General features: G+C 41.4%; 2 protein-coding genes and 1 pseudogene across 7 annotated transcripts; 1 reads left to right on the forward strand and 2 right to left on the reverse strand.

Annotated features, from left to right (window-relative positions):
• On the reverse strand, positions 17,849-18,258 carry LOC102180900 (annotated as a pseudogene).
• Positions 28,339-72,508, forward strand: STK38 (serine/threonine kinase 38). Of its 3 annotated transcripts, none has more exons than XM_018039064.1 (14): positions 28,339-28,665; positions 34,098-34,233; positions 47,946-47,997; positions 48,884-49,006; positions 50,549-50,632; positions 54,665-54,788; positions 57,101-57,255; positions 60,537-60,639; positions 61,980-62,041; positions 67,540-67,657; positions 68,640-68,763; positions 68,977-69,072; positions 70,003-70,097; positions 70,536-72,508. In XM_018039064.1, exons 2-14 carry the CDS (start codon positions 34,103-34,105, stop codon positions 70,664-70,666), a joined length of 1,398 nt encoding a protein of 465 aa, XP_017894553.1. In that variant the 5' UTR covers positions 28,339-28,665; positions 34,098-34,102; the 3' UTR covers positions 70,667-72,508. The 3 variants fall into 3 exon arrangements, with proteins under 3 accessions (XP_017894553.1, XP_005696331.1, XP_017894552.1); XM_005696274.3 differs by having other exon boundaries at positions 34,101-34,233; positions 70,536-72,505; XM_018039063.1 differs by lacking the exon at positions 34,098-34,233 and having other exon boundaries at positions 70,536-72,505.
• KCTD20 (potassium channel tetramerization domain containing 20) lies at positions 76,294-113,263 on the reverse strand. Of its 4 annotated transcripts, XM_005696275.3 has the most exons (10): positions 113,136-113,263; positions 96,530-96,648; positions 93,145-93,198; positions 90,178-90,383; positions 86,744-87,017; positions 84,331-84,433; positions 83,845-83,965; positions 82,589-82,786; positions 81,120-81,230; positions 76,294-79,830 (listed from the first exon to the last, which is right to left on the reverse strand). In XM_005696275.3, the coding sequence occupies exons 4-10, from the start codon at positions 90,335-90,337 to the stop codon at positions 79,538-79,540; spliced, it is 1,260 nt and encodes a 419-aa protein (XP_005696332.2). In that variant the 5' UTR covers positions 90,338-90,383; positions 93,145-93,198; positions 96,530-96,648; positions 113,136-113,263; the 3' UTR covers positions 76,294-79,537. The 4 variants fall into 4 exon arrangements, with proteins under 4 accessions (XP_005696332.2, XP_017894593.1, XP_017894594.1 ...); XM_018039104.1 differs by lacking the exon at positions 96,530-96,648; XM_018039105.1 differs by lacking the exons at positions 96,530-96,648; positions 113,136-113,263 and adding an exon at positions 99,646-99,780.

Below are 128,005 nucleotides of genomic sequence, written 5' to 3' on the forward strand. Positions count from 1 at the left end.
TTTCAGGCAGACTGTGACAAGTCCTCAAAGGACCTTGGCAACCAACCAAGACTTTTATTTTAGAAGCAAACTCTTATCAGGATTCTTGATTGTTGGCTGAGATTGAGACCTTGAGCAATTTCCTTAAACTCTTTTGAATCTCATAGTCATAGGTTTCATATTGCAAAATGGGAAAATAAGAATGACCTACTTGATCAAAAAGGTATGGAAGGATGAAAATAACTCTTTGTTTTGAAAACTGGCAATTACAGGGAAGGAGTTAAACATTTAATCTCTTTCTAATGGGAACTACATTTAGAATAGCTACATAATCTTAGTTTATGAAAGTTCTATTTTACTGAAGAATGCCAGCTAATTAAAGTAGAAATAAGTCAACATTTTTGCAAGCTCTAATGCATTTAATTCAAGCAAGTATTGTCAACTGCTGTTAAAAGTCATTAGGTAGGGAGTTACCTGGCTGCACAGTGCTTAGGGCTCCACCCTTTCACTATTGAGGGCCCAAACTCAATCCCTGGTTGAGGAACTAAGAACCTACAAGCCACACAGCCGAAAAAAAAATCATTAGGTAACCCCTGCCCCTTTGAATGGCTAAAATTAAAAAGCCTATCCATACTGTATGTTGGTAAGAATATGAAAGAAGAATTCTACAGATAGGAAGCAGGCTGATAAAATGATTCAGCTGCAAACAGTTGCATCTTTCATGAAAAAGGAAGGATGACTCAGAAAATGGAACTTCAAATCCAGAGAAAAGAACTGAGAGCCATAAGGAATTATTCCCAAGCCTTAAAACCCAATGGAGGGACACCCCCCATGGTCCAGTGGCTAAGACTTCTCGATCCCAATGTGTAGAGGCCCTGGTTCTATCCCTTGTAGAGGAGCTAGATCCCAAATGGTGCAACTAAGAATTCATCCTGAAGATCCTGCGTGTCGCAACTTGCAATGCAGCCCAATACATAAATACATAAACAAAGTAACAAAGTGAAACAAAGCAAAAAACCCCACAAAACCTTAATGGAGTTTACAAGACTGGATTTCAAAATTTCTTGGGAAATTTCTTTCTTTTTTCCTATTTTTTTTTTTTTTTCTTTTTGGTTGCTTCACAGTGCTTGTGGGATCTTAGTTTCCCAACCAGGGATTGCACCTGGGCCCTTGGCAGTGGAAGCGCAGAGTCTTAACCACTGGACTGCCAGGAAAGTCTCCCACCATTGTCTCTTGGGAGCTGGAGACTTACTTTCTAGTTTCATGGGCCCATAGATCGGGAAAAATTCTGTCCCAGGCTGAGTTGCATCCAGAGTCTCCCCTATATCTAACTTAGAGGATTTTAATGAGATTTACATGAGATTTAGGACTTTGAATTGATGTTTTCATAGGGAACCTTGGAATGGGGTGAATATGCTTGATGTATGACATAAATCTTTGAGGATCAGAGCAGAGTGTAGTAGGCGGAATAATGGCCCCCAAAGATGTCCACATCTTAATACCTGGAACCTAGGGACCTGAGTTCAATCCCTGGGTTGGGAAGATTCCCTGGAGAAGGGCATGGCAACCCACTCCAGTATTCTTGTCTGGAGAATCCCATGGACAGAGGAGCCTGATGGGCTACAGTCCATGAGATCGCAGGGTCAGACACAACTGAGCGACTAACAGTAACTCACACTATGAATTTATATGTTACATGGCAAAATGAAATTAAGGTTAAGAATCTGATGACCTTAAAATGGAGAAACTATCCTGGATTATCTGGGTAGGCCTAATACAGTCACAAGAGTCATTTAAAAATGGGAGAGTCAGAGAGAGAGAGACAACTATGAAGAAGGGTCAACAAGAAAGATGCAATATTGCTGGCTTTTCAGATGGACAAAGGGAACCACGAGCCAAGAAATGCGGGCAATCTCTGGATGCTGGAGAAGATAATGACCTGGATTTGCCCCCAGAGCTTCCACACAGGAACACAGCCCTGCTTACACCTTGATTTAAACCTGGTGAGACAAATGTTGAACTTCTACACAACGGTAGGATACCTACTTTTGTGTTGTTTTAAACCACTAAGCTTATGATACTTTGTTATGGCAGCAACAGAAGATCAATAGCATACCCTCTTAAGATGTGCCATTTATTACATGTCAGTTATACCTAAACCAAGATGTTAAAAATTAAACGAATGTTGACGGAGAGCTGGACACACAAATAGTGCCAATTAATACCACACCGGTTCACTTTTAGTTTCACACTGAGGGTGAGGTGGATGTAATGGGAGAATCTGTCATTCCCCTAAGACTGGTTGATTCAGAATGAATCTAAAATTTCTGATGAAATAATATGAACATACAACACTACTTAAGCTGCTGTCTAGCCAGAACGGTTGAAGTGAGTCTCTTACACCTTTAAATATAACTTTTCAAAGTTCATCTGTTTATTTACCTTTGGTTGCCCTGGGTCTCTGTTGCTGCTCACAGGCTTTTTCTAGTCGCTGTGTGCAGGTCTCTCCCTGCAGGGGCCTCTCCTGTTGAGGAGAACAGGTCCTAGAGCACCTGGCTAATTAGCGGTGCGCAGGCTTAGTTACGCCACGGCTTGTGGGACTTTCTCAGAGCAGGTATAGAACCCTATGTGTTCCCTGCATTGTCAGGTGGATTCTTAACCACTGGCTCATCAGGGAAGTCCCTAAATATAACTTTTAATTTACAGTAAATGCAGGGCGCAAGATAAACACTGCCACAAGGAAGTGGACAGACACATCAGCAAATGGAACATTCTACAGTTGGCCTGGTTTCTCTCAAAGTCTTGACAAAAGGATCAGAAGGCACGGAGGGCTGTTAGAGCCAGATCAATGAACAGTTCTGCACCAATACTGCTTGCAGCAAATTTGCTAAGAAGTACATTTCGGAGGGAAATTTGAATATGGTCTGTAGATAAAATGAAAATATATGAGAGTGGAACGGAAAAAATTGTTGACTGGAAAAAGAAAAATACAAAGGATTTAATTTTGAGTTTAAAAGTGTGTGTGTAGGAAAAGATCCAGATGGATATTCACTAAGATGTTAACAGTGGTCATCTCTGGTAATGGGATGATAATATTTTATTTTATTAAAATAAATAAATAAAATAAATATTTTTATAAAATATTTATTTTATAAAAATATTTATTTTTGCCTATTTGGACTTTTTTTTTTGCGGCAGTGGCGGGGGGAGGTGGTGTGCATTCTACATGGCATGTAGAATGTTAGTTCCATGACCAGGAATTGAACTTGTGCCCTCTGCAGTGGAAACGTGGGGTCTTAACCATTGGATCACCAAGGAAGTCCCCCTACCTGGATTTTCTAACTTTCTACTCTATACATGCATGGTTTTGTAGTAATAAGTTATTTTATAATAAAGAATATTAGAATTATGTGAGACAGATAAATATAGCATTTGAAGTATATTAAGCACAATTGTGGCTACTTCACAAGATCTAGGGCTGTGATGACAACTAATATTTACTAAGGGTTCACAAGCTGCCCGGAGCTTCCCAGTGGCTCTAGTGGTAAAGAACCTGCCTGCCAATGCAGGTGACATAAGAGACACAGGTTCAATCCCTGTGTCAGAAAGACCCCCTGGAGGAGGGCATGGCAACCCACTCCAGTATTCTTGCCTGGAGAATCCCATGGACAGATGAGCCTGGTGGGCTACAGTCCGTAGGGTCGCAAAGATTCGGACACGACTGAAGTGGCTTAGCATGCACGCACGCAGGAGCTGCCCCATATATTTCTAACTGCTTCGGCTGTAGTCACTCAGGTTTTCAAACCTTTAGGGTGGTGACTCACCATAAGACATATATTTTACAGAGCAATGCCACACACTCAGGGGCCTCTCAGGTGGCTCAGTGATAAAGAATCCACCTCCAGTGCAAGAGACACAGGAGACTCGGGTTTGATCCCTGGGTCAGAAGATCTGCTGGAGGAGGGCATGGCAACCCACTCCAGTATCCTGCCTGGAGAATCCCATGGACAGAGGAGCCTGGAGGGCTACAGGCCATAGGGTTGCAAAGAGTCGGACACGACTGCAGCAACTGAGCACACACACAGTATTCATCCATACACGACGGAGACTAAAGATTTCAGGAGACAATTGCCTGCCCTGACTGTGGGCAGTGCACTCTGATATGCTCTCTTAGGCTGTATTCTGATTCTGCTTCATTTTCTAAAAATACGGTTAACCCATCAAGTTGATTTCATGACCCACTGACAAGTCTTGACCTACAGTTTGGAAACCCTTTTAGTTTATTTAACACATGTACACAGAGGCACATAAACACTCCTCCGAGGTAAAAGCTGTTATTGCATCCATTTTTTTCAGAAGAGAAAATTCTGGCATGGAGAGGTTTGATAACTTGCCTAAGCACCCTAAGCTAGGGATAAAGTGGGAGAATCCAGATTCTAACCCAGGTTGCCAGCTTCAAAGACAATCGTCTGAACTACTCTCTTACAGGGCCTCTCTCACCCCGCCTGCCACATGGTGTTAAGTATCTGCTGATAGAAGTCTCTGCTCCTCCAAAGGAGTGATTCAAGTTATATTTGAACAGAGTGTTCTGTTACGATTATTGGAGCATTCAAGGTTACAGCAGATTTAGGGAGCAGCAGTTGTATTTTCTGACTCACATGTCACGATGAACAGTAGTTCTGTGTGAAGAGCATAGACTTCCCAGGCACATAATTCTGGGTTCACATACCTACTCCACACCAGGGACAGATCCAGACTTTTGGGGGCTGAAAAGTGAAAGTGAAAGTCGCTCAGTTATGTCCTACTCTGCGACACCATGGACTAGTATAGTCCATGGAATTCTCCAGGCCAGAATACTGGAGTGGATAGCCATTCCCTTCTCCAGGGGATCTTCCTAACCCAGGGATCAAACCCAGGTCTCCCGAATTGCAGGAGAATTCTCTCCCAGTGGGGACCAAAGCTTTATGCAATTTTGAGAGCTCTTCCTAAGGAGAAGAATAGAGCTCATGGATTCAGAATTAAGAGCAGTACTTTGAAAGCGGCCCGTGCAAGAGAGGACTCTGGGGCTTAAGCTTCCTTAGCTTCCTGTTTATTCGCCTCTGTCTGCCCTTTATCAGCCCCTTGTTTTTTACACTCAGTTTTATAGCCTCTGAGATAGGAGTAAGGATTCCTATTTCTCTTGAGTGCCAGATGATCAGCTGAAAAAACCCAGCTGAAGAACCTAGTATAATATTCACTGATTAGGTACTCAATAAGTACTTGTTAATAGTAATAATAATAATAAAAATTAAAAGAATACTTCATTTAGAAACAAATTTTTAAGCAAGGTTTCAAAATAAAAACATGATTTGGAGAAAAATTATTTTCTCGATTCATTTAAGCCTCAGCTCTGCAGCTCAGCTCTCCCTGGAGTCCAATTATTTTGGTTTTTCCGAAGCTCTCTCTCCAAAGAGAGGTATAAGTAAAAATAAGAAAGAAAAGCATCCAAAAAACAAAGGCAGAAATAGAGAAGGGTATCAGGGGAGAAAGTCAGCAGCAGGGGTCCCTGAAGGCCAGATTTCCAAGGCGTGGGTGTCAATAAGAAGAAAAATTATTTAACTGTTTAAAGTCTTTCTCAATAATCCAGGACGTCCCTGGCAGTCCCTGTGGTTAAGGCCTGCAGGCTTCCACTGCAGGGGGTGCAGGTTTGATCCCTGGTCAAGGAACTAAGATTCTGTATGCTTGGCCAAAAACATTAAAAAAAAATCTTTCTCAATAAACCAAAAAGGGAGGATTTCAAGATGCATTTTGGTATTGAGAGAGCAGGCAGCTGGACACATTCTGTGCTGGCAGAGTCAAGTTTTCGTCACCTGTATTCAGACACTTTATGCTTGTTCTGCTGTGTCCTGAGGGATTATCAAAAAGCAAGAGGCCTCTGGAGTCAGCTTCCTGCCCCTAGAGAACCAACAGTATTTGCAAAAAAGCATGAGGTCATTCTGCCTTCCACTTACATCTTACATTCTCCTTTCAGAGTTTGAGATTCTAAAAAAAGGAGGTATGATAACATAGAGTTACAAGAAAATATAACGGGAGTCTTTCTCAAACGTGCGGCTTCTCTTGGCAACCTGTGTAGGGTTTTTTTGTTTAGGTGACTGTTGTGTCATTTAGGTAATAACTAATAAGTGGGGATGTGTGGGAAGAGAAAAGTCAAAAGATGGTAGGAGGTAATTAGATTAATTAGGTAATTAAGGGGAGATATGTGGGTGATTATTAAGTTTCTGGCTAGCTACATTTAGGCATAAGCACGTTTTATTTTCCTTAATAGTTACGATGACTCACACCCTTTGTGATTCAACCATCACAAACTCTTCACACTTCCCCCCCAAAATTCCTCTGTGTAACCCTGAAGATGAAACAGCCCCTTTCCTACTCTCTGGCAAAATGATTTCTTTCCTTTGTCATGTCTCAAAGTGTTAGTCACTCAGTCATGTCCAACTCTCTGTGACCCATGGACAGTAAGCCCACTAGGCTCCTCTCTCCAAGGAATTCCCAAGACAAGAATACTGGAGTGGGTTGCCATTCCCTCCTCCAGGGGATCTTCCCGACCCGGGGATCAAACCTCAGTCTCCCACGTTGCGGGCAGAGTCTTTCCCATCTGAGCCACCATGTCTGTTTATTTACTGAAGGCATCAGGCAATTCTGGATTCATCTATTGCCTCCAAATCTCTGTTTCCCTTGACTCTCATCCACAGCACCTATGTCAGGAGGCTGCTTTGCAGTATTAACTGGTGGCTTTTGTCCCCGGCATCTTCTTTTCTCCCTGGCCATTCCCCCCATTTGGTGAACTAAATGTTTGTTGTCTCAACTCAGGGAAGGGTGTACCCCACTGAAAGAGGAGTCTTTTCCTGGCTTTGAGAAACAGAAAAAAGAACTCCTCTGCGGAGGCAACACGGAAGTTTGGTCAGAGTTGACTTGACCTCTGGATAAGCTCAGGGTCCCCAGACCGAGGAGAGGGTGACTGGGGTACTCAGGAGCTAGAGCATTCCACACAAGGCCTGGTGCTGTGCCCACATTACCAGACCAGGCCTTCTGGGGTGGACTTGGAAATGAGATGAGAAGAACTCCCTGATAACTGTTTCTGCATCTTCAATGGTTGCTAGGCAAAATTTCACACAAAGAGGCTGTGTGGCCACTATCAGGGCGCCCTGCTGCTTTAATCATTCCCAATGATCGGTTTGGACAAAGTCTGGAAAAACATAGGGAGAAAAATGTAAATACATGAGGAGGATGAAGGGAAACATTCAGATCCCTTTAAAAACTAGGATTCACAAGGACCATGAACCCTCAGTACATTTCAGCCTGGCCAGCATCACAGGTGATATTCAGGAGCAGAAAGTCACTCTCCCCCGTGTCTTGTCACTACAGGAGTCCCTGGAAATTAGATACAACTCAGGGGAATAGCCACTGGTATAGAATGACCCTCGCATCTAATTGCAATCTGTGATAATTGCTACTCTGGCAAAGCACAGGAAGCCCTGCAGACTAGTCTAGGGGAACAGGGAAAGACGCCCTGAGCTGAGACCTGAAGGGTGAGTTAGAGTTAGTTGTTTGTGAAGGTAGAAAGGCAATACAGTCCCTGGACTGGCGATTACCCAGTGAGCCACCCAGAACCACTTAGGAACGAGTGTCACGAGGAAAACCGTAAGGGAAGCAGGATCATGGAAGATTGAGGTCAATAGTGGCAAATGCTTCAGAGAGGTCAAAACAACACCAGGACTGTTGGATCAAATACAGGAGACTTTGTGTTGCCTTTGTCAAGAGTAGTTTCAGCAGATTGAGGGAAGAAAGAAAAACTGCGGGAGGCTGAGATGTAGGAGGTGTAGAAATAAAGATGGTAGAAACAGACAGATTTTCATGAAACTTGGCTGTGAAGAGAATGGTAAAAGGGCGGTAGTGGGAGCTAGATAGGAGGTCCAAGGAGAGGCTTTCAGGTTGGGGAATTTTAATAGACATTGGTAGGAAGCCCAAGTCGAGAGAGCAGGTAAAGGAGAGAGGATGGAGACGGGGGCTGGCCTTCAGTAGCAAATGGGAGGTAGGAAGTAACACAAGCCGAAGCCCATGTAGGAAACCGGCCTAAATAGGTGGAGAAAAGGCTGGACAAGTGCGTCTAGAGGCTAACTGGGGTGGGTCAGTGGGTGGGAAGGGTTAGTGAAATCAAAGAATTGGAGAAAGCAGATCTGAAACAGCCAGTAGAATCAGTATGAATTCCAGATGGACAAGCAAAGCCTTCTGTCTCTGTACCTGTATTTCTGTTTTGAGCTCTGATTCCTCTAGGTGGCAGAGGCTTCATCTCAGTCAATTCAAGAAGAGACGGCAGGGAGCGTTCAGGAGCCTGGAACTCAGAGAAGAGATGGGGGCTGTAAACATCCCTTTGGGGTTGATCAGAACACAGCGTTCATCTCTGGGGCCCCAGAAGTCATGGACATGTCTCAAGGAGAGCGAAGAGGACAAAGCTCGACACTTGGGGGAAAGACCCGGTAGAGGAAGAAGAATCAGCAAAGGAAACTGAAAAGGTAGGAAGAGAAGCAGGAGAATGTCACGTCACACAACCAAGGGAAGTGAATACTTTGAGTGAAATAAGAGGCCAACCAGGACTAGGTTTATAAAATATTCGTCGGTATCATGTCTTCTTTGGGTTGGGACATGAAAGACAGAAGATATAATCGTAGTGTGTATATGTGTGTGTTAGTTGCTCAGTCATGTCCGACTCTTTGCAACCCCATGGACTGTAGCCCACCAGGCCCCTCTGTCCATGGGATTCTCCAGGCAAGAACACTGGAGTGGGTTGCCATCTCCTTCTCCAAAAGGAACTATAGAAAGAAAGAAAGTGAAGTCACTCAGTTGTGTCCGACTCTTTGCAACCCCATGGACTGTAGCCTACCAGGTTCCTTCATCCATGGAATTTTCCAGGCAGGAGTACTGGAGTGGGTTGCCATTTCCTTCTCCAATAATCATAGTACCTACTATTTATAGAGTACATAGTGCCTGATTTCGTCATTCAACTAACCAATCATATATTAACTGCTGTAGAGGAGTTTTATTCTTATGAGGGCAGAGCTGGGGACCACCCAGAGAAGCGCTGCTAGTGGTTACAGAGTCTCAGAGAAGGAGGCAGATGTCGAAAGCTCAGTGCTTAAAGAAAATGCTACACTAGAGTGTTTAGCTTCAGTAATGAGGAACAGGTGGAGAGACAGCGAGAGAGAAAGCAGCTTATTCCAAAAAGTATGAAGATTAAACTTTGAGAGGAGTTCCTGGGCAGTCCAGGCTTCATCCTTCCACTGCAGTGGGGGTACAGTTTCAATCCCTGGTCTGGGAACTAGGATCCCATATGTGGCATGGCATAGCCAAGGGGGGAAAAAAGAGATTAAGATCTGAGGGTCTTGAAGCAGTCTGAGATTCAATCTTAAGATTTAGGAGGTGAGGACTCTGTTCATCACCATGTCTTCTTACAAGACACTCAGAATCAGCAATTCCTGGCCAAGAAACAAAAGCAGAGTCGTCCCATTCGGCAGTGGATTTGGCTAAAAACTGAATTAGATAGAACTCCAAGAGGAGAGCAAGCTGGGTCTATAAGGAATCGCACAAGGAGATGAACACATTTATTCTGTATCAAATCACTTGTTTTCTACCATATCACTGAAAACATCAGTCTCGGGAAAGCTAGATGTGTTTTCTTGAGAAAATGATTTTTCTCTTAGTTGATTGACTCAGTAATAAATATGTGAGAACTTTTGTCAATTAGAAAAAAAAGATTTCGGAGGTGAAAACTGTGAGTTTCTGATTGGAACAAGTTCACCTACAGGTGGGGCTTCCATAGCTGGTGCAGTGGTCAAGAATTTGCCCGCTGCTAATACAGGAGACTCAAGAGACGCGGGTACAACCCCTGGGTCAAGAAGATGCTCTGCAGTAGAAAATGGCTACCAACTCCAACATTCCTGCCTGGAAATTTCCATGGATTGAGGACCCGGGCAGGCTACAGTCCATGGGGTCACAGAGAGTTGGACTCGACTGAGCAGGGACTCAGGGACGTCCATAGGCACTGATGCCTGTTCTGATGTGCAGAAAGGGAAGCACCCTGAGAGAATCTCCTTTCAGTAACAGAGTGCAACTGAAAACAGGATGTTAGGGATTAAATCAGATTATCCATGGAGGAATGGAGTTCACTGTTAAAAAAGAAAGACCCCTTTCATTATTATTTCTTTTTTTTTTTTCTTGATCATGCTGTGCAGTTTGTGGGATCTTAGTTCCTCCACCAGGAATTGAACCTGGGCCCTGAAATGAAAGTGCCCAGGTCTAACCACTGAACCTCCAGGGAATTCCCAAATGACCAATTTTAGATTAATTTATTTTGGTATATCTATCACTGAAAAATTATAAAGTGAGGCAGTTCCACTTGTCCATATGTGGAAGGATTTTTAGATATCTTTTTCAGTGAAAAATACAAAGGTACAAAGCAGTGCGTTTGGCGTGCTCTGTTCAGAAAAGGATCTATACGGATATGTTTTGCATATACAAAGAAGATGGAAAAAGCAAGAAACTGGAGACAAAGGTGGCCTGTGGGGAGGGGAGCTTGATGACCTGGGATCAAGGCAGAGAGTTTTCATTGTATATTTTTCTGAATGTTGTACCAAGTACTATTTATTTAATAAGCAAATATATGTAAACATGTAAAAGATGCCTTTGGTGAATCATTTTGCAAGTTTCGTATTTAATACAACCAGCCACTCCCTAATTTGCTTTGGAAATGTTGACATTTGTGTATTGGATTTTCTTAAATACCAGAGTCTGCAAGCCACACCCTGAATGCCCTAAATTTGAGGTCACCAACAAAACCAGCCATGCAAGTGTGATTTTCCAAAAGGCCAAACAGCGTCAAGCAGCAGGGGGCTTAAAGCATTCCCAGCCTCTGAGAAAGTCAGAGAGAAGGGCCCTTGGAGAGAATTGGTACAATGCTCGTTTTTCTAAAGAGGCTAAAGGGGTAGAGTCTTGCCTAACAAAGAGAAGCCATTTTGTGACTTTATAAATATGGGAGAAAAAACCATCTCTCTGTCCATATCTGCGTGGAGAACTCAAAAAGGATACACAGAACACTAATAGCAGCAGCTAACTATGTGGAGAGGGAAGGTGAGAAATGGGAGGGTAGGAGACAGAGGTGGAATGAGATTTTTCACTTTGAACCTTTCATAATCCTTGAACTAGCTTTTGAACAACACAATTCTTGTCAAAAGCTGTATAAGGACATCCCGTGTGGTCTAGTGGTTAGGGCGCCACAGTCCCACTGAGGTGTCATGGGTTCCATCCCTGGTCAGGGAAATAATATCCTGCCTGCTGCATAGCATGGCCAAAACTAATTTAAAATTTTTTAAATTAAAAATATAAAAGCTTTGTAAAGAGAGATGGGGGCTTTCCTGGTGATTCAGATGGTAAAGAATCTTCCTGCAATGCAGAAGACCCAAGTTTGATCCCTAGGTCAGGAAGACCGCCTGGAGGAGGAAATGGCAACTCACTCCAGTATTCTTGCCTGGAGAATCCCATGGACAGAGGAACCTGGTGGACTACAGTCCATGGGGTCGCAAAAAGTTGGATTAGACTGAACAACTAACACTTTCAAAGACAGATGGACCATGATAGCTCTATGACTTACAATTCAGTTTTCAAAGAAGACATCCTGAGGCAATGGGCTCAGAAATAAATGAAGAATCTGGTGTTGAAATCACATGTCAAATCCTGCTGCTTCAAATGCCCGTGGCAGTAGGACTTACTTTTCCATGTTGAGATTTGTTTGAAATAACATGGGCCATCAGCTTAGCTTAGATCTTGTTTTTGATTATAGACAGATTTGTCAAAACCATGCAGTAGCAGCTCCTTACTAGTCTGGATTCATTCTCTTGGAGACACACCGCAGAGCAGGACAAAGGTCAATAAACAGGAAGTCAGGAAAGCTGGGTCGAACCGAACTTTGCAGTTTAATTCACCTATGACTTCAGGCAGCTCTCCTTAGGCCAGTTTTCACATCAGTAACATGGAAGGATTAGATGAAATGATCTCTAACTCTGATAAAACTGAAGTCTGAAATAGATCTTAGCAATTTAGAACAAAGGGGGAATTTATGAGAACTTTGTTCCTTTGACTTGAAGCTACAAGAATGAGCAAATGATCCTCTTGGTCCTTTTCTCCTACACCTCCCCCCCCCCACCATGATCACTAGTTAGATCTGTGTTCTTCACTATTCAATAAACATTTCTTATGGAGAGTCACAATGATATTTAAGGACCTAAGAAGTCCTGCAATAAAGAAACTCATATAGGGAATTCCCTGGCGGTCCAGTGGGTAGAGGGACTTCCCAGGTGGCGCTAGTGGTAAAGAACCCACCTGCCAGTGCGGGAGACATAAGAGACACAGGTTCGATCCCTGGGTTGGGAAGATCCCCTGGAGGAGGGCATAGCAACCCACTCTAGTACTCTTGCCTGGAGAATCCCATTGGACAGAGGAGCTGGGTGGTCTACAGTTCATAGGGTTGCGTAGAGTTGGACGTGACTGAAACGACTTAGCACGCATGCCCATCAGTGGGTAGGACCTGGTGCTTTCACTGCTGTGGCACAGGTTCCATCCCTGGTTGGGCACCTGAAATCCCACAAGCTGTGTGGCGTGCCCCTACCCCCCACAAATAAATAAATAAAAGAAAAAGTGGAAAAAAGAAACTCACATAATTTTACTTAACCCAGCATTTTCCAAACTTACGTATATGGAACACTTTAGTGTGACCTATTACTTCTATTTAGAACAACTGGGATTCACATGCCTCTATTTTTAGGGAATACATGAGATCAGCTATCATCTGGCAGTTAGGACAGTTCTGAGGCTTCTGCAAACATGGGAAGATTGAGCACATTCCTAAGGGAGCCTGAGAGTCTTGTGATTCACGGAGCTCTCCACCCCACCAACTGAAAGAAAATCTTTCAACAATGGGAGCCTCAGAAACTCACTCATTTTATAGGAAGGTTCCCATCTAAGTACAAAGAGATCAGTGGACATCTTTTCCTATTCACTTCTGACTTTCAGATTTATTTTTTCTTTGGGGAACTTGCTTCTGTCACCCTTTTCATTCAGAAATTATAGTTCTCTTTCTCTCCTTGCTGCAAAAGGTTTAATTCTCTCCCTCTGAATGTTTTCACTCTCAAAACAGACAGGTAGGAAGCCACACTTCACATCCTACATTTGTTTTTGAGATTTTTTGCCCTCAATTCCGAAAGAAATACTGACTCATAATCACACACACACACACACATACACACACACACACACACACAGAGTCATTTGGAAAAAATTAATTTAAAATCTGTTTTTCTTAAGACTTCTCAATTGTTTTGGCCCCATCACTAAGCATTCAGTTTAAAGACAATAAAAACTCTAGGCAGGCAAAATCATGTCCAAAGCTAGCATTGTACAGTGTATTGATGGCATACCTAGAAGTCTGAAACCAAGAAGCAATATGAAGTTACTTTTGCATTTAGTGCTTTTTTTTTTTTTTTTTTTTTTTTAGGTTTCAGGTTTATACCCTAAGCATGAAGATAAAAATGACCAGGTGGCAGTTCAGGCTTCCCTGAAGAACTGTAGCCGCAAGTAAATCCTTTTCTGACCAGCCTTTATTCGTGGCAGTTACCACATAGTATATGTTGTCCCCTGTGCTCTCCTGGGACAGTGGGAAAGACATGGAAATGAGAAGGCAGCTGGATGGGGGTGGAGGAGATACCCACTAACTCACCCACTCTGTCTACCTTAGCACCAGTTCTTTGATGGATTGTCATTTATTTATTTGGCTGCGTTGGGTCTCAGTTGCGGCACGTGAGATCTTTGTTGTATCATGTGGCTCGGTAATCGGGTGCATGGGGTTTGTAGCTCGTGGACTCTTAGTTCCCTGACCAAGAATCACACCCACATCCTCTGCATTGCAAGGAGGATTCTTTTTTTGTAATATGCATATAATTCTAATAACTATTTCCCGCTGTGCTGGGCCTTCGTTGCTGGCTAGTTGCGGTGAGCAGGGCCTACTCTCTAGCTGCGGTGCATGGGCTCCTCATTGCAGCGGCTTCCCCTGATGCCGGGCACAGGCTCTAGGTGCTCCGGCTTCAGAAGCTGCAATGTGTGGGCTCAGTAGTTGTAGCTCTCGGGCTCTGGAGCACAGTCTCAGTAGCTGTGGCACACAGGCTTAGCTGTCCCGCAGCATGTGGGATCTCCCTGGATCAGGGATCGAACTTGTGTCTCCTGCCCTGGCAGGAGGATTCTTTACCACTGAGCCATGAGGGAAGCCCAGCAAGGTGGATTCTTAACCACCGGACCACCAGGAACGTCTCTTTGGTGGGTTGTCTTAATTCACCTGGGACGTATTTACTGAAAGATGTGGTTGAATTTTAAAGAGAAGGCCATGAAATTAACTGGGAGGGAAGTACCAAAAAGAAAAAAGTAAACATGATGGGAAAGAGATTACTTAGGATAATGGAGGGTGCGGTGGTTAATTTTATGTGTCAACTTGGTTAGTTTATGGTGTCTTGTTTGGTCAAACATTCCAGATATTGCTGTGAAGGTATATTTTAGAATCATTAACATGTATAATCACTTGACTGTTAAATTAAGCAGACTACCCTTCATAATGTGTGTGGGCCTCATCCATTCAGTTGAAAGCCTTATGAGCAAAGGCTCAGGTTTGCCAAGGGAGAAGGAATTTTGCCTCAAGATGATAGAAATCCTGCCTCAGTTTCCAGCTTACTTGCCTACCCTGTGGATTTCAGACTTAAGAATGCAAACCCTTGCCTGAGTTTCCAGCCTGTTCTACAGATTTAGAATTTGCTGGCTCTCCCCAACATGGAGAAGGCAGTGGCACCCCACTCCAGTACTCTTTCGTGGAGAATCTCATGGACAGAGGAGCCTGGTAGGCTGCAGTCCATGGGGTCGCGAAGAGTCGGGCATGACTGAGCAACTTCACTTTCACTTTTCACTTTCATGCCTTGGAGAAGGAACTGGCAACCCACTCCAGTGCTCTTGCCTGGAGAATCCCAGGGACGGGGGAGCCTGGTGGGCTGCCGTCTATGGGGTCGCACAGAGTTGGACACGACTGAAGTGATTTAGCAGCAGCAGCAGCCCCAACTCTGACATTTAAAAAATATCTGTTTCTCTCTCTACTCTATTGCCTGTTTCTCTGGAGAACAGTGGCTAACACAGAGAACTCTAGGAAGGATGATCCTACAGGAAAAAAAAGAGCTGTTTGATCATTATCTGATAAAAGCTATCCAGTTTGACAGAGAACTTGCAGATAAATCAGTGACAGATATCTTAAAACAAAACTATGCAAGGGAAAAGATTGAAGCAACTGTTAACTGCAAGGAAAACAAAAAAATGGCTTAAGAAGATAGGGTAATGGGACTTCCCTGGTGGTCCAGTGGTTAAGACTCAGCATTCCCAAGGCCAGGGGCCTGCGTTCAATCCCAGGTCAGGGAACTAGATCCCACATGCTGCAACTAACAGTTTGCATGCTATAATTAAAAGATACTGCATGTCACAACTAAGGATCCTGCATGCTGCAACAGAGATCTAAGATCCATTGGGTCAACTAAGACCCAATGGAGCCAAATAAATATTTTTTTAAAAAAGACAGGGTAATTATAATGCCTCATTTGGTTCAGTTATAAACACTGAGTTAAAAATTTTTTATAATTGAAGTACAGTAGATTAACAATGTTGTGTTAGTTTCAGGTGTACAGCAAAGTGATTCAGCTTTACATATATATAAGAAATACACATATATTCTTTTTCAGATTATTTTCCATTATAGATTATTACAAGATATTGAATATACTTGGCTGTGTTATACAGTAGCTCCTTGTTTTATCTATTTTTTTTATAGTAGTATGCGTCTGGTAATCTCAAGCTCCTAATTTATTCCTCTCCTTTCCTCTATGGTAACCATAAATTGGTTTTCTATGTCTGTGAGTTTGCTTCTGTTTTGTAAATAAGCTCATTTGTATCATTTTGTTAAACTCCACATATAAGCAATCAGTTCAGTTCAGTTCAGTTCTGTTCAGTTGCTCAGTCGTGTCCGATTCTTTGCAACCCCATGAATCGCAGCATGCCAGGCCTTCCTGTCCATCACCAACTCCCGGAATTCACTCAAACTCACGTCAATAGAGTCGGTGATGCCATCTAGCCGTCTCGTCCTCTGTCGTCCCCTTTTCCTCCTGCCCCCAATCCCTCCCAGCATCAGCAATATCACATGATATTTCTCTTTCTCTGATTTACTTCACTTGGTATGATAATCCCTCGATCTATCCGTGATTTGCAAATGGCATTATTTCTTTTCACAGCTGAGTAATATTCTGCTATCAGTGGACACTCAGGTTGCTTCCATGTCTTGGCTATTGTAAATAGTGCTGCTATGAAACTGGGGTTTTCATAGCAAAAAGATATGCATATGTTTTTGCACTAGAGTTTCTGTTTTTTCCAGATATGTACCTAGGAGTGTGACTGCTGGATCACGTGGTAACTCTAGTTTTAGTTTTTTAAGGGACCTCCATACTGTTCTCCATAGTGGCTGTACCAATTTACATTCCCATCAACAGTGTGGGAGAGTTCCCTTTTCTCCATACCCTCTCCAGCATCTATTATTCATAGACTTTTAGAAGATGGCCATTCTCACTGGTGTGAGGTGATACCTTATTGTAGTTTTGATTTACATTTTTTTAATAATTAGCAAAGTAGGGTATCTTTTCACATGCTGTTGGCCATCTATATGTCTTCTTTGGGGAATAAAATATTGATTTAAGGAAAATGATGGTGGTGGAAGAAGTTATATGGAAGTTGGGTGCAACTAAGTAAAATCTTCATCTTCACTAAGGAAGTTAAAAAATATCTAAAATTGAAATTATTTAAGAAAAAGCAATGTTATTTAGAAACAAGATGATAAATAACAGAAGAAACAACTAAAAGCATTGAAAGCAGCTGCTTGCTGATTAACTCCAGTGGCAGTGGGTGGGGCAAGGAACTACTATTTATCATTATAATATTATAGATAATTTTGTGTTTTTCAAGTCCATACTGCTTCGATAAAAATAAAAACGAAATTAAAAGTTACACAAGTCCAATGTGAAAAATTTGGAAAGTATAGGAAAGTATAAGAAAGAAAGTAACTATGTACATATTTGAGGAATAGGATTATTAAATGAATTTGATATTAAGCTTTTAAATTTGAGGATTTAATTTGAGGATTTTAAACTATCATAAATTAGATATAAATGGACAAATACTATAACAAAAGTACAATACTAGAGACTTCCCTGGTGGTCCAGTGGCTAAGGCTCCCAATGCAGGTGGCTTGGGTTCAACCTTTGGTCAGGGGATTTAGACCCAAAGATCCCACAGGCCACAACGAAGATGGAAGACCCTACATGCTGCAACTAAGACTCAGCACGGCCAAAGAAAGAAATAAATATTTTTAAAACTAGTACAATACTGTATGTAAAATATTGCAGGTATAATTACATATAGTATAATCATATACAGTATGATCCCGTATGTGTTTATGTGTGTATTAGAAAGTAATCTGTGCACCTGAAACTGATATAAAGAAAAAGGAAAATTGCTAACCACTTGGCAGTTAATTTATTTTGCTGAAATTTGTGATTCCCAATACACTACTCAACATACAATAAACATTATTATCTGCGATGATAACTTTTAGCCAGTTGAGGCCGTCTAGTTGCTTAAAAGGAGTTCATTAAAATAAATAAAACATAATTGGGGGGAGGCGGTTATTTATAGGGGCTGAAACAAGACAGACCTAAAACTGCAGCTTTTGGGAGAACCATCTGTTCTTGCCAGTTTTGTATCTCTGCTCAGACTTGAACTTGGCCTCTCGTTTGGGCTTGCATTTGAGAACAGGTTCTCTGAAGACGTCCTTGTTGATTACAGCTTTGTCCAAGGGGTTATCCACAGAGTACTTTGCCGGCCTGAGTTGATTGGAATGATAAAACTTCACAGAAGACTTGATCTTTGACTTCTTGGCAGTTTTCTTCTTGCCTATGGCCCTTGTCACTTTGCAGGGATAGCAATCAATTCCAGCCACCAGAACATGGTTGTAGATTCTGTCCGAGGTGCCATCATCAATGTTCTTCATGATGACTGCTTTGCGTTCGGAGTGGTGACCAGCCAGGACCAGCATCACATTCTGGGTATCATAAACTTGCCCATTTTGGGAGCAACCTCTTAGGGCTACAGCAGAATGCACAAAATATTAGAAGGAAAGAAAAGAAAAGGGAAGGAGGGAAGGAAGGAAGTACTCTGAAGAAATACCTACCAAAATGTTGCTTGGGCGTGACTGGGGCTGGGATTGAAAGTAGGGTGGGCAAGTGAGGTGTTAGGACTCACAGTGTAAGGAAACACACTCGCAGGGGCAAGAGCATGCGAGTGCAGGGGCTGTACCTGAACTCGGGGGCCTTCCTCAGTGCTGCAGAGACATCCCTAGATGCCTCCCTTGCCTCTGTCTTTGCCCTGATGGGGATCAAGAGCTGCTGGATTGTGGGCACTTTCTCCTTCTTTTTCACTCAGATATATGTTTAAATTCCTTATTACTCCAGGGTATGTGGGCCAGTGGCATTAGAACCACCTGGGAACTTGTTTGTAATTCAAGATCTTAGCTCTGCCCCAGACTTTCTGAATCAGAAACTGCATTTTATTTTATTTTTTCCTTTCTGGCTATACCACGAAGCATGCTGAACTTCCCTGACCAGCGAGAGAACCCGTGCCCCCTCCAGTGGAAGCCAGAAGTCTTAACCCCTGGACCACCAGGGAAGTCCAGAATCTGCATTTTAACGGAATCCCAGGGGATTTGTTTGCACGTTAAAGTCTGAGAAATACTGGGCTAGTAGGCACCACACACGGTTCCTGCCCTCAACTGGAGGGAATATTCAGAAGCAGTTGATGTCATGGCCACCAGAGGGTTGGATACACACTGCCAGGGATAAGATGCCTATTCCCTAAGGAACTGTGGTCTTTGCCAAGAGGCTGAGCTTCAGCTGGTGATACAATCACAGGTCAGCTTGACGGGCGAAGAGCAGGTATTACCTTTGGGACAAAGAACAATTCAAAACAATGTTTAAAGAGAAGGAAAAGGTTAATGGGCGTGAAACTGGGAAAAGGAGCAAGACAGAAAAAAAAAAGGTGCTAATATTCGAACCAGGTAATTCAAGTCCCACGGAGATGAAGAATGACAATATACTATAAGGTTGTTTATCCAAGAGTTTTTTGGAGAAAACTGTTATAAAACAGAAACTTGGATTTGGTGAATTATATCAAAATTATAAAAAGGCAGAGATAATATAGAATAGAAAATACAAAGGGAATGAATCTGTTCAGCGTTCCCATTAACCAGAAGTCAATTAGTAAGGGTCCTGCTATATGTCTTTCTCCATTTGATGGTTTAGTCCTAAGGCCTGTTCGACTCTTGCAATCCCACGGACTGTAGCCTACCAGGCTCCTCTGTCCAGGGGATTCTCCAGGCAAGAATACTGGAAGGGGTTGCCATTTCCTTCTCCAGGGGATCTTCTTGAAGCAGAAATCAAATCTAGGTCTCCTGCATTATAGGCAGTTTCTTTACTGACTGAGATATGAGGGAAGTCTGTTTCTCCATTTAGATTAGTAAAATAAAAGAGAACAGCAAAGAAATATATACTGCCATGGCAAATATTATTCGCTGTATGAGCCAATATTCATTCCTCACTAACCTCTTTCCTCTTTGCCTGCCTCTCTAGAAGATCATAAAGAGCTGAGTTTGCTTTCCCAGGAAGGATGACCATGTGATGTAATTCTGGCCAATGAGACCTCTGTGAATGTCTCTGTAAATTACATGGATCCATCACCACTCTTACCAGAATGGATTCAGAGTGATTGTTCCAGGGCCTGAAGTTGGGTTAAGGTGAGGTGAGCAAGACACTCACCTTGGCATAAGATTTATAAGGGTGGCAAAAAATCAGTAATCAAAGTAATATTTCAGTGCAATATTTAAAAAAAATACCAGTTAATGCAAAAAAGATTCATAATGAATGAAATAACATTCGAAATAAAGGCCGGATCTGACAATACCAGAGTTTCAGGGTGAGGCAAATGAAGCTCAGTATTATGAGTAGGATCAGATTACCCTAATTCCCAAGTCACAGGTGAGGGCAGGGTCGGGGGTCGAGGGTGAGGGTCAAGGTGAATAAGTGATTGGTGGCACTTAGGCTTTGTGCCTACTCTCTAGCTGCAATGGAACCTAAAAACAAAGAGGTTATCTGTAATTTTCCGTTTTGAGAGGAAGAAGCGGGAAATACAGGAAAGGATTCAGGAGCTTGATGGTCAAAAAGAATGACGTGTCCACTACACTTACTGGAGTCGTGGTAAAGTGTCACCATTTGGGTCCATGCACGGCTAGATCACCAATCAGGTTTCTCAGGAGGCAGGTAGGGTGGTCTAGTATTCCCATCTCTTTAGTGTAGTCAATGAAGCATAAGTAGATGTCTTTCTGGAATTCCCTTGCTTTTTCTACAATCCAGTGGATGTTGGCAATTTGATCTCTGGTTCCTCTGCCTTTTCTAAATCCAGCTTGTACATCTAGAAGCTCATATACTGTTGAAGCCTAGCTTGAAGTGTTGCAGGAAGGAGGACCCCTTCTAGGGCTCCAAATCGGGCTCTTGTCTAACACTCAGGAATGAATTGTCCGAGGAGACACATGTGCTGACAAAGCAAGAGATTTTATTGGGAAAGAGCATCCTGGCGGAGAGCAGCAGGGTAAGGGAACCCAGGAGAACAGCTCTGCAGAACTGGCTTGCAGTTTTGGGTTTTATGGTGATGGGATTATTTTCTGGGTTGTCTTTAGCCAATCATTCTGACTCAGAGTGCTTCCTGGTGGTGCACACCTTGTTCAGCCAAGATGGATGCCAGCGAGAAGGATTCTGGGAGGTGGTTGGACATGCGGTGTCTCCTTTTGACCTTTCCCAAACTCTTCCAGTTGGTGGTGGCTTATTAGTTCTGTGTTCCTTACCAGGACCTCCTGTCAAAAACAACTCATGCAAATGGCTACTAGGGTGCCTGGCCAGTGTGGGTGGTTTCAATCAGTGTGCTTCCCCTAACAACTCTCCCCTGAGAGTCTTCATACTCAAGATACTTCTTGGGATTTGGGGCAGAGGTCTCTTTCTTCTGTCACTTGTTCCTGCTAGGCCTGCCTAGCAGAGCAGAAGTCTCTCTCTACCTGATTTAAGCCAAGGTATATTTTGCTTGAAACCAGCGCTCACCCTTGTAATAACAGCAATTTAGTTCGAAACTGTTGGCTCCTCTCAGAGATGGAATAGACTGAGGCCAAACAGGAGACCTAGCAGGATGATCATTACTGGTCCCCAGAAGCAGGAGGCAACATTTGGGGTGACGGCTGCAGGGTTTGTGACTCTTTTTTTGAATGGTTGGTGGTGAGGCAACAGAGCTATGCTCCCAGAATCTTGTGTTTAGTCTGAAGTTACCATCCTCCACCTGGGTCAGGGCTCCAGTTCTGTAGAAGAACTCAAAGACATTGTTATGCATATTTCTTTGAGTAGGAACGGGGACCATGTCTGGAGGCTGTACCAACCTTTGATTGTGTCTGCTCTGTTTCTGTATCCCCTCCCTTCCCTGATTTGCAATTGTTTAAATCCACCCTTTAGAACTCAGGCAAGGTCAAGGAGGCTGAATGAAGCCTGTATCCTACAGACAAGAAATGGAGAACACAGAACAGATCTCTACTCCAGAGCCCCAAAGAGTTCTTCTCAGTTTTAATTTAGGGAACTAGGAAACTATGATTATGATAACTTCCTGTCAAAATGGGGCATAGGACTGCCTCAGCTTAGAGAATAGACACTGAATTGGAAGTATTCCTGAGTTCCAAGTTCTAGATCTGAGTCTTGTATGATTAAAATCTCAATTCCTTGGTCTGCCATTTTGGTGTAACATACCCAATTAGAAGTAGTTGGAGGAGTGATAACTGGAATTTTAATAGACAAAATAAATCTCATTTCTTTTTAGAAGAATAGGCCTGAAACCCAGTCTGGACTTGGCACTTCAGGGAGACTTGTAGCCAGGTAGCCAGTTGCCTAGTTTTATAAAAACTAAGGTTGCAGTTACTAGCTTCAGCAGACATTGTTTTGAGAATGGTGGCATCCAAGCCTGACATGACTCAGAAAACTCAAGTGTTTAGCAACACAAAATCTAATCTGAAAGTATGCCCATAGCATTACCTAGTTATTTCCCAGGATATCTGAACCATAGCTACTCTATTTTGACTTTTAATTGTAAAATTTTCCTTAATAGCCAAAGCAGATGTCACCATTAATGATGTCGGTGTTTCTCTAGGCATGAGAAGATGCAAGAATTAGACTCATAAAATCTTCTCCTAAAAAGATCTAACTATCTGAAGACCTGTTCTGCCAGTTTTTCCCAGAGCACCGAGTGCCTCATTTCTTATTTTCACCCTGGACTCCTTTCAGGGGAGTTGAAGGTCAGCTGTTGCAGTGGCCATGATTTAATCTTTGTGGATGTAGACGGCAAGTGTCAGTTTTCAGTTGGCAGAGCCCCTTTTCATTCATAAATTTGACCATGATTCTGAGGGGGGCATTTCATGACCATTTTATCCCACGGTGCTGAGAATGTCCATTCTCAGGTTTGGCAAAGATTTTGTTGACAGGCCAGTCAATATGCTAGGCCATAAAACAGTATCCAAAATTCTCTGGAACACCTGTCTTACTAGCCTCTTGGTCCAGGAAAACATTCCCTCTTGTTGTTTCTTCCCATATCTAGAGTTACACTGTTCCCATCATTGATCTCACATGGAACTATATATTATTTTATCAGAGGTCTCAGTCACACATTTGGCAGTATAAGAAACAGCAATTTTGTAAAACAGATGAAATACAAATAATATAGCCAGCAGTATTAGTAAAGTCATAAGTAAGACTTAAGAACCGCCATTAGATGTAGCCCAGTATATCCCAGGTCATCTGACTTAGTCTACTCTGTACGAATCTTTATCTTCCAGGGAAATTATATATTGGCACTGTCCATAAGGCACATAGCCCAGTTATCTGTTGTTAAAAAACAAAAATTCCACCAAGTAAATTTTAAGTTGTAATCGACTTTGTTCAGTCTTCATGAATCAGGCAGTATCCCAGCTAGCACAGAGAAAGGTGCTTGAAGACCTTGAGCAGAATGGATAGTTTTTACAGGCAGGAGGAAGGTGGGCAAGGAAGCAATTAGCAAATGAAAGGAAAGGATTGTTTTAGGCCAGATCACCTTCTGTGGGGAAAGGGTGAGGCTGAATCATGCAGATGCCATCTTCTTCCTTTGTAGGGGTTGTGGAGGGTGGGATAGAGAGGGTCCAAATGACAGATTACCTTGTTGGTGCTCATCAGAAAATTCCAGGATGAATGACTGAGACTACATTCCCCAGGGAAAGTAAAAACTGCAATTAGATAAGGTATTAAATCTAAGTTTGTTATAATCGGGTTCAGCATAAATGATGCCATTTTGGGCCTATGGTTTCCTTTTTAACACTACAAACTTACCTTTGTAACCAAAAAGGACCTACTGTATAGTACAGGGAACTCTGCTCAATATTCTATAATAATCTAAGTGGGAAAAGAATTTTTAAAAGAATAGATATATTTATATGTATAAATGAATCACGTTGCTGTACAGCTGAAACTAACACAACATTATAAATCAAATATAGTCCACTATAAAATAAAACACTGGGCTGGAAGAAGCACAAGCTGGAATCAAGATTGCCAGGAGAAATATCAATCACCTCAGATATGCAGATGACACCACTCTTATGGCAGAAAGTGAAGAGGAACTAAAAAGCCTCTTGATGAAAGTGAAAGAGGAGAGTGAAAAAGTTGGCTTAAAGCTCAACATTCAGAAAACTAAGATCATGGCATCTGGTCCCATCACTTCATGGGAAGTAGATGGGGAAACAGTGGAAACTGTGTCAGACTTTATTCTTTGGGCTCCAAATCACTGCAGATGGTGATTGCAGCCATGAAATTAAAAGACACTTACTCCTTGGAAGGAAAGTTATGACCAACCTAGATAGCATATTCAAAAGCAGAGACATTACTTTGCCAACAAAGGTCCGTCTAGTCAAGGCTATGGTTTTTCCAGTGGTCATGTATGGATGTGAGAGTTGGACTGTGAAGAAGGCTGAGCACCGAAGAATTGATGCTTTTGAACTGTGGTGTTGGAGAAGACTCTTGAGAGTCCCTTGGACTGAAAGGAGATCCAGCTAGTCCATTCTAAAGGAGATCAGTCCTGGGTGTTCTTTGGAAGGACTGATGCTAAAGCTGAAACTCCAGTACTTTGGCCACCTCATGCAAAGAGTTGACTCATTGGAAAAGACTCTGATGCTGGGAGGGATTGGGGGCAGGAGGAGAAGGGGACGACAGAGGATGAGATGGCTGGATGGCATCACTGACTCGATGAACATGAGTTTGGGTGAACTCCAGGAGTTGGTGATGGACAGGGAGGCCTGGCGTGCTGCAATTCATGGGGTCACAAAGAGTTGGACACGACTGAGTGACTGACTGATAAAAGTTAAAAAGTAAATGTTAGAAAAAAATAAAAATAAAAGGCAAGAACTTGATCTTGAAAAGTAAAACAACAGCAGCTTAACCGTTGTGACTTGCCAAAGAAATGTGAAGATCAGAATGGCAGTTATCAAAAAGATAACAAGATGTGGAGAGGAGAATCCTCACGCTCTATCGGTGAGAATGGAAACTGGTGCAACTACCATGATAAAAAATTAAAAATAGAACCACTATTTGATTCAGCTTCTACTCGAGTATTTATCCAAAGAAAACAAGAACACCAGTTAGAAAAGATACATGCATTCCTATGTTCATTGCAGCATTAGTTGAAATAACCAGGTTATGGAAGCAACCTAAGTACCCAACAATAGATGAATGAATAAAGATGAATATATATATAAACATATAATATTCATATATGAATAAAGATATAATACATATACATATAATATTCATATATGAATATTACTCAGCCATGAAAAAGAACAAAATTTTGCCATTTGTGACAACATGGGTGGACCTAGAGGTCCATATTACGCTAAATAAATTTAGTCGGATGGAGAAAGACAAATGCTATATGATTTCACTTATATGTGGAATCTAAAATAAATGTAAATGAACAAACATAAAAGAGAAACAGTTATAGATACAGAGACCAAATTGGTGGTTGCTAGAGGGGAGGCGGGTAAGAATGGTGGGGAACACAGGTAAGGGAGATTAAAAGTACAAGCTTCTACTTACAAAATAAATGAGTCATAGGTCTGAAATGTACAGTGTGGAGAATATAGTCAATAACTATGTAATATCTTTGTATGGTGACACTAGTAAATAGACATATCATTTTGAAATGCGGGCTTCCCCGGTGGCTCAGTGGTAAAGAACCCACCTGCAACGCAGGAGACGCAGGAGACACAGGTTTGATTCCTGGTTTGGCAAGATCTCCTGGAGGAGGGCATGGCAACTCACTCCAGGATTCTTGCCTGGAGAAGCCCATGGACAGAGGAGCCTGGCAGGGTCGCAAAGAGTCAGACATGGCTGAACACGTATGCACACACGCATTTTGAGATGTATAGAAATATTGAGACAGTATGTTGTAGAACAGGAACTAAAGTTGTAGATAAATTATACATCAAAAACAAATAAATGAACTCAACTTATAGAAACTGAAAGTGAAAGTGAAGTCGCTCAGTCATGTCTGACTCTTTGCGACCCCATGGACACCAGGCTCCTCCATCTATGGGATTTTCTGGGCAAGAGTACTGGAGTGAGTTGCCCTTTCCTTCTCCAGAGAATCTTCCCAACCCAGGGATCGAACCCAGGTCTCCCACATTGTAGACAGACACTTTATCGTCTGAGCCACCAGGGAAGTTCAACTTATAGAAGAGGGTATCAAATTTGTGATTACCAGATCGGGGAGGGGAAGTTGAATGAAGGTGGTCAAAAGGTACAAACTTCCAGATTTCAGTACTAGGAATGTAATGGACACTGTGATAAATATAATTAACACTGCTGTATACTATATATGAAAGTTTTCTTTTTAAAAAAAATTTATCAAAAAAATATATCTTATTTTGCAAGACAAGGGAGACTAACTTGACTTGGTCACTTCTTGCTAATGCCTCTGGAAATCATGGGCACAACTTAAACTCTTCGCCAATATTTTTATGCTGCTGCTGCTGCTGCTAAGTCGCTTCAGTCGTGTCTGACTCTGTGCGACCCCATAGACAGCAGCCCACCAGGCTCCCCTGTCCCTGGGATTCTCCAGGCAAGAACACTGGAGTGGGTTGCCATTTCCTTCTCCAATGCATGAAAGTGAAAAGCGAAAGTGAAGTCGCTCAGTCGTGTCCGACTCATAGTGACCCCATGGACTGCAGCCCACCAGGCTCCTCCGTCCATGGGATTCTCCAGGCAAGAGTGCTGGAGTGGGGTGCCATTGCCTTAGGTAACCACTAACCAACTCCCTATCATTTAAGAAAAGTCTAATATTGTAACCAATCACTGTGAAGAATAAGCAGTCACTGCCTCCTCACTAAAGTTGTTATCCCTTAGTTGCTAAGTTGTAACTGACTCTTGTGATCCCACAGACTGTAGTCCTCCAGGCTCCTAGGACCATGGGATTTTCCAGGCAAGAATACTGAAGTGGGTTGCTGTTTCCTTCTCCAGGGGATCTTCCTGACCCAGGGATTGAACTGGAATCTCCTGCATTGCAGGTGGATTCTTTACCAGTTGAGCCACAAGGGAAGCCCTAAAGTTTTGTTTCTTAACTTTGTATTTATATGAGATGATGGATGTTTACTAAGCTTATTGTCATAGTCATTTCGTGAGATAGGTCAAATTATTATTTTGGGCACCTTCAATTTATACAGTGCTATATGTTAATTATACCTCAATAATTATGGAAGAAAAAATAAAAGAGTTGTGAGGATCACCTGAGATTAAATTCTTCCATGTGGTTCATAAACTGAAAAGTGCTATACAAAAGTCTGGCACTGTATCTAAGTCGTTAAGAATAGGGAGGACTTTAACAAAAGGCACTGGGGAAGAAGGGCCTCTGGGCGGGGAGAATGAAAAGCAAAGTGGTTTTTGTGTGCTGAGACTAAAGGAAACTGGGCTTTGAAGTCTAGCAAGATGAAAGCAGTCAAGGAAAGCCTATGTTTTTAAGACCATTAAGGAAATAAAGCCTAGGACCCCAAGCTTGAAGGATTAAAACCAAGCCTTATGGTCTTAAGGAAGGAAACAGCAACCCACTTCAGTATTCTTGCCTGGAAAATCCCATGGTCCTAGGAGCCTGGAGGGCTACAGATACACAAGAGCCTGGCAGATACACAAGAGCCTGGGGGCACCGTAATACCACAAAACGGTAATGAATGACGCACACATGCTTCTTTCGCTGTCTAGATGGCCTCTGTTGAAGGCAGGCAGGGGCATTGTCATCTTTGTTTCCAGGAGCCTGATAATTTCTGCTCAAGGGCACTGCGCTCCATTCTCAAGGCACCAGTGGGCGTCCAAAAGTCTTGGGTCCTCGCTAACCCAAGGGATGGGACAGACTCCGCAGCTGGGTAGCCTTGAAAAGCAGGTTCTGTGCACACTGGGGTGCCCTCCCCGTAACCGGTATCAGACGTCCAAACCTATTAGAGCTCACCCCATCCAAGGCAGAGTATGCTAATCCTTACTTTAAGGTAGTGTAGATGGGGAGGGAAGGGCTGGGGGCGGGGGGCGGACCTATTTATGATGGAAATCAAGAGTTGGTAGGGGACCATGACTACACAGGTGAAAAGACTTCATGGAACTACACAGATGGGCGCGAGTACGCGCGCACACGCAAAAGTGAGTGCAAGCCCGAGTGGTTAAATCTGAGGTTTGTCATCTAGTTAATTGCATCGGTCTAGTCCATCGTACTCCGCCGATATTAATTTCCTGGTTTTGATAATGCAGTGTAGTTATGTAAGACGTTGAGAGAAGCTGGGTGGGTGATGGGTAAAAGGGACCTTTTTGTACTAATTCTGTCACTTTGGGGGGGAGTTTATAATTATTTCAAAATGGAAAACAAAAAAACAAGACGACCCTCCCCAGGAGCCCAGCCCGGTCCCGCCCACCCCGAAAAGGACCCACCCCTCAGACTTCTCCGGCCGGAATGAGGCGGGGAGGGGCGGGGCGGGGCGGGGAGCGCACGCGCAGACCCGGAACCCGCGCCGCGACTCCGGGAAGTCACGCTTGCGCAGTCCGTCGCCCTGGGAGCCGCGCCAGCCCGTCTCCGCCGTGGGGGACTGGGCAGCCTCGGCCCCTGCGCTTGCCGTCTTTTCCGGCAGTTGGGGCTCTTCCTGTCATCTTCACACCCGCAACCGCCCCGCGGCCCCCTACTGCAGAGTGCCTAACGCGTCCCCTCCCCTCCTCCGGTCGGCTGGCAGCTGCTGCGGGGCTTTCGCCTTTCCTCACTTCGAGACCGCTGGCCCGGCTGGCGTCTGCGGCTGCTCGCCGCCCCGAGCCCTGCCTCTCCCCTCAGCCCGGGGCTCCGGTGAGTGTCTTGCTGCCGTTGTCTTCCATCCATCCCGGCCTTTTCCCTTCTCTCCTCTTTCCCTGACTCGTTTTTGGGGTTCTCCCTTTCCCGCCGGCGTCTTCTTTCCAGCCCTGCCCTTTCGGCCCCTCCTGTCAGCGCTTTTCCTCCCGGCTTCCAGAGGCTCCTGGCCGGTCCTCCTCATGGTTTCCCAGGCTCCGCACCCCGTCCTTTCTCTGTCTTCGCGTGCTGTTGGGGCGGGGTGCCAGGCTCTCTTCTTTCCATGTCGCCTGCTTTGTCTCCTCGCTGCCACCGCTCAGTCCCCTCCAGGATGTCTGTCGGTCGTTACCAATTTTCACCTCCTTTTCTTCTTTTTTCTGGAGTCTTAAGAATCTGAGAGATGTTGTATGAGGCAGTTGTCGAAAACCACCCCCCTCCCCGACCTTGGGGGGCGGCGGTACCTTTGCGTCTCCTTCCCTATGGTTAATCTTAGGGTACCGGCCTTCAGATAATCCAGCCGAAAACCACAGGAAAATGTAGTGAAGCCTTTTTTAAAGAAGAGAGTGGAGAAGGAAAGGAAGGACTTGGGGTAGAGTCTGTGCAGAAAGACTTCAAGTGTGCAGAATGGCAGGTAGAGAGACCAGAGCTCCCACTAGACGGACAGACCCAAAGATAATCTTGTTCTTTTTGAACTGTACAGGGGAAGGCTGGAGTGGAGACCACTGCCTTTCTTCTCCCTTTCAGCGCACTTTGGCTCTGAGTTAGAATTAGCCAGGCATTGGATGTGGTTTCCCTAAGCATAAAACAACCGCCTCCACAATAACAGGCTCCAGTCTCCCCCCAGGCAAGAGGAGATGGCAGCTTCCTCTTAAGGGGATGAGGTCAACTCTATTCCGCTTGGTATAGAAAACCATTCCATGTTCTAACCCCACCCCGTCACACATACATATTTTCTGCTCCTAGTAATGGGCATAAGAAACCAGTTTTTCCTAGCAAATCTTTTATAAGATACTCAGCTAAGTGCGTAGCATTGTACCTGATATGGGGAAGAATATTAAAAACATTGTAAGTCAGGGTGCTTGCCTTCCAGTGAGTTACAGTTCCAGGAGGAAAAATTAGATATGTGACTATTAAGGAATAGTCTCAGCTCCGGTGTTGAATTGTCCAAATGAAAGATAGTAGGTTGTCAGTCACAAAGAAAGAAAGAATTGGTGAGAAAAGGGGATATTTATAGAGTTCACAAGGTACTTGTAAAGTCAGTCAGTTAACCATGCATAACTCTAGATACAATGATAGTTTTCATTTGATCTCCTTTTAATCTTTGCCCCAGCTTGTGAAGATCACATTCTTCTGTTACATTGCTCTTTTAACTTTTAAGAGTTTCTTGCTTACCTATCATTTCTTAATTCTGAGTTGGAGAATGAAACAAATAGGGCAAGGGCCTCCAGTGGCCTACAGGTCAGGACAAGAAGGCTTGAGTTGTCAAAGCTTGAGGGAAAGTCGTCTTATGTAAAGTGCTTGGTTGACCCAGAAAACCTGTAAATTGCTATAGGGCAATGGTAACTTTTGATGAAAGGTTATTAGAATTATCAATTATGAATGTATGAGCAGAGGAAAAGGATGGGGGGAGGGTTTGAAGAAAGGCCAAAGGGAAGGACAGTGTAACCTTAGCCATTGCATTAGAGACTGAATGAAGGTTGAAAACCATTCTGTTAGAGCATTGTTGGCCTTTTATAGGAGTATCTTTGAGTGCACTTAATCTGTTGATCTTGTACAAAGTTTAGGAAGACATGCTAGCAACTTAAATGGGTCAAAATGTTTGTTCTCCTATTTTTATATACCCATTAATACAAATGTAATTTTGTTCTTTACCTTTGTTGAAAACTGAAAATCATTAATTTGCTCAATCTATGTTTACTAACTGCCTGTTATATGGAAGGCATTGTTTTCTTAGGCTTAAACACTCTCTAGTTGTGTTTTTATGTGGAAATAATTTCATTTGTTGAAATGTGTATATATATATATATATATATAGAGAGAGAGAGAGACAGACAGACAGACAGGAACATTCTCTGGAAATTTTCAGACAAGGGAGGAGTACTAAGCACTCTCTTGCTTCAGACTTGTTTTTAAATCTGGTTTTAAAATTTCCTCACCAAACTTAGAGAGCATGTGGTTTTCATTGTGGGTGGAGGGGGTACAGGCTGACAAATAAGGAACCACACCCAGGCTTCATAAACCAGACAGAGGTTTAAAAACAATTCTGATATCCTAAAAACGTTTGAGTTTGCTTTGATGTTAGCAGAAACTTCCCCATAAAAAATAACATTTTATAGTAAGATTGAGATGAGTTCAGTGTCTTGAATTTGTGATTATTGATCATTTTAGCACATCGTGAATGACTGAAGTAGAGCCTTGATTTTGAATCTCTTCTCTGAAAAAATTATTCTTTATGTGATTTTCCCCCCAGTATCTTTCTGTAAAATTGCTTAATGTTAAGTCTTTTTTCTTAGTAATAATATGTTTACACATTTCTTAAAAGGCTACATTTAATCTCCAAAACAATTTTAAAAGCTGCTAAGTATCAAGAGGAGAACCTTAAGAAAATTTTCGAAATTAAAAGATGCTTGCTCCTTGGAAGGAAAGCTATGACAAACCTAGACAGTGTATTAAAAAGCAGAGACATCACTTTGCCAACAAAGGCCTATATAGCAATGCTAGGGTTTTTCCAGTAGTCATGTACTGATGTGAGAGTTGGATCATAAGGAAGGCTGAATGCCAAAGAATTGATGCTTTTGAATTGTGGTGCTGGATGGAGGATACTCTTGAGAATCCCTTGGACTGCAAGGAGATCAAACCAGTCAACCCTGAATATTCATTGGAAGGACTGATACTGAAGCTCCAATACTTTGGCTACCTTGTGTGAAGAGCCGAGTCATTGGAAAAGACCTCGATGCTGGGTAAGATTGAGGGCAGGCGGAGGAGGGGTCAACAGAAGATGAGATGGTTGGATGGCATCCTCGATTCAATGGACATGAGTTTGAGCAAACTCTGGGAGATGGTGAAGGCAGGCAAGCCTGGCGTGCTGCAGTCCATGGGGTCGCAAAGAGGCGGACACGACTGAGTGACTAAGCAGCAACAAAGCTATTTAAACCTTGTTGGTATCAAGTTTTCAAATATGTAAAACTAGGAAGTTAGGGCCTCTTGTGTTTAAGATATCTTTCATCACCAAAGTTATGACTCAGATTTTTTTCTTTTGTATTGTTTCCATCATAGGTCTTTGTTTTAACTTGTCAACTCAAATAGATAGCGGACACCTGTCGAATACCATAAGCCATGTCACAGTACATTTATACTTATAGGTGAAGATTTTAGTCATAGATTTTAAATTATAGAAATTATAAATTTAAAAGTTCTTGGTAACTTAATGTGAATAGTACACACTCATTGAAGAAAATGTGGAAAAGCACAAACAAGAAAATGATCTATTGTATTCTCACTGCCTAGAGTTCAGTTTAGTTCAGTCGGCCAGTCGTGTCCGACTCTTTGCGACCCCATGAATTGCAGCACGCCAGGCCTCCCTGTCCATTACCAACTCCCGGAGTTCACTCAGACTCACGTCCATCGAGTCAGTGATGCCATCCAACCATCTCATCCTCAGTCGTCCCCTTCTTCTCCTGCCCCCAATCCCTCCCAGCATCAGAGTCTTTCCCAATGAGTCAACTCTTCGCATGAGGTGGCCAAAGTACTGTAGTTTCAGCTTTAGCATCAGTCCTTCCAAAGAAATCCCAGTGTTGATCTCCTTCAGAATGGACTGGTTGGATCTCCTTCCAGTCCAAGGGACTCTCAAGAGTCTTCTCCAACACCACAGTTCAAAAGCATCAATTCTTCGGTGCTCAGCCTTCTTCACAGTCCAACTCTCACATCCATACATGACCACTGGAAAAACCATAGTCTTGACTAGATGGACCTTAGTCGGCAAAGTAATGTCTCTGCTTTTGAATATGCTATCTAGGTTGGTCATAACTTTTCTTCCAAGGAGTAAGCGTCTTTTAATTTCACGGCTGCAGTCACCATCTGCAGTGATTTTGGAGCCCCCAAAAATAAAATCTGACACTGTTTCCACTGTTTCTCCATCTGTTTCCCATGAAGTGATGGAACCAGATGCCATGATCTTCGTTTTCTGAATATTGAGCTTTAAGCCAACTTTTCCACTCTCCTCTTTTACTTTCATCAAGAGGCTTTTTAGTTCCTCTTCACTTTCTGCCATAAGAGTGGTGTCATCTGCACATCTGAGGTTGTTGATATTTCTCCCGGCAATGTTGATTCCAGCTTGTGCTTCTTCCAGCCCAGCGTTTCTCATGATGTACTCTGCATAGAAGTTAAATAAGCAGGGTGACAATATACAGCCTTGACGTACTTCTTTTCCTATTTGGAACCAGTCTGTTGTTCCATGTCCATTTCTAACTGTAGAGTTAAACCACTAATAATATTTTTCCCCACTGGAACATTTTGATATATGTTTCTAATAATTCTGTACATATACAGTAAACACATAAAAGTGAAATGGTATATGTTCTGTTTTATAACCTATTATTTTCAATTAGATTGGAAATATTTTTCCTGAAAAATGTTTTTTGTTTGTTTTATTCTTTAAAGGCTTGCCTGACAAACATTTAAACATATTTTAATTCTCTGCATGTTATTTCATTGTAGGACTTTTCCATGATTAAATCAGTTCTGTTCTTGGTTATTCAAGTTACTTGTAGTTTTTCTTTGTCATTACAATGTTGCATTGAATCCCCTTGTGTGTGAATGCTTGTGGGTCTTTGATTCTTTCCAGGTAGATTTCTAGATGGCAAAGAGTGGTACTGTCTGTGTTACATGTTCTTAATATATGTGTCTGGTATTGTGGTCTTCTTCCCTTTTTTCTGAAAAATGCAACGCTTTTCCTTAAGGATATATTCATGTTGCTTTTGCTATATGGTAATTTCTTTGTATGTCTCTACAACATTTTACTTGTTGATTTGCTTACTGAATTGCTTCCAGTTTCTCCTAACACAGTTGATGGCGTAAGGACCATCTTCTGTAGCACACATCTTGTTCATGTTCCCTTAAGAGCCTGTGCGGAGTGGGGAATTCCCTGGCACTCTGGTGGTTTCGACTCTGTGCTTCCACTGCAGGGGGCACGGGTTCCAGCAGCATAAGAAAAATAAAAAAGGAACGTGTGATAGTTTCTCTAGGCCTTATACCTAGGCATGGTATTTCTGTGTCAAAAAACTTTAATGTATACTTGTTTTCACCAAGTATTCTGTTTGTCTGGGTTTTGTTTTATACTGTTTGTATTCCAGAAAACTTAGATCAGTTTACATTCCTACCAGTAGGGTAAGAGAGTGCAGAACTGGTGGATTCTATCTCCAAAACTAATACCTGTTGTTTTTCGTTGTTTCTAGCAGCCATGGCAATGACAGGTTCAACACCTTGCTCGTCCATGAGTAGTCACACAAAGGAAAGGGTGACAATGACCAAAGTGACACTGGAGAATTTTTATAGCAACCTTATTGCTCAACATGAAGAACGAGAAATGAGGTAAAGAATTTTGAGAAAGTCGAGTCATGGTTTTGGGTTCCTTCTCTTTATCATGAATCACATTTGTAATATGATTGAAAGGAGACAAGAGTAGCAGCGACCTTGTTCTAACCAATTCCATTACGGTGGAGTAACAGTGTCGTTGATTTCCAAGGTCCTTGCTATTAACCCACTTATTTCTATTTCTGTTTACTGGTCAAGAACATAAAATTCCATGGTAGTATAAGAAGTTAATTGGACCAAAACCTTGGAGTTCATCGTGAAAGCACTGTGATATAATGGAAAGAGCAGGATTATGGAGCCAGATCTGGGTTTAGAATCCTGCCTTTACCATCTGGTCTTTGTGTGAGGTTAGAACAGATTTTTAGTCTTTCTGCACATCAGTTCTCCTATCTGGAAAATGAGGAGAGTACTACTTGCCTTTCAGAATTGCTGTGGGTATTGGATGTGACACATATGAGTACCCCCCAAAGTGCGTCACACCTAGTAATCACATGAACGGTGGTAGTAGTGTTACTGAGTCCAAGCTCATGCTGCTCGCTGCACTGACAGACCAGTAAATTGAGAGACGAGTTGTTGGGGTAAGGAATAGTGACTTTATTCTGAAAGTGAGAAAACTGAGAGGATGGTGGACTCATGCCTCTAAAGAACCACCTTGGCCTAAGGCTTTTCTTCCGCTAACAGGAGAGAGGGAGTAAAATTAGACATTTCCTGGTTCCTGTCAGCCTCCAGAGGGGTGGTTTTAATTTCTTCCTCCCTGCAATCATTCACAGGGGGGCCTCGTGGTGATTGTTCCTATGAGCTAAACAAAGGTCTTTTAGCTTAATGCTCATTTCTTGAGAGGCAGGGTTACCAGAGATGGGTCATTACGTATAATTTAAGTTTATAGGCAACATCTGTTAAGTGATTAACTTGTAATAGAATATAAAGGGTCTTCCCTATTAGAGTGGCAGGTATTGTTACTGCTCAAGGTATTGTGTACTATCCATGTAGTAACTCATTATTTAAAATTTTTTTCCAGTATTTTATTAAGAAAATATTCAGAAGCACAGAAAAGTTGAAGGAATTGTTTTCAGTAAAGTAAATACCCATACAGACATCATGTAGATTCTGCATTTATCATTTATCACATATTGATCTGTCCGTCCCTTAATACATTCATTAATTCATCTTAATCTTTTTGCTTCAAAGTATGTTGCAGATGTCTGTATGTTTTACTTCTGAATATTTCTTCTTGTATAATGAGTTTGATATATATATTTCTTAAGGGAGTTCAAAGTTTGCATACAATGAAATGCGCCACCTTAAGGGTACATTTCAATGAGTTTTGACAAAAACATATACCTGGTCTTTCCTGGAGATTCTTCTTCAACCCCTGGCCACTGCTGTTGCGGTTTTGTTTTTACCATAGATTAATATTATATGTTCCATACAAATGGAACATGTAAATAGATTCATTTGAATAAAGCATCTTGCACTCAGCCTAATGTTTTAAAAGTTCATCCATTTTGGTATTGTGTCCATAGTTTGTTCCTTTATATTGCTGAATACCATTCTGTTTTCTGACTATACCATTGTTTGCTTATATGTTCTTTTATTGATAAAAATTTAGGCTTTTTAAAGTTTTTGGCTGTTCTGAGTAAGTTGCTCTGAACATTTATGTATAGATCTTTTTGCGAACATTTGTTTTCAGTTCTTAGGTAAATATTTAGGAATGGAATAGCTGGCTCTTGGCTCATAAATATACATAAGTATATGTTTAGTTTTATGAGGAGTTGCTAGACATTTTTGTAAAATATTCCCAATGATGTATGAGAGTTGTAGTTGCTTTATATATATATATTTTAAACATTGTATTATCAGTCTTTTAACTAGCTTTTTATGGATGCCCAGTGGTATTTGATTGTTTTTTTAATTTGCATTTCCCTGATGATTGAATGATGTTCAGCATTTTTCTTTATATGCCTTTTGGCCATATTTTCCTTTGTGAAGTGTTTGTTCAAATTTTTTGACTATTGAGTTTTGGAATTTCTTCATATATCTTAGATAATGATCCTTTGTTGTAGATGTGTTTTGCAAAGTTTCTACCAGTCTGTGGCTTTCCTGTTCATCTAATTTGGCTTTTTTTTTTTTTTTTTTTTCTTTTGTGGTTATTTCATTCTGTGACCTCTAAGAAACCTTTGCCTACTCCTCCTCAGTCATGAAGATAATTCTCTTATGTTTTCTTCTGGAAGTTTTATAGGCTTAGTTTTTATATTTATGTGATCAGTCTTGAATTGATAAGTGTGTGGGGTATGAGGTGGGGTTTGAAATTTATTTTCCATATGGATATCCAGTTATTTTAGCACTCTTTGTTGCAAAGACTTTCTTTTACCCACTAAATTGCTTTGGCGCTTTTGAAAATCAGATACCATATAATTGTGAATCTGTCTGGGCTCTTTGTTCTGTTTCATTTATCTATCTGTCTGTATGCCAGTATCAGATTGTCTTGATTATCAGAGCTTTGTAGTAAGTTTTAAAGTCAGTATAAGCCCTCAACTTGGTGGTGGTTCTTGTTTTTTTCAAGGTTACTTTGGATATTCTAGGTTTTTTGAATTTACATATACATTTTAAAATCAGCTTATCAGTTTCTGCAGAAAAGCCTAGTGGAATTATGGTTGTAGTTGTATTGAATCTGAGTCAGTTTGAGGGAGAGTTGACATCTTTACAACATTGAATTTTTTGATGCATATCAATCCATTTTGTTCAGTCTTTAATTTTTCTTAGCAATATTTTGTAGTTTTAGGGTGGAGGCATTTCATGTCTTTTGTTTGTCTATTACTAATATTTTTTGTTTTTTTTTTTTAATGCTATTGTAAGTGGGTATTTGAAATTTCATTTTCCACTTCTTTGTTGCTAGCATATAGAACTATAACTGAATTTTGCATATTGACCTTAAACCTTGCAACTTGCTAATTTACTTTCATAGTAGCCTTTTTGTAGATTCCTTAGAATTTTCTTTGTAAAGAATCATACCCAGATAGAGTTTTACATCTTCCTTTCCAGTCTGTACACATTTTCTTTCTTTTAACCTTTTCACATTGACTAGGATTTCAGGTGCAGTGTGGAATGTAAGTGATGGGAGTAGACATCTTTTGTTCCCTATTTACAGGGGAAAGCACTATTTCTCTGTTCGTTATGATGTTAAGGTAGGGTTTTCAAAGATGCTCTTCATTGATTGGGAAAGTTTCCTTATGTTCCTGTTTGAGAATTTTTATCATGAGTGGGTGTTGAATTTTGTCAAATGCTTTTTCTCATCTTTGAGATGATCATCTTGTGTTTTCTTTATTCTTTCACACTATGGTGAGTTACATGAACTGGGTTTTGAATGTTAAACTCACCTTCCATTCCTGGGGTAAAACCCTCTTGGTCAAAATGCATTACTCTCTTTATATATTGCTGGATTCGGTGTGCTAAGTTATGGGTAAGGATTTTTGCCATCGTTTTCTTCAGGAGGGTAGAAATAATAATTTACATGGGATATATGATTTGATTTTAAATATGCAGCTCTGTATGCAGAATAGCAAGATACTTTATACGTGGTGGTGGCTAGCTTTGTTCACTGGGACAAATAAGAGCCTGTACAGCACTCTTTGTTAGGATCATGGGGCATTCAAAAATAAATTTGCATGCTCTAGGCATGTGAAACCTGTTGGGGGTGGTTATTTTCAAATACAACTGCTCTGTTGAAATCAGAACTTCTGGTGTTGCAGTTACAGAGAAATGTTTGAGTTCTGATTAAGTTACTTATTTTATTTGATAATAGTCAGTTGGTACTTGTTACCTGTTTTATTTACAGTAGTGTGTATATGTTAATCCCAATCTCCTAATTTATCACTTCCCTCCAAGTTTCCCCTTTGGTAACAGTAAGTTTGATTTTAAGATCTGTGAGTCTATTTCTGTTTTTGTAAATAAGTTCATTTGTATCATTTTTAAATTAGATTCCACATATGTGAAAGTCAGTCAGTTGTGTCTGACTCTTTGTGACCCCACGGACTATACAGTCCATGGAATTCTCCAGGCTAGAATACTGGAGCGAGTAGCCTTTCCCTTCTCTGAGGGATCTTCCCAACCCGGGGATTGAACCCATGTCTCCCGCATTGCAGATGGATTCTTTACCAGCTGAGCCACAAGGGAAACAGATTCTACATATAAGTGATACCATATGATTTGTCTTTCTCTAACTGATTTACATCACTTAGAACGATAATCTCCAGGTCCATCCATGTTGCTGCCAATGGCATTATTTTCTGCTTTTTTATGGCTGAGTCATATTCCATTGCATATATGTATCACATCTTTTTTATCTATTCCTCTGTTGATGGAGATTTAGGTTGCTTCCATGTCTTGGCTACTGTACATACTGCGTCAGTGAATATTGGGGTGCATGTATCTTTTTGAATTATGATTTTCTCCAGGTTCAAGCCCAGGAGTGAGATTGCTGGATAATATGGTGTGTTTAGTTTTTTAAGGAAGCTCCATACTTTTCTCCATAATGGTTGTACCAGTTTACATTCCTACCAGCAGTGTAGGAGGGTTCCCTTTTCTCCCATAGCCTCTCCAGTAATCTTGCCTGGAAAATCCCGTGGACAGAGGAGCCTGGTGGGCTGCAGTCCATGGGGTCGCAAAGAGTCGGACACGACTGAAGCAGCTTAGCAGCAGCAGCAGCAGTGTCCTCGTTTTTGCACTTGAGTTGATATTTGGTGTTAAGTTTGTTGATACATTTTGGTAAGACTGTTTGATTTTGGGTTTTATCACTCCAAGAAAAATTTTTTTTAAAAAGCAAGTTATAAATAGCTCATATAACTCAACATCGGAAAATCAAACAATGCGATTGAAAACTGGGCAGAAGAGCTGAATAGACATTTTCCCAAAGAGGAAACACAGATGGCCAGCAGCCACATGAAAAGATGCTCAGCCTCACTAATCATCAGGGAAATGCAAATCAAAGCCACTGTATCACCTCACACCTGTCAGAGTGGCTGTCACCAAAAAGAACACACATAACAATTGTTGGCAAGCATATAGAGAAAAGAGAACCCTCCTGCATGGTCAGTGTGAATGTAAATTGATGGAGCTACTGAGGAAAACAGAATGGAAGTTTCTCAAGCAACTAAAAATAGAGTTACCGTATGATCCAACAATTCTATTCCTGGGTATATATTAGAAAAAACCAGAATCACTAGTTCAGGAAGCTTTGTACCCAGTGTTCATAGTAGCATTATTTACGGTTGACAAGATATGGAAGCAACCTAAGTGTCCATCAGTAGAGGATTACGTAAAGAAGATGTGTGTATGTGTACACACACACACAATGGAATATTCAGTTCAGTTCAGTCGCTCAGTCGTGTTGACTCTTTGCGACCCCCTGGCAGCACGCTAGGCCTCCCTGTCCATCTCCGACTCCTGGAGTTCACTTAGACTCACGTCCATCGAGTCAGTGATGCTGTCCAGCTATTTCATCCTCAGTCGTCCCCTTCTCCTCCTGCCCCCAATCCCTCCCAGCATCAGAGTCTTCCAGTGAATCAACTCTTCGCATGAGGTGACCAAAGTACTGGAGTTTCAGCTTTCGCATCATTCCTTCCAAAGAAATCCAGGGCTGATCTCCTTCAGGATGGACTGGTTGGATCTTCTTGCAGTCCAAGGGACTCTCAAGTCTTCTCCAACACCATAGTTCAAAAGCATCAATTCTTCGGTGCTCAGCTTTCTTCACAGTCCAACTCTCACATCCATACATGACCACTGGAAAAACCATAGCCTTGACTGGACAGACCTTAGTCAGCAAAGTAATGTCTCTGCTATCTAGGTTGGTCATAACTTTTCTTCCAAGGAGTAAGCGTCTTTTAATTTCATGGCTGCAGTCACCATCTGCAGTGATTTTGGAGCCCCCCCGAAATAAAGTCTGACACTGTTTCCACTGTTTCCCCATCTATTTGCCATGAAGTGATGGGACCAGATGCCATGATCTTCGTTTTCTGAATATTGAGCTTTAAGCCAACTTTTTCACTCTCCTCTTTCACTTTCATCAAGAGGCTTTTGAGTTCCTCTTCACTTTCTGCCATAAGGGTGGTGTCTTCTGCATATCTGAGGTGATTAATATTTCTCCCGGCAATCTTGATTCCAGCTTGTGCTTCTTCCAGCCCAGCGTTTCTCATGATGTACTCTGCATAGAAGTTAAATAAGCAGGGTGACAATATACAGCCTTGATGTACTCCTTTTCTATTTGGAACCAGTCTGTTGTTCCATGTCCAGTTCTAACTGACAGTTGCTTCCTGACCTGCATACAGGTTTCTCAAGAGGCAGGTCAGGTGGTCTAGTATTCCCATCTCTTTCAGAATTTTCCACAGTTTATCGTGATCCACATGGTCAAGGCTTTGGCATAGTCAATAAAGCAGAAATAGATGTTTTTTTGGAACTCTCTTGCTTTTTCCATGATCCAGCAGATGTTGGGAATTTGATCTCTGGTTCCTCTGCCTTTTCTAAAACCAGCTTGAATATCTGGAAGTTCATGGTTCACGTATTGCTGAAGCCTACCTTGGAGAATTTTGAGCATTACTTTACTAGCATGTGAGATGAGTGCAATTGTGCAGTAGTTTGAACATTCTTTGGCGTTGCCTTTCTTTGGGATTGGAATGAAAACTGACCTTTTCCAGTCCTGTAGACTATTACTAAGCCATAAAAAAGAATGAAATTTTTACCATTTCAACAACATGAATGGACTTACAGGGCATTATCGCTAAATGAAGTAAGCCAGACGGAGAAAGACAAATACTGTGACATCATTTGTATGTAGAATTTAAAACATACCACAAACCAGTAAATATAACAGAGAAAGAAGCAGACTCATAGAGAACAAACTAGTGGTTACCAGTAATGGGGAGGGGTCACAAAGGGGTAGTGGAGTGGGAGGTACAAACTATTGGATGTAAGAAAGGCTACAAGGATGGATTGTACAACATAGGAAATATAGCCAGTATTTTGTGATATTTGTAAATGGATTGTAACCTTTAAAAACTATGAAAATTTGAAAAATTAAAAAAATACAGTGATTGGCAGGAGCTACTACAGTAGTAAGTAAACTCAAATTGGAACTGTCAGAGATAGCTTTTCAAGAGTTTTGATGTTACGGGGGCAACATCACAGAAGCTTGAAAAATAAGCAGGGTTTTAATGATATGAGACAATTGATGGTTAAGAAACATTTAATTATGAATATGTGGCTAACATATGATGCTGCTGCTGCTGCTGCTGCGTCGCTTCAGTTGTGTCCGACTCTGTGCGACCCCATAGATGGCCTCCCACCAGGCTCCGCTATCCTTGGGATTCTCCAGGCAAGAATACTGGAGTGGGTTGCCATTTCCTTCTCCAGTGCATGAAAGTGAAAAGTGAAAGTGAAGTCGCTTAGTTGTGTCCGACTCTTAGTGACCCATAGACAGCCTCCCACCAGACTCCTCTGTCCATGGAATTCTCCAGGCAAGAGTACTGGAGTGAGTTGCCATTGCCTTCTCCAACATATGATGAGCAGTTTGAAATAATAAGTATTGGGCTGGTAAATTTGGGGGCTAATAAGAGAGATCAGGTTGTAATACAAATTTTTGTTTGTATATGCCTTGTTGTCTTTAAAATCTCTAGTTTTTCTCCCACTTATATGCAACTTTTCTGCCATTCTGTTTATAGTGGAGCACTGGGTTATATTTGTAACTTTTTATTTTTTTTATTTATTTATGGCTGCGCTGGGTCTCCATTGGTGCATATGGGCTTTCTCTAGTTGCAGCAAGTGTGGGGCTTCTCATTGTGGTGGCTTCTCTTGTTGCAGAGCTAGGCATGTGGCCCCCGGAGTTGTGGTGCGCGGCCTTAGTTGCTCCTCCACATGTGGGATCTTCCCAGACCAGGGATGGAACCTGTATCCCCTGCATTGGCAGGTGGATTCTTAACCACTGGACCACCAGGGAAGTCCAGCACTGGTTGTATTTGAACAAAGGGTTTACTGCAGAGGGAAATGAGATCAAAGCTGAAAGGCAGAAGGAAAAATGGAAAATCATTTGGAAATTGTCTCCTGTATAAAAGTAGAATATGAGAACATTGGGCTATTTCATAGAAACACTTCAGTGATCCTACATATTGGTTTAAACAGTTAAATTCCCTGAGTCTAGTGTGGCAGAATGCTTATTGAAGCTCCTTATAGATGGCAAACTGAATACATCCAATAATGCAAATTTGTATTGTTTTAATCTGTCTTTTGCCTTTGGCCTCTGTGTTAAGCTTCTCTAGCAATAGCAGTTCTCCTGTTCTGTCATGTCATCCTAGGTGTCCATAAAGAGAGATAGGTATTAATAATCACCTAGTTGTTCATAGAAAATTAATGGTTTGGATAATTTGTAGCAGTTTGAAATGAAAACTGAGGCAACTGGCATTTCTTTTTACAAAATGATCTGTGTTGTTTCCGTTCTTTATGAATATTATTTTGGTGGATTAATTAAAGCCACAAAAGCCTAATTTAATAGGCAATAATTTTGTGCTTTCCCCTTTCTTCCCCCTAAATCATGTAAGAATTCTTCTACATTTTACCCTCTGAGAACCAGCATCTGCTGCTACTTCTCTTCCATATTCTTACTCAGGTTTTTCTGTTTGCTTTTAGTCTGATCTGATAATGAGTTTTGCAATGTCTGGTTATTATAGTGAGCAAGTACAATGTTTGACTATTACTAGTGAGCAAGTGTCAGTTTTATTTGGGCCCCAGGAGTGGGTGAGTCTAGACTTATATATTAAGAAGACGTGGCAGAAATACACAGAAGAACTATACAAAAAGGATCTTCATGACTCAGATAACCACAATAGTGTGATCACTCACCTAGAGCCAGGCATCTTGGAATGCGAAGTCAAGTGGACCTTAGGAAGCATCACTATGAACAAAGCCAGTGGAGGTGATGGAATTCCAGTTGAGCTATTTCGAGTCCTAAAAGATGATGCTGTGAAAGTACTGCACTCAATATGCCAGCAAATCTGGAAAACTCAGCCATGGCCGTAGGACTGCAAAAGATCAGTTTTCATTCCAATCTCAAAGAAAGGCAATGCCAAAGAATGTTCAAATTACTGCACAATTGCACCCATCTCACCCACTAGCGAAGTAATACTCAAAATTCTCCAAGCCAAGCTTCAATAGTACATGAACCGTGAACTTCCAGATGTTCAAGCTGGATTTAAAAAAGGTAGAAGAACCAGAGATCAAATTGCCAATATCCATTGGATCATAGAAAAAGCAAGAGAATTCCAGAAAAACATCTACTTCTGCTTTATTGACTATGCCAGAGCTTTTGACTGTGTAGATCACAACAAACTGGAAAATTCTTCAAGAGATGGGAATACTAGACCACCTTACCTGCTTCCTGAGAAATATGTATGCAGGTCAGGAAGCAACAGTTAGAACCAGAAAGGAAAACAGACTGGTTCCAAATTGGGAAAGAAATATGTCAAGGCTGTATATTGTCACCCTGCTTATTTAACTTATATGCAGAGTACATCATGTGAAATGCCAGGATAGATGAAGCACAATATGGAATCAAGATTTCTGGGAGAAATATCAACAACCTCAGATATGCAGATGACACCACCCTTATGGCAGAAAGTGAAGAACTAAAGAGCATCTTGATGAAAGTGAAAGAGGAGTGTGAAAAAACTGGCTTAAAACCCAACATTCAGAAAACTAAGATCATGGCATCCAGTTCCATCAATCCATGGCAAGTAGATGGAGAAACAATAGAAACAGTGACAGACTTTATTTTCTTGGGCTCCAAAATCACTGTAGATGGTGACTGCAGCCATGAAATTAAAAGACACTCACTCTTTGGAAGAAATGCTGTGACCAAGCTAGACAGCATATTAAAAAGCAGAGACATTACTTTGCTGACTAAGGTCCATCTAGTCAAGGCTATGGTTTTTCCAGTGGTCATGTATGGATGTGAGAGTTGGACTGTGAAGAAAGCTGAGCGCCGAAGAATTGATGCTTTTGAACTGTGGTGTTGGAGAAGACTCCTGAGAGTCCCTTGGACTGGAAGGAGATCCAACCAGTCCATCCTAAAGGAAATCAGTCCTGAATATTCATTGGAAGGACTGATGCTGAAGCTGAAACTCCAATACTTTGGCCACCTGATGCGAAGAACTGACTCATTGAAAAGACCCTGATGCTGGGAAAGATTGAAGGTAGGAAGGGGACGACAGAGGATGAGATGGTTGGATGGAATCACGGACTGGATGGACATGAGTTTGAAGAAGTTCCAGGAGTTGGTGATGGACAGGGAAGCCTAGCGTGCAGCAGTCCCTGGGGTCGCAAAGAGACGGACACAACTGAGCAACTGAACTGACTAGATATCGGTCAAACTAATTTGTTGAGATTTTCAAAGATTTCTGTAATACTCATTTTTAGAGTAATTCTGGATAATTCTCAGTTCTGGTCATAGCGATACCCACTGTTTATTTCTATACCATTTCCCTGGTTTTAAGTGACTCATCTGCAGAAATTAGAAATATTGCCCACTCAACTCGCTTGTAGAGTGGACTAGCCTTTCCTCCCATCCCTGTTGCCTCTGAATCAAGCTGTGTTGGAGGCGAGTCTAAATTAGGTATAGTAAGGGGGGCTGATTACAAGAAGTAGTCATGAATATGTGTGTGTACATTGTGATGCTTCTTTTTTTAATTTAGTAAATACATCTTGGGCTTTCCTGGTGTCTCAGAGTATAGAATCTGCGTGCAATGCAGGAGACCCGAGTTCAATCCCTGGGTCGGGAAGATCCCTTGGAGAAGGAAATGGCAACCCACTCCCATATTCTTTCCTGGAAAACTTCATGGGCTGGTGGACTACAGTCCGTGGGGTCGCAAAGAGTTGGACACCCGACTAAGCAACTAACAACAGACATCTTAAAAAAGTTGCTATGTACAAAGTACTATTCTTAGTGGAGAAGGAGGTTTCAGATGTGGTCCTTGTCTTCAAAAGAACTTACTGTCTCATGTGGAAAATGGTCTCACACCCTAATAAAGGGAACTCATGGAAGCCTTGCTGGGTGGTGTTGGGTGTGGCCTCTGTGTGGAAGTGCCTCCTCCCCCTCAGGGTCCTGGTTTGGAACATTGGAGCTGAGCTGGAGTGACCTCACCAGAGGCTGGGGTGTTAAGCTCCCTGGCCCTGCAACCAGAGACGTGTAGTGGAGGAGCCGCCTTTGTTCATACAGTCAGCCCTCAGGTTCAGTGATTGGCAGGACTTTGCTAAATTTGTTTCATTTATTTCATTTTATTTTTTCTTGCTTGTGTTTTAAAGCAAATTTGAAACATCTGTCTTTTTAGTCCTGTCTGCTTCAATATGCATCTCCAAAAGCCTGGCCATTTTCTTATATCACAATGCCAACATGAGTCTAACAAGTTAGTAACTCTGTGGTATTGTCTCACAGAGGATGTGATTCATAAGCCTTTTGTAAGATGTCACTGTTTTATGCCATTTTTGGTGTCTTCAAGATCTTTGACTTGGTCCCAGTGAATCATTACCATGGATCATTTTGGATGGTAGGTTTTTTTCTGGATATTTTCTCTAATAAAAGAATCTGAGAGGAATTCCTTGGCAGTCCAGTTTTAAGACTCCGAGCTCTCACTGCCTGAGGGCCCAAAAGTTTGATCCCTGGTCGGAGAACTAAGATTTCATATTTCACAAATTGCACGCAGTGGCCTGAAAAGAAAAGAAGCTGGTGGTGTTCAAGATGTTGATGCTGCTGAATACTTTACTCTCAAGCAGATTATCTACTGAGACCAGTTTAATTACACTTGCAGCGGCAGTGTAGAATACTTTACAGTTTGAATTTAGATTTAAAATTCAGAAGGAGCTGTCTCTGTAACATACATTGTGTGATAGCATGTTAAGACTGCTGTCACCGTCTGGCGTGATCATTCAGAGAACATGTAGTCAGTATGATGGTGTTTGATACTCAGGGCCCAAAAGTAGCTGACCAGGGTTGAGTTCTTATAGTTCTTACCATGAGTTTACTCTTTTTTTTTTTTTTTGCGTTTACTCTTCTTACTCTTCCCAATTTCAACTATTTAACCACAAAAATGGAATTAATTTTCACTCCTGAAGTTACCAGTGGTACGGCCTTCTCTCTCCGATGTGTATGCACACGTAGACGCATAGCCGCAGACATTCTGGGAACCAGGAGAAGAGGAGTGGGCAGACTGGGAGTCATGCAGATGCTTTCTTCTTCCTTCAGAGTTGCAGTAGATCTTTTCACTTCCTGGGAGTTTGGACACAAATTCTTGTTTATCATCCAAGCCTGTGGATTTGTATTGTAATATGATTTCTAATAGTAAATAAATATCATTAAATAAAAATATTCATTTTCACTAAATACTGGTATTGCAGTAAATATTCATTGACTAAAATAAAACTCATTATTGTCCCATGTTCCTCTCTGTGTGTTCCTGTAGTTACTGGCATCATTATCCTCTCACACAAGAAATTCAAAGACTGTTCGCTTGACTCCTCTGGCAACTGGTCATCTTTGCAGTGATTCTGTTCACATCATTTTGAGTTTCCAGCCCTAGTTCCAGGTCTTTATTGTCCATCTGACTCATGATAGCTTTTTTTGTTCCAGAGTCCCTTCCCACTTCTGTCCCCTGTCTCCTCTCTCCTCTGTCTGTTGCTTTTCCTGATAGTCCATCAGCTCATTACTACAGGCTGCCATTCTCAGAGAGAAACCTCATCACACCATTCCGTTGTGCACACGCCTCTAGTAGCTACTAGTTGTGTACAGACTAAGAGTCACCCATCCTCGCGTGGTGTTCGAGGTGCAGGGTGCCTCAGCTGGCCTAGACCACATGACGGTGCTTCGTCTGCCCTCTATGTCTGTTCTTCCCTGCTCTGCTCAGCTGGCCTGTTACCTGGGGTGCTGACAGGGAGAGAGGAGATTCCAGCCCCTGTGCTTTCATTTATTATGCAGAATAAATAACAGATGTGTGGAACTAGTTATAAGGAAATTTTACTTATTTCTCTTAGTTTTATCAGGTCAGTATGAATCTATAGGTCAAAAATATTCTTGGATGCAGTTTCTAAGGTATCGCACTCCAAGGATTTAGAATCTCAAGATTTTTTTTTTTTGGTGCTTTTTGGTATTGTTTTGTTGTTGTTTGTTTGTTTTGTCTGTTCCTTGTGGTTTTGAGTCTTTTAAGTTTTATCAGTGCCACTGATTACCTTTTTTGAACATCCCCCCCCCCCCCCCTTAAATCTCCAAATTCTGTGTTTACCTTTGTTACTACTGTGCTTGTGGCAGGGAGGAGGAGGAAGATGTGAAAATAAAGGAAGTAGATTTCAGTCTGGGGTCAGGGAGAAAAACACCCTGATAGAAGAGGTTATCAGACACCAGCTGTTGGTGGTTTGTTAAGGAGGAACTACCACACCGAGAGAGAGAGAACTTTACATTTTGAAATTAGATTCTTTGTTGCATTAACATCTTAAACAATTTTTGTCAAAATGTAGAACTAACAAAGGATGAGAATTTTTTCACTTGCCTTAGTAACTGTAATTTGTTGATTTAATGAAGCATTTTGAGTTTTACCTGTTTCTATCAGTTAAGAAAAATTGTGCATAAAGTAACGGAAAGTTATCATTCAGATGTTAATTTCATATGTCTTTATTTTTAGACAAAAGAAGTTAGAAAAAGTGATGGAAGAAGAAGGTCTCAAGGATGAAGAGGTAATTAATATTGGAAAATTTTCCTTGAAACCAAGCCTGGCAGATCATGTCTTGTGTAGCAAGTTGTTAGCATTGGCGCATGGAGGAAGGGTTTTGACTTTTAACAGGAAATTATGAGGGCTGGTGTGCTTCTGGATTTGGGTACTCATGCACAGGGAGAAGTTGATCATTAAATACCAGGAAGGATGACTTCTAGGCTCTGTAGTAGTAAATAAATTAGCTTTAGAATTCCAAGAAAAGGAAGACATGAAATAAAATTAAAAAATTTAAAAAGCAAATTAGCATTTTTAATTCACTGAAAACGCTCCATAGAAGTGGAGCAAATTTCTGAAATTTTTGTCAAGGTGAAATACCTCTCGAATCAGCCTTTCCCCCCAGAGCCCACAGATGTGGCAGAAAATAAATAAGAAATTGTGAAAAGAACTGAAATGGCTATGGAAGTGTTCTCAAAGGGAGGAATGAATCACAGAACCCAGGAAAATGGTGAAAAATACCCAAGACTTGTAGGAACGATAGAAAGTTAATGCATAAAATGAACCATAATGTGTAAAAAATCCAGAGAGAAATTTTAAAACCATACTTGTATATAAGAAAAGTTAAAGGAAAATGTTGATAGTTTATCCTTCCACGTTAGGAATAGTAGAGTAGCAGGCTGTGAAGAAGGTTCATCCATGTCCACAGAGGAGGCGTCCTCTGTTCAGTGTGGTTATTGTGTCTGAGGGCTGGGAGGCAGGGCTGACCTCCTAAGGGTCCTTCTGCTGTGCTATCCTGTGTGAACAGATGGTGCTTAGTTTGGCGGGGCCCTGCTTTCTGGGTGGGCTAAACCACAAATAAGATTTGTTGCAGAGTCCCTTCCCACTTCTCTCCCTCTCTATTTAAACATTAGAAACGACTCCGGAGATCAGCGCACGCTCGGAAGGAGACAGAGTTTCTTCGTTTGAAGAGAACAAGACTTGGACTGGAAGATTTTGAGTCTTTAAAAGTAATAGGCAGAGGAGCCTTTGGTGAGGTAAAAACACCAGAGCTACTTATCAAATACAGGAATCCCACAGCACATTGAAGCTACTAACGTAACGTGAGCTTGTGATGGCTGATAGAACTGTAGCATGGAGTGGGTGGGCCCGGCTTTGAGCCCTGAGTCTTACCTGCTCTCTTTCCTCTTTTTCTTGCCCTCTCACTGTCCCAGGGATCTGCTTGTTCTTCTCTGTTTTGCTAGAGATGATGTTGATGCTTTAAGTATTCATCTAGAGGGAGAGTTGATAGGTAGAAAGAAATCAATATTTATTGCTTAGTGAGTGCTTCTTTCCTAGAATCATGACTAATATTTTATACATGATGTGGTTAAACCTGAGGGGATATATAATGTTCCAGTGTTACACATCCACTGGGCAATGGTACCAAAGTGGGGCCGAGGTCTTCCTGATCTCAAAGCTGTTGCTTTTCCCGTTACACTGCCTTTCCAAGAGCAAACTTGCAGCATACTTCCACCCTTTATTTCTTCCTGCCAGATTGGTACAGCTCGGAAAAGATAGCCCTGGGAAACAATTTATAGAAATAAGTTAATGTGGGTGGTGGTAGAGAATGAAAGCATTTGTAGCTTTGTCCCAGCTGGTTGTCCAAGTGCGTCCTGCTTGGTCACAAGAGCAATCTGCTGGGGAGGGTTTGAATGAGCCTGTGCAAGATCCTCCCCATTTGTGGAAAACACCCGAAGTGAACGACCTGCTGATGCAGTAGTTTCACCATCATTGTAAATACAAAAGGAGCAGCACATTATTAAAAACCAGCACCTAGGGGAAATGTGAGTGCATATTCAAAGGCACAGGTGAAAGATTAAATTGATCCCTCAGTGTTCAGAATCCCTGTTGGCCTCTTGAGAGAGGAAAAGGTACAGGACTACGTCTAAAAGAGCTTTATGTTCAATGAGGAGGGGACGTGGGACTCGAGGAAAATAAGAGTGTTTTAGGGAGAAGAAAACATACTTGTCTTGTGGGAGGAGGTGGGGATGTGCAGGGACTTGCTGAGGAGTTGTGTTTGGGTTTGCAGACCATTTCTTTTCATCATAAATTATCTGTTCTCTCTCTCTTAAAAAAAAAAAAGGAAAATAAAAAAGAGAAAGGAGAGCTACAGAAAACTCTTATTTCCCTAATTGTACATTTTAGTTCCTCCCCCACTGCCAGGCATTTTTTTCCTGTGCCTTAGCTTTTGCTGTTGTTTTAGACATTGTTGTAAACATTTCCTTAGGTATTTTTGAGCTGACTGGATGACATGTGTCATGGGTGTAATGAGTCCAAAGTGAGGATTTTGAATTAGCTTGATCTGTTCAGCTAGGGAGCCAGAGCTGTTCAGAGGTGGAGATAGACATCTGAGGGTGTTTCGGCACTGACCTCACTATGTATTATCCATTTTGAAACATTGAAAACCATTTTCTTCTGCTTTGTTATTGCTTCTATAAAAATTGCAGTACTTTTCCAGTTTAAATATGATTTCTTATTACACATGAAAGCATTAGTTTGGCATCGTGAACTGTTGGTGTATCTCTTATAATATTTAGGTGCGGCTTGTTCAGAAGAAAGATACGGGCCATGTGTATGCAATGAAAATACTTCGTAAAGCAGATATGCTTGAAAAAGAGCAGGTAAGGCACAATTGTAGCAGTGATTTTAGTCATCTGACGAATTTTTGTCTTCTAAAACTGTTCTTTCTGCTTAATTGAAGGGTATATTCCTCTTTTAGTTTTCTTTAGCCCTGTCATATAATATTACTTTTCTTTCTCCACCCCCCATGGAACCAGTTACATATATTTTAGGTACAAATAATGCCTAAGATATTATGCACAGTCTTTTTAAAGTTGAAAATCTAGAGAAACATCTGCCATTTGTGTTTCGCAGTTGATCACAAGCTGTCCTTGTCATTAGGAGCTGTGTTTTGAGGTTGTACTTACTATGGTAGCATGTTCCTTACAGAATGTTAAGGAAAGATGTGTATTATACCTTGGAACTGAGACTTAGAAATTAAAATTTGGCGTTTGATCCAAAATAGGCCTTAACGTGCTTCATTCTGTAAATTCATGCAAACCCAGTTTGGATCTTCTGAGTGGCTTATCACTACGTGAGAGAGGCCAGTCTTCTTTGGGAATGAATTTGAAAAAATATAATGAAGGTGGCACAGTAGTGCAGACTCTCATTTAATGATTAAGAATATTTTATATAACTTCAAGTCTACTTTGCAAATAGATTTATAAGCTGCATCCAGTACTTTATGCAGAATAAGTAAGATTTTAAATATTAGACAGTATATATTAAAAGTGAGAATGCAGATTTTCTATAAATCTGGTTTAATTTAGCAGAACAGATTGTAGTGGGCAATGCCTGCAAATATCCTGTAAAATACCAGTTGCTATAGGAGGGCAGAAAGACCCTCCTGGAAAGGAGAGCTCCAGATACAGAACCTCAGAGCCAGGATGGAGGCTGGCCCCACACCCAATCCTTCCAGTCACTTGAGAGGAGCTATAATCACCAAGGCTTTTCTGCCCTTCATTTAAGTGCTAGCTCAAAATTTGGGATTTTAATTTTCTCTTTAATTTTCCTATGTTACCCAGAAGCTTTAGACTCCCAGGAATTTTGGTCAGAAGTAGCAAATACCCTGGCAGTAGTTCTTCAGACATTACATGTTAACACCAACCTTATTCAAAATGCACACCAGTCCTATTAATGTATCTAAAAATCAGTGTGACAAGGGTATTGACATTGTAGGAGCTTCAGTTAATCTTGGAAAGGAGACTGTGAAGCTGTATTGACTAGTCTGTATAGTTTGTATGTCACAAGTAAATTTTATTTTTACAAGATATGTTTCCTGTAGTTTTAACCAAGACTCACAGTATTTCTTTATCAGATGAACAGTAGAGGAAAATTGTAAAGAGAAGTACACATAACTTCCACTTACGAATCCTTCATAGAGGTAACAGGTGGTAACAGAGGATGATCCAAACATACTGTTTAAAGACATTCTGTCAAGTACTGTACCTTCTTCAAAATCAGTTTCTAAAGACTTACTACGTGAAGATGAAGGAAGTGTCTGTTCGAATTAGGAGTTTAAATGAATTCACTTAAATCGTTAGCTCCTCTTGCTGATGGACTCAGCTCCCTAGGGTTGATCTCAGCATGGTCCAGTTAAAGTTTCCGGCCACAGACTTGACCTGGGGCAGCTGTCTTGAAGCAGGCAGCAGCTTTGTGGGGCAAATCCATCACTTCTGAGTGGGGCTGACAAAGTACAGATTCAGAGCCTGACTTCTTATAGGTATAGGTGCCCTCTCCAGAGGAAAAATTCTTATTTGCTTTTATGAAACTGAGCAGGAATTATAGCTACCTATTTAGAGTTCTGGTTGTTATTCTGTCTCACAAGATGGAAGTTTCTGCTACCTGGAAAATGAATTCTAGAGGATGAGAGACCAGTGTTTAGCTAGTCTCTTCCCATTTCTCTTCCTGTGCAAAAGGACAGTCTCTGGTTGTGATGCCCGTGTAGAGGTAGGATGAACCCAAAGACTGTTCCGTCTGCTCTCCTAGTGCCCTGGGTCACAGCTGGCACATAATCTCCACCCCACTCATTGTTTATGGAGCAGGGGAAAGGGAATCCAGAGCCCACCCCTCCCGTAAAATCGCCTGACTCCACCCCTAGACCTTGAGTTCTTGATTTGCTGTTCAGCCCCAGGAGAAAAGGGCAGGGTGTGGTCACCGTGCCTGCAGCTTTGCCTGTGACAAACTGGGAATGTTGCAGTCACGGTCCGGCCCTCTAAGGTGAGTGACAAGCAACAGTGGTCACGCCTGTCCTTTTCCATGTGTCCATGCAGTAGGCAGAGGCCTTCACAGGAGCCAACGGAACAGGGGGGTGAAGTCAGCTTTGTGCAGTCTTTGTGTAGTAACTGCCTGGGTCAGAGCCAGCAAGTGGCGTGAGCATTTCCTCAGGTCTTTACTGGGCTTCATCCTAGTTCTGTAGCGCCATTCCTTATCACCGTTACCTTCTTCCATTTTTCCCACCCTCATGCCATAAGTAGAGATGTAAAAATGTAAAATTTCTAAAACACTGAAGTTAAAAATTTCCTTGAAAACAGTTTTAGTAGAAACTGAAAACTCAATAGGCGTTTTAGGCCCATAGGAGTGAGCATGGAAAGATGAGGCAGGTTAGGTGTAAGACAGGAGAGCAGGCTCTGGGGTCCATGTCTGAATGGAATAGAGAGCGCCTGGCTTTGCTGAAGACATTCCATTAAGACAAGCACGCAGAACATCCTGTCAAACAAAACAACAACCAGGGGCTGAGTTTGCCAGTAGAAGTACCAATTTGTAAACGTGGTATATCTTCACCTCCAAACACTATAGGAAGTCCCACCCTGGAGCACGTGTTAAGATAAAAACCTCTACTCAGGGATCAGCCTGAGTCTTAATAAATTTAGATCTGATTCAGCCCAGTCTTGCAACTTAACAGCACTTATACAAGAAGAAAAGGGGTGGGACTTGGTGATATGCAGTAGTGTTTTGATTATTATTGTATATTTAAAGTAGATGAAGTCAACTTGATTATAATAAATTAATAAAGTAATCCTCCCAAACCTTTGGCAACTTGGTCTCCCTAGCTAAATATTTCAGTAAAAATAGAAAACTGGCAGTGTCATAAATGAATCTACAACTCTTTTTAGCTGTTCTCATGTTTTAGTTCAGTAAGAACTGAGTACCTATTACTCAGTCATTAAAAAGAATACATTTGAATCAGTTCTACTGAGGTGGATGAATTGGAGCTGATTATACAGAGTGAAGTAAGCCAGAAAGAAAAACACCAATACAGTATACTAACACATATATATGGAATTTAGAAAGATGTTAATGATAACCCTGTGTTCGAGACAGCAAAAGAGACACAGATGTATAGAACAGACTTTCGGACTCTGTGGGAGAGGGAGAAGGTGGGATGATTTGGGAGAATGGCATTGAAACATGTATACTATCATGTAAGAAACGAATCGCCAGTCTAGGTTTGATACAGGATGCTTGAGGCTGGTGCACTGGGATGACCCAGAGAGAGGATATGGGGAGGGTGGTGGGAGGGGGGTTCAGGATTGGGAACTCATGTACACCCGTGGCGGATTCATGTCAATGTATGGCAAAACCAATACAGTATTGTAAAGTAAAAAAAATAATAAAAGAACTGAGTACCTCCCGTGTGCACAGCTGTGACCGAGTACTGTGGCATCACAGCATCTGGGATTGTCAAGGCAGCGTCTTCGCAGATGTCTCTGAAGGCCTGAGACAGGATTTGCTTAGAGAGTCTCATCTTGGGGATTTACTTTTATCAAAAAAGAATTATTAGAACAAAAGATACTAAAAGAATGGTAATTTTAACTAATCAGAGGTTCACTTTATAACACTGTTAAAGTTTCCGTTTGCATTAAAGCTGTTGATTTTTGCAATTTTCAAGCCTTTCATCACTCAGGTTTTCATTACTGAATACCTTCAAGTCAAATGTTGTCAATTTTGAGTTCGTAGGTTTGCCTAAGCATAAGCTGTATCTTTTACATCATCACAATTTAATACTCAACAGTATTTAAGTTGTTTAAGCAAATATGCAGTCTGATAAAGCAGAGCAAGGCTTGTCATTAATCCAATGCGTGTACCTCCAGGTTGGCCACATTCGTGCGGAGCGTGACATTCTAGTGGAGGCAGACAGTTTGTGGGTTGTGAAAATGTTCTATAGTTTTCAGGATAAGCTAAACCTCTACCTAATCATGGAGTTCCTGCCTGGAGGTAATTACTTGATGATGAAAGGTCATTTTTCCTTTTTGTTTTGTGGTTTCTCTCTTACATGGATTAACCTTCCTTTCTACTTTTAACCGTGCTCACAAAGTTGCTTTCTGTATCTTTTTAGGTCTGTAAAGGAGGTCAGTAATCTGTCTGTGCTGAGTGCCTTTCTACAGCTTTAGTAACCCTCTCATTCATTCTCGTGATTTCAGATGGATATTTATTTTCTTTTTAAATATATAGAAATAAACTAGGAGCTTTGCCTGTCCCTCTGTCAGTCTGTTTACCCAGTGACAATATTGAAGCTATTACATTCTTTGCTTCAACTTTTTTTTCCCCCTTGTAATTTATAAAGAGTGAATTTCTCACTACGTACATTAGTAGTCACAATCTGTTTCTTATTTCTGAAATGTAAAGTTTTTGGTGACTTGGCATGTGCATCTTGTAAGAGCTCCAAAGTAAACCCAGAATAGAACATGCGTCTGTTCTGGGGAACACGGTCTGTTTCCCAGTGAGCAGATAAACTGTGAGCATACTGGTAGGAAAAAAAAAAGAACTTTCTCTTTTTTTGCTTTTATACCAAAGCTAATCTAATTGTGGCATAATATTTGATCTGGTGACAACCTTTAGTTAGATCTAGGGTCATCAGTACTTTTTATTAACAGCTGATGAAGGTTAGGAAAGAATCTATATGACAGAATGAGGAGAAACTTTTTAACATTTAGATGTCAGTTGTTAAATAGGAGTAAGAACCAGCTCAGGAACCAGCCAGCCCCTTGACATGCGTCTCCGCAAGCCTTACCTGCACCGTCTTCCGTAGCTTCCCGTGTCCCCTGGACCCTGCCCTTTGCACTCGGTGGGGCTGGCCTGAGTGCTCTGATCATGTGGGTGCGCTCGCACAGGTGAGGCCACTGGCTGCTCTCCTGGGCCGCTGCACTACGGCCACACAGGTACCTCAGAGCTGGCCCCACTGATGTGCCTCCAGGTTGAATGCGTGGCTTCCAGGAGTGATTAGGAAATCATGTTTTTCAAGTTTTGGGAGCATCTTAATAAGTGCCTTAATTTTTGCCCGAGGGGAAAATACCCACTTTTCTCCTTCCCTCAAAGTCAGAAATAAGCAGCATGACACGCTATTAAAATCCGAGGTTTCTGTCTCTTTTCCATTTTCTAACATAAATGGCTTTCTATGCAATGTGAACTGAATCTTTCCTGTTTCTTTTACCTTTAAACTGTTTATTCATATTTGCTTTGCTTTCATCTGACTGTTGGACCAGAATCTTTTTTTTCACCATTGTATGTTGATGGTATTAAGCAGAAATACTTAAATTTTGACTTTGCAGAAAACTAACGAAGTTACTGTTTAACTGCTAAAATACTGACATTGTGTTGTAAAAGTTGCATAAAGCATTTTGTACCCACAAATAAGCACTGGAGAACAAACCCCCCTGATCTTGGGAGGTGTTCACTATGCACGTTTGGGAGGCAGTTATTATACATCCTAGTCTGTAGCATTTACTGTTCATATTTACAACAGCTTTTGTTGACTGACACTTTGCTACCTAAATCCTACTTTTTCATATATGTTCTAGTGTTCTGTGAATAGACAATGGAAAGCTTGTTTTCAGCCTCCCCAGATTTTTATGTTTTTGTTTGGGCTTCCCTGATAGAGCTCAGTTGGTAAAGAATCCTCCTACAATGCAGGAGACCCCGGTTCGATTTCTGGGTCAGGAAGATCTGCTGGAGAAGGTATAGGCTACCCATTCCAGTATTCTGGCCTAGAGAATTCCATGGACTGTATAGTCCATGGGATCGCAAAGAGCTGGACATGACTGAGTGACTTTCACTTCACTCAGCCTGTCTAATAATGGCAGTACAGCCATTGTTAGAATGTGGTAACGCCTTAGAGAAGTTTGTAGGTATTTGTGCCAAGTGAAAAGTAAAGTAGCTCTTTCCCCAGTCCAAAAAATTGTCTTAAGCCAATTTATTGATTGATTGGTTTATTATTTTAGTGTGGGAGAAATTTCCTTTCTCTCTCCACAGTAAAGTGGGAATCACTGCTCAGGGGTCAGCATCAGTTAGCTTAGTGAAAGTGTTTTGCCATCCGTGGCTGTGAATTTTATCTTTTAAGTGTTAGAAACTGCTTACCATTTCTGCTCATGTCAGGCATTTCCGCCCATAGTAGGTCATCTCTGGGACACAGCAGAGGCCTATTTAGCCCTGCCTTATGGTGGCAGGTAGGAGGGACATATCTGAAAACTGGCTGTTACTCATACTGTTTTGTGTGTGTGTGTGTGTACTTTGTATCTTCTTGTTTCCAGGGGACATGATGACCCTGTTGATGAAGAAAGACACGCTGACGGAAGAGGAGACTCAGTTTTATATAGCAGAAACAGTGTTAGCCATAGACTCTATTCACCAGCTTGGATTCATCCACAGAGACATCAAACCAGACAACCTTCTCCTGGACAGCAAGGTACTGTGAGGGGTGCAGGCTGACCAGTGTGTCTTTATCTGTCTGAGCAGCCTCTGCCTTAACCCAACCTGCATGACTTGTAATCACAGTAGGCGGAGCTGTGAGCTCCCTGGTGTTTTTTCTTTTTTTTTTTAAAGGTAAGAAAGGCTTATGAATTCCATAATTTGATTGATTTTTCCTCTTAAAGAACATTTTGAAAAATTATTAAGCATAAAATTAAGTTGTTTGTAATGAAGCCAAAGATGGTCATCTTCTCATATGATTAACTACACTAACGCATCCCCTGTCAAGAACCCCTCTGTTGAGGATCCCAGCCTAGAACTAGGAAGCACGGCGGCAGCAACAGTAATCTGTCACAAAGCTCAGCTTCCAAACGCTGCGCCCTGTGCGTAAAGCAGAGTCCTGCTCAGCCTCTGTGATGGCCTCTTTGTAGTTATCCTTAGACACGCGCATGAACTGAGCTGCCTGACTCTTAACCTTCCAACACATCGGAAGAGAATCCCTGTGCTGCTGTGTTGTTGATACTGCTTGACAAGTTCCTCCACCTTCTGGACCTCACTCATCTGTGAAGTGAATATATTGATTGGGAAGCGCTCCAAAGTCCCTTCCAGCTTTAAAATTCTAGATTGTTGTGTTCTGGTACATAGAATTGTTGTCTAGATTGAATTCTTTTAAGTAGGAAAGTAAATTTAATTCACAGGGTATTTTCCTTTCTTACTGTCTTTTGATAACAGTCTTTGGAAAAAATCTGAAGTTTTAGTCTACTTCCTTTGAAAACCTTAATCTTTCTGTTTCGAGAGAGTAGGAGATTTGTCCAATAATTTCTTCTGGTTAATAGTCTTTTTCTTCATTATAATAATATACAAACATAGTGGAAAATTTGAAAAATACAGAGAGCTATAAAGAAGAAAAATGTAATGTCATTGTTCAAAATATTTTATTATTTTTTATTTAAATAAATAAAGTACTTTTGGCTGTGCTGGGTGTTTGTCCAGTGCTCAGGCTTTCTCTCGTTGCAGCAAGTGGAGTCTGTTCACCACTAGGGATGTGGGGCTTCTCCCTGTGTGCTTCTCTTGCAGGGCACAGGCTCCATGGGGCAGACTTCAGCAGCTGCAGCATGCAGGCCTCGCAGTTGTGGCGCGCAGGCTTAGCTGCCCCCTGACTTGTGGACCCTTCCCCGGCCAGGGATTGAACTCGTGTCCCCTATGTTAGTAGGCAGACTCTTAACCACTGGACCACAGGGGAGTCCCAGTAACAACTATTTTAGTATAATAGCTTCAATAGCTTTCTCTTTATGTCAGTTTATGTACAGTTTAGCATCCTCAAAGTAAATAGCTTGATATTCTGCTTTTGAAATGGTAACGTGTATGAGATTATTTTTCTCTCCTTAAGTTCAGACATATTTTAATAAAGTAGTAGCTCTACTCTGTGTTGTCTTGGGTTCAGATGCCTTGGTCCTGTACCCAGTGCCTTAGTGCTGGCTTCATTGTAGGCTAGGTCTGTGTTCAAGGCCAGCAAACATACTGAAGACCAAGAGCTGGGGACTTAGTCTAGCTGAGGAGGACTGGCGACACCTGTTTGGTGCAGACATGCTCTCTACAATATGCCAGCCCAGACTTGTAGAGGAGGGCTCATTTATGTGTTTAGCCATATTGGTGAAAATGTAGACATTTTGAGTTCCTGCTGTATACTGAGAAGTGCTACAGAGTTCTCTGAAAATCTAGGTTTGAACAGCATTTGCTCCAGGCACTTGTTTTTTAAGACTCTTCTGGAGTTGTCTAGGTAAAACATGTAATTAAAACTGTGAAACACTTCCTTGGCTTGTAGAACAGGTTATTTGCAAATCTGAAAGGGAAGTAGCAGGTTAGTAGGCTCAAAGCCATCTTTGGTAGTTTACTTTTTATGCTTGTGCCTGTGTGTGTGCACACAGAGCCAAACCTAATGAAATTGAAAAAACCAAAACAGCACAGAAAGCTACTCTTGAGCAAGGCTTCTGTAGCCTTGTGCCCTGGGATGTTTATATGTTAGGGACCAAAGGCCACAGATGGGGAAGCCGCCAGGGCTCAGTCCTTGGCCACATCACTCCTGATTGTGTGGCCTTGAGCAGTGTAGAGTTGCTCCCAGCAGCAAGAGTTGCTCCCCTAGTTTCAGTTTTACCTCCTTATCTACCTAAACTTTTGGTAGGTGGACGTTTGGTCCTGACTGTGGCCATTTGGTTCATGACAAAAGTTCCTTGAAATTTGGTCCAATCCAAAACATCCATTTTAGACAGAACTAAATAGCAAGGACTTTTTGGTGTGGACCAAATGTCCTGCAGTGCAAAATCTCACCACCCCTAGAACACCCTCTTCTACCTTAGAGAACCAGGGAAGGAGCCTTACAAGCCTTAATTCTCACCATTCGTGCCAGGAAGATACCATGATTCGCATTTTCCAGATGAAATGAGGGGTTGGAGAGGTTAAATAATCCTGGTCTGGAGAGAAAGAGCTTTGACTACTGGCTTTGGTGCTGCCATTTCACCAGCAAGTCGTTTAATGACTCTGAGTCTATGAAAGGTGGCTTGAGAATTATAAATGAGACAACACATGTAAAGCCATGGTGCCTGGCTCATAGGAGGTGTGAGGAGAATGGTGAAGGCAGAGACTTAGGATTGGAAACCAGTACGGCAACACTTACCAAGAACTGTACAGTGAAGTCGGTTCCCTTTGTCTTTGGAACAGTTTACTCCTTGGAATTTGTCCCAATGAAATAATTCAAGTGGAGAAAAAGCTATGTGAATAAAGACTTGCTCAAACAGCCTTCTATAAAGACCATCCTCTGTATCATGCCTGACTAGGTTGGGAACACGGGCCCTCTCTGGCAGGGGGATGCTTATTGTAATCCACGTGACTTGAGATTGGATTAAGTAGCATTGTGGGGATAGGCAGACAGTGATATACTGAGTCATTTGAATATTATATAGACATTAAAAACAATTTTGAAGAAACAGAATATTGATTGAGGTAGTTTAAGAGGTAAAACTAGATGCTGTGGATACACCCAAAACATATAATATTTGTATAATAGGATTTGGAGTAATCTTTTATTCGTTTGCTAGTATATATTTCTCCCCATAATCAAAGCAGCAGCAGCAACCTTTGGTTGTGGAGCCGTAATGGGTAATGTACAGAGCTGGAGAGGATAACGTTCTCTTCCACAAGATGCACGGAGCTGGAGAAGATAACGTTCTCTTCCACATCCATGAATGTTCATCTGTTCTTTCCCTTGTTTCTTCTCCATAGGGCCATGTGAAGCTTTCTGACTTTGGGCTTTGCACAGGACTGAAAAAAGCACATAGGACAGAATTTTATAGGAATCTGAACCACAGCCTCCCCAGTGATTTCAGTAAGTGTTAATAGTGATGGTAGCCTTTTTATCCCTGGAAGAGCTATTCCCCCTGGTAACCAGAATATGCAGGGTGGAATAGGAGATTCTCACAGTTCAAGTCTTCCGAGAATAAAAATACCTTCCCAGGTTTGCTTGTGATTTGTACTGTGTGGTGAGAGAAGATGAAGGCCACCAAATGTGTTAAGGCAGACGTCCCAACAAGCATTCTTTGGAGCTATCTGGAGAAGGTTACAAAGGATGAACAAGGAGCAGGCAAACAAAAATAGTAGAGGAAAAAATCCTGGGAACAACTCCAGGTTAGATTTGCCACTGGCTTCTTTCTGTCACGGCAGAAAGGAGCTTGCAAGTTACTTTCACTCTGCCAGACTGTTGAAAAGTGAAAGTGAAAGGGTTAGTCGCTCAGTCCTGTCCAACTCTCTGTGACCCCATGGATTGTAGCCTACCAGGCTTCTCTGTTCATGGACTTCTCCAGACGAGAATACTGGAGTGGGTTGCCATTCCCTTCTTCAGGATATCTTCCCGACCCGGGGATCGAACCCAGGTCTCCTGCATTGCAGGCAGATTCTTTACCAGCTGAGCCACCAGGGAAGCCCCACACCATTGAAACTGTGTAGTAAAATTACAGTTCATGCTTGGGAAGCTATGTCTGTAGTGTGTAATATATGCAGAAGTCTCTGATTATGTAAGAGTTACTACTCTTGGAAATTTGATAGTAATTTGAAATGTGCATGTTTTAGGTCCACTTTGGGACCTTCGCCTCTCTCTGATGAGACTGAATTCCCTGTGATTCTGATTCAGTTCCCTGTAATTCTGTTTAAGGCCTGTCCTCCTCTCTGGTCATATTATCTCCAGGGAAGTGTGGCTTACAACTTTCTGCATGATATTTTAAATTAATGCTTTAGCGCCTCTGGGGCTTACGGATTTGCTGGGAAATGTATCATGCAGAGGAGACGGCAATGGCACCCCACTCCAGTACTCTTGCCTGGAAAATCCTATGGACAGAGGAGCCTGGTGGGCTGCAGTCCATGGGGTCGCTAAGAGTCGGACACGACTGAGCGACTTCACTTTCATGCACTGGAGAAGGAAATGGCAACCCACTCCAGTGTTCTTGCCTGGAGAACCCCAGGGACGAGGGAGCCTGGTGGGCTGCCGTCTGTGGGGTCGCACAGAGTCGGACACGACGGAAGTGACGTAGCAGCAGCAGTATCATGCAGAGTTCTTGGTGTGTGGGGAGGAAAAGCGAGACTTGAGGGTCTCCTGTGGCTTGAACCAGAGCCTAAAAAAGTAGTAAACAGTGCTGAACTTTGCTTATTAGAACTTGTTTTCTCTACTTTTAGCTTTTCAGAACATGAACTCCAAAAGGAAAGCAGAAACCTGGAAAAGAAATAGACGTCAGCTAGTAAGTAATATCTGTGGCTTCTTAAATGCTACAAACCAAGTATGAACCAGTTTAGAAATATGCACATAAATTTGCATTTGATAAGTGTTTGCAGCTTACCTATTCCTTGTTTTAAATTACCTTAAGGGAGGCTTGTCACATTGGTAGCACCAAAAGCTGTATTTTGAAGGAGGGCAGATATAAAATGAGGTTGTTTCGGTCGTGACATTTTCAGTGGATGACCTCATTCTGACCTTTTACATTGGTGACAGCTGCTTTCCTTCCTCTTCTATCTTTTCCCTCTGTTTATGGTGGTAAAGGTTATATTTGAGGTGGAGTTCTCTCAAACTGAAACTAAGTACAAATACCTACCCAGAACCTCAAGGCTGTGGTTCTCAAGCGTGTGATTCACTTAGTCAGTTCGCCTGCCCCACCCTTTCCTATGTTATGGCAGAAAAAAGAACTTGGTGATTAAAAATTGGAGAGCAATTTAAGGGAAATGCTTATTTTAATAATTCATGTATATACACATAAAATTATGCCCCATAAGCTTAAAAGTAAATAACATTATTGCATTACCTCAGTAACATGGTGGAACTTATTTAAATAGTGCAAATTTACCAGTGAAATGTTCTGTCTAGGCAAACTTTTATTCTGATTCATTGGTTCATAAATTAAAATGCACATATCCCAGTGTCTGGTTATGGAAAATTATTGACCAGATGTAGTAGGAATGTATATCCCTACATATTAGGCTTTGCAAGAAACCCAATAGCAAATTGAAAATAGTAAAGCTAAATTGGCAGTGGGTCATTAGAAAATAAGAATGGCAAGGACGGGAAACCGTGACTAACTTGGAATGATGATCATGTTTGTGTATTTCTAGAAATAGTGGCATTTCTGCTTATTGGTGTACACAGTTGTAACTTGGCAGGTGTGCCAAATACTGTGTTTTGGCTAGAGTCCTTACTAAAACACTGAATTAGGGTTCTCTGTGGTATTTCTAATAATTCATTTAATAGGTTGCTAGTAAGTACCTATTAGTCATATGTGAAGGTTGGAAGCCTTAGGATTAAGAAAGAATCAGAGGAAAGGCTTGCATTTTTTGGATTCATTTGAGGTCCATTTAAGACCATGTTTTGAATATTATGATGTTTTTGTTAAACCTGGGCCCTGGGAGAGGCATTAACCTAAACCAAACATTTTTGGACATGTAGTAAATGAGATTAATCTTTGATATCTTTTCTAACATTAATTTGGGGATACTAAAGTTTGGTATACCTAACCACATCATAGCCTTCTTAGGAATTCTGATACTCTTTAAATGTTTAAATTTTATAGGTGGTTGAAGCACCGTTTACATAGGTTGTTAAGGATTAGGGAACATTGGGAACAAATCTTTTCAGATGCTTCTGTTTTCTGTCACAGAGCGGTAGATCTCTGCCTTGGCTGCTCACCAGAATCACCTGGGAAACTTAAGAACATACTGATGTCTGGTCTGGGTCCCACCCCAGGAGATTGTGATGCAGTTGGTTTGGGGTATATAGTCTGGGTACCTGGTTTTTTTAAAGGGCTCTGGGTGATTCTGCTGTGCAGTCAAAGTTGAGACCCTCTACCTAAGAAACTGTTTCTTAGACAGTAGCTCCTCCATTACTGGGAGACTGATATTTATCTGTGTTTTGGAAGGTAACAAAAGGTAAGGAATCTTTTGTGATTTAAAAAAATTTTTTTAAAGCAAACTAAGATTTAATCTTTGGCCACTTTTATTTAGGGGGTAATTAATCTTAAATACCTTAAATTATCCTCATACTCTGAGAAGCTTTATGCTCTTTGACATAAACCAGAGAGTCATGTCAAACTTACTAGGAATGCCTTATAGGTCTATAAGGAAGGAGGTTCCACAAGTTCTACATTTGGAGTTAAATGACCTTTAATATTTACTGTTCTTTAATTTGAATAAACTTAGGTTCTCATGCTCTGGTTAAGGTTCTTGCCTTTTTATCTACAGTAGAAGTGGTCATCCTCTTATTACCTCCTTTGATAACTTGGAAATAAAGCTGCCTTTAGTCAGTCTTCAAAAGGTCATTTAACCCTGTGCTTTTGACCTTTCGTAAGTGATTCCATTCTGCTAGTGGAAGGTTAATATAAGTTAATGCTTAGTAGGGTAAGCCTAACACATGTAGTTGTTCACCCAGCCTGTTACTTTTCAATCTGTTGAAAATCACAGAAAACAAGTGGAGGCTTTACCTTCATCTTTGGCTGCTTAAATTCCATTCTAATATTTGTAGTGCCAGCATGGTCCTGGGTGATTGTTAGACCAGTAACCGATCAGGACATAGGTATGAGTGAAAGTCGCTCAGTCATGTCCGTACAGTCCATGGAATTCTCCAGGCCAGAATACTGGAGTGGGTAGCCTTTCCCTTCTCCAGGGGCTCTTCCCAACCCAGGGAGCAAACCCAGGGCTCCTGTATTGCAGGCGGATTCTTTACCAACTGAGCCACAAGGTATGAGTCAACCTTAATTTATTTATTAAACGGAGGTAAAAGTTGAAGTACATCTATGCGTCTAACCTTTGTCAGTTAATTTTTTTTAAGTGTAAAATTTACAGAAGTGATTAAGAAAGAAATTAAATTGCTATTTCCCCTAAAATGCTAAATGAAATAGTAAGTTGCAACACATCTGAAATTACTCTTAACAGTGAACAAAACTTTTTAGCACAGCCTCAATGGACACTGTAAACAATACTCAGACAACAAAAGGAAAAAAAAAAAGTACAGATTTGAGGTATTAAGAGCTTGAAGTTGGAGGACACGTCAGGTCAGCGTGGAAAACAGAGGTTTGGGAAGGGGGCGGTCCCTGATTACCTGTACTTACCAGGTGGGGCAGTGAGCGTGGGCTCCCAAGGAGGGGCTCTGATTTTTTTTTATACCTTAGTATCTTGAAGTTCCTTTTTTTGTAGCAAGAGATCTCAGTTTTATAATGGAAATCTTCGGACAAATAGGATTTACTTAACATCCAGCTTTGCTGGAATATATTTAGACTAATTTGATGGGTTTCTATAGTTTCTTAACTTTTATAATTAGAATTAAAATATTAATGCTTCTTGGGGAAAGCCCAATCCATATTTCAAAATTGAAAGATTAAAAAAAGTGGCATTTATGTTATTTAACATGGATATTTGAAAGAAAACAATGTACAGTTATTCATATAGAAAAAATGAATTCCTACCTTACAGTAGACACAAAAAACTTATAGGTGGAAAATAAAACTTTACAAATTTTAGAAGAAAATACAAGGCAATATGTGTATGACTTCAGTAAGGGCTTCTTAAATAACATACTGAGAAATAATGCAGATAATTTAGAAGTATAAATTGTGAAGGAATACTTAGTGTATTTTACTACTTTAAAGAAAAATAATTTATATATTGAAAAATATAAGCAAAATAAGAGGCAAGCCACATGGTCCAACTCCTTTGGAATTATCTTCCAGTTCATGTGCGTACCTACCCTTAGTCAGATGCCCTGGAGAAACTCTTGCACCTCTGAACCAGGAGATATCTATAAGAATGTTTTATTGCATATTCATAATAGCAGAAAACTGGAAATAACCCAGTGTCCATCAACAGGAAAATGGTTGCATTCTGGAATAGAATATTGGTTAGCAGTGAAAATAATTGAACAACGGCCACATGTGACATCATGGATCAAATTTAAAAACAATAGAGGAAAAATCAAGTAGCAAGCAGAAGATTGCATGTAGAATGATACCATTTTTACAAAGCTCAAAAACAAAACTAAGATCTCAGTTGGAGAGACTCGTGGCAAAATTACTTTTTAAAATCAGAGGAATGGAATTCCATGTCGGTTCAGTGGTTAGGACTCTGAGCTTTCACTGCCAGGCTCAGAGTTCAGTCCCTGGTCGGGGAACTAAGATTCCACAAACTGTGAGGCCGAAAAAGGTTTGTTTGTTTGTTTAAGTTAAAAAAGAATTCCAATGAGTCAATGATAAAAGGTGATGCAACTGGAAAAAAAGCTAATAGTCAAAGGATCTGAACAATAATTCATTGAAAAAAAAAGAAAACTGAATGTCTGATTAACAGATGAATATGCACTCAGCCTTACTAGAGATCTTGCAAATGAAAACAGCAAGATCCTATTTCATATTCATCAGATTGGTAAAAATTGAAGAGTCTGGCAAAGCCAAGTGTTGGTGAAAGTGGATCGCCAAGAGCTATCCCCACTGGGCATGTTTAAAGAGGAGGACAACTTGTCCACCTTGGAGGACAACTGGAAGATGTCTCATTGAGTTGAAGATGCTCATAATGGAAGACCCAGCAATACTCCCAGTGCCCAGGAGGTGTTACAAGAATGTTTATTCAGGTGTTACTTGTTAGAGTGAAACACTGGAAGCAGCATAAGTGTCCCTTTACAGAAGAATGGATAAAAACCATTGTGTCACTTGTATAATGTCACAGTAGTGTACAGCAGCGAAATGGGTGAACTAAGAGCTACATGAATAAATCTCAGTCATAATGTGGAAGAAAAAAGCAAGTTGTAGTATTGTAGAATAATACAGCACAGTATGAAACCCTTTATTAAGAGTTGAAATATGCAAGGAGTAATATGTCATTTATGCAAATTTCTATACAGTCCTAACACAGCAACGTCAGATTGTTATGACTTCAGTGAAGAGGGAAGGAGTCTCACTTTTCTCATTTACATAGTTTCTTTTAAAAAGACAAGTGACCTGAGAGAAAAATATCACAGGTTATTAACTTTTCTTTAATATAGGTAATGGGTACATGGATGTTGTATTGTCTGTGCTTTTTTTTCCTACATGTTTGCACTGTTTCATAATATTTTTTAAAACACCACACAGCTGTGGCTTTTAACTTTACAAGTTGTATAATGTGTGAAGCACTTAGATCTGAGCTTTCACCACTGGTAAGCTCTCAAACGCTGAGCACAGGAAGCCTGTGACTGGGCTTCGCCTGGTATTGCAGACCTGGTGTAAGAGAGTAGATTATTTGAATTTAGAAAATAACCACCTAAGAACTATTACATGCATGTTTCAGTTTGGTAAGTAGATATTTGTAAACTTTTGACCAATAGTTTGTAACTTTACCTTTAATTTCCAAACGGGGGTCTACTGCCTGTCTAGTTCTGAGGCCTTAGGCAAAGCTGTTTTGGGCGTCAGAGTTTTATCTAGAGTCCTCGCTGCTGAGTTTTGTCATAGGCTCATAAGCATAGAAGGATCAGAGCCTGGCATACACTGGGCACGCAGTCTATTACAGTACTGTTACACCTGGCAGATACCTTTGACCTCTGCCTTTGAGTGAATGGCCTCTCACTTCACTGACAAGGCTTTATTTTCATTTTGGAAGAGCTGTGGAGAGGTCTTCCTGCTTATGTAGTCTGTGGGGAGCTCCAGGTGGTCTCTAGCCTCTGGTCTCTAGGACAGAACTCTGGGCGTCTGCCTTCCTGCCAGGCCTCCCTGACCTGTGGTGCGTGTTTCAGGCCTTCTCCACAGTAGGCACTCCTGACTACATTGCTCCTGAGGTGTTCATGCAGACCGGGTACAACAAGCTCTGTGATTGGTGGTCGCTGGGGGTGATCATGTATGAAATGCTCATTGGTAAGTCGCGTGCTTTCAGGGAACTTTTTCTGTGGGGTCAGGAAGGAGCCGTGCGTTGATAAGACTGTTTCAGTTGGGGCATCTCAGTGAGCACTTCTCCCCCCATGTCTTTCACTGTGAAGTTTCCTGGGTGGAAAACGCTGGGTCATCAAATGAATCCCACTGTACTTGGGCTCACAGGCACCCTGTCGTGGCTTTGCTCATCATTGATCATGGTTTTCTCTGACTTTTCCATCCTCTCCATCTGGCAGCTCTTTCATTCACTGGCATGTATTAAACACCCACTGTATTCAGAGAGCCTTCACTGGGCAGTATTAGAAGCACTCTTACTAGCACTCTTACTAGTCCCCTTCTCTCTCAAAGCCTTCAAAGCATGGACTGCTCTGACCTCTCCCTCTTGCTTGGTGTATCTGTGTATTTAGGGGACGCGTCTGGGGGGTTACCATATGCCTGACCACTAGGAGAGCCCTGGCCGTGGTGGCCCAGAGCGAGTCCGTGGGAATGACGGTGTGGCAGCGTCTGGCTGCTGTCTTCGGAGCGTGGGATGGGTGCCTGTGGAGGCAGATGTGATCCGTGCGGGGGGCAGGTGGAGTGACACGCTGTGACTGCCCTCTCCCCTGCAGTTCTCAGGCGTGGGGTCACTTTTGCCAAATAAGGATGTTCCTGGAAGGGGTTGTTTCTTAGTGCCGCATCCTTTCTTTTCCAGGGAGCCCCGTGTCCACAGCTCGGCTTCTGTCCTTCCTCTTGAGCCCCAGCTAGTAGCTGGCTCCCAAGTGGTATCAGAAGCACAACTTCACTTTGGATTTGGGGGGAAATGAACAATTGGTTTAGTTGTTTTCTGGGATGAGTGGGAATCCTGTCCATGTCACATAGGAAAGGACATATAGGATCATTAAAATTCTATTAGAATCAAGTGGAATAATCTCACTCAGATTCAAGAGTTCTGGGATGTGAAGGCTCCGAAGTTCCCTTTTCATTACAGGCTACCCACCTTTCTGTTCTGAGACCCCTCAAGAGACATATAAGAAGGTGATGAACTGGAAAGAAACTTTGATTTTTCCTCCAGAAGTGCCTATTTCTGACAAAGCCAAGGATCTAATTTTGAGGTATCAGAGAACATTTCCCCTGTCCCCCACCTAGGCCTTTTGAGATGAATGAATCCTTTTTTTTTTTTTTTTTTTTTTAAGAAATTTCATCATTTCTTAGGTCTGCCCTCTGCTTCCTCCCATTTCTCTCTTTTTTTAAAAAAGGGGGAGGTTATTCCTTTTCTTTTTCTGAGGAGACTGCTTGAGGTGTGCTGAAAGGCCTCTCTTTTCCAGATTCTGCTGTGAATGGGAACATAGAATTGGAGCCCCTGGAGTTGAGGAAATCAAAAATAATTCTTTTTTTGAAGGTGTTGACTGGGAACACATCAGGTATATCCATATAAAAGCTTTCAGGACAATTTGAGTCTATAGTTTGCTTAATACTAATTTAGAAGCCATTACTGGCATGCCAAGTATGGGAAGAGAGCTTCTTAGAAATTCAGGGTCTTGTTCTGATTTTCATTCCTGTTAAGGATTGGGAGTTGGGACTTCCTGTCGGCCATGTGCCACAGGATTTGTTTAAGCCAGCAGTTGCTTCCAAACAGAAACACCTTTGGATTCCATGGTGAAAGGACTGCCCGAGCATCGTGTTTCACTTGGTTTTTACCTCGGACACACCAGTCTCTCTAGTGTTGGGGGCCACCAGCCGGACAGTCTGTGCCCAGACGTGGAGGCTGTTATTGGGGGGTAGAGAAGGAAGAGAGGAGTCGGGGGGAGGCAGGGGAGCATGAAATTGTCGTGGGGGGTGGGTCGTAGAGCGCTGTCAGTGTTCTGCCCGCACCGCTGTAGCCAGCATTCCCTGGTTGCTAACCAGGGAACTGTATCTGTTGTGTCTGTTTCATAATTGTCCCTAATCTGCATGCTTGTGATTTTTACCTTTGCCCTTTAGCCTCTCTACTCGGTGGCACTTCTGGCAGAAGAGGGCAGAGCCCTGCACGAAGGGACTTGTAGAGGCTGGGTTCCCCTTTGCAGCAGACAGGGCAGGCTGTCAGGAGCATGCTTTGAATTTTAATTTCACCTTATTTTTCTTGCCTTTCTTCCTAGCTATAGATAATTGTTATATTTTTTCATCACAATTTTGTTTGGATTTAGCCAGCTAGTGTGGTTGTCCGTGGTCACAGCTTTTCAAAGGAAATAAAGGCTGCCTGTCAGTGGACAGTGTTTCCCTGTCAGTCAGATCAGGGGTCTTTCCCGGACTTGTTAGTTGTGACCCATATGATTACTAACCATAGTAATTTTTGGCATGTCTGTTCTTGGCAGAGAGAGACCTGCTGCAATATCTATTGAAATCAAAAGCATTGATGATACCTCAAACTTCGATGAGTTTCCAGAATCTGATATTCTTAAGCCAACAGGTAATACCTCCACCACCTCAGGCTGCCTTATCAGTGCATTATGTCCCCCAAATTTGGGTGTGATGTTTACAAATCAGGGCAGAGAACACGGAGAGGAACTTCAGTTCTTCAGGCTCTTTGTAAGTATATTTCCAGTGTTAATGCTGGGCGGCAAGTGACACCTTGTCAAATGGAAAGTGAATACAAACGCCCACGTTTAGACAGCTCAACCACAAAGATTTACTCTCTTGTTTATTAAATTAAAGGTTAGGTAACCTGAAATGACAGAAGTGGGAAAATAAAACTTTAAAAATATTGTGAAAAATATGAGGTTCAAGGAACATAGGCAAGCAAATGGAGAAAATCTGCAGAATGTTCTCCAGAATGTCACATCTTCATTACTGAGTAGTCCATCAGGGTGAGGCTGTGAATCAACTCTCACATCTGTTTCTTTCCCAGTGGCAACAAGTAATCACCCTGAGACAGACTACAAGAACAAAGACTGGGTCTTCATCAATTACACCTACAAGCGCTTTGAAGGCCTGACTGCACGGGGGGCGATACCTTCCTACATGAAAGCAGCAAAATAGTTTTCCTTGGAAAGGGATCCTAAATCGAGCAGAGTTCTTTGTACAACATCATGGTTTTCTTCTCACATACTCTTTTGAAAGAGTTTCCAGGAAGTTTATGGAACCCACCACCGTGGTGAATGTGGTGATAGTAAGTGGATTCTCTTGCATAACATCTGATGACCGGTGGAACAAAGACAACCGTTTCTACTATGCTGGCCATGAACGGCTGTCCTGCTTCTTTAGAAGCATCATGAGCCAATCTGATGTTTTAAAAAAACCTCAAATTTTCCTAAGTTCATCAGAACGAAGGGGGAAAAACAGCCATCATCCAACTTTGAGACTGTAACATAAACTTATTATCAGCCAGTTCTGGGTTTCTGTGACATGCTTCCTGTCAAGCCCACCAAGTATTTTTTTTATGGCTGAAAGTTCATAGTACTAAAGGAAATAAAGCAATAAAGAGCGTCGGCAGCCAGCATTCTGGCTGAAGAAAATGACCCGCCATTCTGAATGGGTGGTTATGGTGGTTTCTCCCCAGACCTCAGCCTCTGGCAAGTGGCTTTTTATAGCCTCCAATCATGGTGCACTTTATTTATGGTACTAGGATAAAGACTCAGTCCATTTTGATTTATTTGCTCCTGCCCATCTAAAATATTCCTGCTGCTTTTCTGAGTGTTGATGGAGGAGGCCAGCTTGATCCATCGTTGCTCTTAGAAGGCCCAAAGGCTGCTGGGCATCACCAAGGAGTCTCAGATTGCATGGAAAATTCTCACCTTCTCTTCACGACTGTATCAGAAAATCCCTTTGGATATTGCCACGGACCAGCAGTACTCACAAGTGCTGCCAACAGGACCTCAGCTCCTTCCTGGGAACACAGCAGGTGGCCGGGAACCCTCTTGGCTAAGGTGCTGCTCCTGTTGTGTCTCCAGGACCTCCTGGAGCGGTGAGGGAACCAGCCCTGTACACAGTGCAGGGCCAGCCTGCAGATGCTTGTACAGCTCACGCCTCAGTCCCTGGTGCCACCGTATTTGTATTCTCAGTGTTTTTCCTCTCCCAACTTTAAGTAACCATTTTGCCTTGGAATCATTACAAATTTTTCCTTTGCAGATGCCTTCCTGGGGGATGGTCCTCTCCACCCTAAAGGGTCACTTGCAGGCCTGGGCTGACCAGGCCTCTCTGCTGGGGTGGTCTCTGAAGAGAGACCCTCTGAATTTTAGCACGAAGTGCCTTTTCTTTCACAGCTGCCACCACCTTTAGAGAACTTTTGCTGCATCAGAAAAATGTGGAGGCTCCAAATTAATGCATTATTGCTTTAAAAAATTTTGATGACTCTTAAAGCGTCATTTGCACCTATGTGATAACTTTGCATATTGCAGAGTGTCGTGGCCAAGTCACAACTGGGAGACTGCTTCCTGCCAGTCTTGAGGTTGTAAACATCAGCTATGAAAGGAAAGTATGTCCTAGCTTAGCCATTCAGGAAAAAAAAAGTAGTATCAAAGTAACAGTAGTAAGTGAAACTGCTTTGGGTTTTAATGACTTAAGAGAAAGGAAAAAGAATTTTAGGGAAATATTAACTCTGGATGAAGATCATGTGTTTGCCCCTTATTCTTTCATTCATGGTTTGCTGGTGAAAAGGAAGTGAGAGTCTTTTGTGTAACTATGTAGTTTCTTTGGATTACCAAATATTTGGGGCCTCGACCCCTGTGTGTTTTGCAAGAGTGTGTGGTAAGCATGGGTAATGAGAATAGGAGGGTGATAGTCTGTATGTTGGAAAGTGGCATGGGATGATTTTTCGTGGGGGGTGGGGGAATGACCACATTTTAACTTCTAAACTTCTGAATAAACTGTGTGAAAACAGTTGTATAAATTTGTGTGTTTTAAAGCAAATGTGGCTTGTAATACCAAGAGGCAGAGTGCTGGTGGTTTCTTCTAAACCCCTTTGTCTGCAAAGCATTGCAACAGTGAACGCCAACCTTAGGCAGAATGCTTTACTGTCTCGGGGAAGATGGGAGCCCGCCCTTCTGTCAGCCCCACGCCTCTGCTCCTTCTACCTGGCTCAGTCACAGGGCAGCGGGCACCCCTGCAGTTTAGTGCAGCAAGTCCGAGGGGAGACCTGCTGACGGAAGTGCTGTCAGCTGGTGGGCCCTTCGTACAACTGTTTGAAGCTCAGCCGCATCTTTCCCACAAGCTGCCAAGATGGACACCTCAGCTCCTGATGTCCACCAGAGCAGGGCTCTGCTCGGGGCAAGTATGTGAGGAGCCTTCTCTGGGTCCCGGAAAGGAGCTTCGGGCAAAGACCAAGCAGGGTGGGAATCTGTTTAAACTCAGGCATCTGTTTAAATGCAGCCTAAACAGAATGTGTTGTCTTCCCATGGCTCATGAGTTTCAAGAAATGTCGGGAACCACTGTCTCTGGGTTCTGTCTCTTGGGGGGGGAGGCGGTTAGAAAATAACAGAACTTAACTGTACCATGTACTAAAGTGAAACTGAATACTGATGCCATTCAGTCTCCTTGGTTCGGGAGTACATCAGAATTGTCTTCAGTACCTATTTAAGAATTACTTTCAAAAGTAAGAGGCAAATTCCTTTGGGATTAATAGGCACTGAATAGCAGATGGCTAATTTTAGTGCTCCTCTATATAACATAAGAATCCTCTGCCACTGATTGCTAATACTCTGAATCATTTCCTTGGAAAATACATTTCCTGGATCACCTTCTGTTACTCTCTCCTGGGCCTCTGCGTGTTACCCAAATGGTGTTTTTAATTGAATGCAAAAAGGATTCAGTGAATGGTATTTTCCTTTCCTAGTTAGCAAACATTTCCCTGGAATCGTCTATCAAAGCCAACACTGACTTAAAAACAAGGCTCTATGATGCTTTTCAGGCATATTTTCAGAGATAAACATCTTGCTCACCTAATACTTAAGCATCCATAAAATACAGAGTTCAATCCCAGGCACTCAAGGGAGCAGTAGGGAGCCCACTGTGGTTCTGAACCACAGATCAGTGTGAGGAAAGAGTTCCCAGCCAGCAAGTTGGCTTAACGGAATTGTGGCATCAACTATAAAGTTATTACTCTGTTAGTGTTGCTGTTAACAGGACTGTTAAGCCAACCCTGATTTCCTGGGAAGGTTGAGGGCACTTCTTAGAGATGTTTACAAGTAGCAGTGATTTAGCAGAGGGGAAAGTGCAGGCCAGTATGCTCCCCTGCAGTGACGGAGGCATGGAGCTTCGAATAAGTATTACTTTCTAAAGCACACTTCTCAGTGTTACTCCATTTCCCTCTTGCTTCTGGCTTCTTCCTTGTATGAAATGTGTTAGGATTAAGTGTCCCACGTGCAAACATGCTACTAATTTTCTTAATCATCCCTCTGGTCACTGGTGTCCTAACTGCCGTGTCCACTGGCTCCTCCAGCCCCCATCTACCTGACCACTCTGCGGCACTCACTGCTGACTTAAAAACAACTGCCGCCCAAGTGCTGGGGTTCCTCAGAACAGTGCCTTCGCCTTCTTTTCACTCCTGTGACTTCCCTCATACTGTGGCTTCAACTGCCATTTCTACGGCAAGATCTTCAAAATGACCATCCTGCCCAGAATATCTCCCCAGAACTCTAGATCCCACATAACAAGTGCCTATCAGAAACTACCACCCAGAAGGCCTCTTACCAGCGTAAACTGTTTAGGGAGCTTCTCTTGCTTCCACCACCTTCTTTCTAGCTCCTTCTTCCTGCCGTCCAAGCCAGAAATTTCTTACACCACTCCCATCAGTGAACATGTATAATTCTTGGGCGTGCTCGTCCATCCTGCCAGTTTTCATCATTCCTTGCTGAATCCATCGTTGTGGTCTCTTTGCTGGCCTCTCTGTTCTTATTCCTTCCCGTTTCAAGTCTGTTGTTCTCCCTGCTGCCAAAGAAATTCTTTAAAATTCCTGATCTGGTCATGTCATTTTCCTGCATAAAACCCGTTGTTGTTCACTCTTTGTTGTCTGACTCTTTGTGACCCCATGGATAGCAGCATGCCAGGCTCCCTGTCCATCACCAACTCCAGAGCTTGCTCAAACTCAGGTCCATCCAGTCAGTGATGCCATCCAACCGTCTCATCCTCTGTCATCCCCTTCTCCTCCTGCCTTCAATCTTTCCCAGCATCAGGGTCTTTTCCAATGAGTTGGCTTTTCACATCAGGTGGCCAGAGTATTGGAGCTTCAGCTTCAGTCCTTCCACCAAATATTCAGGATTGATTCCTTTTAGGATTGACTGGTTTGATCTTGCAGTCCAAGGGGACTCTCAAGAGTCTTCTCCAACACCACAGTTCAAAACCACTAATTCTTCACTGCTCAGCCTTCTTTATGGTCCACCTCTCACATCCATACATGACTACTGGAAAAACCATACAGACCTTTGTGGGCAAAGTAATGTCTCTGCTTTTCTTCCCAGGAGCATCTTTAAATTTCATGGCTGCAGTCACCATCTGCAGTGATTTTGAAGCCCAAGAAAACAGTCTGTCACTGATTCCATTGTTTCCCCATCTATTTGCCATGAAGTGGTGGGACCGGATACCATGATTTAAGGTTTTTGAATGTTGAGTTTTAAGCCAGCTTTTTCACTTTCACCTTCATCGAAGAAGGCTCTTTAGTTCCTCTTCACTTTCTTCCTTCAGGGTGGTGTTATCTGCGTATCTGAGGTTATTGATAAAACCCTTAAGGCTCCCAATAGCTTATGCAGTGAGACCAAACACCTTGTCTGAGGCACAGGGGTCCTTCCTTACTCGCCTCATTTCGGCATGCCCCCGTCCTCTTCCCTCATGACAGTAGGCAACTATTTCACCTTCGCATCTTTGATTATACAGTTGAACTGGTCTGGAATTCTTCCTTTTAGATTCATGGATCCAAAACCACCGTTTGTCTTTCACAGTTTGGTTCACGTGTCATGTATAGAGTCTTCTCGTGAACTCTCCTCTAATCCTCACAGTAAGAACTGGCTACTGTACCCTTTTGGGATTCCCAAGTGACCTTAACTATTTACGGATCTGTCTTCTCCATGCAATTATAAAAGCCCTCTAAAGGGAAGAATTGCGTCCTAGGCAGCGTGTCCCCATGATTAAGCAGTGTTTGGCCTTGAACATCCTCAACAGGCCATGTCCTCAGAGCATGTTCTTGACCTCTGTGCTGTTAAGGGCAGGCCTGCCAGGGAGGCCAGCTTGTTTAGCAGCCTTGAAGTTGTATCACCAATAAGCTCCCAGGCGAAGTGAGCAGAGGGAGTCCAGGAGGACCCGAGCAGAGGAGCGAGGCGCCCACAGCAGTGCTTTCCAGGGACCCACCTTCTCACCTGCCTTTCACTCCTGCCGTGTTTCCTCACTTGCTCTAAACCAAAACTAGAACATAGAGAAATGAGCTGTCTGACCTTACTTTACATTTGGCTTTGTGGGGTCCCACTTAGTTGGATTTGAGGGTTCAAGAGGTCTCGAATGCAAGGTAACCAGACACTTAAGAAGGCAGACGGTTAGGGCTCCGGAACCTGGGAATCACAAGGAGCTGCAGGGCGGGGAGAGCACACATGCACTCCAGGTGAGCTCCCAGCGGCCGTGGAAAGGAAGAGACCCTCCAGAGCCGCTGCCGCTCTGCTAGAGACAGCAACAACAAAACAACATGGACACAAGTGGTAACATTTTATTATAGAAAAGCACCCAAACATAAGGGCTTCGTAAACACTGGGAGCTGAGCAAGTGCAACTTTAAACGTAAATACAAAATGAAGAGGCAAAACCTACGAGCCTTTTGCCTTAAAGAGGAAAGTCATGTTCTGCAGACAGTATCCCGCCAGAGCATGAACACGGCTCCATCTCCCACCAAGGCCTCAGGTCTGCTTTCTGAACTATGCCCAGCTTAACAATTTCAAAATGATGGCAAGAAGTGGCACTGAGTGAATCACCAAGACTGACTCCTAACCTATTCGACTATTATCAGTAAAGGCTCCCAGCATACTCTGGCTGTGTTTCCTCTGAGGAGGATCAGCTGGAACACTATGCACCCTTCCTGGCTTATTCCACAGCGTTTCCACAGACCTGCACCCGTTAGGTTACCACACGGAATTCAGTTCACAACAGCACCGGCTATTGCATACTGTGCAAGAAATCAAGCTGCTTTCTAGCGTCCTTGCCCTTTTTTCTGTCCTTCTTTTAATACCTTTTCTCCACTTTGGAGAAACCATTACGTCGTCTCAAGACACATTTTAACACTGTCTCCATGCCTGCATCCAGTTGCTTAATGGCAACTGCTTCCTCATCAGCTATCTATGACTTGATGCGCACACAGATTCAGATCCTAGACCTCAATTCAGGTTTATCTGCTTGCTGACGCAGATAACCTCTGAATAAGACAGTCTGGGCAAAACCATTTTCTTATGAAAATGTTTCTGTACAAACAGCCTTGCTTTCTTATTTAGGCACTTAGGAAAAAAAACACCAAACCTGAGTGCTACTTTTTTCATGAGAAACACCTCTTGCCCAGCTGGCCAGTAGCTGACTCCTGATGGGAGTGACTGTAACCCAGCTCTTGGCCCTGTGAGAACTGTGAGGTCCTACCACTGCGGAATGTCCTGGCCCAGGGGACAGCAGCTGTGGCTGAGAGGAGCCACCAAATTAGAGCGATGCTTCACTCCAGGCCAGAGGGGAGGGGCCGCCGAAGATACGCCTCTCCACCAGAGGGAGCCTGCAGGCCCAGCTTGCCCCCCAGCCACCAGTGCCTGGTGACGACACCACGCGTTTCCAGCTTGCTCAAACCCCAAGCGCTGGGTCCAAAAGCATGTCAACCCAATTCTGGGGGGAAAAAAGACCTAGTTTTTGAAAGCCTGAGGAAGTTAAATTATTTACACAGAACAGAGTACAAGCCATACTTTCATACCTAGCTTTGTACCTAAGCAAGGACTAATTGTGTTAGCTAAGACATATTTACCCCAAATGTTAATATATAAGCTATAAAACAGAAATGACACATACTACAGACTACACAAAAGTCTAACTCCAGTTTCCTTTGTGATGGCATGGAAGTCAACTGAAAAGTGTAAAGGAAGCACCATCAAACAATCTGGGCTGGTCAGCTACTCATGGGTGTAGTACCAGTAAGGTCAAAGCCAAACCTGACCTCAAACATGAGCCAGTGCTTTTCACAGAATTAAAACTACCCTCTGGGTTACAACACAACACTAACCCTCAATGGCAACCCTGGCCATCAGCCATACAAGTGTTCATCAGAGCAACTCGTAGGTTGGCTCAGTTTAACCCCTTGCTGCTAATTTCTCTGAATAAGAGCAGAGCATCCATGTGCCTTGGGACACTGGCCCTGGTCACATGCACAGAACACACACCTTAAGAACGCTCTTGTTCATCAAGCCTGGGAAGAGTAGCTGTCAGCACACTCCTGACTTTCCCTTTGGAGGACTGGCTAGGGCAGTCATAAAATGGTGCTGAGTAGCTTCCCTACAGTATCTTATGGAAATATGAGACACGGTATCATATGGAATTTAAGAAAACCAGGCCTGTTCTTAAAGAACTTGAAGGAAACTGTGTCCCTTCTTAAATGCTCAGGCTCGGTGACCGGAATGCCAACCCCTACCACAAAATGGGAGAAAGTCTCAAGACGCGGCTGGCTGTGAACTCTGAAGCGAGCGCTGCTGTTCACAGCCATGGGGACATGAGTACAGACAGGAGTGACCACGTGCTGTTAACACAGAGCCGACAGCAATGAGTTCACTAAGCTGGATTCCCTTCTGCCCGTTCTTCCTTTCGGGTTGACATTAGTGTAGTCTTCTTACCTAGTGTGTAAGCAACTGACAGGCTATTTAAAAAATCAAAATGCCCTGATACCTAAAATATTCCATAGTATGAAATGAACATACAATGAAAAACCCTACACTGGGACAGAGCCTAACCAGGCGACGTTTCCCCACTCAGATCCACCCCTAGTCCTTCTTCCCGAGCTCTTACTGGTCTTTCTACTGAGAAACAGCACTTTTGGAAACTTACTGCTCACATCTTAAAAGCCTGTTACGCCATATCTGAGGTCTCCCAGACACACCCAGGGCAACATGTTAGCCTAGGGTGAGGACTACAGCTTCACACCAGATTCCAAGCCAGGAGAATCAAAGTGGCCTGATCTGGAGAGCTTCTTCAACTTGGGTTGTGAATTTCATTCCAAATGAATAATAATCTGTTTAGGCTCAAAAACCCTGCAGCTAAAAAGGTTTCATAAACACTGTTATGCATTATCCTTCCTGTCAAAGAACCCGTGAGGTTTTAGATTGTTCACTGCAATAATGAAAAACAAAACTGAATTGAAGCTCTTAAGAATTTCCTTTTGGACATTTTGAATAAGAGCCTATTTCTTCCCAGATGCAGCTGGGGCACAGATGCCACCAGGATGGTACCGTCACTAACCTCTAATGAGCATCCCATCAGTGTTTGCTTGTAGAAGGTATAGATTGTCTCCTTTTAAGTTTGGTCCCTTTGCTGCTAAGTAATTTGCCTGGTATAAAACAAAATAAACAACCAAGAACAGAGTGTGAAGGATGAGAACGGCTTTGCTGAATATGGGGCAACAGGAGTCCTAACTTCCTTTTCTGCTTCTGCAGTTATGCAGACTTGGTGAACAGCACCAGACCCCAAATCTTCAAGTTTCCAGGGCTGCTGCAAAGCTGGTAGTTTAATTACCAGCGAGTGCTTTTTCATCCCCTGCTGGAGGCACAGGCTTACTGAAAAGGACAAAGATTAACTATGGGAGAAGAGGAAAGGACAGGGGAGAAGCATGTCTCCTGCTCAGTGAGACACACCAGGGGAGGACTGGCTGGGCATCCCACACAGAGACAAGGCCTGCAGAGGGACAGACCCACAGCCAGCCCTAATCCTGAAAGTCATTAGAAGCCATCTGAGAAAGTGGGGCGTTCAGCCGGTCAAGTTCATCCACTTGGGGTGGATGGTGCATTAATATTTCTTGGTCCTCCAAGACATCTTCTCCAGCAGCGACTAGATTTGTGAGGGACTTGCTTCTAACACACTGGAAATCCACATGGCGACTCTTCCCTTCTTCTTTTTCCCAGGACATCTGGATAAAGGGGCGCTGCACATAATTATAGATTACTTCCGACCGGCCGCCAGGTCTCCTCTTAATTTTTTCTTTACAGGTAGGATAACCTGAAACAGGGAAAAAAGGCCATCATAACCCCAGAAAATCTATCACTCGGGTTCCCATACTTCCTTCTTTCTAACTGCATCCGTTTCCTCCCAAATCTCAAGACTGTGAAACCACAGGGAGGAGACCATGTTCTCCAGCCCCCGCTGCCCACAGCCCGCTGCCCTCCTGCCCAGGTTAGTAGGTCTCGTCCCTGAAAGGGAAGTAACAAAAAACTGTATTCCTTCTAATGGAGGGGGAGAAGCCTCTTACTAATTTCACAAGTCTTTCTTTTACTGGCTTCAACACTACAGGACACATCCTACGGTGACATGGCTACCGTGGCCCTCTAATTCTGTTGCCTACAGGGCATCCCGTGTGAATAGGTAAGGAAATGTGAAATGTTTAAGCCTAAAGGAAAAACTGGGATGCTGCCTACAGTATCTAAAAGGCTGTCACACGGAAATGGGAGAAATCGTCTTCACTTTCGCAGACTAGAAGGAAGACGGAAGAGGGAGAAGGTCGTCTACTAACTGTGGAAGAATGTTCTCATGTCTGATGGGCTACTCTGCGAAAGGGAGTGACCCCTCTCCCTCTGTCCCTATGGTTATCAAAGAGATAAAGGAGGACGAAGTAGAAAGAGGTTTAATAGATGATCTCAAAAATCTGTCCAACTTTAAGTTCCAACCTAAGTCAGACACAGTGACAGGTTCTGTGGGCAACACTGAGGCACTACAACAGCAAAACGCAGGTGTCAAAAGACCCGCGGAGGGGAGACCAGGATGGTTTCCGCGCTCCCGAGAGCCAGTCTCCAGTACGCTTCCATGCAGATCGCAGGTTGGGAGCCACTGCTCAAACCATTTAAAGCAGTTCTGTCAATACATCCAGACATTCCTCAGAGGTTTGCAGGGAATAAAACGAGTCTCCCAGGTAGCTGTCAGAAGGACCCTTCCAGGTCCCAGAAAGGTCCTCAGCAGGACAGCTGACTAAACAAGACGACCCTCCCATGTGGCGAGCCCACGAGCCCTGCGTTTCCCTCCAGTGTCCTTCACCCTGACTGCTCTGTATCCTGAGGCAGTCAACTGGAGCTTATTCCTACAGCTGCTTTAAAACATTTTCAATTGGAAATGAAAAGAAAATGTACAGGCAAAACAAAAACTGGAATTTGAAACTTGGGTAGGAATGTAGTCTCCACGTGCGTCTCTATTCTCTAGGCCCTCAGCAACCAGGTTTTAAGGACATAAGATATGGCCACAGATCCAGCTATACCCACAGGCCATGCAAGCTGGATACCGACGGGGTTGTTCTTTACCTTCAATTCCAATGCGAATGTTTTTCAGGCCCCGTTCCTTTAACACTGTTTTAGCAACATCCCGATTCTCAATGTATTTGAAAAATCTGTAAAGCTTAGAGCTATAAAGAACTGGAAAAGAAAAAGTAAGTCTGGGGTTAACCATGGAGTAAATACCTTTGTAAGAGAAAGGAGATGAGTTAACAGATTCAGACTAATGAATGACTTGAGCCCTGATGCCAAAAAATTCATATGGATCACAGAGTAAATGTTAAATGATAAATCAACCGTTAAAGAAACCATGTTAAGAAACTTTCGTAGTCCCAGGGTAGGGAAGACTTTCTGGATATGACATAAATTCATAAAGGGAAAACTAAAACATCTCTGCTTACCCCAAACCAAACAAAGCTAACAAGACAACGAACTGAGAAAAATACCTGCCACTCTTATTACAAAGGGCTAATTTCCTTGATATCTATAGAGTAGTCACAAAGAGAGCTTTTGCAAACCACTAAGTAAAAGGCTAACAATCCAACTTTGTAATGGGCAAAAGGCATGATTACAGTTTACAGAAAAGGAAATTAAAACGGTTTTTAAAAAGATGTTCAGTCTCATTCATGGAATAAGAAATGCAAATTAAAACTCCAGCAAGATGCTGTTTTTCACCTACCAGAGTGGCAAATATAAAATTTCAGTAAAACTGTGTCTTGGTGAAAAATGGGAAATAAACTCATCATATACTGTTTTGTGAGTTATAAACTGGCTCAACCTTTAGAGAAGATAAAATTTGGCAAATTTTATTAAAATCATAAAAGCACAAAGGTTTTGACACAAATTCCATTTCTAGGGATATTATTCTACAGAGATATACATGTGTGAAAAGACTTTCTTTAAAAAGATAATTCACTGGAGCATTAGCCATAATTTATACCTTAAATGGTCATCAAAAGGGCTGGTTAAATCAATTATGGCAGTCATGCAATGGAATACTACACAGCCATTAAAAAGATGGTGGAAGCTTTTAATGTAAGACATGATATAGAATAGCCTCTACAATATGGTATCATTTGGGGAAAAAAACAGGCACATAATTGCTTATGTATGTGCACTGAATAAATCTGGAAGAATATAAAAGAAACCGAAGAGGAAAACTAGGTAGATGCAGGTGTGGGAAGAAAACTTTTCGATGTATATCCTTTTGTATTTTCTGAACTTTGAATTACTACCAATTCAAAAGGATTTAAAAATGAAACAGAAATGACAGCACCACTTAACAGCGGCCTCGGTGCTGACCCAGCAGGCATGCCAGGGGCAGGCGTGGGAAGCACAGGCACGCTCACGGTGCTCCCCAGCATGAAAGACCCGCATCATCCAGGTGAGTGTGCTGCCCACCAGCTCACCAGTGACAGCCACTGGTTCTAAGGTCTAGCTACGACTCTGAGCAGCACGTTTCTTGCTGAAAACATCGACATCATGCAGGGGGCTCCTACTTTGAGAATATTCCTCTCCCATGGGTGGAGGGTGGTCTTCGTCCCAGTCCACAGAATCCTCATCCGTCAGCACAACAATGTGGCATTCTCTCTCCCCTTTCTTGGCACAGCCCACCATGATGGGCAGGATCAGCTCTTCGAGGTAGTGGTCAAATTGCTTGTGAGCACCATCGTTAGACAGTTCATGCAGTAAAGCACCTGGGAAACAAAAGGCCAGTGAGCATCCTCTCTGCTCAAATGCAAGTGTTACTGCAGTGAAAAGACTGTGAGGTACATGGCTGTTACCATTGGTAAGGCCCAGAAAAGTGGCTCACTTCAAGGCAGAGAATGTTTCCTGCTCTGAGGTGATAATTAAGCTGAATCTGTTACATGCTTTATACATTCTACCAGTCTCCTGTTTAATAAACCCCAAGCATTCTGATCAGTTGAGGTTTTTTCAACATGCAATATCAGAACATAAACATTAATTCTACAAGAGAGAACCATCATTTGGAGATGACTCTTTATAGCACCTCTTCTGAAGATGCTCTGGACTGCAATTTAGAGTACCACAGGAGAGGGATAATCTAAGGTTTGGAGACACCAAGGGACTTTCTCTACGTGGGTACTAGACTCAGTGGAGAAACCACACATCCAGAGAACGTCATGGAATATGAAGGAAAATGTATCATGAACTTGAAAGAATTCTTCAATCATTTCACAAAGCTTAGGTAATGATGAGAGCATGGAGTCTGTATTCAATCAGTTATCCCAGCTTTAAAGTTTACAGCTCTGAACAAGCCAATTTCTCCATCTTTTCCTTTGTTAAGTGAGATTATCACCCATCTTTCAAGGGTTAATTGTGAAAATTAATGCAAGTTCACATCTACAAAGCACTTAACAAACACTAAATTAATGATAAACTGTGAGAAGTACCCAGCCAATTTAGGTCCTGTGACTATGAGTGAATCTTACCTCATATCCGAGGGTCAGTATCCTTATTTGTTAAAGATTTGAGATCCCAAGGTCCCAAGAGAGGACGCAACTAGCTTGGTGACTCACGGGGTCAAGCTAGCCTTAGAGCCTGCTTGTGGTCTCGTGTTTACTCCCTCAGAGTTTTGAAGCAACAGAGGGAATGGTTAGCACCGTGTCTCTTCTCTGCAGATGATCCCCAACCCACACTTAAAAGGCTTTCTGTTCAGTGATAAAAATGTCAATCCTAAGCGAATTCAAAGGTTAGCTGCTCAAACGCAGTAGGCAGCTTCTCCTGTACTCACTCAGATCTTGACATCGGATAGTGTTGAAGTCAAAGTTAATGCAGAGATAATCACACGTATCTCTAAGGTCTGGTATAGAGATGCCATCAGGACAATTGATGATACCAGTTTTGTAGTAATCCTATAAAGAGATTGACAAGAGGAAATGTAGTCAAAGAACAAGATGGAAACGTCCCTCTTCAGCTCTGACTCACTCATTCCTGGTCCAGGTAAAGTGCTGGGTTACTAGAACTATCACCAAGTTGGTGATTCATCAGACAGCAAAGTGACTCCTGGCCATCTTGACACGTTTAATCACAACTTGACACCTGACTGCGCTCACACAAGCAAGAAGGACTTAAGATTACAGGAAGAGAAAATAAAGCAGGAAAGGCAGTAACTAGAAATGGCAAACCCTGGAGTCAGAGCACAGTCTGACGGAACTCTGAAGGCCTCTGCCTACGCACGCCCCCAGGGAAGAGGATGGAACCAGGGGTCACTACGCACCAGCACTGTTCGGAACACAGTTGCACTGATCCCTTCTGCAATCTCATACTCGCCCTTCTCGTTGGGGCGCGTGAAGTTGTACTCTCTTCCTGGCCCAAACATCCTGAAAGATACCCAGGCAACAGTGTTACCCTCTCCAGCAGGATTCTCCGTAGATGAAACGTCTCCCTTTTTCACCTTATCCTGGAAGACTCCAATCCCCCTTACAATATAATTTTAAAACAGAGCACCAGGCCTCAACCCCTCTTAAGACACACTTAGGTCTTAGGAAACTCCCTTCAGGCAGAAAAAGAAGGCAGCAATGCTTTCAGTGTTCGAGTGCAACGAGGAACAAAGCAGCCTCCGCTGGTCACCGGCAGTGAGCTTGTGGCGCACAGCGGCACCTGTGGAGCTGCGCCTGGAACGTCTCCGGAGCACCGGCATCCTGGGTGCCAGTGTCTCCTGCCCTGAGCCTTTCTGTTCCTCCCCCTCACCCATCAGCATGTACCCGTCCAGCACGCCATCCTCGATGTTTCTGAGTTTCGCTTTTCAACATCTGATAGATGAATCTGTGTTAGTTCATGCAGATGTTAGTGCTTTCCCTTTCCTGGTACATTTTACAGCTGAGCTCTGGAAAAAACTCCCTTCCTCAATCCAAGGAGTAACCAATGGTGGGAATTTCAGGGCAAGCCAAAAAGGAGGGGAAGAACTGGATTATCAACAGTTTGACATATTTCAGAGAGGCAGGCCTGCTCTGGGCTGACTTCAGAGGTCATGAAGGCACAGGGAGGAAACCCTGCTTTCATACTCATCCATTCCCATCCCTCCTCCCTCTCTCAGATCCCGTCCAGACAAACTGGCCCCATGACCCCTACTACCCCTGCTACACGTATGTGCAGGAGCTGTGGAAGGAGAAGCCAGCACAAAGGACAGGGCAGGTGGTCGGTACTGTCGGTCAGCCCAACGGGGACTCACTGCCTTTTCCTTCCTTAACCTGTTGGGAAGCCCTGCTGTCCAGCTGTTCAAAACTGCTATGCTCCACCCTGAGCTGGCTGCTCTCCAAGGTCTGAAAAAAAGTCACATGCTCTCCAAATCTCTGCACTGTACATAAAAAATCCATCTGATAAAAGTAGTCTTCAAAGAATGCTGACTTTTTTCTGGAATGTTTTGGGTGAAGTGTAGCTGAGATAGCAATCAATCAAAATAGTGAACAATATGCCATAAACATAACCGCACCTCAGAGCCGTCCGTCAGGAGTGGCGTGGATCTGCGTTAGCATTCTATTTCTCAGCTTGTCCCCTGTGGCTAGTGGCCCGCATCTGTATGCTCAGTGGCCAGGGATATGAATACTTTATGCAGCCACAGGACAGAACAAACCCACAAAACTCTCCGAATTCATGACCTCGGCTGACTCGATGAACCACCTAGATAAAGAGATCTATTACCCAGAAAACGCTTGCCTTTCTTTTCTTGAGCACTACTTTCAGAGGTAGCCTACTTCACACAGATGAAGCACCTTTTTGGGGCACCTGGGAAGAAGTGGTGGTGGAGATACCAAGACTGAAGACATGAAGTCAAGTCTAAAACAGGGCCAATTTAGAAAATGTTTTAAAGTTCTAGCTTAATCTTAAGTCATATGTTTAAGAAATATATAGGTTTGGCTCCAGTTAAAACTGGTGGGTTCATCAGCCAGTTCATCATTTGTATATATAAGTAGACAGATATTTGAATAGCTTAGATTTCACTTAGCCTAAAATTCAGCAAATGGTGTGGTCCATTCTGACTTCTAATTCAGTTAAAATCAGTTCAAAGTCTGGAGAGAGGTTATATCTTTAGATAAGATCCACTATTAAGTACTAGATGAAAAGCCAAATGTTTGTGTGTATACACTCAAATTATTTTCCTCTTAACCCAGTCTGCTCTACACGTTAAGGTGTGTACAGCTGGCTAGAAGGAGAGCTCCTCACTCCCAGCCCAGGCTCTAAGAATACTTCTGGGATGGTAATCCCCCTCAGTAGACGCTTTCCTTTTCCTAAACTCGAGTCATAAAAAGCTGGAGGCAGGAGATGCTGAGGGGAGAATACGACTATATTCTGAATTAAGCAGCACAGAGAATGGAACCTGACCGTAGAGAGCCACCATCATACAGAACAGCCAGCTACAAAGATCTAGTTTCAGAAAGCCTGATTAGTGATGGAGGTCTTAGAAACTGATGCCACCTGGACCTTTTGCACTCCCCTTTGTGGGGGCTCGAAAGTACCTACCCCCCAAAATCACCAACACATGTAAGGTTTTTATGCTGTTTCACAAAAGTATCAAGGTAGAAAAGTAAGCAATTCAATGTTTTCATTCTCACATCTAATGCAAGGCAAACGGCAGGTATTTCTATTCATAGAGAAGAGAGTGAATTTGGAAGGAAATTATCATCAATTACCTGCCCAACATGGTATCCGGATGAGCAGTGAAAATTTGTGGGTTGACAACAAAGCGTGTGCCATCTACGAGAAGTGTCACTTTCTCTGGTGCCTGAGAGTGAACGTTACAGCCAAAGCCCACTGCGCTGTTTCCAAATCGCTCCGGAGCAATGAAGGGTTCATGATTCCGTTTATTCCCACTCTGGAAGCAAGAGCCTTTGACATCTTCAGGAAGTGACATCATGTGAGGGAATGGAAGATTTGCTGGCTGAGAGGCAGAGTCAAGTGGAAGGTCTAAAAGATCATACGATACAAACAAACCAAAATAACTTGACAGCAAAAAGCCTCGGGAGAAAAATAAACCTTGTCCTTTTCAAAAAACAAGAACAAAAAAATCCCCAAACTTTAGGTAGCCAAAGGCAGAAACTCTTGTCTAGAGCACATAAAGGAAAAACAAACTAGACTCACACTGGACGCCCAGGAGCTTTTTCTTCTGCGTTGCGTATGTTTTTGTGCGCTGGGGAGAGGGCAATGAAGGCAGTAATGCCTGCACTCTAAAAATATAACTATTAGGGAATTCCCTGGAGGTCCAGTGGTTAGGACTCACTGCTTCCACTGCTGGGGGCCCAAGTTTGATCCCCGTTCAGGGAAGGAAGATCTCGCAAGCCATGGGGCATGGCCAAAAAATAAAATCACTGAACACTGGAGAAGAATTTCTGTGGAAAACAAGCAACCCTCTGCCATATTTTTAAACCTCCCCTAGTCTTGTTTCACAGGCACTTTATTTTAATTTTCACTTCTATCTCTAAATACCGACCATATTTCCTGCATTTCATTTAAGAAACTTGATAACTTCATTAGTCAACACTATTAGTTTTCTACATTCTTAAAAAACATTTCTAAATTTTATTTTCCAAAAAGGATAGTGATAAGTCTCTGATTGCCCCACTTTTCCTAGAAATGCATTTAAAAATGCATTTTCATTATGCATAGGGGAATCCTAACATCACCAACACCATTTTCTGAACAGACAGGTCTTGCTCTCAATGGAAAAGTTCCAATGCAAATGGTCTTGGATTAGAATTCATTCATGGAATCAAAATTTTTGTGTTAGTACCATCAAAGAGCCATTTCCATAAAGAATCTGACTTTTCTAAACCTGATTCGTTACCTGTAAAGTGAAAATAACGTTCACTCCACCTACCTCACAGGATTGGTTTGACTATCAACTGAAATAAAGTCTGCGGCAGCACTTAAAAATGTGTAATACCACACCGTCTGAGATCTGGCTACATACAGAAGATGACAAGGAGAAAGTATTTTCAAAAGGATTACCAGAAGATTGGTTTTTAAATTTTTTTGGCCACAGCATGCAGCATTTGGGATCTTAAGCTTCCTGACCAGGTATCGAACCCGCACCCCCTTGCAGTGGGCGTGTGGAGTCTTAACCACTGGATGGCTGGGCAAGTCCCAGAAGATTCTTTTAAATAGGGAGCTCTCCTAGTATATTTTATGTTAATGGAAAATAATTTTTTTTTTTAATGAAAAATTTCAAATATATCAAAACCTAGAGTTAACACAGTATGTATACATCACCTGGATTTGGCTAGTTAACATTTTCCTAAATTTTCTTCAAACTTTTTTAGAAAGAAATGAAATGTTACAGGCACAATTTAATATCTCACTCCCACCCTTCATGTCTTTTAAATTTGTTTACAATAATTTACGGACAGGATTACTGCCCATGACCTCTGAGAAATTAGTTGTATTTCAGGCACTTAAGATAATCAAATAAACTGTTTAGCTAGAGTATACTTGATTTTTCCCCATTTGCTTCTGCTGCTGCTAAGTCGCTTCAGTCGTGTCCAACTCTGTGCGACCCCATAGATGGCAGCCCACCAGGCTCCTCCGTCCCTGGGATTCTCCAGGCAAGAACACTGGAGTGGGCTGCCATTTCCTTCTCCAGTGCATGCATGCTAGTTGCTTCAGTCGTGTCTGACTGTGCGACCCTATGGATGGACACCAGGCTCCTCTGTCCACGGGATTCTCTAGGCAAGAATTCTGGAGTGGGTTGCCATTTCCTTCTCCACATTTGCTTCTAGAGAAAAGGAAACCAAAATTTAGACCAAAAACCTGTTTTGGGTTCACATCCTATAGCCTCTGGTAAATTTTCAGTGTGGCCTTCTGTAGGATTCCAAGAGCTAAGTTTCTACACAATCCTTGGGCAAGCTTGTAGCAAGAAAAACTTTAATCACCAAGCCAGGCTTTCAACACTGTAAGTGCTGTTTTTAAAAATGAAACTAGGTACCTAATTTATTAACTCAGTTCTGCAGAATACTTGACTTTTCCCCCAGCAAAGAAGTAATTAAATTGGGCTGATTCCCAAAGGATGCCTCAGGTTCCATCCTACTTAAATAGGTGAGCAGGAGGAGATTTGCTGCATAAATTCTCTGTAATGGGTACTCTAGGGTGGCAGGTACACTCTGCTTTTCTGTCAGCGAAGGCTGGCCAGAAAGATACAGGTTTAAATCCCAGTCCCCGACCTCTTAGCAGTGTGAACCTGAGCAAGTTACTAATAACCTCTGAAGCCTCAGCTTCCCCATTGGTGAAAAGATTAATCTAAGCAGGGATCAGCAAACTTTCTGTGAAGAGCTAAAAAGTAATTGTTTGGCGTTGTGGGTCACGGTCTCTGCCATAACGCAGGAAAGGAGCCACAGACAGTACGTAAACGAAGGGGCATGATGGCTGTGTTTCAAATTTTTATTTATAAAAACAGGCAGTGATTCAGAGTTGATCAGTTTGCCACCCTTGATTTAAAAGAATAAACTTTTAGCACAGTGAATGCTCAATAAATGGTAACTGCTATTATTATTGTTGCTACTGTTTTTATTAAAAGTTAAAAAGAACCGAACAATTTATCAAGAGCCTTGACATCCATTAACTCAGTTATCTTCTAGCCTTGTGAGGTAAGGAGAATATTAACATCCTTGTTGTCCAGATTAAGAAAGCAAGGCTCAGAAAGAGTAAGGCGCTCATTCATGACTACAGCTAGAATGTGGATCTCCAAACCCGAGACTGCTTTTCTTACACTACTATCACCAAGTCAGATGTGCTAAACTGACTAAGTAAATGGAGATTTTAAAGCAACTATACTCTGATTTAAAAAAGGACTTCTCTAGCTGTCCCCGGGTTATGACTCCGTGCTTCCAATCCAGGGATCACAGGTTCCATCCCTGGTTAGGAAACTAAGATTCCATGTGCCACATGGCACAGCCAAATAAATCTTTTTTTAAAGTGGAGATTTTTTGGTAATAGCTTTATATAATTGTGATACGTAAGCTAAGCCAATTAACTGGATATATTATTTAGAGTAAGAACATTTATGCCTTCTGGGAGAATAGGTGCTCAGGTGTCAGAAAGCCCTCCAGACTAAATCAAGAGCTAATCACCATACCATCGTTCCTGGGACCTAGAGGATAAGTAAGACTTTGAAGACCAGAAGAAGCTGGACTGTGTGCGTCTCTTTCTGGAGCTGCAGCCGAAGCTTCCTCCATCAGGCAGCTGGCCTCCTGCCGCAGTAACCTGTCGCTCTCAGTGCTGCGGTGAACGTTCATCCTTGGACTGTGTATCCTGAACTGTCTGCTTGATCACAGGGAAATCCTGGAAGACAGCAATACGCACGATTTAGAACTAACTAGAGAACTCTCAGCGTTCTTATTCTTGTTTTGAGAAGAAGTGACATCTTAAATATTTCTTAAACATTTCTGTGATTTTGTACTGAGAGGAACTGGGCTGACTTAAGTTGTCTTTACCAAATCACAAAGAACACTGATAAACTTGTTACTAGGGAATAATTTTAAACTTTATTTATAAACAGACATCAAACCCACTGACTTTGCCCATATTCACATTCAATTCTGCATATTAACTGGTGGTAAAATAACTTGGTGGTGTTTATACCACAGATTCACATAAGGGACAGAGAGTTCAAATTGTCAATGAAAGAAAACCAGCCCATATGTCTCAAAAACTTGAGATATACATTCCGCAACAGTTAAGCACTAGGAAATGAGAATCACAACTGCAATGTTAGTATGACAGTTGAAACTGGAAGTCATGGGCACTAAAACTAATTTTTTTAGATAATAAATTTACGTATGGTGCTCAAGTTCTCCTTTATAAGTTCTCTCTCTCACTTTCTGTACCTTTTGCTTGACCCCTATCTCAAAATTACAGCAAGATGTCACTGGTTATAAGCCTAACTCTCTCCAGCAGTGCACAACCGTGGTGAATACCACCTCCCGAGGGAAAGCCGTGTGCCACGCAGCCGCTGCTTGGGCAGAATGGCCGCCTCACACCTCTCTTCTAGGTGACCATCCTGCCCCACAGCCTTTCCACCCTCTGGGGCTGCCCAACTGCCGAAAACATCCCTGAAATTCACCCCCCTTAGCACTTTCACAGTTTGTACTCTGCTAGGTCCCACTAGGTGTTCTGGTGGAAGCAGCATATTACTAGCAATGTTAGCGTAAGGATTGCAAGAAAACAAGACAGGAAGAAGAAGTCATGTTTTAGGAAGAAGTTTCGTCACTAAGATCAGGAACATGTTTTAATAATAACTCTGAAATTTCCTGACATGCAAGCATGTAGAGGTGCCAATAAACACTTAAAATGTGCATTCAATTTTGAATAACTTCATAATCTATATTAGTACATTTCTGAGCATAAAGTTGATTGAGCGTTTAGTCCTGTTTTACCTTGCACGAAATATCCATGTAACAATGAGCCCTTTTTAAGAAAGGAGCCAGTACAGATGCCTGAAAGCAAAATAATTTTAAAGAGACACTTTCACAGTTGATGAAATCTTAAATTCTCAGACAATAGCTCTTACAACGTTTAAGGCACACTGAGGAGATAAAGTGAACGTTCTGTTGGAAGACCTGACATATGGCTACAGCTTTTTCCAGATTACCCTTTCTTAAAGGAAAACATATTTAGGTATTTATACAAAACATGTGGCCCCTTAAAAGTGATCCCTAGCAAATGGTAAAGTCAAACAGAATCACCACCGCTTTCAGGTTTGACTCAGAAGATGTCAACATGAAAATCAAGTCCAGAGAGTAAGATAAAGAAGATCCATGAAACTGGACAAAGCGTTGCTAACACGGGAAGGACCAAAAGGCAGCTTGCCTCGCTCAGCTTAACTGGTTCTGAACCGTGCTCTGCTCTGTGTACTCGCTCCGCTTGACTCTTCTCTAGCTGCTCCAGAACCAAGTTCAAACTTCTTTTTATTGCTCTCCAAAATATCTCTTGGAGCAAAACCACTCTGAATAAACAGATTTCTTGAGAATCTGCACAGACTAGACCATTATATAAGTTACTTCATTTATTCCTTCCAATGTGTGAAAAAGTTTCATTATAATAGGCTATAATGAAAACATTTTCTTCCCAGTCTATGAATAATACTAGGGCTCAAAATTCAGTTTAACTTACAACAATGAATTAATAAACAGAAAGATATGCTTGAAAATTAGCAGGGGCAGATGTCTCCAATGAGGAAAAAGAAAGTAACCTGCTGAGCACTTGACAAGCATTTTATTTATATTTAATTTTTATTATAAATAAAACATGAAAATTTTCCCTCTTAGGAGCCTGGTGGGCTGCAGTCCATGGGATCGCAGAGTCGGACATGACTAAGCGACTTCCCTTTCACTTTTCACTTTCATGAAGGAAATGGCACCCCACTCCAGTTCTTGCCTGGAGAACCCCAGGGACGGGGGAGCCTGGTGGGCTGCCGTCTATGGGGTCGCACAGAGTCGGACACGACTGAAGCGACTCAGCAGCAGCAGCAGCAGAATTCAGGCCTTAAACAGGTCTACTATAAAGCATATCATCTGCAAGACACATACAGACTATACATTCTCCGTAATACGCTTTCTGAAATTAACATTCTAAAATCCATCCATGCTAGAAGACACACCTATCTAGTTAACTGCTTTGTAATATTCTATGATTCTGCTTTCCTATCTATGAATTAAGTTGTTTCTAACTATTACAATGTTTCAATAAATAGGATCAGAGTGTACCATGAAATTCCAAGAGAGGACCCAATTTGCAGCTTCCCCAAAAGAATTTGGCCTCAAAACATTTTTTTTCTCCAAGAAACCATCACAGGATTAATGCTTAGTGGCACACACTTTAAAAAACCACCATCATTTCTCAGAGTCCCCTATAAACTAATTCTTCTATAATCCTAGAATGATAGAAGAAAACGCTCTTGGATCTATGAAACCTAAGAAGCAAACGGACAGACACTGAATTCTTCAACAAATAAAGCAATGAGTTTCAACATTATGGTAAGGGTCTGCTCCCCTTCCAGGATGGATGTTTCATTCAACTTTGAATGCATGTTTTCATTGCCTACCATGGCTCATTTCTGTAACCATCCCCCAAATGCATCTTGGTCCTCAGAACAGATCTAAGGAAAAAAAGAAAAGAAAGAAAGAAATAAGCAAAGCACTTGAACAATATAGCTCTCCACTGCTACAAAACTATTTGTGGCCAACACAGATCTAAAAGTCATAGCAGTGTACAACAAGAACCAAAGGACCATGACACACCCCTGGTACACCTAGCAGTAACTGAAGAGACTGCTTCAGAGAAGGACTAGGAATTACAGGTATATGAATAATGGAACTCCGACTGTATAGCTGTGAAACAAAGCAAACATTCAGCAAGCCATCTCAAGCATCACTTCCACACAGTATGTGAAAGCATTTTTTAAACACTCTAAAGAGCTACACAAGTATACATATTTATCTACTTTATTATCTATCTAGTCTATATTATTTATCTATTTCATAGGCCTCCTATGAAGGCCCCTATTTTGTAAAGTGTTGCTCTAGCTGACCCAGAACAGCAAAACCTTTATTATAATCTCCCCACCTTGGAAAATTTGTGTACAGTCTTTGATAGTGGAATTTTCTCCATATAGTCTTTGCACATTAAAAAAATGGCATGTTGGTTTCTCCCTAGAACACAGTCATCTCAAGTTTAATCCATAATGAGTCTATATATTTTCTTCTTTTTACCTGCAATTCCCTCTAATCAATTATTTATGAAGAAAACAAGATTATGGAAACGTGATTTGTATAACTGAGTTCAGATCTTGCAACTAAACTATTCAGATTTTGAAAATGTAATTGGAATGCCTATGGGACCAAACTTCACATGGATAGATCTCAAAAGCCTAATGCTTTCAGACTGCTAACGATATAAGGGTATGATCTTTTACAGAGTAGGATCTTTTTATACTTCAGGACCATGCCTCCTCTCTATGTAAAAGCTGGATGATGAGGCAAGATGCCACAGAATTTGGTAAACAAACCAATCTACCCTTCATCTATACTCCACACTTAAATTTAGAAAGTAATTACGTCTTTGCCAACCTTCATTCCAGACTGACAAATCCTAGTCCTTTCAGTCTGTTCTTATGTGAAAACCACTACATTTGTTGAACTATGTTAACTGCTTATCACTGACTTTGGTCTAGTTCCATTATGCTTTTTTCTTACTTCACAGTAAGGAGAACTCTGCTAATGTGTTCTATTAAAGGGGAATAGGTTTCCCAGTTTTGCTTCACATATGCTCTCTGGTGATGATACCCAGGATCTCTGGGAATAGGTTAAAAAGGGGTGAAGGTGGGGGAGAGACAACAGAAGTGATAGATACGATCAAAAATGTCCACAAGATCTCCTTCTAGGGTGCTACTGATAGCCAAGAGCCTGCCATCTTCACGACGGGCTCGGGGTGGATGTATGTTTAACCCAGCTCCGCTGAAGACTTTCTGTTCACTTCCTTTGCATGTCTATTCTTAATGTTCAAATCTCAGAAGAAATTCTGTTTTCTGGTTTTTCTAGATTATTTCTAAAAATAATGAGCTAGACCACTCCAGTATTAATAAGCCCATATAAAATCTATCTGTATGATTTCTAAATCTTATAGTTTCCCTACAGTATGTTCCCAAACCCATAATAATTTAACAAAGAAAAGAGACCTCTGTTGCTAAGTTATTTCTGCTGGGTTCTCCCTTCCCTCACACTTGCTGCCTTCATCAAAGAAGTCTGGCAGACTGCTGAGATGAACACTTCTTAGAGACCTCTGGCTACACTGCTCCCCAAATATGATTCTCTATCATGGGTCCACTTCTTACAGCTGTTGCCCTGGGCAGGCTTCTAGGTCTGTGTCTCAACTTCCTCACTTGTAAGAGAGGATGATAATCATTAACCACACAGGGCTGATACAAGTGATGAAATGAGGCAATTTCTTATAGTGCTTAGTACAATGCATGGCACACAGTACTCAATAAAGTTGACTATCGTTATTCCCAAGCCATAGAATCTGCAGAGACTTTCAGAAATCTAATCTTATTTGAAACTGAAACAACCCTCAGAGAAAGACAGTAATTATCTTCACAACAGGCTTTAGAAAGGTTAGCAGCTTTGCCTAAATCACAACTGCAGCTAAGAAGCAAGGATAGATTCCAAATCTAGGTCTTTTGATTCCCATATTCTTTTCATCTAATCATACTGCTTCCCCCAAACCATCCTGCCTTTCATCCAGTAATGATTCTAGAAGTTTTTCTTCTATTGTCAGAAATTAAAGAGAAAATCAGTAGTTTCCAGGGTAATTATTGGCTGCAGTTCTTATCAAATAGGAGTTATAGTCATAATCCAAGAATCCTGTGATAGAATAACTGTATTTTTCCATATAAAATAGCATCAGTGTTTTACTGCTTGTAAAAAGCAATCTATGCTCAATAAAAAAAATCAATATAGAAAGATATAAATACTTTAAAAACCAAAGCTGTGGTAAAATACATGCACACATATCTTTGGGCACATATTCCATTATATCCTTGGAATAAACTCCTAGAGATAAAATTGCTATGGAAAAACATAAACAAGTTTTGATGTCTACTGCCAGACTGTCCTTTATAAACATACCAATTTATACTCCTTCTGGCAGCACGGAACTCTGGCTAACAGTATATCAATCTTCCTCATCTTTGCTAGTTAGATAGAGGGAAATATGAGAGCTCATTTTAGTGTGGTCATTGAAAAGTCACTCATTCTTTTTAAAAATTTTAATTGGAAGATAATTGCTTTACAATATTGTGCTGGCTTCTGCCATACATCAACATAAATCAGCCAGAGGAATACATATATCCCCTCCCTCTTGAACTTTCCTCCTACCCCCTACCCCATCCCACCCCTCTAGGTTGTCACAAAGCAAAAAAAGTCATTCATTTTCATCAACATTTGGAAAATTGCACCTTTAAGAGCCTTAAAAGATTTCAGTAGGCAGGGGAAAAAATCCCATGCTAGCTAAACATGGGGTAATAGCAGCGATTTATTCATGTCAAGTTTGTCGGGCTTGACGAGAATCACTGGATGTTTCCATGGCTTGCTCTCATCTCCCTGGAGTATAAATGACAGGGTGTGATGACAGAGCCACCCACTAGACTGAGGCAAAGCAGTTTCTGGCTTTGGCACTGTTACTATTGATAATTAAGCCTCACCACCAAGAAAAAGTTCTTTAAGCGTCAGTGTTTTCATCCATAAAAATGGGATGATATCAGCCACTACAAAGCTAGCTAGTCCTTTCTCAATTAAGATGTATGGGGGAAAATGCATGAAGTGCTATACAAAAGCAAGGGACACATCTGTTATCTGAACCTCCCTTATACAACTGCTTAGTCACCACTGACTGGGCTCTTGAAGCATGTCGCCCTCCACTTCTGAACATACCTTTTACGCTCTATTGTATGGCTCTACTGACTCCAGCGACAGCTCTCTTCTTGCTTCAGCAAAATGACCCATGGTACTGCTTTAAGGGCTTCCCAGTGGCTCAGCAGAAAGGAACCCACCTGCAACGCAGGAGATGTGGGTTTGATCGCCAGGTTGGGAAGACCCCCTAGGGAAGAAACTAGCAATCCATTCTAGTACTCTTGCCTGGGAAATCCCATGGACAGAGGAGCCTGGCAGTCTGTAGCCCATGGAGTCGCAAGAGTTGGACATGACAGATTAAACAACTGCTGCTTTTAGAATTCTCTGAATTATTTTTTGCCTCAGTTGCCTAACTTGCCCTTTGAACCTGACCTTTTGTGTCTTTCCACTTTTCCCTCAGGAATTTGTTGTTGTTTAGTTGCTAAGTCCTGTCCAACTCTTCGTGACCCCATGGACTGTAGCCCGCCAGGCTCCTCTGTCCATGGGATTTCCCAGGCAAGAATACTGGAGTGGGTTGCCATTCCCTTCTCCAGGGGATCTCCTCGACCCAGGGACTGAACTGTTGTCTCCCACCATTGGCAGGCTGAGCCAGCAGGGAAGCCCAGTCAGTATAGATCTAACAAAATCCAAATGGCTAACCAACTAACTGCCTTAATATATTCTGAAGAGTTTGCTTTTTTCCCCACACTGATTTGAGATGGCACTTTAATGAAATACTAACATAATTTATGCTTGGTCTGGTTTTTAAACTCTGTTCCACTGAGTAATCTTATTTCTTTGTCAATACATGTCTAATTTAACAATCTTGACATCATTTCTCTATGTCATTTATCTAGAACTTCTAGAATGGTTTTAAGTTGTCAACAGGGAAATTTTTTCTTTTAATCTTTAAAATTGTATCTTAACCACTCATTTTTTTTCTGCAGCGATTGCTAGTTTAGAATAATTAAGTCTCATAAAGCACTAAATTTAATGGATATGGCAGCTGCACGCATACCAGTGTATTATTCAGAATGTAGCTTTGTTTGCTCTCTTATTATATGGCAGTAAAAATTTGCTTTACCCAAAAATATTACTGCCATAATTCATTCCAATGAAATATTTTTTAAATTGTGGATAATTAGATGTATTAATACTAGAGCATTTTTACTATTTATTTTTAAGAGTGTTTAATGAAGTTTTTAATTCAAAGCAAAAATGTTTATTTCAGCTGTTTTATTATTTTGTCAATTATTGACTTATTTTGGCTGCACTGGGCTTTCACTGCTGCGTAGGCCTCTCTCTAGTGTGGCGAGTGGGTGTACTCGCTAGCTGTGGCACTCATGCTTCTTACTGCGGTGGGTTTTCCCGTTGCGAAGGGCAGGCTCTAGGGCGCATGGGCTTTGGTAGTTGTGTTCTATGGAATCTTCCCCGACCAAGGATCGAACCCCTGTCCCCTGCATTGGCAGGCAGACTCTTAACTACTGGACCACCAGGGAAGTCCTATTTCAGCTATTTTAATACACATAAATACATTATATACTTTAAAGATAGGCTAGGTTAATGCAGCTATACTAGAATATGCTTCTGTGCAGGATTTTGCTCTTCTTGAATACTGGTCGAGGTTCATACACCTGCCTTTTTAATATACTCTTCCTGTGGGTCTAAGCAACTGTATAATTAACCCCTGGTAAAGATCAATTCCCTTCCCCTAACTCCTTTCTCTCTTTTTTCTTTTCAAAGAACTAATGCTATGAAATGTTCTCCCATTTCCCACACCATTTCCTCATTAAGTCTCAAATTAAGGGAAGCTACGTTTAGTGATAAGCTATCCTGCTTCCCATATTTACCAGCAAGTGCTTTGGAACCCACACTGCCTGGTTTGGTTCTTGATTCCACCACGTACTAGCTGTGTGAGTCTAGGCACATGACAAACTTCTCTGAGACTCAATTTTCTCATCTATACATCAATATCCACTTGGAAGAACTGTTTTAGGGATTATGGATACTTCAGCCAAAGCAATCTATGGCATGTGTAAACACTAAAAAAAAAAAAAAAAGCCATTATTCCTTTTTATATACTCAAAACCAGCTTCAAGCCTATAAAAATCTTCAAAGACCTTATTTTTTAAATCTCTAATTGTTTCTTCTTTCCTGCATTCATTATCTCAATTCCAATTATCCAATTAAAAAAAATCATCTTAGCATAAAAAAAAAGGTACACATTTCGAGTTATAAGATAAATAAGTACTGGAGATACACAACATGATACAGATAATTAACACTGCTTTCTTTACCTTACCTGTGAAGGCGGTTAAGGGAGTAAATCCTAAGAGTTCTTATCACAAGGGAGAAAGAAATCTTTTTTCCTATTTTTGTCATGTTTCTATATGAGATCTATGTTCACTAAACCTATTGTCATATCATTATGTATGTGAGTCAAATTATGTTGTACATCTAAACATATACAGGGCCATGTGTCAACCATATCAATAAGTATAGAAGGGAGAAAACTGTATCCCTGGGTATCTGTATTTTTATAGAGATCAAGTACTAGAGTCTTTATATATCCATTTGCAGAGGTAATAAAACTCAACTATGATACCATTGTTAACTCTTTAATTCCAAACATTTGCTGGTAACAAACATGTTATTTCTATAAACCAAACCTGTAGTTTTAGAACTAAAAACTACACATCTTTCTAATGGACCTTTTGTACTGACTAAGTGCTTTTATCAGCTAGGTTTCTTTTTTTTTTAAATCTCTCAAAACCATGGAGAAGTTTCTGGTAGTCTCTTCAGATGAGCAACAAATTAGTCCCAACCTATATATTATAGTCAGCACATACTTACTTACCAAACCCCTACTGTGTGGAAGGCACACAGCACTGAGCAACACGAAGGACTGAGCAATGCTCTCAAGGGTTGGCCCCAAGCTCCCACTGAGCAGGTGGGGCTATATGAAAAAGACAAGCAACTTTAGGTAGTAAATACAGAACAGGTGGTTCAAACCAGTGGTTCCAGATTCTTGGGCCTATTCTTACAACGAGTCTGGAATTTGTAATTAAAAATTAAAAAGTCAACTTCTTAGGCAGCTCTTATTCGGCACTCAGGTTTGGGGATTATAAAATAAACACAAAAGTTGGCGCGAAAATCACCTCTAGACAGTGTGCTTGGAAAAGGAAGCCTTCATATGAGATAAAATCCGAGCTGGGCTCTGAAGCAGATTTTCTTTTTCTTTTTTTTTTTGAAACTTTTCAAATCTACAGAAAATTGAAAAAATCATTATAACTAGTAAAATCTTATTTATCCTTCAGATTTACCAATGATCATCTGCTCCCCCACCACACAAGTTTTTCTGAATCACTTAAAAGTTAACATTACAACACTTCACCCAAGTTACTTCAGCAAGCCCATTCTAAGAATGGGAACATTCTCTTAAAAAAAAAAAAAAATCACACAACAGTATTGCTCTCACATCTAAGAAAATGAACATTTGCATAATACTAATGTATAACCAATAATCAAATTTACTCAATTGGCCTAATATTTTCCTGCATAATCTCTTTTGGGATCCATAAGTCAATCAAGGCTCATTCCTTACATTTGGCTGTTCTGAATCTTTCATATTCTGCACCCTGCTGTCCCTACCCCCACAATTTGGGGGACAGTTGTTTTACATGAAATTGACTTTTTAAAAAAAGTCTAGGTCAGAGAAGGGAACCCTCCTACACTGTTGGTGGGAATATAAATTAGCACAGCCAACTACAAAAAAAAAACAGTATGGAGGTTCCTTAAACTAAAACTAGAGATATCATATGATCTAGCAATCCCACTCCTGAGCACATATCCAGAAAAGACAAAAACACTAATTCAAAAACATACACGTACCCCAGTGTTCACAGAAGCACTGTGTACAACAGCAAAGACATGAAGCCCAGGGGACCATAACAGATGACTGGTTTAAGAAAATGTGATATATACATACAGATGTGCGCGCACGCACACACACACACACACACACACGAATACTCCTCAGCCATAAAAAAGAATGAAATATTGCCATCTGCAGAACATGGAGGACAGACCTAGAGAATTTCATACTAAGTCAGAGAAAGACAATTATGATACCACTTACATGTGGAATCTGAAAAATAATACAAATGAACCTATACACAAAACAGAAGCAGACTGCCAGACATGGAAAACAAACTTTGGTTATGGAAGAAGAAAGAGGAGGGGTGACAATTCAGGAGAATGGGATTAACAAACACAAACTAGTACACATAAAATAGAGAAGCAACAAGGATTCACCATCTAACACATAACTACATTCAGTAGCCGATAATAATTACAACGGAAAATAATCTGAAAAAATATATAACTGAATCACTTTGCTATGCTAATAAAATATTATAAATCAACTATACTTCAATAAAAATTGTTTTAAATTAAAAAGTCTAGGTCAGTTCTAACATCCATCTCATTGTTTCCATGTGATGAAATACAAGTTAAATTTTTTTAAAACAAGAATACAGTTGTGTCCTTCAAACTGCCATCCCATCAGAGGCACACAATGCCAGGCTACCCCACTACAGGGCATGTCTGATTATGTGGTTAAAGTGGTGACAACAGGTCTTTCTGTTGTAAAGAGAGATCTGATATCCTATCTCCCAATAACTTTTCATCCAGTGGTTTCAGCATCTATTGAAGATTCTTGCCCGAACCAATTATTAATACACCGGGGACTACAAAATGATGACTTTCTAATTTTATCATTCTTGCTACATTTATTGTCTAGCATTCTTCTGTTACGTAGAACTCCTACTTCACTCTCCCTGTATCTTCCTTTTTAAGTTTAATTACGAACTCAAAGATTTGTTTTAATCTAATGTATTAAAATGATCCATTACCATCTCTTTTTTTTTTTAACTTCTCCAATTACTGGTTCAAATTGTCCCAGGTATGGCTAGTGGGATTCCCTTCAAGCGTTCATCTGTCATTTAAACACAATTCTATTGGTTTTTGGAGAAGGCAGTGGCAACCCACTCCAGTACTCTTGCCTGGAGAATCCCATGGATGGAGGAGCCTGGTGGGCTGCAGTCCATGCGGTCGCTAAGAGTCAGGCACAACTGAGCAACTTCACTTTCACTTTTCACTTTCATGCATTGGAGAAGGAAATGGCAACCCACTCCAGTGTCCTTGCCTGGAGGATCCCAGGGACGGGGGAGCCTGGTGGGCTGCTGTCTATGGGGCGCACAGAGTTGGACACAACTGAAGCGACTTAGCAGCAGCAGCTATTGGTTTTCTGAGGCTACTTCCTATATAAGTTTTCTAAGCTCACCTTTCACCATCTCTGACCTTGACTTACAATCAGCCAGTTCTCCAGAAGCCTTTCTTCTTTTTGGTGGACAAAAGCATTTAGAAATCAATATCTGAACACCAGGTGTCTTATATATTGGGGTGTCACAGTCTACTGAAATGGTTTAGAAGCAAACCTGGAGATTTTTTAAAACACAAACAGAGTTTATACTGATATTTTCACTTCAAATTCGACATCATGGTTTTTCTTTACTTATTTTCTATTAGTACTATATCTTTTCTCTCACAATGAAAATCTTGGTTCATAATTCAGTTTTAAAACTATAACATTGGGTGGGAGGTGGGAGGGGGGTTCAGGATTGGGAACTCATGTACACCCATGGCTGGTTCATGTCAATGTATGGCAAAACCAATACAGTACTGTAAAGCAAAATAATAAAGTAAAAATTAAAATTAAAAATAAATAAATAAATAAAACTATAACATTAATGTTACTAACATTTAAACCCACTAAGTTTAAGTGTCTTTTGGGGGCTAATTCTTTTTGTCCTTGAATTACATTTCACTAGGGATGTATATTCAGCATACTATGTTTATTTTTTGTTATTTTTATATTATTTTATTTTGTTATTTTATTCTGTATGTCCTGTAATTTAGGTTCATTTTTGTTTTTTAATCACTCAATTATAGCTTATTTTTCATTATTTTAATTTTTGATTATGTAAAACATTTACATGGTTCAAAAGTTAGTTACAAAAAAGGAATGCTCAGAGATCTCTCTCCCTTCCCCTCCAGTATTTTCCTATCTATTCCCTACACATAACTAGTTTTATTAATTTGTTTATCCTTCATGTTTCTCTTTATAGATAATGTGTGTATATACATATAAATTCTTAATTATTCTGCTTCTCATACATAAGATGGAATACTATATCTAGCTCTGTACTTTGCTATTTTTCTTAACAATATATCTCAAATTCACCCCCTAGGAGTGACTGGAAATCTTCCTCATTCTTTTAATGGCTGTTTAATACTCCACTCTTTGGTTCTACCTATTAAAGAAAAGGGAGGGCATAAAACAGGGTGAATGATGTATAACAGGTAGAAAAGTAAGAATGAAAAGGAGCTTTATTACTGTAAGAAAGGAGTGGAGGGGCAGACCAGCCAGGTTAGAGTGAAGGATTAATACAAAAGGGTGGGAGAAAACAGAGCAACCATCATACCATACAGCTTCAGGGAACCCCACGCACACCACCCCTTAAGGAGCTATGCAACACACAACTTAGATGGCTGTGCAGAACAGCCCTAGGAGAACACGCGTGAAAAACAAGCTGCAGCTGGTTTACAGAGGCCTTGAATTATAAAGTCAAGTAGAGAAGGACTTTGTCTTGTAGGTGAAGTTTTTACATAGAGAAGTTTCATATTCAACATGTTGCTTTAAAATAAATATAACCACAGATGGACAAGTAGAGTAAGAGGCTACTGGAACTGTCTAGGTGTGACAGGATCGCAGTGGGTTGACAGCAAGAAGGGCAGCACCGAGGAGATGCAGGAGAGAAAGGCAGCGCCTCCGAGTCCACACACCCTCCTTCATTTTCGTGTATGAGCTGCTAGCAGAGGCCAGGCTGGCAGACTGGCGGATGAAAGCACAGGATGGTAGAGACGAGATTTTAACTGCCTAGATACATGAGATTATAACTGCCTAGACATTTCCCTGTCTTCTCTACTTGACATTCCTAACTTACTGCTCTGATAACCTTTCTATCAATAAACTTAGGTCCAAAAACAGCTTTTGTACCAGAAGAGACTATATTACAGTTACTTGAATTTAAATTAAGACTTAAAGACCTTACATTCAATTTGTAACTGTCTGCTGCTGCTAAGTCGCTTCAGTTGTGTCCGACTCTGTGCGAACCCATAGACGGCAGGCCACTAGGCTCCCCCGTCCCTGGGATTCTCCAGGCAAGAACACTGGAGTGGGTTGCCATTTCCTTCTCCAATGCAGGAACGTGGAAAGTGAAAGTGAAGTCACTCAGTCGTGTCCAACTCTTCGCGACCCCATGGACTGTAGCCTCCCAGGCTCCTCCGTCCATGGGATTTTCCAGGCAAGAGTACTGGAGTGGGCTGCCATTGCCTTCTCCCTTGTAACTGTCTAAAGGCCTTTAAACAATTTCCTTTACAACTTTATCAAATCACCTAATTAAAAGAACTATTAAACAAAAGGATTTAGAGAATAACTTTTTTACTCACTACTCAGTTTAAAATATAAAATAAGACAAAAAAGAGACAAATATAGTTGAATCCCCAGTATCCTAAGTTTGATATTTCAATTCATTTTTAATGATACTTATAATCTTTTAACATGTTCTTTTTTTGTTTTAGTACTTCAACTGCCTATCAAGCCAATCTTAAAGTACTCAAAAAACCTTCAGTAAATCCTTAAACTTAGATTCATTAATTTATCTGAAGTTTTTAAATACTGCAACCCCTTTCAAGATGCAAAGTTTTCTTACATCCTTGAATAACCAAATCTAAACCCAATTACTCAAGAACATATTCTACATTAGAATCACTAATTAATCAGTTGAGATTCAATATGCCAAATTACCACAAACAGTCCATCTTAAGTCTAGATGGACTAACCTTTGTTAATTTTAACATATATCATTTGCTACATGTTATTCTAAGTACTTTATAAATGTTATTTAACTTAATACTAACAAAAACAACAAAAAACCTTTATGAAGTAGCTGCTATTATTATCCTCATTTACAGATACGGAAACTGAGGAATAAAGAAGAAAAGTTCTCACAGTTGCACAGCTAATAAATAGTATAGCCAGGCTTCAAACATAGGCTTCTGGCTTCGTAGTCAAACACATGTTACCCTTAAGCTGTGTTATCTCTGCCTATCGGAGATTTACTTCTGATTTACCTTCATGAATTCTATGTTAAGTTTCCCAAGTTTGGAGATATGATCTCAAGCCAAAGATCTGGAGCCAAGACATATGACCTTTCTGTGCCAGTAATGAACACTCCTAGCACCTTTTCTGTTTAAATAGTTGCTTTGAAACAACCTCTAAATCAATGAACTCCAGATAGTGGTTGATTTTACAATCTTGAGTTCGGAGTTCAATTTAAGACCTTACTTAATTCTGTTGTAACTCTCAACTTTATTACCTAAAACCAGAGTAGATCAAATTCTGTAATTTCCACACAGGGTGCTTCTATCTTTTGATGGATTCAACTACTTATGCTCATTCTAATGACAACTTTAAGCTACGAACAATCCAAGGTATATAACAGGAAGAGACACTGAGGTTAAGATTACTCACTGGCAAACTTCCAGGAAATTTCCAAGATCTATACTATTAGCAATGACGTCTTAAACAGGACAAGGGAGTGCAATTTTTAAAATTTTAAATGTATTATTCAATATAGCAGGCCATTTGATAAGAAAGGCTAAGTTCCTGTACGGCAAGATCTGAAGGTCTTAGGGGACAGATCTATAAAGCAGTACTGTAGCAATAGAACAAATGTTGAAAATTCTGGAGACAGTCCACAGTCACTGTGTCAGAAGATGATTCAAGGACCAGTATTAACCAGTGTCAGTCTTAATCAGTGTCGAAAGTTTTCACTGACAGCAAAAATGAGGGCAATGGAGATAATGTCACGCACGCACACAAACATACAAACACAATTATTATCCCAATTCTGAGACAACTGACATGGACTAAGACATCAACCGAATAACACTGTTTCAAGAAAGTACTATATTAACACACCCGTGATTTTAAGACACGGCCTGATTTTAAAAATGTTAAAATGTGAACTAAAGAATTGTGGCAGGTGTTAGTTTAATGCTTTCTTGGTACCTAAACTAAGTGTTGCTTCATTTTTTATATTAAATGTCTTTTCTTTTATAAAATAATGGTGACAGAAAATGATGTGTTTTTTTTTTTTTTTTAATGCTGGTCACCTGATGATGGGCTCCCAATTTTACCCCCACAATCATAAATCTCAAAAAGATCTGGGGTCCAAATCACCTTCCCTCTAGGACTACAAAAACACTATTAGTTCAGTCCAGTCTAACTAAAAAATATTCCAAAATAAAGAATCTCTTGCCTATTATTAGCTCACCCTTATTATTGGCCACTAATGCTTGGGGGGAAAAATTTTATTTTTTCCCTTTGTGCCAAGTTGAAGTCTGCCTTCCTCCCTGTTCCCACCATGCACTGGTAAGTCCTATCCCCTAGAATAATGCATCCATCAGAATGGGATGGGTGAAACCAAAAAATAAAAAAACAGAAACCCCACATCTGTTTGAAGGCATTAGGCAACTAGCAAGAGAGCCAAGACTGTGGAAAGGCTGTGATGGTCAGTTTTAAATGTCAACCCACAGGCTACAGTCCCAGTTACTCAATCAAGTGCTAATCTAGGTGTTACTGTAAAGGTTTTTGGTAGATGTGATTAAAGTATTTAACCATTTTAGGTTAAATAAGGAAGATTATCCAGATAATGTGGGTGAGCCTGATCCAACCAATTCTAAGGCTTTACGAGCAGAACTGAAGTTCCCTGATAAAGAAAAAATTTGACTGGAACACTGCTTCCACTCCTGCCCAGAGTCCCAGCCTGCCCCTCCTAATGTCCTAGTCCAATCTCCACATGGTATACACTAACACCCTTCAACAAATAGCTTAATATATTTGTTCCTGTATTTATATACAAATAGATGATATACATTATTTTGATAGTATATAAATAGTACACAGAACCATAATCCACAATTAAAACCATCCTTTAGAGAAAATTCCAGGACCAAGTGGCTTGACTAGTAAATTCTTCCACATCTTTAAAGGAAGAAATTATATCAATCTTATCAATACAAACTCTTACAGAGAACAGGAAAACAGGGCATACATCCCAATTCATTTTCTGAGGCCAGCATATAACACTGACTCAAAACTTCACTAGGGCATTACCAAAAAGCATTATGGACCACTTCTTCTCATAAACACAAAAATCCTATACCAATTATTTTTTTAAACAATCAAACCCATATATATATAAAAAAGGATAATACAAAGGTTGGCTTAACATTCTAAAAATTAATATAATTCATCACATGAACAGAGTAAAAAATGTTTTATAATAACTAAAATAGCATGAAATAGTACTGATAAACTAGATTTTAAAAAGGCAATTTGAAACAACCTAGTCATAGAAAAAGATTAAAGATATTAATATTCCACCTTAACTACAGGCTTATCATGTGATTTTTAAAAAACTGTTTTATTGAATATGCCAAAGTCTCGAAAATGAATGTGTTAACTACTTTTAAAATGAGAGAGAAAAAAAAGGAAAATGTACCTCTAAAAACAGGGAACTCTTCGAGAAAATGGTTGAAGTTTTAAAAAAAATCTTAGAATACTTTAAATTTTTTTAAGTTTAAGAAGAAAATTACATATCACTACTTAAGGGATCTTGACATTTTTTCCATCTAGATTCAAGAAGAAATATTAGGAATACCAGACAAATTAGGAATTTAGGTTAAATACATGAAATAGTTTCTCAAGCAGATTACTCAATAGGATGACAGAATAATCTTGATAGCTTTAAATCCAACACAAGGACTTAACGTGGAGGCTTCTTAGGGGACTCAACAGCAAGCTCTAAGGAACAGGCGGAAGGCAGGACATGTGGGTAGGCACAGGATAAAGGGTGACCCTCAGGTCCCAAGGCGGAGAGTGCTCAGTGACAAGCACAACAGAAGGCTCAGACTGTGCTAGCTGCTCAGCCGTGTCCAACTCTGTGTGACCCCATGGACTGTAGCCCACCAGGGCCCTCTGGAATTCTCCAGGCAAGAACACTCGAGTGCATTGCCATGCCCTTCTCCAGGGGATCGCCCCCACCCAGGGATCTGCACTGCACGCAGATTCTTTACTGGCTGAGCCACCAGGGACAGATTACCTGGCATTTAAATTACCCAGCATTCAATCCCTTAAACAGACTGTCATGAGCTAAATTAAATCGTGTTTCCTTCAAAATTTGTATGTTGAAGTCTGTTACCCTACATCCTCAGAATGTGGCTTTTAAAGAGGTGGTGGCTCTTTAAAAGAGTGGACATGACTGAGTGACTTAACACTCACTTTTCAAGATTAAATGAAGTCATTAGTGGGCCCTAATCCAATACAACTGGTGTCCTTTTAAGCAGAGATGAGGACAAGAGAGGTGCAGAGGGAAGACCGACCATGTGAAGACAGGGAGAAAGCAGCCACCTACACGCAAAGGAGCAAGTCCTAAGAAGAAACCAACCCCACCAACACCTTGAACTTGAGCTTCCAGCCTCCGGAAATTCTATTGTTTAAACCACACGTTTTGTGGTACCTTGTTATGGTAGTCCCAGCAAACTAATACACAGATATAACTGCAAAAATTAAAATTTTATCCTTTCCCACCAGAAGAGATTTAAGGCAAATACACTGAAGGAGTCTTACATAGTTTTAAGGTATATACTGTGGCCTTCCTATAGAAGTAAAGATCATTAGTTATTTTATTCTAAGAAACATGAACTTTCTCTAGTAACCTTAACCAAATCATGTCACAGATCTTTCTACTACACCCCAGTGCTTTCCAAAATTTTAGTAAGCCCTGCCTCCCCTATGTTACAGTAAGAAAAGAGATAAAGTTAATTTATATCTACACTATAAAAGCCTTAGCATTTCAACACTGGAAAGGACAATCTAAATCTAAAGAAAATATCAACAGTCTCTTAAATTATTTTTTAAAAACCAATTAACAGTCAGCATCTCCTGAGAACTCCCAATGGTCAGGTGTAGATCAAAGCATTTTACATGAATTAACTCAATCCTAATAACCCTCTGAGGTAGCTACTATTACAACCTCTATTTCAGAGAAAGAAACTGATGAATATCCAAGCTAGTAAATGAAAGAGCTAGGATTTAAACCCAGGAAAAACTGGCTCCAAAGCCCACATTCTTAACCACTGCCCAGTGAAGAATAAGGAGGGCACTACTGAGCATAAATATTAATTGATGGAGTCTGTCTAAGCTTGAACGCTGGCTCAGCCACTCACAAGGTGTGACTTGGGCAAACGTAAGCTCTTTATGTCTTAGATTCGTTGGCTATAAAATGGAGGAAATTAAATGAGAAATGTAGACATGTTGAGCAAAGTGTCTGGTACAAAACAATGTCTACTAATCAGTCTGGTACATAACAATGTCTACTAATTAATAAGTCCTTATTATTTATTTTTTTGGCCACACCCTGGTGCAAGCTGAATCTTAAGTTTCCCCAAGGATGAAACCCTCACTCCCTGCTGGGGAAGTGAAGACGAAGACGCCAGGAAAGTTCCAAATCCTTACTATTTCTCATTCTACTTTCATGAATATACAAGAACAATCCAAAAACGTCTACTTTGGGGACTCTAAGAAAAAATAGCATGGGGTTCTCTTCTTTCATCTGTACTTCTTTCCTTCCTACTATTCCAGAAATGCATATACTATTCCAATAATCTCATTTTTCATAAGAGGTATATGGAATCAGATTAGCAGGTAGACCAGTCTTACTTTCTGTCTCCAACAGAGATACCTAATAATTTGGGTAAAGACAACAGTATAGTTACATGGCAAGTTCAAAAAATTCTAGACTTTGCTTAAACATTCAACATTTAATAAAAATTCAGTGTACTTATCTTAATCTTTACTGAATCAAAAAAAAAAATACCAACCTCATAACATTTCTTGGGATTACAAGAGAACTATTTGCTCATTATTTCAAGCTTCAGAATTCCTTATTTTAGTATTCCTACTCTTCCTGGTTTATGTGGTTAGAACACGCTCTCCTTCCATCTCCATTTTCCCAAATATTGCTTTTGTATTCATGTGAAAGTCTCAGTTTTCTTCATCTACTTATAGTTGAATTTCTCTAAACTGTTTTCATTTTTGAAGCATTTTTCTTGAAATGATTTGGTGGGAAGAACACTGGGCTAGGAGCCAGGGGTCCTCACCCTGCCATCTCATCTCTTAGATTCCTCATCTTAAAAGGCAAGAGGCAGGGGGAAAAAAGCAAGAGGACCGCACCGTATAAATTTGTGATAGGTTCCTTTATATCTCTAAGCCTCACAGTTCCATGACTCTGGGTCTTCCAACTAGAAATCATGCAGCATTCCAACAGTTTCCCTGCACTTTTTACTCCAGTTAGCCAAGGAGGAGTAGGCATGTACAGATTCAGGGGCAGAGGAAGAGGCAATCATCAGGAAGCCCAGGGTTACAGAAGGAAAGACAACAGTTTTGTGAATCAACAGAAAATAGGTTAGTAAGAAAAGTGAGACACTAAGAAGAAACCAAAGACCAAAAAAAAAAGTCGGAAAACACATAGCCTAACTCTAACCTCATCCCTACACACCTATTAATATTTGAAGGACTAAGAAACAGAAAAAGCTTTCGGCAGCAGAGATTATCCAGCCTTCATATTTGCCTCAAGGGAGCAATGCAACTCTGTGACATCTTTGTAATGTTGTTGCTAAAATGGCCTACTACAAAATAGGCATTACTGGGGTATCTGTGCCTGAATTAATGTTCAGATGAATTGAAAGCCCTCCTAAAGGCTACTGGTACTGCTACATAACAGGAAATCTGAGTTCAAGGCCATGAGAATTACACAGCATTAGCTGTCCTGGTTCTAAAGGGAAGAAGACTGAAATTAGTTGGGAGAGGGGAGATTTAGCCTAATGGCATTTCTAATAAGCTGATGATACTGGAAGCAGGCCCCTGAAAGATAAAAGGACAGATTAATAGGCACTGACTATCTCCAAGGCAGGCTTCCAACGTGGGGCTAGTGGTAAAGAACCTACCTGCCAATGCAAGAGACGTCAGAGAGGCAGGTTCGATCCCTAGGTTAGGAAGATCCCCTGGAGGGCATGGCAACCCATTCCAATATTCTTGCCTGGAGAATCCCATGAAGAGGAGGAGCCTGGCAGGTTACAGCCCATCGGGTCGCAAAGAGTTGGACATGACTGAAGCAACTTAGTACACAGTACACATCTCTAAGGCATTAGAATATGTATTTCCTACCCCAATGTCCTGGTAGCTCAGAGAGTAAAAAAGCTGCCTGAAATTCGGGAGACCTGGGTTTGATCCCTGGGTTGGAAAGATCCCCTGGAGAAGGGAACAGCTACCCACTCCAGTATTCTGGCCTGGAGAATTCCATGGACTGTATAGTTCATGGGGTCGCGAAGAGTCAGACACAACTGAGTGACTTTCACACACTCACCCTGATGGCAGAGCCCAAGACAGCACTCTTTAGTTTCCTTCTAAAGACTCAGACCTTCTTGGCTTATGATTGGTTAGGGGGCAAAGGAGAATAAAAATCAACAGAAGGATAAGAAAGCTGGCCAGTTCTAAAAATTCTCAGGCCAGTCTATTTTGCTGTTTCTCTAAGTGTGGTCCCTGGATCACGAATAACAGACCAAGAAAGGGGGTGCTTGCTTAACATGCAGACTTAGGACCCAGCACTGATTTCCAGAATCAAATTTCTGAGAGTAGTACAAATAAAAACCACATGAGTTATCACCACACACCTCTCAGAACGGCTGGCATCAAAAAGAACACAAATGTTGGCAAGGATGTGGAGAAAAGAGAATCATCTTACACTATTGGTCAGAATGTAAACTGGTGCACTCACTATGGAAAACAGTACGGAAGTTTCTCAAAACTAAAATCAGATCTACTATGTGACCCAGCAATTCCACTCCTGGCTATACATCTGAAAAAAAAAAAAAAATCACTAATCGGAAAAGATACATGTACCCTAATGTTCATAGCAGCATTATTTACAATTGCTAAGATATGGAAGAGACCTAAATGTCAATCAACAGATGTATGGATAAAGAGGTAGTAAATATATGCCACAGACTAATACTCAACTAAAAAACAAAATTTTGCCATTTGCAACAACATGGATGGATTCGGAGGGCATTATGCTAAGTGAAGTGTCTGACAGAGAAACAGAAATACTGTATGTTATCACTGATATGTGGAATGTAAAAAAAAAAAAAAAACCAATATATAACAAAAAAGAAGCCAAATCACAGATATAGCGAAAAAACTAGTGATCACAGGGTGGCAGTGGGGTAACAAAGAAGTGGGGAGTGGGAAGTACGAACTACCAGGTGTAAGATAGGTTCACGGATGCATTGTACAACACAGGGAATATAGCCAATATTCTGTAATAATTGCAAGTGGAAAGTAATCTTTAAAATTATATAAACAATTTTAATATATACAAAAAATTGGGAGACGGGTATTTACATTTTGGGGGGCGGTATTTACATTTTCAAGGTGCAAATTCATGTTTAAGAAATGTCCCAGACGTTGCGGGGAGGGTGAGAATAAGTTGAGGATGAAGTTCTTTTGACTGGATTAATCACATTCAGCTGTGATAACAGCACTGTTTGGGGACCATTAAAAACTCTTAATTTCTCAGGTAACAGCTGCTGCTAGTTGTTTAACAGCTAACAGGGGGACAATTAAAGGGCCTGAAAAATGCATTTTCATAACCGGGCTTAACAATTCCTTGCCGCCTGTTTATCTTGTTAGTTTATTCACTGGTTTCTCATTTAAAAATAAATCGGATTAATCCCGGAATTTTCAGAAAGAATCACAAACTCCAAAAGAGAAGAGCTTTTCTGAATAGTGCAGAACTGAAGACAGTCAACGCTATAAAAAGGTTTTATTTAAAAGAAAATTACCAGTTCAGTCTCCCCCAGCTCTTCAGCACCGATGAAAGCTGGTAATTTGTGGGTGGCAGAGAAGGAAGACTTTGAAGAAGGGGTACAAAGAGCGAGAAGTCGACCCAACTACCTAATTTTTAGTGAATTCAATGAACTGCCAGAAAACAAAAACAAAAACACGTAGGCAAGTGTTTTATCAATAAACACTCCCGGGCTCTCATTATTTCTCCTCCTTTGGGATAAAAACACCAAAGGCCTGCAGGAAAGTCAAGTTATACTTCAGGGGGCCCCCGACTCTGTAGACGTATATCCACGCAAAGCGATCCCCCCTTCTTCCCCGGATTACCAGGCTTTACCCTCAGCACGAAAACGGGCGCCCGGAACCCGTTTGCCAACGTTTTTCCTCGAGATGATTGCAGCGCCGCGGCCTTTCTATGGGGGTACGACCCGGAGGGCTGCCGCCCGAGCGCCGACCTGAGGAGCGGGTCCCCTTACCCCCCGACACAAAGGCACTTCCCCGGGCCAGGCCCGCCGCCGCACTCACCCCGCCGGTTCTTCGCGTCGGACCACTTACCTAACGCTCCCGCCGCGCTCCAGAGCCCGGGGCCCGAATCCGCCCGGGAGGCGCGCGCGCTCACGGCGCCGCCAGCAGCAGCCGCGAGGACCGGCCGTGCCGCAGCGGCGCGCGCCCCGACACCCCGGCCCGCGCGGCCACGCGGCTGAGTCACCCGGCGCTTCGCGTTGAGTCCCCCTCGCCGCGCGGGGCACGCCGGGAAGGCCGGGCTCCGGCCCGCCCCCTGGGCCGCAGGCCTTGGGGTGTCCCCTTTCCTTCCCGACACGCCACACGGCGCCAGGGAGGGCGCTCCCTCAACTTGCACAGCCAGCAGAGGTCAATTTCTGAGCTGCGGATGCCGTTTCAATTACTGAAAGTCTGAAACGGAAAAGTTAGTAGGTATCTAAATTGAAAAATAAGCGCGCGCAGCCCCGGGACAGCCAATGCGTGAGTGGGTGTGAAAGTCGCGCAGTCGTGTCCGGCTCTTTGCGACCCCCTGGACCATACTGTCCCTGGGATTCTCCGGACCTGAATACTGGAGTGGGCAGCCGGTCCCTTCCCCAGGGGACTTTCCCAACCCGGGGATCGAACCGAGGACAGCCAACACTTTTAGAAAATTGTGAAGCCCGGATCTTTACATAACATCTGGAAGGAGAAGTTTATAAAATAATAAGAAAGAGAAGTCGCTCAGTCGTGTCCGACTTTTTGCGACCCCATGGACTGCAGCCTATCAGGCTCCTCCGTTCATGGGATTTTCCAGGCAAGAGTGCTGGAGTGGACTGCCATTTCCTTTGAAGTTCTTTAAAACACGTTTTGCTTGGAAATCCCTATACTGGATATGCATTCTGACCGAAAGGAGGGTGAAAAGTTCCACGTTTCTTCTCAAATCTTGAGTTTAATGAAACTACATACTATGGAAAACAAAGCTGAATTACAAATTTTTATTCACCCTAAAGCAAATTATTGGAAAACTGTGTTATGAGTAAAATACTTAAACACTCAAAAAATCTATGTATACTCCATGACCTATAAAGCATATAAAAGGACAGAAATAGCGTCAGTCCTTTCTGTCGTGCTTTCTACTGAGTGCATGCTGTGTGCTAAGTCGTTTGAGTCATGTCGAACCCTGCGACGCCATGGACTGTAGCCCGCCAGGCTCCTCTGACCATGGGATTCTGCAGGCAAGAATACTGTAGTGGGTTCCCATGCTCTACACTTTTAAAAGTTAATAAAAGTTATACTGATTATCAAAGTATTATTTTAAAATTGTCAGAAACCAGTTAAGTTAATAATAGCACAATTTCTTAAATTTTGAGTGCACTCTTCTGTTACTTAAAAGTCTAAGAACTAGTTTAGGGCTGCTGGTTAGGATTAGAGTTGCAGTGGAAGGAATAATAGAAAATATCTCATTCTAGTAGCTTGCAGTGGTTGCTGAATACTTGTATAGCAAAACTGCCTCGTTAAGGGCAACAACTTTAAAAAGTCGAAGCTATAGTTTGTTCATTATGATTTTATCTTAGAGGTGTAGAGAGGATCATTACCGAATTCTGTTCTTTCACTTCACTTATAATGACTGTAAAGCATCCAGCATTGTGTTCGACATTCAAAAAACTAAGGTCATGGCATCCAGTTCCATCACTTCATGGCAAATAGAAGTGGAAACGTAGAAGCAGTGACAGATTTTATTTTCCTGGGCTCCTCCTCACTGTGGAGGGTGAGAGCAGCCATGAAATTAAAAGATGTTTGCTCCTTGGAAGGAAAGTTAGACAAACCTGCTGCTGCTAAGTCACTTCAGTCGTGTCCGACTTTGTGCGACCCCATAGACGGCAGCCCACCAGGCTCCCCCGTCCCTGGGCTTCTCCAGGCAAGAACACTGGAGTGGGTTGCCATTTCCTTCTCCAAGGCATGAAAGTGAAAAGTGAAAGTGAAGTCACTCAGTTGCCTCTGACTCTTCGTGACCCTATGGACTGCAGCCCACCAGGCTCCTCCATCCATGGGATTTTCCAGGCAAGAGCACTGGAGTGGGTTGCCGTTGCCTTCTCCAAGACAAACCTAGACAGCATGTTAAAAAGCAGAGACTATACTTTGCTGACAAAGGTCCGTCCAGTCAAAGCTATGGTTTTTCCAGTAGTCATATACAGATGAGAGAGTTGGACCATAAAGAAGGCTGAGCACTAAAGAACTGATGCTTTTGAATTGTGGTGTTGGAAAAGACTCTTGAGAATCCCTTGGACAGCAAGATCAAACCAGTCAATCCTAAAGGAAGTCAACCCTGAAAATTCATTGGAAGGACTGAGGCTGAAGCTGACACTCCAATACTTTGGCCACCTGATGCAAAGAGCCGACTCACTGGAAAAGACCTTAATGCTGGGAGTGATTGAAGGCAAAAGGAGAAGAGGGTGGCAGGGAATGAGGTGGTTAGATAGCATCACCAACTCAGTGGACATGAATTTGAGCGAACTCTGGGAGATAATGAAGGAAAAAGGAGCCTGGCATGCTGCAGTCCCCTGGCATGCTGCAGTCCCTTGGCATGGGGTCGCAAAGAGTTGGGCACGACTTAGCAACTGAACAACAACTGTGTTTGAATCAGGATGGGCTAGGTTATAGTACTGCACTAGTGGCTCAGAGGTTAAAGGGTCTGCCTCCAAAGCGGGAGACCCAGGTTCAATCCCTGGGTCGGGAAGATCCCCTGGAGAAGGAAATGGTAACCCACTCCAGTATTCTTGCCTGGAGAATCCCATGGACAGAGAAGCCTGGTAGGCTATAGTCCATGGGGTCGCAAAGAGTCGGACACGACTGAGCGACTTCACCCTTCACCCCTTCAGTCACCTGTAGGTGAGGTGACTCTAGAGGCAGCTCACCTCCATGTGGTGACTCAGCATTTCCAGCTGCTTCTGTCTCTGGCTCTGCCAACCCAATGTGAGGTTCCACATCAGAGATGGCAGAAGAGCTACACCGGAGGATCCTGCAAAGGCTTTTCTTTGCCTCCTCCAGATATGGACATTTCATTTCTGCTGACCTTTCATTGGCCTGAGCTAGTCACATGCCCAAACCTGACTTGACTCCAAGAAGGCTGGGAGATACAACTTCCTGTGTGCTGGGGAAAAGGAACAAGAAAAAAAGATTTGGTAAACACAGCGTTGTCTCTCTCACAATGTTCAATAGTAAAGATAAATATAAACCAATTTGAAAGTGTTACAGGATCCAAGCTTTACAACCAGAGTAACATAGAGAACTGTTCAAACTAAAGCCTTTATTTCCATTTCTATATAGTATAGTGTTATGTCTGTTGACTTAAAAAAAAAATTCACAACCTAAAAGTTGAGAGTTACGTTTTATTCGGTGGGAAGTTTTAGGACTTCAAACCCAGGAGACAGCAAGCATCTCAAGCAACCGTGAGATGTTAGGGTTACTTGAGATGTTAGGGTTACTGCTGAGTGAGGAGGTGAGGGAGACAAGCCAGGTTATATGCTTTTGCAACAAAGGGCAGGCAGTCTGAACATCAAATGATTATTGTTAATTAAAGAAAACCAAATATTCCAAGATAAGGAATTTAGCACTTTTCTCTGTATGGGAAGATCCAAGAGTCTGGGCTCACTGAAATCATTCCTTTCATACGCACCTCAGCATCTGGGGCTAGTATCCAAGGTCTACATGTCTTGAGCTTCCTTTCCTCAGGGCTCATTGTGGGAAGTGGCCATTGTCTGATGGCTGCTAGACAGCAGGTATTCTTCTCCTTCCTGAGGGTCCTCAGAGCTCACTGGCTTACACTGAGGGCTGCAATTGCTGATAACTGTGACATCCTTGTTTACTGATATGGCAGGAAATATTTCACTTCTCATGTCCTTTGAGTGAAAAGAAAGAAAAAACTTTTCTGATGTTCACGTAAGGCGGTTCCTGAAACAAATTCTCCCTTGATGGAAAGGTTTCTCTCAGCAAATTTGTAATATATTACAAAACTCTGACCCCAACATTGGAGAATTAGGCTAACTATTGTGTCTTTTAATTAGGAGTTAAGAGTAAATTATTCTATTTTTGCTTCTAATTTCATATACTGTTAATGAGTGTCCATGGGGTCACGAAGAGTCGGACATGACTGAGCAAGTAAACAACAAAAACAAATTTCATATAACGAATAGCATATCAGATCTGATATTTTAGGGGTAGACTTTAAGGAGATGGAGTATGAAAACTGTATGATCACAGAAAGCTGAATGTTTATCAATTTATTTCTAATTTAATGAATCTCCAAAACCTGAATCTCTCAGATGTGTTTGTATCTGGAGTTGAAACATTTCTAATGTCAAATTGGCATACCAGAAATTTTCGATTATCACAATGGCCAGTTCAAAAGGCAATACAGTTCTATTGTATTATTTAAGTTCCTTAAATATAACATCTGCTGCTGCTGCTGCTGCTAAGTCACTTCAGTCGTGTCCGACTCTGTGCAACCTCATAGACGGCAGCCCACCAGGCTCCTCCGTCCATGAGATTTTCCAGGCAAGAGTACTGGAGTGGGTTGCCTTTGCCTTCTCCGAAATATAACATCTACTACCAGTAAATATTAGAAAGCACTTTCCACAGTATTTCTCATGACAACTTCTCAAAAGCCTTGTGTGAAAGAAAAATAAAAATGAAGCTGGTATTGCTAAGACAGCTCTCTAAAATGGAGCCAGGAGGCCACTGAGGAAATGTGACTTACGCATGCTCAGTCTGGAAGGAATCTGACCTTTTGATCTGATGAAGTAATCCAGAACATTTGCCAGAAACTGCTGACAGTCTATCTACTTATTGGACTCTCACCCTAAAAAAGTCATGATTCCTTAAAGACAAATATTTTCTGACTTGCACTGGAGTTAATCACCATTTTTTGCCAGACAACTTTTAACAACCTCATGGCTTTTTGTGTTTATAAGCCTCTGATTCTTTTTCTTACCAGGAACACTCCTTCAGGGTTACCCAAATCTATGTGTTCCCAGTTACAGTTCTTTAGACCTAAGTAAACTTTTCTTATTTGTAGCCTCCTGCATAAGTTTTTGGTTGACACCTGAGAGATAGATTTTACTACTCAAATTCACAAACAAGGAAAACAAGACATAAACAAGTAAAATATCTCAGGTCATTTAACTACTAAGTGGTTCTGGTGGGCTGAAAACTCAGACCAGCTGACCCCAAAGTTCTTGCTTGACATTCCCTGAGTGAGTGGCAGCTCCACCTGCTTCTAGGTGAACTCCGGAGCACTTCTAGATGGCACCCTAAAGGCCTTCAACTGTTAAAACCAAATAAATTAAGGTTGACTCTATCTTAGAATGAAAATATTTTAAAGTAATAGCTATTATCAATTAATCATATAAGAAACTAATTATCTTTTCTACATACTACATTGTATGTAGTAAATATAAAAACAAACCCCCAAATGCCAAGATTTTTTAATTCACTCAAAAGACTTACCTTTGCAAAAACAATTTCTTTAAATGCTTTAGGTTGTATAATCTCTAGATCTGCAGATGTATCAAATGAGACTTTATGAAAGAATAAAGTCTTTATGAGTCTTTATGAAAGAATAATCACTTTTGTTTGGGAGTCCAAAACTGGGCTCAAATATAGATACAAATGACTATTTAATTTCTGACTTTTTAGAGGGGGCCGGAACCCTGCATATTGACCCAAAGAAGATTCATAAGAATCTTTTGTACTTCACTTTCATCTGTTCACCTTCAGTAACAATCTCTTCATGAAAGTCACAAAGGCTTATGACCAGCAGGAAACAGACTGGACCTTAAGTACATAATCAACCAGAGAAACAAGAATTTTAAGTTCCTGGTGACTAGAATTTGCTACTAAATCTTTATTAATGTACATATGCTTTACATACAACTCTCAGTATGCCGTTTAGTCTCATTTATAGGACTGTGTTTCATCTGCAAATTCAATAAACATGTAGCCATAGTCCAAAGGTGTAGAACCCCAAGAGAATTACAAAGATGATAACCACAGGGTCTTTTCTCTAAGGGAACTTTAAAAAGTTAAGTTTGGTTATTTTGGTAACCAAATAGGAGATAAAGGGAAGTGAATCTACATCAGAATATTCCACTATGAAGTAAAAAAGAAATGACAGAATATCCTAATTTTTCAGTCTGCTGTGAATTAATAGATATAGGTATTATGCATCAATAGGTCCTAAAATTATAAAAAGAGAGAATTCGATATTGTATGCTTCCCGAGGGAAGACCACCCCACCACCTAAAATGCTGCTAGACGGATGGAACCTAAAGTGGGTCTAGACTTGAGATACAGTTGCCAATTTATAGGAAACAGAGAACAGACGGACATGTTAAACTGCACCGTGAATCACACAATCTGTGAAGTCCTGACCGCAGAGGACTACAGGTCAAAAGGCCTCTTTTCTTCAAGAGAAAACTTGTAAAGTTAAAAAAAAAAAAAAAAAGAAGACTTAAAAGTTCAATTTTTTCAAAAGTGCATGTATGTGTGTGTAGGGGGAAACCTATACTGTCTAGGGGAGAACACTTGGGTGGTCAAATCATTTTTAAAAAGGAAGTGAAAGTGATTACTATAATGGTTACCTGTTCATTGGTGAAACGGTTACGACTGGAAAGCGATAGACAGACGGGAATCCTAAGGGTAGGTACTGAAGTTCTGTTTCTTGACTCAATGGTGGTTACAAGGGTGTTTGCCTTCCAGTTCCAGTTCAGTTGCTCAGTCATGTCTGACTCTTTGCGACCCCACGAACCGCAGCACGCCAGGCCTCCCTGTCCATCACCAACTCCCAGAGTTCACCCGAACCCATGTCCATTGAATTGGTGATGCCATCCAACTATCTCATCCTCTGTCGTCCCCTTCTCCTCCTGCCCTCAATCTTTCCCAGCATCAGGGTCTTTTCAAATGAGTCAGCTCTTCCCATCAGGTGGCCAAAGTATTGCAGTTTCAGCTTCAGCATCAGTCCTTCCAATGAATATTCAGGACTGATTTCCTTTAGGATGGACTGGTTGGATCTCCTTGCAGTCCAAGGGACTCTCAAGAGTCTTCTCCAACACCACAGTTCAAAAGCATTGATTCTTCAGTACTCAGCTTTCTTCACAGTACAACTCCAGCATCCATACGTGACCACTGGAAAAACCATAGCCTTGACAAGATGGACCTTTGTTGACAAAGTATAGTCTCTGCTTTTCAATATGCTGTCTAGGTTGGTCATAACTTTCCTTCCAAGGAGTAAGCGTCTTTTAATTTCATGGCTGCAATCACCATCTGCAGTGATTTTGGAGCCCAGAAAAATAAAGTCAGCCACTGTTCCCACTGTTTCCCCATCTATTTGCCATGAAGTGATGGGACCAGATGCCATGATCTTAGTTTTCTGAAAGCTGAGCTTTAAGCCAACTTTTCCACTCTCCTCTTTCACTTTCATCAAGAGGCTCTTTAGTTCTTCTTTGCTTTCTGCCATAAGGGTGGTGTCATCTGCATATCTGAGGTTATTGATATTTCTCCCGGCAATCTTGATTCCAGCCTGTGCTTCTTCCAGCCCAGAGTTTCTCGTGATGTACTCTGCATAGAAGTTAAATAAGCAGGGTGACAATATACAGCCTTGATGTACCCCTTTTCCTATTTGGAACCAGTCTGTTGTTCCATGTCCAGTTCTAACTGTTGCTTCCTGACCTGCATAAAGATTTCTCAAGAGGCAGGTCAGGTGGTCTGGTATTCCCATCTCTTTCAGAATTTTCCACAGTTTATTGTGATCCACACAGTCAAAGACTTTGGCATAGTCAATAAAGAAGAAATAGATGTTTTTCTGGAACTCTCTTGCTTTTTTGATGATCCAGCGGATGTTGGCAATTTGATAACTGTTCCTCTGCCTTTTCGAAAACCAGCTTGAACATCTGGAAGTTCACGGTTCGTGTATTGCTGAAGCCTGGCTTGGAGAATTTTGAGCATTACTTTACTAGCGTGTGAGATGAGTGCAATTGTGCGGTAGTTTGAGCATTCTTTGGCATTGCCTTTCTTTGGGATTGGAATGAAAACTGACCTTTTCCAGTCCTGTGGCCACTGCTGAGTTTTCCAAATTTGCTGGCATATTGAGTACAGCACTTTCACAGCATCATCTTACATGATTTGAAATAGTGTTTGCCTTAGAATTACTGATTAAGGTAAACATTTTCTTTGTCTTTTCTTTGGTTTCTGTGTTTTATTTTATGATAAAAAAATTTTTTTAAAGAAAAGCTTTGGAACTAGAGGCCAGTCCTACCCAAGAGCAGAAATAATATTTTCTTCACAATGAGCCATTTGTAAATGTATCCACTTGGTTTCCTGGGAAAATATTAAGGTTAAATTACTTTAAAACGAAAAAATAAATGCTTTTTAGAAAACTTTTGAAAGATATTCCATGTTGAATTACAATTTGGGAATTTTATTTAGATACTGTCCGTTTTTAGAAGATAATGGACAAGTAGGTAGGAGTGTATTTTGAGTATTAAAGGGGTAAAATGGAATGAGGAAACATAAGGAGACTAGAACAATTTCTTGATGCTTAATGGTTAAATTCCAATAAAGATCAGGGGAGTAATTAACACTTCCCACTGAGATTTTTGTTGAGGGCAAGAATTCCCTCCCTTTCCTATCCTACATGGGAAGATACTTTCATCTCAGAATTCTATGATTTTTTTAAAAGTACAGAGAATAGAATGCTCAGCTTGAGAGTCAAGAATCAAACAATCCTCTTAAACATAAGTCCTGTGGGTTTTCAGACTGGAGAGTCAAAAAATGTAGATACACATTAGCCCAGGCTTCAGCAGAGGCTGTGTGTAAACCATTGATATGTTTACCTCTCATTACCCTTTTTACTAGTTTACAGACTCAGACCTTCCAATCCCACCCACCAGCTCTGACCACTGCCCCTGTTTACCAACAAACAAGTCTCATTCTCAAGCTCAATACCGAGAATGCTGGGAGGTTTTTTTGTTTTTAACCTTATATGGGTTTTAAATAAACTGCGTTTTGAAAAGAAAACAAAAAGGCAAGTCCCCAAATATACATTCTTCAGCTGGGATTTGAACCAGTGACATTTAGGCTCACAGAATAGATTCCAGCCACCCACTGAGCCACCACATAAAACCCTGAGGTTCTTTTACTTTGCTCAGATCACACTTTCTCCTTTCCCCAAACATTCAGTAAATGAAAAAAGGACAAAATTTGTTTACCAAAGCATATGTCCTGGTCCCTTTGCTCTCTGAGAAACTTTATAATGAAAAACAAACAGATAACTATTTAGTATGTTTAGCTAAGAGGGAGAAATCCCAAGGGAATAGAAGGGGAGCGGAAAGAAGGAAAGGTGGAGGCAATATCAAACTAAAAAGAAAAAAGAGAAAGAAGAAAGAAGAGCAGAGAAATGTAGGAAGAAAAAGAGTTGGGGAGAAGGAAAAGAGAGAATGACAAAGAGGTAGGGAAGGAGAAGGAGGAATCAGACAGCCAGAGAGAAACTGGGAGTGGAGAGGGAGGAAGCTAGTCTCAGAAGGGAAGGAAAGACTAAGAACAAAGAATTGCAGCAGAAGCCAGGAGAGCTAACTTGAGTTTCTTTTTCCATTCTACAAATATTTATTGTCCATCCACTGTGTGCAAGGCACTCTGATATAGTCATTTCTTGGGAGAAACAAATATGAATTACTCTACTGCACGAAGAGGTCATTATTTCATTTCTTTAGTACTTTCCCCGCCCCCCAGAATGAAAGTAATTTATGCTTCTTCAGAAGATTTGGATGATAAAGCTCTTAATTTTTTTCCTCTGGGAGAAAGGCAGGGTAAAAAGAGAGTCTAATTCTAGCCTGTTGCCATTTTGCTGCCTTTTCTGTTCCACTCTTTCTGATGCTTAGTCTGAAGGGCAGCAGTTCCCCAGGGAAAACCCTTCCATAGGGATGGCAAAGGTGCAAAAGGACAGGCAGAAACACACCAGGCCTAGGAACTAACCCACCGTCAGTCCTGCCTCTGTCTCATGAAGTCATGGCAGAGGTGTAGGATTCAGGGTAAAGAAACAAGATCAATAATTACATTTAATTTTATATCATATAAAAGGTATAACTCTCTAAGTACAGCATATTCAAATTTATACAATTTATACAGTCACCTCTCCTCCACAAACCTTTTGTTTTTGTTGTTGTTGTTTGGCTGCACTACGCAGCTTTCGGGATCTTAGTTCTCTGACCAGGGATCCAACTCGTGTCCTCTACAGTGGAAGTGCAGAGTCCTGACCACTGGACCACCAGGGAATTCTCTAGAACACTTTTTTTTTTCATATTCAGATAATACTTTATTATTCTGGCTTTGAAATAATTATGACAGTTCTCAGCAAAGTCCCAGGAAGTTCAAGTTACAAGGATACCTTCCCAAAGTTCCTAAATAAATCACTCACATGGAACATCCATGCTTTTTCCAGTACAAAATAAAAGCCTATGAAACTGTTAGGCTCTGACAAATGCTTTAAAAAGCCTCTAATTCATAATTCATTTCGATCCAATAACCATTCATTGAGCCCCTAAACACCATATGCTAAATGATGATTGTGACAGTGTCTATTCTGGAGGAACATACACACACGAAAATGTTCTACTAAACATGAACATCTCAGGAGATATTAAAGATGATTCTATCCTAGAGTCAAATAAGTTAGTGTAATGTAGTATAATTTCCATTTTCAGACCCCAAATTTAATTTGGCATATTAAAGGCCAAAATAAGTCCCATAACAAAGAAGCCCAGCTTTTCACACACTTAACTAGCAATTAATAAGCAAAACTACCTTCCAATGAACACCTAAGCCCCTTCCTCATCTCTTGCTCCTCTAACTACTTTGAACTCCACAAAGTATGCATTTGACTGCATCAGAATACTTTTTATAGGTGTTTTTTTTTTTTTTTTTTCCTTTTTAAAACCAGGATCCAAAGTTCACACACAGCATCTGGTTGTTTTCCTTCTTTAGCCTCTTCTAATCTAGGGCAATGCTCCCCATCTGCCCACCATTTTATCTCCCATAATACCACTTTTTAAAAACAGATCAGCCAGTTAGCTTGCAGAATGTTCCCATGACTCTTTCAGGCTTGTAACAATTTCCAAGGCCATTCTACTTTGAGGATTTCTTTGTCTCTTTCAGTACATTTCTTTTTTTTACTGAATTTTAATTATTTAAGGTAGTTGCAATTTCCAGCTGCTCTTAGATTATTTCTTCTTCTAGCATCCTGTTCTTGTTTCGTGGATATAATGCTTTTCTGATGATACTATGATTTTTTTTGAAGTATTTTTATGCTCCTTGCTTTGTCTCTGTTTCTTGCAATTCCTTTCTCCCCTGATTCTTACGTATTGGAGATTTTAAATTATTTTATGTTGACGTTAATCTTCAACATAAATCCAGTATTTACAGACTTCCCTGTAGCTCAAAAGGTGAAGAATCTGCCTGCGATGCAGGAGACTAGGGTTTGATCCCTGGGTTGGGAAGTTCCTCTGGAGAAGGAATGGCAATCCACTCCAGTATTCTTGCCTGGGGAATTCCATGGACAGAGAAGCCTGGCGGGCTACAGTCCGCCAGGGGCCCCTGGAGGGATTGTTGTCCACTTATATTTTAAGAGACAAGGCCCCAAAGCTGATCAGGGGCCACAAGTGTGTGTTTGAGTCTTGTCAGTTGAAGGGATTCACTGTAGGCTGTTCCTATGGGTCTCATAAATGTCAGTATCTGTGGGTCTTTTTCTGGCATGGTTATTTTTTCCTGAGAAGCACCCTTTATTTTCTGCTAGAGATAAGAACGTGGCTGTGATGTTCTTTATGAGAATAAGAAGAGTTCTAGTGTCTCCTTTTCAAATTCAGACTCGGCTCCTCTCTTTTCATTAAGATGTCTCACTCCCACTCTAATCTATGCCTGGTGTCCCCATATTAGAACTCCTTTGGTTTACTTATTCCAGAGGTGACATTTCTTGTTTCACATGATGGTAAAAGTAGTAGTCTGATTATATCAGGTGGACTCAGGACTTGGGGATCTGATCACTTTCTTAAACATTTTCAAACAAAGCTCTCTTTCCAGTGCTACAGTCCTTCCATCTCCACTCCTCTAACTTCCTTCTGTGTTTTACCTGCTTCCAATTCTGGAGTCTTTGCAGGGTTCCTCCTGGTGACGTGCCTTGTTTCTCCATGGTTTCTCCTTCACCACTGAGATTTGACCTTCCTTGGGTCTTCTAAGTCCTTTGCCACCCTCCATCCATTTTCCATTTTCATGTGCTGTAGTTTAGGGTGATTATCAACTCTAAATAAAGATGAAATTTGTGGGGTTTTTTTTTGTTGTTGTTGTTCTCCTTATTATTTCTGAGAGAAGTGGTATGGGTAAGGTCTTACAACCTTGAACTGAAAACTCTTCACTTCTTATTTTTAGTTCTTCAAATGCCTTGAATTCGTTACCGCTGCTGGTCTTTTACATCTGGTGTTCCAGCTCTCTGAGATATTCTTTTTCTCTCCCTCATCTTCCCTCCTGGCCAATTCCAAGTCATCTTTTAGGTCCCAGTTAAACATCATTCATAGATAAATCCTTCCTGGCCATCCAGACTAGGTTAAGTACACTCCCTATGGTAGATTTACATAACACCTGCCATGACTCTAAAGTACATGCCTAACTCCTCTGCTAACCTCCACAAGGGAAGGGACTATTTCTGTCTTGTTGGCTGCTAGTGTCTAGTGTAATGCTTAGCATTCAGTAGGGGATCGGTATGTTTTTCTTACTGTTGATAATATATATTGCTCATTATAAAGATTTGTAGCTTAATTTACAGTTGCTGCTACCAATAAGTAGTTATTCTTAATTCAACAATCCTCATTATTATAATAGTCCAGCTATTAATATGAAAACACCATAATATGGACTCTTGTGTTTATTGTACAATGAACATTCTTTAAATCATCATGTGGGCTTCCCTGGTGGGTCAGATGGTAAAGAATCTGCCTGCAGTGTGGGATACCTGGGTTCAGCCCCTGGGTTGGAAAGATTCTCTGGAGAAGGGAATGGTGACCCACTCCAGTATTTTTTTGCCTGAAGAATCCCACGGACAGAGGAGCCTGGGGAGCTACATTCCATGGGATCGAAAAGAGTCAGACACAACTGAGTGACTAACACACACAAATCGTGTGCTGGCAGTAACATAATATGCCCTCAAATCAGCATACTGTATAGGTTTTCTATTCCTACTGTTTCAAATGACCACAGATTGGATGGCCTAAAACAACACAAATTTATTATTTCATGGTTTTGGAGGTAGAAAATCTAAAATGGGTTGGCAAGGCTGCATTGCTTCTGGAGGCTCTAGGAGGGAATCAGTTTCCTCGCCTTTTTCAGCTTCTAGAGGCTGCCTGCACTCCTTCGCATATCACTCTGACCTCTGCGTCCACTGTTACATCTCCTTCTCTGACTCTCTTGCCTCCCTCTTATAAAGACCCATACGATTAGTTCAGGTTCACATAACCCAGAATAATTTCTGCTTTTCAATAGCTTTAACCACATCTGAAAAGTCCATTTTGCTGTATAAAGGAAAACGTTCACTGGTTCTGGGAAGACGTGGACATCTTCGGGGAGACCATTTATTCAGCCTACCACACAGAGACAACAAAATATGAACCCACAGATGAATTAGTTGCTGCAGGAAATGATCAAAACTTGACTCACATACATTTAAAACATCAAATTAGAACAACCTCCAAAGTAGATAAATAAATGAAAAATATCATTACTATGCCTTGAAATAATAAGATACCTAATGTAAACCAATGATTATTAAATAGACAACATATATCAGCTCAATAATTACTTAGACTTCCATATACCTCCCATGACTATGCTTTTCAGAATCCTCGGGTTTCCTCAAGTTTTCAGGTAGTCACAGCATTTTGTAAAGGTAATTATACTAACAAGAGTTTAGTGTTTTTCTTAGATACATTTAAAAATAAATTTTAGATGAAAAATGTAGCTGGTGCTCTGTAGTCACCAGTTCTGCATCCTTGGAGCTCAGTTGTAAAGAATCTGCTGCAATGAAGGAGACCTGGGTTTAATTCTTGGGTTAGGAAGATTTCCTGGAGAAGGAAATGACAACCCACTCCAGTATGCTTGCCTGGAGAATCCCATGGACAGAGGAGCCTGGCAGACTACAGTCCATGGGGTCATAAGAGTCGGACACGACTTAGGAACTAAACCTCTACCACCACCAGATAGAAAATATTCAGAAAAGAAAATTTCAGAAAGTTTCAAAAAGAAAAAACTTGGAATTTGTTGTGGGCCAGCAATTATTTACATAGCATTTACATTATATTTACAACTATTTACATGGTATTTACACTGTATTAGGTATTATAAGTAGTCTAGAGATGGGGGCATAGCAACCCACTCCTGTATTCTTGCCTGGAGAATTCCAGGAATAGAGGAGCCTTGCAGGCTACACTCCATGGTGTTGCAAAGAGTCGGACACAACTGAGCAACTAACACTTCATTTCAGAGATAATTTAAAGTATATGGGAGGATGTGCATAGGTTATATGCAAATACTATGCCATGTTATATAAGGTACTTGAATATCTGTGGATGTAATGTCCAAAGGGGATCCTAGAATCAATCCTCCATGGATACCAAAAGATGGCTGTATAATTAGCACTGATTATGTTTCAGTAAATATAACATCCTGCAGAATTACTTGGGAATAATTATAATAAAAACCTATTTGGGGAAAATGAAGTCTAATATGCTCAATTATTTAACAGGCCATAATTAGATACTTTATTCTCAATTATCTAGCAATGTCATGTGAACAACCAGTACAAAATGACAGTTTCACAATGAGCTGGTGGGTAACACTGTCAGCTGGTTCTT

This window comes from Capra hircus, chromosome 23 (assembly GCF_001704415.2).
Source record: "Capra hircus breed San Clemente chromosome 23, ASM170441v1, whole genome shotgun sequence".
In the NCBI taxonomy this organism is placed as follows: Eukaryota; Metazoa; Chordata; class Mammalia; order Artiodactyla; family Bovidae; genus Capra; species Capra hircus.

Bases quoted from the DNA above. Each gene is read 5' to 3' on its own strand.
- STK38 (XM_018039064.1), top strand. From the start codon at position 34,103: ATGGCAATGACAGGTTCAACACCTTGCTCGTCCATGAGTAGTCACACA. The intron at 49,007-50,548 runs GTAAAAACACCA...TATAATATTTAG, and splicing joins GCAGAGGAGCCTTTGGTGAG to GTGCGGCTTGTTCAGAAGAA. The intron at 60,640-61,979 runs GTAAGTGTTAAT...CTCTACTTTTAG, and splicing joins CAGCCTCCCCAGTGATTTCA to CTTTTCAGAACATGAACTCC.
- KCTD20 (XM_018039106.1), bottom strand. From the start codon at position 90,337: ATGAACGTTCACCGCAGCACTGAGAGCGACAGGTTACTGCGGCAGGAG. The intron at 82,787-83,844 runs GTGAGTACAGGA...TTTGTTTCCCAG, and splicing joins TATCCGATGTCAAGATCTGA to GTGCTTTACTGCATGAACTG. The intron at 79,831-81,119 runs GTAAAGAACAAC...TCCCTGTTTCAG, and splicing joins CATTCGCATTGGAATTGAAG to GTTATCCTACCTGTAAAGAA.